The sequence below is a fragment of the Zootoca vivipara genome, chromosome 7 (genome assembly GCF_965207765.1).
Source record: "Zootoca vivipara chromosome 7, rZooViv2.hap1.1, whole genome shotgun sequence".
NCBI classification, from domain to species: domain Eukaryota; kingdom Metazoa; phylum Chordata; class Lepidosauria; order Squamata; family Lacertidae; genus Zootoca; species Zootoca vivipara.
Window position 1 is genome coordinate 54,364,209 of NC_142590.1, and position 110,462 is coordinate 54,474,670.

Below are 110,462 nucleotides of genomic sequence, written 5' to 3' on the forward strand. Positions count from 1 at the left end.
AAAGAACCAATCTTAATAACACATTATCAACCAGCCCTTGTTTAATACTAAATAAGCTGTTGTGCCGATTCCCAAATACTATTTTTATATAGTATATTGTATAGTATATAAGTGTTTTCCCAAAGACAATGCACAATAACACTGCACAGCTCTGAAACCACCAGTTCCCCCATTCTTCCATTACAGGAGCTATGTATCAATAGTCCAAACAATAGGAAAGTAGCTTGCAAAGTATTTATTACTTTTACAGATTAGTTGGAAATTGTTTTATTATATACAGAAATATAACTTTAAATATAAAATCCCAATGAGATACAATCAAATTCACTTAAATCTGTATAAAGTGAAAGGTTATCTGGCTCTTAACTTTGCCTTCCTAAAACAATATAAAAATAAAATTCTGATCAATTACGGTTTTGATTTAAAGTTTTAGAAGTAGCGGGTTTTCATGACTTGCTGCTCAGAAAAAAAACGAGCTGAAAGACATACTTCATTGCCACATTTAGCACCATTAAATGTTTCTACAGAAAGAGAATGGACTAATTCTATTTCAGGAAGTCTGCTGTCCTGTTTTGATGGCTTCAAATTGAGAACCAGAATCTCCTTTCTACTCAGTAGTCTGCAGATGACTAGTAAAAAACAATAATTGGGAAGATATTCTATTTTCAGTGTAATCACTAATCTAGAAAGATGACCCTGCCACTTTGTAATGAGCTGAACACAGGGAGATGGGAGATGCACTTTGCTAGATTAAAGGGGGAGGCTACACATATTGCTTGCATGTATTCACATATTACGTCCAAATGAATGCAGCCCTTAAAAGAGAAAGATTCCCTTCCCCCTCCTCATTTAGCCTAATCCAGAGTTCATCTTTACTTAGTCCCAGGTAAATGTATTGCAGTCATAGCAGATCCAGATTGATTAATGAAATTCTACAGCAGGCCAGTGCTGACAACTCAACCTGCTTTAAAAAATACCACTTCAAGATAAGCATCGTCTAAAATAAAGCATAATGTGAATGAAAGCTATCAAAATCAGTCACTTCTGTATCAGAAACACCTCCCTCCATGTGCATTGTACTGATATTTATTTTTATTTGTATTTGTAAAGTGAACAGCTTATCCAATTAGAATTTACAACTGAAAAAGTTCAGGGCAAATAAATAGGGCAAAATGGTTCCAATTAATGTTTGTGTGGCTTTAAATCAGAAGGAACAGAGCACTATTTTTAGTTGTACTATTAAGAGTAGCATACTGAGCTTTACTCCAAAATCTCTGGACTCTGAGCTATTTTATCTAGGCCATTAAGTCACTGTTTGTAATACAAACATGCATCCAACTCTTGGTAACACAAACAGAAAGTTTGACCAATAGCTACAAAACGTGATGCATCCCAAATCACATGAATGCATTTAAGAATTAGTGACTGAATTAGACTTACAACCAGTTATGATGCTATTATGATCAATTCCATTAATACTGATTTTTTGTAAACATAGCTGATGGGAATTACAAATTGTTAATGACTAAATCCTATTTACTATGAGCGTAGATCTATCTGTGTACTAGAGCAGACACTAATCAAATTAACATCTTGCTTTATTCTTTCCACAGTGCTCAGCTGATTATAGGTGCCTGTATGAATTGGGGTTGTAGTCAAAGGAATGCTAAGTCACAGTCCCATCAGTGTAAGGATTTCCACTTGTGCCAATGATACTGACCCCTAAAATCTGTTGTAAGGGTTCCCCCAACCCTCCAGAGCAATTTGGGGTTGCCATTAGATGCAGGTGGGGAGGAGGGGGGAAATCCTATTATATAAGCAGAATTCCTTGCACTAACAGGCTGTGTTAGCTGGGCACTGTCCAAGAAGTATAAGCAGAACTGTCTTAGAATTTAAGCAATCCATTCTTAAGAGTGACACTATTGTTACCTTCTTTCAGCAGCCTAAATTCAGGTTGCTGATCATAAGAGACAAATACGGTACAGTTTGAGAGGCAGATTCTTGCAAATGACTTGGAACAAGCCAATACTTTAAAACTAAAGATGTAACAAACATGTATCATTCTTGTCTTTTTGAACATTAGAGACTGTATGGGAAATACATACATATAGGATGGGTAATGTTTGATTCAAGAATGATATACTATTATAAGATTTGCCATTTCTATTATACACAAGCTCTAAATAAAAAAGAATAGACTGCAATATGCAAACTTTAAATCAGAACTGCATTGATGGGTTCCAAACCCAATAAATATACTTCAAAATATTTCCCCTTTTAAAAAGTGCAAAAAATCCCCACACATACATTTGTCTGTCTTATATGCGAGAGAGCACTCTTTGCACATGCAGAGAGAAGCATCTCTGGATTGGCTTCTGCCAAAGCAGATACACTTGGCTTTAGAAGGGAACAGCTATGCACTAATCATGCCTGATGATACCAAATGGAGCCTGCATCCATACACATACAGCATTATCTGTTGCAGAGTACTGAGATGCAGCATTAAACAACTACTGCCCCCCAACTTTTACATCATGTGAGCAGCTGTCATTTTAATAAGAAGCTCTTGTGTCCTTAAAATGCATTACTCTTTTATTTTTATACTTTATTAAGGTGCTAGAAAACATAATTTCATAACATTTCCTGGAGTCTATTAAATATTCGCTGCCTGTGCTCCATTGTTAAGCAATATCCAATAGCAGCCTCAGTTTCTTGAATTCGTTTATGGAACCGGCACCCATCACGTGCAAATTCTTCCCAGGGTCCTTTCCGATCTTCCTCATTGTTCACATAATACTCAGTAACTTCTTCAAGGAAGGTCACCTACATGAGACAAAGTCAGATCAAATAATCAACTTGCATTAAATAGCATCTATTTTAATTCTACATTTGTTTTTAAAACACAGTAAAGGAAAATCATAAATACACAGTTACCAAGTATTTATCACCTAGGTGAGAGGACTAAACTGTGACATTTGTGCAATACATTTTATTCATTCTCATGTGTGTTAAAGAGATCAGTGCTTGTGGGCACACTGGATAGCAGTAATGAACAATATTGAACTGCTGGCCTGCTGTTTTAATTAGGCTTGCCAGGCCTTTCCATTTGATCCACAAGGCCATTTTGGCCAAGCCACACCTACCCAACTTGCATTTGCTTTATATATGATGCTAACTCAGTACTGGTTGATTTATGTCAAGATAGTTATGAAGGAAGTTTCCAGATGTCATATGATGGAAGTCAGCAAAGCTCACATTTAAATTTTGATGTGTTATGAAATCTTTCCCCAGCTTGACAACAATGCACTCACAGCACTATAGACGTAACACACAGAACCAATCTCGAATGTTGGTCTCCTTCCACGGCCAGTATGAATCAACTGTGTCAGAAGAGACCATTTATTAAAAACATTTATGACTACAGTGGAACCTCGGTTTACAAACTTCATCCATTCCAGAAGTCTGTTCTTAAACCAAAGCCATTCTTAAACCAAGGTGCGCTTTCCCTAATGAGGCCTACCGCCGCAGATGTCCTTCCACCACTCGGCTTCTGTTCATAAACTGAGGTGAAGTTCACTAACGGGAACACTTCTTCCAGTTTTGCGGAGTTTGTATACCGAATAGTTCGTAAACAAGGCTGTTCTTAAACCGAGGTACCACTGTGTATGGCTGTCTGTCTAAGATACATCAAAGGGATCAGTCTATTATTATGAACTGCAGTGCAGACTATGGCTTTTTCATCTTGCTAAGCAATGTCTTTTTCTTCCCATGCTGATAAACATTTTTTATTTATCTGAAATGTTTTTACTTTACTGTGACCATTTAACTAGGCCTAATAGCGTTATTACCCTAGTGTTGCAGATTTCTCTCTAAGGACTAACATGGCTCTTTCTCCCTTCTCTTTAATCACCACTGCACACACTGCTTGTTAAGCAGTCTTAACTATTACTTAGGCAATTTTACAGCTAGAAAATATGAATTTAATACTTGAATTCCTTAATCTGTCAAGATTAGAGCATGTAATACACACCCATACATATTTTATAATATCAGGTCCCTTAAAGTTTGTAATAATCTTCATTCAAAAAGTGAGACACAAGAATCTTAGATAGTTACATCAGCTTCTGCCTCTGCTTTATGCTTTCTTGCCATTTACATCATTCCAAGGTATCCTCCAGGGCACCATTACCAGGTCATGTAACATTAAGGTATATATTGCACACAGATCCTTGTTAGTTTACTATGTCACTAGAAAGAAATACACAAGGGGGTTGAATTTGTTTTGAGAGAAGTCACTGTGAGTGATTTACAAGGAAGGTTGAGTTAAAATGTGTAATTTCACAATGCCAGGGATTTCTGAAATTCTATGTTTGGTTAACAGAAAGGTAATCCATGTATACCTAGACACCATGAATTATTATGCATATTTTTGCTAAACATCTCTTAGTTCCTAACTGTATTGCAATCCTTAATATCAAAGTTCAGCTAGGCAAGGCAATCCCAACCTTGGCACAGAACAGAAGTGGAAGGGACAGAAGCCTGGTGTTGCATTCACACCCAAATCAGACAAATGCTGTCACGTGACAACCCTATAGCCAGAATGCCATTTTGGGGTTTTCTGCATGTCACCACTGGCAGAGATCCTGAATGTGGGTGAAACAAGGAGCTCCATGCCAGCAGGGTTAGCTGAAGAGATGTCTCCACCCAGCCCAACATCCTTCACTCACCCAAGCCAGCCACAAATGGGGCTTGGATTGCAGCCTATGACACCCACAACATAAATCTCTCAGGAGAACACTGACATTAATGAAAACCAAAGCTCAAGTAGCACATCAGGGTCGCAGAGTTTTACTTAAATTGTGCAGATTTTAGAAATAGCTTATTAACCACTTTATCATCCTCATGTTATTGCATAGTCTACCTTTATTTTCATAGAATCGTAGACTTGTAAAGTAGGAAGGGACCAGGTCATCATCTAGTGACCAATCCCCTGCAATGCAGTTATCTTTTTGCCCAATGTGGGGCTCGAACCCACAACCCTGAGATTAAGAGTCTTATGCTCTACCAACTGAGCTATCCTCCATCTGTCACATTGCCTCGCTTTATAGCAGGAGTCAGGAAAAACAAGTGTAGGCTGCAAAACTAGGCCTGGGAAGACTGGGTTGATCACTATCTCTCTGTGTAACCTATCATACAGGATAATAAAAATGAAATATAAATGAAATATAATATAAATTAGGAGGAACCATGCACTTGAGCTACTTGGAGAAAAAGAAGGATTAAAAACTAAACATTATAGTCATTGCCTAGAATAGAATTTTGATCTAATTATAAATACTCCCTTTTAAATAAAGAAAACAACAGACGTTTTGTGATAATTATCCTGATTTTGTTGTAACTGTACGATGAATTTTAAGGTAATACATCATGGGGAATGCATTGACAAATAGCAACACAACTAAATGAATGCAAAGATCCAGCTTCTTCTAGCTTAAGGCCACTTGCCCTATTCCTAAACAGAGCAAGTTTCCAGATTTAAAAACACACAATGTATTTGTCAGTTCTGAAGACCCTGAAAATGTTTATTCTGCCGCAGTTACATGCTAGCTATTTCGCTGAGCAACACAAATAACTACAGCAAAACAGACTGTTTCAAACATGACTACACAGATGGATACTGCATTCTAATGTGTCACAGAAGAGTTCTCCTTTCTGAGGTTTCTACATTGAACAGCGTTAAGTTTAAGTATCCACGAGGATTAACAATAATTTTGCACTACAGCATTCTCCTAGGAAAGCTAGGTGTGATAGAACTACATTAAGCAAGTAATTATATTAAATTCCTCAGAAAGCCATGGTAGCTAATCATTGTTAGCCCAAACAGACTGGAGGCTTGAAAGAACAGACTGGTGCACAAGGAGGCCCACACTTGCACTACTTCAAAGCATTTCTAGCTTTGTTTCACATAAATCAATGGGATTTATCAAGGGAAGGCAGGGAGAGAATGGAGTCTAGGATAAAACAGAGTGGCTGAACTGTGACTGAAAGCAGAGGGTGCACAACTCCTGCCAGTCACATGGACCCTGTCACCCATGAGTCAGCTCCCCATTCTTACAGAATCTACAATATGACACAATGCAATGAAGGGAAGGGAAGTCCTGAAATGCAAGGCAAGTACAGAAGTGCAAACGGTAAGACAAGAAAGCATAAATCACTTTGAAACAAATTTAACCCCTTCATGTGCAGCTTTGTAATTTGAGTACTAACTTGCATTGTTGGTCTAATGCTAGCTTTGGAGAAAATCTCCATTCTTCTAAGAAACATGATATAACGTGTATCCCATGTCCCAATACATACAGTGCTCCCAAATGTGATTTCACAATGTGTGCTGCAAGTGGAAGAGAAAGACAAATTCTCGCAAGACATTTTACATTCTTATTCCAGCCACAGGATTAATTAATCTGTAAAGCAGTTCTATGGAAATTTATCCTGATCCTGTGGTAGCCAATTTGGGATACCCAACTTGTTACTCTATTTTAAGCTCAGTGCTGGGCAAAAAAAGTGTACTATTTTAGGAACAATAATTTCAATGAAGTAGAAAGAACAAGTCAGATATGCCAGGAATTACCAGAGTGTGACACCATAACTTTAGTAATTTAGGTCATAGTTCAGTAATGGGGAATTTGCACCTCTACAGATGTCATTCAACTACAACTCCATCATTCCTGACTTCTAGCCAAGCTGGTTGGGGCTGATGAGAGTCGTAGTCCAAAACATCTGGAAGGCCAGTTTCCCCCTATTACCGTTGTAGGCTTCCCGGAACTTACTTTGGTATAGAATCATAGTATTGTAGAGCTGGAAGGGACCCTGAGGGTTATCTAGTACAACCCCCTACAGCTCTGTGGTAAGCCACTCTACAGGTCTATTGGGAAGGATACACATATAATATATGTTTAAATGGCACCTCCTGCTTGCATAATAAAATAAACCAATGTAAAACATACCTTTTTCTTCTTCTTACACTTTTCTCTAGAAAGGACACCATGCTTCACATTTTCCGTAACCTCAGTGTCTCTGTTATCGATCAGGTGCACCTGACAGCTAAGTAAGATGCTACCTTGAGAGGGTCCAAGGCCTGTCCCTGACAGCCCTTTCAAGCCACTTTTCCCTTTCTTTTCTGCAGTCTGAAACTTTGCCTTGAAGTTGAAAGGGTTGTAAGGATCCTCAGCGTTACAGAAAGAGTTCCACAATTTCAAGTTTTCTGATTCATCCACGCTGCTGGCCTCCCACTCTTCTTCCTCCCAGGAACTTTCAGTCCATGAGGAAGTATCCTCCACCTCCTCTGACTCAACAGGAGGCGCTTCCTCGGGTATGTTCCCAGCAGTTCGAACAGCTGCTGTGAAATTCCGAGGATCGTAAGGATCCAGGCTACAAAAGGAGTTCCACAAGTGAATGTTTTCCCCATCCTGGCTGGCGGCATCGGATTCGGAAAGGGAGCCTTCGCTGTCAAACCCGTCGTCGTCGTCGTCGTCTTCATCCTCTTCCCCACCCGAACCTTCCTCTCCATCGCTCTCCTCCCCGCTGCAAGCACCCCCTAGGATGTAATCGATCAGTTTGTTAGGACAGGCAGGCCTAGTCACCGCAGGGATATCTTGCTCTATGTCCGAGTCCGAGTCGGACTGGGCCTCGGAAAGACCCTCCTCCCCGCACGGATCCACCGCACCAGGACACCCGCAGGCGTCCCCGGAGTCTGGGTTCTCCTGAGCTTCCTCCTGACGGCCATCCGCAGGCAACGAGTCTCTCGGGCCCCAGGAGTCCCGCTGCTGCTGCTGCTGCTCCTCCTCTACCTCCAAGCTATGGTAGCCGCCGTCGGGTTCCTGCGCGACGAGCCCGGCCTTGCTCCCGCGCAGATGCACCTGCTGGAGGATCTCGGGGTACTTGGAGAGCGCGGAGCGGGGCTCGGGCAGCTCCTCCCAAGCAGCGCTCAGCGGGCCCGGCAGCGAGCCCTTGTCTGCAACGCCGAGCACGTAGGTGGAGGAGGAGGAGGAGGCGACCAGGCGCAGCTGGTGCTGGACGGCGATCAGCGGCGGCAGCCCCGTGGCGTGGGCCTCGGACTGGAGCCAGAAGAGCGGCGCAGCCTGGCCCGGCACGATGCGCTGCAAAAGCTGCGAGAAAAGCCGCAGCAGCGAGAACGGCGCGTCGGCCTCCGGTTGCGGCGGCAAGGAAGTCGGGCGAGGGCCGAAGCGAGGGGCCGCCTGCTCCCGCTCCCTGCTCGGCTCCATGGTGACGGGCGCGCCCAGGGCTGCTCACCTCAGCGCTTCAGCCTCGCGTCGCCCGGCCGCTCCGGCCGCCCTGAGGCTTTTCGGGGATGGCTGAGGACGCGGCGGTGGCTTCTCCCCGGCTTGGGCCACGCCATGTTCCTTCCCGGCGAAGACCGGCGGCCGCTTCAGGGCTGGATGGAAGTCGCTGCTTTGAAGCGAGAGGAACAAGATGGCGGCGGGAGAAGGGCGCAGCAGTTAGGCCGCTGGGCGGAAGGATCCCTCCACTTTACCGAGCGCAGGCGCACACGCAGCCCCCCCTCAGCAAGCGCAAAAGCGAAGGAAGCGTCTCTTCTCGTCACCTGCAAAGGGAAGATTAAAGGCCGGGTGGCGCTTCGAGTAACATCCGGGGAAGCTAGATAGCAGTCGGAGGCTCGCGATTGGTTCCCTGCTCAATCGCGGCCCCGCCTCCCTCGAGGGAGAGCGAGAGAGCGCACTTTGGTGACTGAGCGCCGGCGCAGGCGGGCGATTGCATCAGCCGGTTGCTCTTCTAAATTATTAGAGGGTTATAGAAACATTCTGCAACTTTTGTTTTTGTTTTTTTAAAGGCGCTTCATACCTGTTGAGGTGGAGCTTATTAGCAAAATTACATTCAAAAGAAATTAAGATCAAGGAAAAAGAGGAAACACTTCCCAGTTACCTCAGAAATCATACTATTTAGCAGCCTTCTCCAACCCGGCGCCCTCCGGATGTTTCTGCACTACAAACCATGTCATTCCCTAAACGTCAGCCATGCTGGCCGTGGCTGATGGAAGTTGTAGTCCAAAATATCTGGAGAGCAACAGCTCGTGGGAGGCTGCCTTATATGTTCATAGCAACCCCAAGGATGGTGACTTCTGTAGCCAAAAACGATACCATCCACACACAAGGTCCAAGGTATCGGCAGGCCTCAAAACCCCAAGGTTTTCAGAAGTACATAAAACCAGCCCAATGCAATGCTGACGGACTGGGATGGAAAAATATGAGGCAGGATAATGTTGTAGAGTATCTTGGTTGGTGGGTATTATCTACGGCAGTGGTCCTCAACCCCCGGGCCACGGACCGGTACCGGTCCGTGGATCAATTGGTACCAGGCCGCCCAAGGAACATTTAAATACAATTAAATTAAAATTATTAAATCAAAACAATCTAAATAAAATATAATCAACGTTCCCCCCCCCCGGCGGGCCGCGGTAAAATTATCAAACATCGACTGGTCCGCAGCGATAAAAAGGTTGGGGAGCACTGATCTACGGTATAGGAGTACCCCACACTGCAAGGGTGGCCAGATACAGAAGACAAGCTGCCCCTGCTGAAATTCCTTCTACACAGTTGTCACAGCTGCAAAGCCTCTGTCCTCTTGCATTTGGTCCCCCTAACGGCAATGTTTGGTTTATGTCCAACTTGTTGCCCATACTGTATTTCAAAACATCTTACTTAGGAAGCACGGTCTGCTAATAACTGGTGGTGAACTGCCTGTGTCTAGCCACACTTTCCCAATCTCTCTGTATGAACATCAGAAAGAAGTCAAAGCGAAACAAAAAATGTAGAAAAGTACACTTAAGGGCAGCACAAAGATAAGGTTGCTCTGCAAACAATGATAACATAGGGTAGCTACCCTGCCAAAGGTCAGTTACGCAAGAGGAGCTAATAGAGATAAGATGACCTTGTCTCAGCATTAAGGAGCATAAAAACTACCGTACTATGATGCATCAGACTAAAGGTCCTTCTAATACAGCATTCTGTTTCCGCCAGTTTGCATTTGAGAAGCTCACAAGCAGGAGGTGAAGGAAACAGCCTTCCCTTGGTGCCTATTGCTAATAACTGGCATCTGGAGGTGTGTTGAGGTCAGCTGCATCAGGTCATTGGTTTAAGAAGGGTACAAGCCTTTTAAGGCTCATCCTGTGGCAAGTTAGCCACACTTCCATATAACCATACATAGTATGCCTTCCTTGCTTCGATGGAGGTGTGTGTGTGTAGAAAGCTCTGATATTTGCATAGTATATGGACTGCAGCCTACTGTATAAAGATAAGGGTCACATCCATTGCTTTGCCTACTTTTTACCTCTCGCCACACCTACTTTTACCTCCAGCTCTGCCTTCCCCTGGAAGTTAATTCATAAGATTCTGCTACACACCAACCCAGTCTCCACAAGCAGTGCAAGATTCCAGGGGTTCCAGGCGCTTACCCATGGTTGTGTTTCCATTGGGAAGATCGAGGCACATATACTTGCACATATATCCATGCAATGCTAACAGTGCACCCTTGCAGGGCTGTTTTTACCAGGAGGCAGTTGCTTCAGCAGCAGATCCCAGAGGAGATGCCATGCTTCTGCCTCCCCTTCTTTAAAAATAACATAAAATAATCCAGGCAGATGTGCCATTCCAACTGGGCTTCAAATATAAATATTAAAAATTATCATGCACTGGAGATTTGGTAACAGTGCAATCCTAAAATTGTCTACTCAGAAGTTAAGTCCCATTCAGTGGGCCTTCTTTTTGAGTTGACATGCATAGGTTGCATTATAAAAACTGTCTTGAACCATATTTCCTCATGGTTGCTGCAAAACATTTTGTTAACCACACTATAGTGAGTTATCCCAGATGAAGTGATCAGGCAAGTGCTTTCTTTTAAGGATAAGTCATATTGTCATATGACATGATTAACCAATTAAAAAAAGTTGTGGCATGTGCGCATGTTTAAAACTCACAAAGGTCATTAGTAATCCAATTACTTTAATGTTACAGGCATCCTGCTTATACAGATCATACGGTAACAACACATAGCATTGCCTATATGTACTAACTTGTGACTGTGATTTGAAGGAACAGTGAGAAAATTTGATTCTGTTATTTACATGGTTTTAACACATACGTCTTATTTAGGGAGCTAATTTACCTGAAACTACATTACAGTTGCCTCTGTTCCTTATTTTCTGCCAGGGAATCTACAACAGGCAAAATTCTAATTCTTATCTAATTAAAAAAAGAATGCAGTTTATTTATTTATTTTATTGTGGAGAGCAATTGGCTTTTGAATAATGCTGGGCAATCTTTTTATTTTCTGCTTACCCATGAATTTTTGCTTTTGGAGATGCGATTCTGGTGCTTTTCCATTAACCTTTTATTCGTAAGCTGCCCAGGCTACAAAAAGACAGCATGAACATTTGGATAAATGTGTAAATAAAAATTGTGTCGAGGGGCATTTTGTGGTGTCCTGCCTGTTCTTGTGCCTTTAATAACTGCACAGAAGGGGGAATAGATGAAACTGCATCCTCACTACACAACCACTCTCGGCACAGGTTTCCCTTCCATTTGGAATCTGGAAACTCAAGTGATTCTGGCCCCCGCTTCCCAGCATGAAATCTCTGTGTATTATTTTCTAACTACATCCAAGTGGCATGGTTTCTAACAGCCTAATTGTCTATGGCTACCGTATGTTTCTCCAGATTCCATCAAGCTCAGACACTTCTCAGCACCTGCCTTTGTACCTATGGCTGGCGTGTCACTGTGGCATCATACACACTCCACAGTACTTTAAATGTATGCACTTTTGCTAATTAGGCATTGTAGGAATGTGCTGCGGTGATTATGACTGATTCAGTACCCAAGCCTATTAAAGTATGTATTATCTTAACTACCTAGTAACATAGCATCGGTAACAGATTGCACGGCTATTGCAACAGCCTCGTGGCATGAATGTGCAAGCAGTGGTAACGATGGATGCTTCCGGTGTCTTTCCTCTGCACTATATTACATAGGATGCAATCAGCCTGAAAATATCTATACCTGTTAGGCTTTCTCTTTAAGCTTCCTACATAATTTGATTTGATACTGCAACATGTACAAATGGTAATAGTTTGGCCCTCTATTGACAGGCTTCTCACTGTTCAGGGGAAGAAGAGTCATTGGTCATCCTGTCAATATTTAGGCACACAGAGATACTGTTTCCCGGGTAAGCCGAACAATAGCACCACATTTCAGATTGATGTTAAAGCCTGCAAATGTTTTGAATCAAAATATATGGTAGAATTAAGAGAGCAAAGATGCAGAAGCCAACCTGTTCTTACAGATCCTGCATATTATCTCCTCTCCCCCAAAATGCACTGTGAATGGACAAAGGTAGACCAAATGGGAAGGACTGATCGACCTGGTGCCTTCAAGATTTTAGGACTACAACTCCCATTGTCCTTGACCAATGGCCATACTGGCTGTGGCTAATGGTAACTTGTTTTCAAACATTGAGTATGGGAAACTAAAAGTCAAATGACTCCTTTGAACAGCTCAGTCATTACTTTTCTAACCAGCCCAAATGCAGCATCATGTGTCCTCTTTGGCCAAGCATCAACTTACCAAAATCTATTTGGGGTTAATGATGCTGCATCTCTTTGAAAAAGTCCATGCTTGTTTTATAACCCCAACGCTGCAAAGGATGAGACGACACAGCTTCTACTGAATTCCATTTCCTTTTATTTATTTACTTCAAATAATGCCACCATTTTACAACAGAGGAAGGATCCAGGGATCAGCAAGACACCGTCTCTCCCTCATTTCCTACAGAACAGGTGACATGACCAGGCCAAGGTTGTCTCACGTAACTGCTTATCTGACTCTGAAATCCACCTGCACCTCTTGTGCAGATTTTTAAAAATCAAAGTTTCAGGCAAGCCTTGATCTAGGGAATGGTTAAAAAAACTTGGCTTATACCTCTCAGATACAATATTTTAATTTTTTGTTCTTGAACCTGAGAAACATTTCATCTGTACAGGAGTCCCTGCTGTAAACAAACAGCTCAGGCTAGCTAGAAGATGACGAGCTCTGAGGGAGAGGGCTAGGCCCAATGGTGCAAGGCTCCTGTCTGAGATGCGAAACATCTTCCCCTCCATTTTGAAGTGCTCTCTTTTTCATTCAAGGAGGCAAATGGCAACCCGCAAACAGGACATCCTTTAAGAATGATTCTTAAAAGAGAGAGAGAAAAGATCCAACAACACACATTCTGGTCTTTATATAATTGCAAAGAGACAAAGGTTTAAAAGCTGGCTATTCCCCCCTCCCCACCTTTCTATTTTTTATTTTATTTTACACAGGTTTACTTCTCAAAGAAAAGGCTACAAAGGAACCGCTCGAGGCCACCTGGCCTACAAAAGGCATTTCAGGGCAGTGGGTGTATGCAAAAGTTTCAGTATGTCATGGCAAAATGCCAGGTAACCTTTTAACCGGGTTTCCAGCTAGTTTGCCTTTTTCTCTGCCTCCCACCCCACTAGCTCAGAAGAAATGGCCATACACAGGAAACTGTCACAGAGGCGGTTTGGCTAATTCAAGGAACCCGTTTTCCAAAGTCACAGCTTGGGAGAAGCGAGACCAGGAAAATCGCTCTGATTCCAAGATGCAGCGCAACCGTATCTAATCAGTTCCAGCTCCTCAGACTGGCCAGATGAACATGTGCAAAAGGCAATTCAGTTCAGTCAAGCAAGGAAGTAAGGTGGAAATATCACACAGCTCTTCAGTTAGTTGCCATGCCCAAGGCCTTAGTAGGTATTTAGAATCAAGAGGAATATGGTTGCCTTTTGCCTCCTAAGACAAGTCTAAATGTTAGTCCAAGAGAGCATGCCTTTTAGGTTACACCTCCAAGCAGGAAATCGAGAACTGTAAGCTCTTCACATATATACATTACATAGCTCTCCTTTGGAAGCAAATTCTCCAAGATGGCTTGAGTTGGACCACACCAGCTCCTGTCCCAGAGATAAGGATTTCATCTACTATTTATATCCACCCCAAACATTTCCCCTCCCGCCCCTCAAGTTCTTATGCACACTTTCCTTTATTTACTTAAAACAACAACAAACAACAACAACTTTTGAGAAAGTCCAGCAAGAATCCCACTGATGATATATCCTGCCTAGAAAAGTTCCTTCTCAGCATGTGCTCCTATGTCCCATCTGGACTGAAATCATTTGTTGATTTTCTTAAAAAATTAAAATATCCCAAAGAGGGGGGTGCCCCCTATTCTTTCTCCACCCCCCCATAAGTCATTGCTCCCTTGACACAAGGAAAATGTATAAAAAAGGTAAGTCTATGGCAGCCATTTTAAGTCACAAATGAATTTCCTATCATGACTCCACCCCAAAATGCTCACTCTCCACAGGAAATTAACCCTTCATTTGCAGAGAAACTACATCCGTCCGTCCTTATTTGCAGGAAACTACATCCTTTCCGATAAACCAGGATAGAACTCCTGGAACATGCACCAATTCCCAGGGACTCCCATGGGGCCAGAGTGGTTCCAAAGACACAGCGACTGCCTTGCTGCTCCTCTTCACATGGTCCCGTGACTCCTAGAGCCCAGTTCAAACCAGCCCATCTTCTCCTGTGTCAGATCCAGGTCCCGCAGTCGGATAATGACCTCCCCAAGGAGGATGTTCTCCCAAAAGCCCTCTTCACTCAGGACACTCAGATGCAGTTCCCGTTGGTGGAGGTCTCCTTTAGGAATCCCATCATAGACAAGCTGAAAGATACAGGAAGTTTCAGGACATGAGCTAAAACTCACTCACTCTCTCCTTGGAAAGGTGGAAGAGGTAGTTGCCTAGAACAGCAGTCTCTAGCCTCTATAGCAAAAGGCTATAGTAATTCTGTATATTCTTCAGTAATACATATGCATCTTAATGCAGACACCCATCTAGTACAGGTATATATATTTTCTAGCATTTAGACCAAGGGTAGAAATCTGTCAGAGAAAACTGAAAATGATAAATGCACACACGCACAATACTGAGTCTTTAAACTTGAACTAATTCAACTATGACAGCAGTCTCGGTAGGAATCTTAAATAAAGGAGGGGTGTTTAACCCCTGGCCCAGGAGCATGCCCTGGCCCCAAGTAAATTCTGACCTCCCCAAGACCCCCAAATTTGACAACAATGACAAAGGGAGGGGGGATTAAAAGTAAGACAGTGCTAATGTAGGTGGCTTAAATCTTTCTGCCCACCCCAATGCCCTGATGGGGAAGCAAATAACCCATTCTCTAACCTGCATGTGTGAATTCACACAATTGAGTGTATAGGATATCAACATCCCCTGCTGGCATGCTTCCGCCAGAGGATTGGCCAAGGGTGAATGTGGCTCTCGAGCCAACCCCCCCCCCCAATATATTGTAAGGCTACATTGTAATAAATTGTCCATGCTGCCACTCCATAGCAACATTAATAGAATGTCAAGAGATGTATAATGGAGAATCAGTTCATACTGTCCCCTACCCTGTGATACATTAACTCAAAATATGTCTGGACTTTTTTTCTAAGCAGCTGGATCTTTCACGAGAGAATGTTGGTTTTCATAGCTAATTTATTGTTTGATAGCAACTGTGGGTCGGGGGTTTCCTACCCACCCCTTTTTTAGCCTGTTAAGACAAGGTGTGCAGCAGCATACCATTTCATTGTAAGTAGGGTTGCATGTTTTTCTAGCGACTTTCGTTTTCCTCTTGGTGGTTTTCTGGGGGTCGGGCAGAAGGTAGATCTTAACATACGGGTCGGGATCACTGCCGTCTTGAATAGGCTGCTGGAAAAGAGAAAGTCAAGCCCAGTCGTCAGTTGTTTGCGCCACATCAGGCTGCAGAGATTTGAGAAGTTTGGCCAGTGGCTGCCACTGGGACATAGCTACAGTTCAGCACTTACCAGGCCTCGGATATGCATCACCATGATAAATAGCTTGTTGTTCTTGTAGGATACAGACAGCTTCACCTCCCCACCCAGTTTTCCAACAGGTTGGGACCATGATGCATCTAAGAATAAGGAACAGGGAGCAGTGTTGGCATGGAAAACCACCATGTCTACTGACAAAAAAAAGAGAGGAAAGGCACTACACCCACAGTAAAGAGGTTTTAGTGCCTTTCCATAAAGGCCATACTCTGGAAAACTTTGGTATTATTATTATTTAAAATAAAAAATACAAACAAAAACAGTAAAATCAAAATCAGTACTATATTATGCCACTGTTGTGCTTTATCCTGTTTTAATGAATACAACATCTCTCCTCTGCACTACCCTATACCTGCATAACATAGTTTAATGACTAGACTAACAGCACCATTCTGAACCCCCAGTCAGGTCCTGACACAAACTTCCAGCCTCCATTGAATAGGCAGATCCCTTCCATGTGCCCAGCACTTTCATTTTATTTGCCAAAGAATGAAGCTGTGGCTATGATCGACTTCAATTCCAAGGCAGCTGCATGAGAGCATTGCCCTCCCTCAGTACTGGCCAGCATGCGGAGCCAGAGTGTTGAAGCAGGTAAATCCTGCTGCTTGTGTCCTACAAATATTTACCAGGCAGTTTGGGTGCTGGATTGGTGCCTGCAGCAACTTCGTCCCTTGGGAGGGGGTGGAAAAACGTGTACACCAGGTCACACTGCAAGAGAAGCACACCATCAGGCCACAGTTTTACTCCAGTAGCAAGTCACCTACTTTTGATATGCCCTCTGACATGAAAAGAGAAGCTTGGTTGGGCATGTTGCTTCAATTCACATAATAACTTACTTTCATAAATCAGCTAATTATTTCTTAGGCCTTCAGCTATGAAGACTCCTGCAGTTCCTTACTTGCTTAGAATGGTTATGAACAGGCATAGGCAAACTCAGCCCTCCAGATGATTTGGGATTACAATTCCCATCATCCCTGGCCACTGGTCCTGTTAGCTAGGGATCATGGGAGTTGGAGGGCCGAGTTTGCCTATGCCTGGTTATGAATCTTAATACTACAGTAGCACATAACCTCAGTTATATAGATGGGAGAACCCGAATACATAACAGGCAATCCAGTTTGCCCACCCAGGCACCCAGAGGCCATCAGAACTTTCCTTACTCTCAGCTCAGTTTTTGATGCTATACTTACCAAGCAAGTTCTCTTGCCTCCTATGTGCTGAGTGTTCTCCAGCAGTGGTTAAAGAAGGTCCCTTGATTTGCATGTAGGCAAGGACAGGGAATGCTACGCAAAGCTTCCAAATGTATTAACAAAGCTTGCTAAAGCGGAATGGCAAAAAGTGTCTGTAGAATAATTCCATGGTCGGGCTTCTGCAGAAGTGCTTAGATTAAACTATTCTACACTGCTGTGTCTGCCTGCAGTTCATCCTAAAGGTCTTGGCTAATACTACCTCGTTCCTGCCTATTTACCTCGGCCACCTCAGGAGCTGCATGGATCAGATGCCAGATGTAGCCATTCAGTTCTTCTCTCCTCCTCTCAGCCACTGCTTCTCCTCGTGAGCGTCCAATCACAAACCTGCTAGGAAAGCTGGACAATTTGGGGAGGGTAGGAGGGTAAAGAAACAGTTAGGTGTTGGGCCCAATCTATCAATGAAAAGCAAAATCTCAACTGAAGCAGAAGGTCTGCCAAATTTCTTTGCTTCCAGCTGCAACAGTACACACAAATTATTTGTTAAAGGAGTTCTTTATTTCACACGGATAACGGCTGTCAGATGGATCCATTCGGAGTATTTCAGAAACAAAACTTTTGGTTAACGTCTTGTGATGAGGACCATTCACACACAAACAATTCAATTAAGCACACATATAATTTTGAGAGGCCAGTCTGCTGTATCATACCCACTGGATCACTAGCCAATCTGGTGAAAGGGATGAGAGATTCTTTCGGTTAGATCCTAAATGTGAACAAAGCCCAAGCGCTGAGACTTCCCAAGGAGAAAACGTAATTTAAGCGCACAAAATCAGGGGAGCATAAGCAAGTTTCTGGGAAATGAATACAAAACTAGTCTTCAAAGGTTTGCGATTCTTACAGAGGGTGTGCAGAGTAGAGTGTCAAAAGTAAAAGGGAGTTTGTAAACCAAATGGGGCTAACCTGGGGAGATGTGAAGAGGGGAAGATGAGGCGCATCTTGTTGTGCAGTTCCTGGAACTCTTCAAAGGTACGCTGGATGTAGGTGACTTCAGAGGGGTTCTCTCGCTTCACCTTCACAATGTATATCTGCAAGGCAGAGAAGGAAGCAGTCCTTATGGTTCAGCAGCACCTCCTGGAGATGCTGCCCCAGCACACGGTACAACCTGCTCTTGCGCTTGAGCGCAGCCTCACGCCAGCTTCCCTAACACTGCCTCCACCCCACTGACCACCTGCTGCACCAAAATGCCTGCGGAAGGGACTCACAAAGCCCTTGCTGGGATTGAAGACTTTTTCGTGACGGCAGAGGAAGACATCAAGGATCCGGCTGGACGTCTTGATTGTGTGCACACGGGGGGCAAAGGAGAGCATCGGTCGGGAGTCGGAGGCCGCAAACTTCATCTGCGCCAGATTGTGAATGAAGAAGTTGAGCTTCGTGGCAACACTGCCGAGGCTGGACTCTATCAACCTGCGTGGAAGGATAAAACATCTGGTTTGTGGGTTGACATAGAATTGGCTGGTCTGCCCCCTGCATTTTCAAAGACTACAACTGACCTTTAAAAAAGGACCCTGAGAACCAAGATTACTCTGTGGGAGTATCTTTGGCACACCAAGGTGGCTCCTGGCTTCCCTTTCCACCTCTCCCAGCCATCAGGATTCCCCTTACCTGGTGAAATAGGTGGTGGCATCTGCCTCAGAGTCCTGTGGTCTCAACGCATCATAAACGTACTTTAGGTCTTCAAGGTCAGAAAGCTCAGGGATCCCACAGGAGAGCATCTGGGCACCAAAGAGGCCACGGATTAGCACCAGAAAATAAAGAAATGCAAACACTCCAGACATGAGCTGTAGGAATTTCATGGATTCTGGAATGTGCCCCATGCTAACTCGATTTCCCAAAACCCTCAGCTTTCTTTTAAAACACAGGAAAGGCAAGTTCCCAATCCTTTTAGTTATGGTGCATACATATCTGCAAGCAATGTCTGCTGCAGACTCAGGAACAAAAAAGGGGCCTTCGGCAATGCAATAGGAGGCTTTCGTGGTTGATGCTCACCAAGTCTCAGCACATGTCCTTATCCCAGCAGTTGGAGGGGAGGGGGAAGCACTAAAATTATTGCTTATTTTTTTACTAGAACTGGTTGATTTTGATGTAAAAAAGTGGACATTTTTTATTTCACTATAAGCCGACAAAACCACACATGCAGGGCAGTGAGAGTGGCAAATAAACAATGACTTGTTAGTGAAAGTAACCCAGAGTTTGTTGTTAGCTTGCTGATCTTAACTATGGGTTTACTTTTATGTGTGAATCCAGACATTGGTCTGGTTCATACAACATACTAAGTCAAACCATAGCTCAGCTTGACTGTAGGAACATGCAGCTCCTCATCCAGGGAGCAGCAAAGCAGCAACAAGTTCCTATCTGAGAGCCTACACGTTTGTGTGCTGCATCTGCAAAGTGATTTTTGCTCTTACGCAGACAAATACTTAGCTTATACCCTTTCCTGTTTCGGATACAAAGAAGGTCTGGATATAGACTGAGAAGGTTCTGCCATGGGGGAACTGCAGGCTTGGAAGAGAGAAGGCAGTTCTTTACTCCTCAGGTCCAATCTGATGGTCACCATTGTCTCTGTCTCCCTATGCAAACCCGCCAAACTCCTGCAAAGATCAGCTGGAAATCTTTTCAGTAATAGCCATGGCCATGATGCACTGTCTGGGCAAATGCACTGCTACTGGAGAGCAGAGGCAGCAGGAAAGTAGAAACTGGGTGTCTCACCAGGCCCAAAAGGTTGAGGAAGAGATGGGTATGTTTGCGGATCAGGTTGTAGGCCTGGCAGCAGAGATCTACAAAGTCATGGAAGCGGCTGGAGGGCTTGTCACCGCCGTTGATGACATAAGCCATGTCTGATGTGAAGACAAATGGAGCTCGGTCCCTGTACGGAAGAAATGTGCAAATGCCACAGTGATGTGGCTAATCCCAGGGACAAAAGAGTCACTATGCTTTCATTTCCGAACATACCTTAGTTGACCCAGAGAGTGCTAGATCCCATTAGATCCACACACAACACATTGTTCTGAAGGACTTTGGAACAAAAGCCACATGCTTGGTATCAACAGCAGGAAAAAGCTTGAACGCATTTGACAGATAATGGGTTTTGCATTCACTGAACAAAGGCATCACAATGTGGAAACAGATAAGCCACATTCCACCGGCAACCTGCTCCACCAAGAACATTTTGAAACAGGCTGGAAAACATGGTGCTTAGGGGGTGGGAAATAGAAGCTTTTAAAAATAAATCTGTAGTAAAAAGGTTGGAACTTCAAGTCCAACATTTGTAAGCCAAATTGTCAGATTCCCTTCCCAGGTAAAGCAAGTAATATGGTGCCCTGCAAAATATGCATGGCAGGTAAAAACTTGTATTGGGTACCAACAATCTACACCCACCCACATCATTATTAATTACCTACTGCTGCAATGTAGACTTGAGTTTATCCATGCAAACTGGAAGCTGGCAGAACTCCAAAGGGTGCTGGGTGGAGGCAGGGGACCAGGAGAGTGACCCAGGAGAGGGGACCAGTGATTTATGGGGTTTCACACTGCCCCCAAGGCAGGAGCCAGGGGAGGAGGGGCAGTTAGGGCAGTCCAAGATGGAGGAACATATGCAGGGCGAGGCGGAAGAAGAAGAGGCTGTTCAGCTGACAAACAGGTCAATAGACTCCCCACCATGTCCTGCCTACTGCCTCCTAGATCCAGGAGGGTCTTGAAAAGGGAAGAGCAGTGACAATTTCCAGACAAGAGAAGTCTCAGACTGTGTGCAAGCAACCTGTCATGAGAGGGTATATAAGCCAGCCAGGGCTTATACTGTTCCACAGGGCCTAGACCTGCGGGCAACTGCCTAGATGCTAGAAGCGTGTTTCTGTGTGTGTATCTCGAACACTGAGTGCAAAAACCCAGCTTGCTGCTAATAACTGTGACATTTTCCATCCAAATGGCATGGCATTTTCAGGTGCTGCACTAAACAGGAACTGTATTCTATAAGCAACGTTTAAAAAGACACATCCTATAAAGCTTCCCATTGGTTTAAATGAGAGAAACAGCTGCATTTCTCCTCCTTGTAACAAATTCTGTTTTCCATGCAAATGTTGTGGAATGTGCAGGGCTTCTACTACCACTCCAGGGCATCAGAACTGCCAGTTTTCAGGCAGATTGGACAAAGAGGCCCCATATGATTGTTGCAGCCACTGAATTAATGTTTCCTTTGTTCAGAGCTGGCATGTCTTGTCAGTTTCACAGATCTCTCAGGTCATCCTTGTCGGGATCCACAGAATGCTGTGTGAGATAGCAGGTCTTCAGGCCTGAGTGTACTAGTAAAGTGAAACTAGCTGATCCAACTGGCTGATGCAATACTTTCTATAGAAGTGCTGGGTCAGTATGACTCAGCAGCAATGTGCTGTCAGTTGATTGGCTGTTATCGGTTTAAAAGGGAAACCTTTCCAGCAGTGAGTGTGGTGTAGAAGGGTGTGGCCAGTGAGAGGTTTAGAGAGAGAAGTCTTCCTACATGCCTTAAGGTGCAGTCAGATACCCTGCTTATTTGTATGAACTGCTCGTGTATCATAGCCTGTACATATTTGTATATAGCTCACAATAAATACACTGCACTGAAGAACCTGGAACTCTGAGCATTTCTGCTAAAGCGCCGTGAAGGCCTTACACACAGGAGTTCCAGGAATATATCAATTTGCAGAAATATTTCTATGTGAAACTACAGTGGTACCTTGACTTACAAACGACTCGACAACCGAATTTTTTGACTTATGAATGGGGCAAATGGCCACACGCTTACAAATTTCTCGACATCCGAAAGGAAACCGCAGCGGTTTTAGATAGGGTTTTTTCGACTTACGAATTTTTAGATGGGGTTGCTTCGACTTACAAACTTTTCCGTTTCCAATGCATTCCTATGGGAAATCGTGTTTCCAATGGCGCTTTTTGACTTACGAATTTTTCGACCTACAAAGGTGCCTTCAGAACGGATTAAAATCGTAAGTCGAGGCACCACTGTAATGTGAAAAACTGAAACAATTAGTTTCATAGTGAAGCTAATCTATGTACTAGTTTAACTCCACCTTCGTTTCCAAAAGTAACATACATGCCCACCCCCAGCACCGATAATTCAGTCGGCCACGCACACACAGCCTCTCTAGTTTGCTTAGGGTGCTCACCTCTTGATGTTGCCAAACATCTGAGCATGGCCCAGAAACCTGCCAAAGTCAATGTGGAACATGTGCCCTGTGGTCTTGAGCATGATGTTGTCGTTGTGCCGATCACAGATTCCCAGCACGTAAGTAGCTACACAGCAGCCAGCGCATGAGTAGATGAAGTTCTCCACTGCCTGGCAGATGAAGAGGGATGTTATTAACACAGCAATGTGAAAAGCTGAACAGGAAAGCAGTAGGGCCAGACAAAATGCTGGAGGGAATTTTTCTGAAAAAGGTTCCTGCATTTAGGGTCATCTAGGAATATTATATTACCTGCCTATATATTTAATATATACTACTCTGTTTTCTAGAACACCCTGGGAACTTGAGATGACGGAAAGGCACCTAAATCTACCTTGAGGTAACCTACCCTTAGTTGTATTTACAGCTGGCATTCTACTGTGCTCTCTTTGTTTGAAGTCAGAACTTGTAGCCAGGCTTTTTCAGTACAATGGAAAAGCTCCCTACCCCCAAGCCACATTTCATATAATTCTGAATAACAAGTGAAAACATTTATGTTTACACAAGATTTTAAGATTAAAATGCTTGCTCGTTGCTTATTTACAGTGCACTTTAGCTTCCTGATGTTGTGTTTGTGATCTCCCTTGCGGCCAGATGTTAAAAACCGTTCAAATTTTAAATAAATAAAACCAAGGTGGCATCTCTCCAATCCAATGTTTTGCTACGGAAACAAAGAAAAATGTGGGCCTGCAAGAAAAGTCAGGTGCACACCCACAAGTCCCCATTGCAATGTTTCCAACTTTGCTTATTGGGGTTGGCATTTGTATTTGGAGACAATGGAGGAGTGTGCCTTTGGGGGCGAGGTTAAGCTGCGATGGAATTATTAAAACCACTAGACTCAACAGAGGGCACAATGGGTTTGACGTTAGCACAATCTTTGATCATGACTCGGAGCTGCCTGGCTTTTTAACTTAAATCAAATGATGTTATTCTCGCTCTCTTCACCTTCTCGTATTCATCCTCTTTGGGGTTGTGCTTCTGCAGCCAGTCTGCCAGGGGACGATCCTTGAAGGAGCCTGTCACCCCATGCTCCACCTGGATCTTTCGTAGAGTCTCTGCGTTAGGAATCATCTCTACCATCCCTGTGTGAAACACAGCAAATGACTACAAGATGGGCAATAAGGGCCTCTTTCCTTCCCCCATCTAACACACATAACCAACAAAGAACCCAACTTAGACTGGTCTTTTTTTTTTTTACTGTAAAATGTTGAATCATCTTCCTCTTGCACGTAAAATGCAGCCTACATTTAGAACAGGTATGGGAAATTCCCATCACCCCTACCAATGCTGGCTGGAGCGGACAAAGCTGATGCCCAACATTATCTGGAGGGCTTCTGGTTCTCCATCCTGGATTCTGATGTTCAGAGAAGCAACCACTACTTGCAATGGCCAAGAAGGGAACTCTACGGTTCTTCCAAGGTCCAGGCTGGACTACCTGCCCATGATCTCTCTAGAATGTTAGAGATACTTGCACAGCAAGCCTCAAAGGATGGCATTATGGATAAACAATGTTTCTGTCATCGGCAACTTACTGAATTCTTTTACTAGAGAATGTTGTGGGGGCTATTTACATACCGTACTTGATTTTTTTAATAATAATAATAATAATAATAATAATAATTTATTATTTATACCCCGCCCATCTGGCCGGGTCTCCCCAGCCACTCTGGGCGGCTTCCAACAGAAGAATAAAACACAATAATCTATTAAACATTAAAAGCCTCCCTGAACAGGGCTGCCTGTATGGTAGTGCTATATTTTAGAGAAGGGCAGAGGAACCTCTGTCCCTCAAAGGGTTGCTGGACTGCAGCTCCCATCAGCTCTGGAGCACACAGCCAACAGTCAGGGTGATGGGAATTGTAGTCCAACAGCTGGAGGTCCATATGTTCCAAACCCTTCTTTCAAGGGCACTTGACTTTGATTACCAGATACTGAGGGCAAGCAGGTTTTCTGGCTATTTACTGTAGGGTGACAAATTAAGAGGGATTTTTAAAAAGTTCTTGGCCTTCATCCAGAGAAGAGATATAGAACCTTGGTTATCTATCCCAGCCCTGAAAGCATTGCTCCAACAAATTTCTCAAAGAACCTCACACTAGCCTAAAAACAACGTGAGCACAGCTGGGGAAGAGGAACTGTAAAAGTTTCATTTTGCACTTTTATGAAAACTTACCTCGACCTCGACCAGTAGAAAAACAACGGTATATGACCATGCGCATGTCCAGATCTTCTTGCACCCAGATCTTGTTCATTATGCGGATCATCTGCAAAGTTAGCATGTCCTGCCGGAGGTCATCTCCGCACTGTGGAGAGTGAAACAGCGCAAGGCAAGAGGCAGTACTGGAAATCAAATCCCTGCTTCCAAAACCTTTTATTTAAGTGTGGAGAGGCAATGATGTGGATTCCCAGAGGTTCTGGAAGCTATTTGGAAAGAGAGTAGGTTCCTGATACCGGTATATAAGACCCTGGAGAACTACTGTTTGGCAGGTAGGTTCAGGGGGACTGGGGAAAAGAGGCTAGAGGTTAAGAGAACAGCTTGTTGAAGCGTGGAGAACCTTTCTGGCTCCTGGGGTCAAGAGTCCTAGGCCTGCATGCCAAATTTGGTCCACCTGTCAATCACCTGATGTTAGATGATTATGCACTTTGAAGTCCCAAAGTCAGCAACATGCATGCAGGCCTTATAAAATATCCTTTGTCTGAGGCTATGGCTTTACAGCCCACCTGCTGTGGGTAGTAGAGCTGAAGCCTGCTTAACCTTGCAAATACAGTACACAACAAGAAACACACATTGAAGCTCCTAGCCAGTGACATTGGAGCCCATTCATGCTTTTTTTCATGTGTGCATAGTTTATTTTTCAAGCCTGCTTGCCACAGCCTAAAAACCTCTAATAATGTTTTTTAAAAATAAAAAAAACTGATGGATCTTAGAAGGCACAAGAAGAACAAGAAGAACTTACAATATATTGCTTGAACACTAGCACCCTGCACACTAGATCAGGGATTTGTTCAGAAGCATCTGGGCAAAGAAAACCATCGGGGCTCACCTTAAAAATGACACGGATATTCTCCCCAAGAGGGTCAACATTCAGGAAGGAGAGCTTCAGAGGAACCGCATTGGAGTTGAAATAAGAACAGTCCTGCAGTCAAAGAGAGTGAGATGGGGGAGCAAGTGGTCAGAATGGCCAGTGCTTTTCTCACCCTAGCTGCATGAGAAGTGGGTGCCCCCTAGCATCGACAGAAGGACTCTCAGAGAACAATAGGCTTAGGATCATGCCAGAAATATAATGTTTTATCTCCCCCATGATAAGGATTCCAGCTTATCCCAGATACCTGGCTTTTCTTCCTCTTGGCCTTTTGATGATGCCCTAATTAATGTGCAGTATTAATGTACAGACTCAGGACAGATAAAAGAAAGTGCTTATTCATGTAGTGTATTAGTTAAACTATGGAACTCACTCCCACAAGGGAGTGAACACCAACTCAGATGGCTTTAAAAGAGGATTTGACGTTAATTATTTGAAACTGAAAAGTTAACTGGTAAGGATGCTAATGGATGGAAGCCAATCATTCCTATTCTCAAGAGCAGCTTGCTTTGCAACAGAGAGGAAGCAGCTACTTTCAGATCTTGCCAATGCAAACAATGCAGCCAAGCCTGGGCATCTTCAAGAAGCTCAAAGTATCCAAGATGCCTGAACTTAGAGGAAGAAAGCTACAACACACCAGACCAGTGTTTCCCGCAGTCAGAGACATACCCTGGGCACAATCCCCTTCACCAGCAGGCTGGGGCTGAGCGGTAGGCGGCAGGAGCCATTAACATTGAAGAACTGCTTTACATCCTCCAGCCCCTCACGAAGAATGGCCTGAGGGAGGGGGAGAAAACCACAAGCACAAAGTTGTTCAGTAAAGAGCACCATATTTGATCTGCTGTCTTCCCCAGGCACCTGTCCAACCTCTTATGCAGCAGGTCTGGGTTTGGAAGCCATCCCAAAACAGGTTGCTGCACCAGCCCATTCTTGACATAATGTTTAAACAATGCCATATTTGCTGTTCCAATCTCCCTCCGCCAATGCTGTACCAAGAACCACCCAAATTCCACATTCAATTGTGCAGTTAAAGCAAAATTTGCCTAAAAGTTTGCAAATGCGGTGCCATGTTCAAATACGCAACTACTTTTTGCAGATTCAAGGAGTACCTGCTGCTTCCGGGATTTAGGATTTTAAACACTCCCAGTGCATGTCCAAGCACAATTTGAAGTGTTGGTGCTGACCTTTAAAGCCCTAAACGACCTTGGCTGAGTATACCTGAAGGAGCGTCTTCACCCTCATTCTGCTGGCTCCCTCACTGTGAGAAGCGAAGTTACAGGAACCAGGCAGAGGGTCTTCTTGGTAGTGGCTGGGGAAACCCAGCCAGATGGGCCATAAATAATAAAATTATTATTATTATTAAAGAATTTTCGTCTTAATCTGGAACGAAGCATGACATTGGTGGTGGGAGGGGAAGAGCTTGGGAGCTAAAGGTTGTATCCAACTCAGAGTGACATTGACATTACTGGACCTAAATTAACCATGTCCATTAAATTCATTGGGTCTACTCTTGAGTTTGATTATTGCTGACACAACCTTAGGTGTCAGTTCATGTGCCGTAGAGTCAGGCTATAATAATAATAATAATAATAATAATAATAATAATAATAATAATAATTTATTTATACCCCGCCCATCTGGCTGGGTTTCCCCAGCCACTCTGGGCGGCTTCCAACAGAAATATTAGAATACACCAATTTCTTAAAGATTAAAAGCTTCCCTAAACAGGGATGCCTTCAGATGTCTTCTAAAAGTCTGGTAGTTGTTTTTCTCTTTGACATCTCGTGGGAGGGCATTCCACAGGGCGGGTGCCACTACCGAGAAGGCCCTCTGTCTGATTCCCTGTAACTTGGCTTCTCGCAGTGAGGGAACCGCCAGAAGGCCCTCGGCACTGGACCTCAGGGCGATCTTAAGGTGGACCTAAAAAGCCACATGGAAGAAGCTGAAAACTGTAATGGCTGAACTTTAGCCTTGCTTCTTGCTAAGAGAGGCTGATAATTATTTATTTAGTTCTCACATCAGCCTCTGCATTCCCAAACAAAATAGACTTTAGGCGGTTCCTACAGCAGGCCTCACCAACCAGGTGCCCACCAACCAGATGTATTGTGGCACAAAGCCCATCAGTTCCAGTCCACACTGGCTGATGGGAGCTGCAGTCCAGAACATTTGGGAGGGAACCAGGTTGGTGAAGTCTCCTAGAGCTTTGCTGCTTCATTCTTCCTTCCCCATCACACCCTCATGGGAGACATGAGGTGCTCGCAAGCACACATACCTGTCGCGATGAAGGAGCGGCTTCACGAACCTGCTGAGCCAGCTTAGCCAGGGTGTTCACTAGCCAGCACTGGCGGTCAAACTCCTCTCGCAGGCCCTTGCCACAGCAGCACAGCAGAGCTGCCAGCAGATACTGGTAACGGATGCTGAACTGAGAATCCTTGAGACCATCTTTCAACAGCCTAGAGACATGGAGACACTGTTACTGGAAGCAGTGGGGTTTATGTGGAAGACCCATTCATCCACACCAACACAAGCACAGTTAAGCAAAGCAAAGACAGACCAAGTCAAACTAGGAGACAGACCAAGTTTTCATAACTAAAACCAAATTTATTGTTTTTTTTAAAAGCCCCCCCCCCTCCCAGTCTGCAAAAATTGAAAATATAAGTTAAAGATAGCCAGAATAATGCAACACAAAACAGAGGGGGCTAAGGTTCTCAGACTCCTAAAACTGCTCCTCATGAGGCCTAGAAACTTGGTTTAATTTTTAAAAAGAGCTTGATTTAATTAAAAGAAAGAAAGAAATGAAAGCATAGAAATCCAGTCCTAAACAAAGGTAATTAGGAGTGTAATGCTAAGCAATTCCTAGGAAAGAAATCATTTATTCAAAGGCTGGTAACAGTGAATGGAAGCAAAATGTTCTGAACATTTTCTAGCCTCTGCTAGAAAGAATCAAACTTGATGATTGTAACTTCTTCAAATTCTCTCTCTTTCTTTTTAAACACCTACCCACCCACCCTTGTTTCTAATTCATTCCCTATGCCAACAGCACACCCACCAACATTACCAGAAAAAATAGTGAGTTATCCTCAGGTCACAGACGGCTCGCTTCATAAGAAACCGCACCAAGGGACTGTCCAGGTAGCATTCATATTTCAGAGCCTGGGAGAGGAAAGAACAGATTGGTTATTCTTTTAATAGTCTGCCTTTGGGGGCACAGCCCTCACAAGCTGGTATACAACATGTGAGCCATAAAAACCGTAAAGAATTCAGAATTTTGTTGGCCTTTTTTCTGTAGGAAGGAGGACCCCCACCAAAATACTACCACAGGTGGAGAAACAGCTTCCACCACCATCCCTTTTGTGTCTCCTGTTTGAGGAAAAACATGTGCTTTTTTCCTTTTGTCTCTATAGCTTGGAAAGCACCCAAGAAATCACCCCAAAATCAATTAATGTAGCACTATTACTATGTTGGGACAGCAGGTGGCGCTGTGGGTTAAACGTGAGATGAGCGCCGCAACCCCAGAGTCGTTCGTGACTGGACCTAATGGTCAGGGGTCCCTTTTCCTTTACCTATTACTATGTTACCTCTTACATTTCAAGACAATATTTATTTCTTTATTTTCTCACACAGGGTGTTGAAAACATACCCATTTTTATGCGAGCACAAATCGGGACATTGAAAGTATGGTAGAAGAGTAAACTGTTGCCCCTGCCTTAAAAAGAAACAAGCATAGTAGTGATAGTTCTGCTCAGCATTGCAATTGTGAGAATACCTGAGGTAAATTAGCCTAGAAAATATAGGCAAACCTTGACCACCTCAGTACAAGCATTCACCAAAAGACAGAAAAAAAACGTTTCTCTACATTTCAGGCAGCAAAGGACAAGAAACAAAATTATTATATTACACCGGGGTTTTTTTTTGTTTTTTTTTAGTAGGAATTCATCAAGGCAAAATGTTAAGATTTTGAAACAGTCCTCCCAGACAAATCTAAACACTGCTCATTGTGAGAACAAAAACTATTTCTAATTAAGTGTAGAATACAAGAGAACGAACTGAAGAACGTGACCTATGACAGCAGTCTGAAGTCTTACTGGAAGGTTTTGCTGTTTAAGAGTTCTTCCATCAGTACCATCCTGCTTTAATTCTGAACGCTCCATGATCTTTAGTACAGGTGAACTGGAGCCTAGCAACCTATCCTTAGGGTATCAGAAACTGGCCATTCTACAAAGGCTTCTGAGAAACTCCAACCATTTTGAGAAAAGCTGCTTTAGGTTTTGCTGCTCAGGTTCTGAGCTTCCAAAGAACTAAGCCCTCTGCCACGGCAGCTGCCTCCCAAGATACAATGCTGTCCAAGCACACAAGCCTCTGGCTCCCAAGTGGATCGGAAATATTTCTCAGGTAACATGACAATGCTATGGCTGCTCGCCTGGTCGGCACATGGGACTTACCTGTACCAGCTGGGGCAGATAATCCAGTAGCTCAGCATCAGATATGGAATCAATCCACTGCACAGCTGTCCTCCTCACCTCCTGATCTGGGAACCTGCAGCAACGTACCAGGATATTTTCACTACAGGACAACTCCACCTCCATGTTGATAGCCACCTTTCATTATGTATAAAACTTAACAGTTCCCCTCTTTCTCTCCCCAAGAAGAACCTTCAAAGCAACATACAGCAGCGATAAGACACATGGACAATAAAGCGAACCTCCCCCCAATGCATAAAACCACCTTCACAAAATACAATAAAAACCCCACCCAAACCTAGGAAGATGACTTACGCTGCGTGCAGTAGCCCAAGAGCATCTTGGTGATTCATGTGAGTCCATTGCTTCAGCAGGGCATAGATGTCAGGCAAGCAGGCCCACTCCCAGCTCGGGGCACTGGCAAGCAGCAGAGGCAGGGAGCCCGGCTGAGAGTGGCAGTAATAGCGCTTCTCCCACAGCCGCTTCCGGTCGGCATCTGTTAGCCTGGGACAAGAGAAATCTTAAGATCAGTCTGGGGACACAAGGGCTATTAGCTACGGCACTTGCAAAATTTCCAGGAACACCCAAACTGGCTGATGCTGGAACAGACACTTTGAGCCTTTCTTTGACCTGATCGAGGAAGGCACTTGTGCCTTTAAGAGAACCTTATGCCCATTTGATGCAGAATAAAGGCACAAGGAGAAGGGGGAGGCCAAGGGAAATATATTTCTGTGCAGTGTGTTTGCATGAGAGAAGGAGAGAACAGCCCATTCTCATGTAGGACTGCTAGAGAAGAGCCTCGTGCCATTTGATCATACACTGGTTGCTTTGGGCCTCCACCAGAGAGCAGCAAAGACACAGAAAGACAATCGCACACTGCTTCATCTCAAACAGAACAAGGCTGAGTGCTTCAATTACCAGTCAATCCATTTCTCTCCATGGGGAAGATGGGATCAGGTGGCTAATGGGGTGACTTGAAGCAATTCCATCCCCAGTCTAATGGGGTCAAAGGTTCTCCTGCCGCAAGAGCAGCAGGAGAAAAGGAAGCTGCTGCCTGTGATGAATGCAGCAGCCCTAAGGAAGAGGACCAAGTGCTTCCTCATTGGAAGTAATGGAGCCATCCAGGCACAGTGAAATACCTCTGCTCTTGCTTGGGGTTCCACCTGCATCCTTTCTCCCCACCACAGCACTGATGATGCGACATGAAGCTGAATTAGGGAGGAGCAGGTTTAAAGTTCCTGAAAAACTGCTTTGCATGCACTGTAAGAATGCTGCTACCTTAAAAAACTAGGGTTGCCAGACTCAATAGTGGACAGGACTTCTGTGCCTTTAATTGCCCTGCTCTCTTTTGAGTCTGGAAACCTTAAAGAGAAACCAGCAGACCCTTTGTTTCATTTCCAAGCAAAGGGTCTGCTGGTTTCTCTTTAAGGTTTCCAGACTCAAAAGAGAGCAGGGCAATTAAAGGCACAGAAGTCCTGTCCTCTATTGAGTCTGGCAACCCTATAAAAAACACACAACCTAGACCAGGGGTCAGCAAACTTTTTCAGCAGGGGGCCGGTCCACTGTCCCTCAGACCTTGTGGGGGGCCGGACTATATTTTGAAAAAAAAATATGAACGAATTCCTATGCCCCACAAATAACCCAGAGATGCATTTTAAATAAAAGGACACATTCTATTCATGTAAAAACACCAGGCAGGCCCCACAAATAACCCAGAGATGCATTTTAAATAAAAGGACACATTCTACTCATGTAAAAACATGCTGATTCCTGGACCATCCGCGGGCCAGATTTAGAAGGCAATTGGGCCGCATCCGGCCCCCGAGCCTTAGTTTGGGGAACCCTGACCTAGACTTGATATAACAACTGTCTGGCAATAATTAAAGGAAAGAATGAACTTAGTAGTGCTTAATTTTGAGAAAATGAAGTCATGGGGCTCAGAAAGCACATCCTCTGATCCAGATGTTCTGCCTACCAATCAATCCTGGCCAACCACAGATGATTGGCAATGGGCTAATTTGTAGTAGTAATTTATTATTTATACCCCACCCATCTGGCTGGGTTTCCCCAGTCACCCAGTGATGAGACACTATTTCTTTACATGTTTCAAATCAAAGCCCTGCTCTAAAAACAGGGATTATGGACTGGAATGTGTGCAGACAAGGGTGACCAGGATGATAAAGGGTCTCAAAACCAAGCATCACGTGGAACGGTTGAGGAAGCTGGGTATGCTTAGCCTGGAGAAGAGAAGACTGAGATTAGATACAGCAGCCATTTTCAAATATCTGAAGGGCTGTCTCATGGATGATGGAGCAAGCTTGTTTTCTGCTTTGGCGGGTAGGACTTGAACCAATGGATTCAAATTACATGGAAGAAGATTATGACAAAACTTTAGGAGGAACTTTCTGATGGTGAGAGCTGTTTGACAGTGGAATGGTCTACCACAGAAGATGGTGGACTCTACTTCATTGGTGGTTTTAAAAGAGAAGTTGGGTGGCCACATGTCAGGGATTCTTCAGCTGTGATTTCCTCATTGCAGGGGGTTGGCCTAGATGACCCTTGGGACCCCTTCTAACTGTAGAGTTCTATGATTCTATGGCTAAGCCCTGGAAATGATACTTGCTCCTCTGTGGCTCAGGCTCCAGCTAGAAAATTAGCATGCACTGATTTTGTTCGGTGCCTCAGGGGTATTTCCATATTGAAGGTCAGTGCAGCTCATGGGGGCAGCTCAGGGGGGAAAGGTCAAAAGTGTGGGGTATAAAAGAGATCTTTTAAGGCAGTCAGTCTTAAAGAGAGGCGGGGGACTAAGCAGAACTCGTACATGCAGTTCAGGACTTCAAAAGGGTAAGTGGTGGAGACGAGATAAATTTGGAGGCCTGTGTTCAGGGAAGGTAAAAGGCCAAAATTTGAGGAGCAACTGGAGGTGTCCTGAACTGGAATAGAACAGGGAGAAGCTGCAGTATCGGGGGCAGGGGGGAAGAGAACAGAAGGCCAAAGAAAATGAAATAGCTTGGAGAGACAGAAGTAGAGTGGCTCAAGGTGCCTGGATCCCAAATATGTTGGAGTGGCTACTTAGTGGTGAGCAGCCATTGAGCCACTTACTAACGACTTGATGTGTTCCAGTGTTGAGCTTTTGCATTGTAAACCATTTCCCAGGGGCTGAGGACTGACTGAGCCGTCTTGGCAAGGCAGTGAGAGGAAAACTGAATCACGCAGAAAAGTTGGAGGGAGACCAGGGTTGGTTTTGTGAGAGGCCACAGCTAGGATCCAAGGCCATCAAGATCAGCCCAGCTGCAGTGTTAGAGGAATAACAGGGAGGGGCTGAATGTCCGGATGCTGGCAAAGCAATATGGCCAAGGCACTTGCATAATAGGGCTACTGTAGCTCCATTCCCACAGGTTTCCTTAAGCCACCTCCAGGAAATACATTCACTCACTCAGGCCAGAACAAAAATGGAGAGTGAAAAGCACAGGCCATCCATGAGAACTTCCCTCCGCAGCAGACAGGAAAGGAAGTGGCACAACCTACTGTACAATGCCAGGAAGAGGTGGTCTGCCCCTACTGAGCACCGAGAAACTGCTGCAGAAAGCTTTCTTGCTTTCAGCCAAAGGAGGCAAAAGGGTGAGGGCAGCCTGACATCGGATCTATTTATATACCAATTTGTTCAGGACAAAGAGCAGGATTGGAGGTAGCAAATGAATTGAAGGAGATGACCCCAACCACCCAGAATAAAAACCTTCAAAGAAAAACACTGCAGCTCTGATGATGGTGGTGGTAATAATGATCTGGGCTTATTAGCTGCTTTTTACCCAAAAAGTTATCCAAGCAAATTACAATATCTTGGCCACTTTTGCATCAAAGTGGCATACAAATTAAGTACTTAAGATTTACACTCATATATACTATACCATACTTAAAGAAGAATGATATAAACATGAACAATTTCTCATTCAGAAAACAGCCCTCCCACCCAAACAACAACAGGAAGTGATAGACACACACTGACAACAACAAAATCAATTAACTCCATCAAAGGCCTGGGAAAAGAAGTAGGTCCCAAATGATGCCAGTGAAGGCACCGGGTCGAAGGTGAAAATTACTAAATCAAAACTTCCCCCCGTTTTATTGTACAGTCATACCTTGGTTGTCGAAGGCCTTGGTACTAAGATGTTTTGGCTCCCGGAACGGATTAAGTTCCGACAACCAAGGTACCACTTTACTTTAAGAGTTAAGAGCAGTGCCTGCTTTCATATTAAGACTTTCTTTCTGAAATTGCCCTCCTTTGTTCACTTGCTTTTTATGGCATGTCTGGACAATGTCATTGTCCGTCTGCTGCATTTCAGTGTCCCTCAGTGTTTTGCAAACCTGACCTATGACTATTTTGGCTAATTTAAATGCAATTACCACAGCAGCCTGTCCTGGGTGGACTAAGTGCTATTGAGGCTCTTAAAGCCCATGTGCCTTTAATTAAGAACTACCGTACCTGCATGCAGGCTCAGCCCATTATAGGAGAATCTGGGCCAAAGAGAAGAGCATTGCTAGATTATATAGTGCTAGATTATTAAATGCTTGTATGGAATCTCTGCTTTAATTCCACTTCAGGCTAATTACAGGAAAGAAACGCTAAAGGGATCAATTATGGAAGCAATCAGTGTTAATGTTGTTAATAATATATCAGGTGGGTACAGCCTGACAGCAGTTCTTACTGGCTTTTGTGGCATTTGAGTTTTGCCACTCATATTCCAAGTCATCTAAGGTTTTAGCCATGGAGATTCCCAGGATGAGAACAGCATTACTGTGGATCCAGCCTCCAGTTTTATAGCTGTTTCCTACTTGTGTTTCAATGCTACCTGGTTTTTAACTGTACATTTTATAGTGCTGTAAAATGTCTTGTGGGGCCATTTTCAGGGTCCATTAAACAAAACTTTTTAAAAAATAGAATAAACTGTGGGGACAGGCTGCCCCTCATTGAGCAGATTCTAAACTAGAAACCAAATAACTTGTTCAGGCTATAATGGAAGTATTTGAAATCCTTCCTTATCTACAGCATTTCCTTGAACATTAATCTGTAGACCTTTCTCCACAATCTTTTCATCAAGTTTAACAGGAACAAGGAAGACTCTGAGATGTTTGCCTATTAGGGTTACATTCCCTTCTATTCTTATGTGTGTTTAGATCGAAACCACCACTGCCAGTTGGAGACTATTTATGGAGGAAACAGATTTATTTAGATGACACTCTTCAGTACCCAGCAGGGCGGTCAGTAGTACATTGCTAGCAGCGAAACATATGCTGAACAAGTTTGGATGAAGACTGCATGCCTGGGCATGATTATAGAGCAGACTATGTAGAAAGTACTTTGAGTGCTGGCCTCAGAATGTGATGGAAAGAGAGAGGGGCAAGCACTGGAGATAAGAAGCCTAGACAATATGTGAGACAGATCCCACAGAAAGAGGGAGGGAACATAATGTATGTTGCAGCAAGAGTGATTATATTAAACGAGGGTAGTAGAAGCAGAGGGGACCAGCCTAGTAGGAACCATTTCACCCTTTAAACCAAGGTTGGGGAAGAGCTTTGGCCCTCTAGATGATGTTGGACTCCAACTCCCATCAGCCCCAGCCAGCATGGCCAATGGTCAGGGGTGATGGGAATGATAGTCCAGCAAATATCTGGAGGGACCCCTGCCTATTACCCCTCCGAGATGTTCAACTCAGTGACCAAGAATCTCTCCCCTGATACAACAATGTGCCCAAGCACACTCTCCATCCTCTCACCAATAAAACGATTCCTTCTGCATCACCTCCTTCAGCTTCTGCTGGTCTCCCTCAAAGAGGCTGTTGAAGTTGTACTGGGGACTGAAATCGGCTGCCGGTGGACTGGTAAACTTGACTTCAAATGCTGAATTGGGGAAGTCAATCTGTGAAAGGTAGGGAGACAAGAACAGCCTTTTAAGCACATACTTACTGCCACCCTGAAAGGGCAGATTGATACCGGGGATGCCTTATCCCACTATCAGCACATGGAAGTAGCCTGAAAAGGAGTCCTACACCTGAGCATCCTATTATTCATGTGCCTGGGTACCAGGCAGACATCACACAGAATATGACACATTGCACAGAAGTAGGAAAAGCAGACACAATAATGAGTCACACTGCAGTCCCAGCTCCATCCTATGCACACATCTGTGAAATGGACAGCCAAGAAACCAGTCAAGAAATTATGAAGACATTTGTGTAGTCATATTTTTATTGTAATGCAAGCAATATGTTTTCTCTTTCCATTTTTCTGCCCACACCGTTCAGAACTACTGTGGGGGGCCATGCATTCACCCTTTGGCAGGGTGTAATGTGTATGCAGACCTGCACATTCCCCCAAGTCACAGGGTACACTGTACAACTGACTGTACATGTCAGGAGTATGGGCTTTGCAGGACTGGGGCCCTCCTGAGCTTGTTCTGGGGAAGCAAGGCGCGGCTGCTCAGGTGAAGCCACTTGATAACTCACTGCACCTGGTGGCAGGGATATAAGCCCAGCATTTCCCTTCAGCTCTTTGCCACAGCAATGCGATCCCTGCCTTGTTGCGTCTGACCTCTTGCTTCCTGCCTCCTGACCCTCGCCTTCATGACTCCTGCCTCCTGACCTTCACCTTCGTGATTCCTGCCTACTGACCCTCGGACCTTCACCTCTGGGACTCCTGCCTCCTGACCTTCGCCTGCCTGACTCCCTGCTTCTTGACCTTTGGACCCTCGACTTCGCAACTCCTGCTTGACCCTCGGCCCCCTCGCCACCTGGACTCTTGGCCCTGCTCCCACACCGCCATCTTGCCCCTGGTCCTGACGTCCTCAGCTGGGGCTTCAACTGCCCGCCAACCGGACCGTGACAGTACCTTGCCATCTAGTGAATACTGGAGCCCTGTTCTTCTGGGGCACTACTTGATAGTGGCAGCCGTGTAAAAGCACCATGCATTGCCACTTGGGCATATGCTGCCCATACTGAATTCCAGAAACGGCAGTTTCAATTCTCACATGCTTTCCTTTCCATTGGGACGCTTTAGCAGGTTTTCCTCGTAGCTCTAAACAATGTTCCTGCAACAAAGAGGTCCGAATGTGTATGGGGCTGTAGAAAAGCTGCGAGGGTGTTGTGAAACTAAGTTTCATGGGGATACCTTCTGGGCAAGAAGGCCGAAGAACAGATCAGGAAGCGGAACTGACCATGGTTTAAGGCCAAATCACACACCCCTTTAGCCTGGCCACAACTAGGTCACTGGGGAAGTGGCAAATACTGAATCATCTGGCTGTTCCACCAAACACCATGTGCTCAGGTTGTGACTCATCACACCATCCCAAAACTTCCAAAATCAGCTGAATACTGGTGTGCCCAGACCAATCTGGGCCCTGGGTGGAATGATCAGATTATGCTTTTGGCTCTGATTTAAACATCCAAATACACAGAGCTGGTCCTTTCGTTTGACCTTCCTTCCTTTTGGATGCCATGAGACACCAAGAAGCCTCCACAAGGCATGCCCTATCCCTGGCTTCTTTTAGGCAAACAGCACAGGCATTAGACTGGAAGTGAGGGGCCTGTAGTGCAGGACTGCAACTCCCATCAGACCCAGCCAGCATGGCCAGGGAGGATGGGTGTTACAATCTAACCCCTTCTCAAATTAGATACTCACTGTCCGCGCTTTAGAGTGGCAGCTATTTGCTGACCTCCACATGCTTGGGGAAGCTCTATATAAGCCTACAGCATATCAAGGTTTGGAGCCGTGGATGAGTTTAACAGAACATTTCCTTGAAATCTTTCAAAAGGAAAGGTGGAAAATGAGCTCAGTCTTTCTTGAGCCTTAGAAAGTTGCAACCACACCCAGCTTTGGACTGGAAAAGCCCTGATGGGGTGGGATGCAATGGCGCCAACGGCAATGTGCATCATTTACTCAAATGCAGGTCCTTTGCAGCAGCAGCAGCAGCACTTAGGGGATTACCGGCAACAGCTTGAGTTTAAAATAAATAAATAAGCAAAACTCGATGGGTTTGTAAGTGGCTTTGGAAAAGAAAAACCAGTGGTTGCGTGCCAAAGAAATCAGTCGCGTATAAGCAGGTCGGAGAACTGCAGCAGAAGGGAAGGGAAGGGAGGCTAGGGAAGGGAAGTAATTGAGGCTCCAGCAGGGCTTGGTTCGGATGCTTAGTAATAATCCTCCTGCTCGCTTCAAATCAGCAGGGAAGGAGGATAGTGCACACGATATGACCCAGGGGGAAACCTCTCCAGACCCAGCCCAGCTGGATCCAGCTGCTCCCCACCGCCTCCCACTGCCAAATCTCCACCGGCTGCCTCTCCCTCCATTCCTTCTGTCCACACCCTAAGCAGCAGGCTTGGGGTCCTGCCATCTAGCTTCAAAGCCAAAAGGGTATTAGCAAGTACAGGGGAGGGGAGGGAAAAAGACAGAAATGAGCAAAAAGGAGGGCGGGGGGACATTGGATCCGGAGGAGAGACAGATATAATAGATGAATCCAAGAAAGGAAGAAAAATAGAGAAAGCTATGCTTGTGTTTGGACTAGGCAAGTGCTTTGGGTCACAAATCGACTGCAACTCCCTAGCACAAGGATTTTCAGGGTGTCAAGGCCCAGAGAGACAGAGCTGCCCAAAATGACAGTATCAGGTTGCAATCTTAAGCCCCACTGAATTCAATTGAACTTACTTCTGAGTAGACATTGTTAGGGCTACAGCCTATGCAAAACCAGGCCTCCAAAAGTCACATTTCAGTCACTTTTCCCTTTGCAACAGAAAGTCCTGTAGCGTCTTAAAGACTGGCATAATCATTTTTTGGGTTAGAATTTACTAGAAGACAATAATCTCATACATCTAAGCACTTATTATTAAACTTTTGTCAAAAATGTATGACCTGTTGTTAGAATGGTATACAAAAGATGAATTGACAAAAGAGGTAATGATAAAATGGGCAAAAGACTTTGGGCATAACATTGAATACGACACGTGGTTGAAATTATGGAATCAAACTTTAAGGTTTACAGAATATTGTGCCACTCTCAGTGGATTGGGACTGATACTAGCCCCAATTATTTTGCAATTGCTTGGATGGGTGCATAAATCAATACAGCCCTGACCTGATACTAAGTTCAGCACATAGTGGAATAAGAGCTTAAGCTAAACCTTTCAGAGACTAGTGCTGGCTCCCCAATCTTAAGAGGCAAACAGTAAGAGCCACAAACAAAGTACATTAAGGTTGTCTTTGCGTGGTGACCAAGCCCAAGGAAGAGACTCACCTGCAGAATAACACTGTCAGGCTGGTTGAAGTTGGGAGCACTTGACCTGGCACTAGACGGGTCTTGAGTCGCTGGCCACAAACCCAGGAGCTTCCGTCCACAGGTCAGGACCCTGCACGGATGCACACGCAGAAGAAAACAGACATTAACACCAGATTCAGGCTCTAGTAGTAGTAGTAGTAGTTAAGAAGACCTGGTTAGCAAAAAGCAGTGCCGACAAAAAACCAGTTATCAAAGTAAATCACTCCACAGAACATAGGGGTTGTTTTCCGTTACCACACTCCATTCCTCAGCAACATTACCACTGTCTGGAAGATGATGGCTGGACTGACAAACCCTGAATTGTTCCTCTTAGGACCTCTCTCTACAACAGTGTTTCTCAACCTTTTTTGGGCCAAGGCACACTTGTTCAATGAAAAAAATCTCGAGGCACACCACCATTAAAAAAGTTTAAAAATTTAACTCTGTGCCGCCCTATATTGACTATATAATTATGACTGTAAGAAACACTTGCCAAAAAGATAGTAATTTGTGTCTCACTTAAGATTGTATTTTTAAAGTTTGGTTGTTAATTTAAAAGAAATAGTGAAGCTTTTGTTTCATTAGTTTGATGAATAAAAATGATGTCCTTTTATGATTATGTACTCAATAAATGGGGTTTTTTTTGGGGGGGGGGATTCCCTGGATGCGCACTTTAATGAAATGTGTGGCGTACACCTATGCAAAATTGTTTTGCTGGGATTCTCGACAGGAAGTGCTGTGTCATTAATCGAAATGATTAGGCTGCCTAAAATGAAAATATGTGTTAATATCATGACAGACTTATGCTGAAGAGTTTACTTTTCATCAATAAAAGTTTAAACACACCTACACGGAGTTCAGAGCCCCGCCGAGGGAGGAGGAGGAGCGGACCCAGCGACACACCCGCCCTGTGGCCACCTGCTTGGATCCCAGCCGGGTGCGCGGCGGCAGCCATGGCGGGAGAAGGGCCGCCGGCGGGAGCCGAGCACCTGCCTTGACGGCCCCTGGGCGCCCCGTGAGCTGCGCCGGGCTGCCAACGTCGGGAGAAGGAGACCTAGCTGGCAGAGTCGGGAGACCATGAGAGCGCCAGCCCTGCCCCCTCCCACACAGCGCGGACTCCGGCGGGTGCCTCGCGGCCGTCTGGAGGGCACCGGACAACTCCCGACGTTCGGGAGAAACCGCCGGAGTCCACAGCTGCGCTTTGCGCATGCGCAAAGGACTCCCGAACGTCGGGAGCGTCAGCGTCAGCCCCTGCCCCCTCCCACACAGCGCGGCTGTGATGACGGGCGCCTCAGGTGCCGCACGGCTCGGGAGTCAGGCGCAACTGCCGCGGGCCCCGGACGACTGCCGCGGAACAGCGGTTGAGAAACGCTGCTCTACAAATTAAGGAGGGTCAGCTCCTGAATTTCTCTCCCTCTAGCCACCATATGATCCTGCTCACATGATCACTCAAGACCCTTTTGCTGGCCTGCTTTCCTGAGCAGTTGCCTTTTTCTTAAAAGGGGCTATTAGGAACAGTGTGACCTTAAGCATCAAGCATGTAACAGCCCACAACTCTATTCAATCCCCTGGGTCACTTATGACCTGCAAATTTGATTCTATTCACTGAAGACTTAATCAAAGCCAGGGTTTCCTCTCCCACTACGCTATACATGTGCAATTGGAATAGAACAGAAATTGACTAGGAAGACTGACTAGGAAGCTACTGCTGTTGTTGGATGATCACTGTGATCATCTCATGCAAGCATCCCCAAACTTCGGCCCTCCAGATGTTTTGGACTACAGTTCCCATCATCCCTGACCACTGGTCCTGTTAGCTAGGGATCATGGGAGTTGTAGGCCAAAACATCTGGAGGGCCGCCTGATCTCATGCCTTGCTCAGTAATGCCAGACTGTGCCTGTTGCAGTTCACGGCCTTTTGTGCCATTTTGGCCTCACCATGTGCCATTTCCCCCACTTGCACCAACATATCTGGATATGTGTGCTTATATCCTTGTCAGCTGAGCACAACGTTTCATGCAACTGATGAAGTGGCCTCCAGCTGACAAAAGACTCTTCTTTTGCATTTGATCTAACAGGCTGACACGGCCTACCCCTTTGGAATTCATCCCAAACAGATGTCCCAGAAAGCTACACTGCTTATTCTCTCCCGAGCTTCTCTCCCACACAGAAGCAGGCACACGTACTGCCGAAAGTTGAAGAGCGGTGTGGTGACCCAGCCCAAAACCTCTGGGACACGGCGCTGCTTGTTGGTCTCGGAAGAACTCCCGGGAGGCGGGATTGGAGTGGCATAGAGCGCGGCTGTCAGGAGAGTCTCTCGCGGGAGGCGATTCACTTGGACCGGGAAGCAGATTCTGAAAGAAGTAGAAGCCAATGAGCAAGGACGACAGCTTAACATCCATTTCCCTGAAAGAAGAAACTATCTAATTAAACAACTTGCACTACAGCACAGCCTTCATCCAGATGTATTGCACATGTACTAGCTGGGGCTAATGTTGCAGCCCCCAAACATCTGTAGGGCATCAGGCTGGAGAAGGCTGTGCTGCTGCATGGTTAGTACACAAAGTCTTCAGGGAGGGGACGGTGGAATTATGCCATTTGCTGTGAGGTAAGTGATGGTGGTTTCTATTTGACTGGTTCTGAGCAGACACTGAAAGACAGTGCCAAACCGTCAGCGGCTGAATCAGTGTCTTCCTGGCGTAAATCCAGCACTTGCTAACATTCGGCCACATAAGCCCTTGTTTCACCCTGTAGGAAGCTTGTGCACTTCAGCCAGCGTTGGGCTTGTGCTTTTTTCCTCCTTTCCCTCGCTCGCATTTGCATTCAAGGCCCAATTGCACAAAAAAGAGAGAGCATCCAAATGTATGACAAACACAATAAATCACTGCTCAGAATTGGATCCGTGTGTGTGTGTGTGCGTGCGTGTACACTCACACATACCGTACACAAATGAAACATACACAGAGAGAGCGCACTTGTGTAAATGTGTCATTTTGTTATCTCCTTTCCAGGAGGAAACCTGTTTCTACTGCCTTAATCCTACAGCTATAGGGACGCCGGACCTAGTGTGAAGCCATCAACATTCATTTTCGCAGTCTGGGTTTCAAAGATAAGCAACACCTCAAGGCTCTGAGGCAGTCAAGAGTGGGAACGTAGGAACAATGAAGCACAGTTTTAAGACACCAAAAACTGGATTTCAATGAACGTTATGTCCAACAAGCTGCATCTCAAGGGATATTGTTTGGGGAGGGTGCAGGAAAATCCCAGGATTGCCCGGAGAAAGAAAATTACTATTAAGCCTGCTTTAAATCTGCAGTATAGCTTAGTTAGAAGAGCATGAGGCTCTTAATCTCAGGGTTGTGGCTTCGAGCCCCACGTTGGGCAAAAGATTCCTGCATTGCAGGGTGTTGGACTAGATGACCCTTAGGGTCCCTTCCAACTCTGCAATTCTATGATTCTATGTCCTATATGAGCCTGAGTATCAGCATGTGGGGTCCTCATCTGGTTGGACAAACCCCAATGCCTCAGAAGGGCCCACTGGTGCCCTAAGCCCCCTTTTAACCATCAGGGCACCCACTGGAATAGGAGGGGACCCACCACTTTGGCGAGGACCTGCTCAAACTGCCCAACTTGCCCTACAGGCTTCGGCTGTAACAAATCCTCCTCCTGCTCTTTTCTCCTCCACCTCTAACTTTTCTCTAGTTGTGTGGCTTAGCCTATATGTGTTGTATTTCTGCATTTCATTTCTCCCCACAAAAATGCAGAAAGGAAGGAAAGTAGGATACACGTCCAGGACATACACAGCACAACCACCACCCAATTATTCCTCTGGAGAAGCTTCAGACTGTAGCTGCAGCCAAAGGAGAAATAGGTCATGTTGAAAGACTATCACTGCTCTAACACTCAGCGTCTGAACCCCTGCTATGCAGCAATGGAAATCTAAAAAAAAAAATGCACTGCATGACACATAAGCTTCTGGCTCCAGTCACTCCTGGCAGGAGAAAGAAGTAGGCTGGTCCTTTTCATCAGAACAAAGGGGAAAGGGGAAAGATAAGCAGAGCTGAGGACTTCCCTTCTTGAAGATCAGAGAGACAGAAGGAAAAATTACAAAGTGGTGATCAGGGATCATTGAGAAACAGCAGTTCAGTGAAAGGACGGGAACTAAAAGGTAAAAAGGTAAAGGACCCCTGGATGGTTAAGTCCACTCAAAGGCAGCTATGGGGTGTGACACTCATCTCGCTTTCAGGCCAAGGGAGCCAGCGTTTGTCCAGAGACAGCTTCCGGGGTCATGTGGCCAGCATGACTAAACCGCTTCTGGCTCAACGGGACACCATGACGGAAGCCAGAGTGCACAGAAACACCGTTTACCTTCCCTATTTATCTACTTGCACTGGCGTGCTTTCAAACTGCTAGGTTGGCAGGAGCTGGGACAGAGCAACGGGAGCTCACCCTGTCGCAGGGATTCGAACCACCAACCTTCCAATCGGCAAGCCCAAGAGGCTCAGTGGTTGAGACCACAGCACTACCATGATACTACAAACATGTTCAGTGTTAGGGTGCAGACTTTCCTCCCTAGACATTGCATAGAACCATGAAGTTGAAAGGACTCCCCTCTCAGGTGATCTACTCCAACCCACTGTCGGTGCTGGAAATCAGCTCCTACACATCTTGGATAGGCGGCCACCAAGCCTCTGCTTAAGAGCCTCTAATGAAGGAGAAGCCACATCTTAAATATACTGATACGTATATCTATGACCAAGGGTAGGTATCAGTTATAGATTCAGCCTGCAGGTATCAGTTATAGATTCCTAAAATTCGTAACTTCAGGCCACTGCCTGTATACAAAGATTAAAACCAAGAGTCCTTGAAACAAATGCGCCCATCTTCCTTCACACTCCTCCACCCTGTTATTCTAGTTCAGCCTTCCCCAACCTGGTGCCCTCTAGATGTTTTGGAATATAGCTGCCACCTCGAAGAGGGACACCAGGTTGAGGGAGGTTGTTCTAGCTTATCATAAAGTGCAGGACCTTTACAGTGAAGGCTCCCTTATTTGTCCTCACAAATCACTATTTTAGTTTTACAGGTAGTAACTTGATTAGGATTACTCGGTGAAGTCCACGGCTGAACAGGGAGTTGAAGCAAGGTGACCAAGCTTTAAAAATCCAAGCATTGGCTAGTGAACCACACAGGCTTGCCACTCTTAGAATGAGTGATATTGGGGTTCAAGCATGTTTGGAAGTCATACATTAATCACCCACAACTACCACTACTCTTAATAAAATACCTAAGGTTTTCTCGGTGTTGTATAAAGATTAGGAAAACACCTTCTTTCCAAAAGGCTTCCCCTCAAATAACTGACATGCCCGTTACTAAATGCTGAGGAAATGGCACGGTGCATGTGTTCAGAAATGCTTTATTAAACATTTCATATGCTCCAGGGTTGGGCTGTGGGTTTTTTGTTTTTAAAAAAGCAGGCTTTGGAGATACAGTGAGGCCAGCTTCGGAGGAAGCTGTGCAAGGACATCTCCGGTTGCAAGAGGGAGTGCAACCGCCCCGCATTGCCCATTTCCATCTGGAGCTTTCCTGGGAGGAGCTGGGGGAGGCACATGAACACTAACCTTGTCCAAGGGGGTTTCCCCTTTCTATTCAGCCATCTTAACAGGAAGGGCCACCAGTCAGTCCCCTGAGCCGATCCCGTACTGTTAGAAAAGCTGGGGAGTGTGCCAGATCAGCGCGGCCTGATACCCGCCCAGAGGCAGTCCGAGGGTGCTACATATTCCTGAAAGCCCTTTGTGCAGCTGTCTAAGGGCCAGTAGGAAAACTGCTACATGGCGGGCTCCTCATTTGGGTTGTTCCCATCCTGGGGCTTATTCCATTCTTCATCCACCGAATAAAGCACTCACACCGAGCGGAGCTGAGGCAACACTCTCCATGTAGCTTCACTGTGCGTCCTTCTGCAGGACAGGCAGCTTCTAAAATTATCTATTTCCCACCTCCACCCCCATCTCCTCTTGCTGGCCTAGAAAAAAATGTCAAATGTTACTGGACCTCAGTGGAGAGGGGGGTGGCCAGCATCCTTTCTGCTACCCAGGCTATTTTAGGATCAAGTTCCCTTCCCCTTCAGCAACTGCACAGTGTATAGCAATGAGGTCTTGGAGATGACATCCCCCCCTCCCACTCCTCTGCAATCCTACACCCATCGGAAGTTATTTTCCCAGGTTCTCGGATTCAAACTTCTGCCCGTGGGAGCGAATTGTCTAGGCATGCAGGGCCGTTTCTGTGGAGTCACAAAAGCAGCGAGGGACCGAGTCACACTTTACACAGCAGACGACCTGGCTGCTTTCCCACTCTGTCTCCCCAGGAAGCCCCCGTGAAGATCAAACAGGAGACCCAGTGGACATGCGCCAAAAGCCACAGGCAGTCCTAGTTCCCTGGCATGTGCCTGTTGCTTGCCCCTTTGTTGCGTTACGGACCAGCATTTCTCCTCTTCAGACATTACGGCGTTTGCCAGGAGATGCACCTTGGAAAACCAGCACTGTAAGACGGGAAGGCCAAACTACACATACACAACCACACGGAGTGGTAGCCCTGCTTTATTGCTGGTAACTGCTGCATGCTTTTTAGGGATCACTCTTTTACATTACGCATGTTGCTTTAGAGCAGGGATGGGGGACCTGTGGGGCATACCTCACTCCACACACACACACAACTTCTTCCTCATGGGGCTTGAAGCCTTGTGGGGTGGGGTAGGCTGATGTAGGGCAGAGAAATTAAAAGTAAGCAATAGATTAAGAACCCCCTTCACCCTACACACTTTCTTCACTTAGGGTTGCCAGACTCAATAGAGGACAGGACATCTGTGCCTTTAATTGCCCTGCTCTCTTTTGAGTCTGGAAACCTTAAAGAGAAACCAGCAGACCCTTTGTTTAATTTCCAAGCAAAGGGTCTGCTGGTTTCTCTTTAAGGTTTCCAAACTCAAAAGAGAGCAGGGCAATTAAAGGCACAGAAGTCCTGTCCTCTATTGAGTCTGGCAGCCCTATTCACTCTGTAGATTGAAACTGGGACTTTTTGCCTGCAAAGCTATGCAGCTACAAGCAGGGGAGAGTTAATTCTCATCCACCTCCTTTACCAACCAACTTGCATTAAAAACACATGAGATCACCCTTCTCCAGCCGCTTTCCCACCCTTTCCTTTATACCCTTCTCAACACAGAAAGGGGAGGGCAGGTGGGGAGGTGCCTTACTGCTGGTCCCAGATGATGAGATGGAAGAGGTACTTGTACACATGAGCTTTTCGGGTTTGCAAGGGGCTGCAGAGCTCTTTGCCACCATGACTGAGTGAGCAGGAGAGATAGAAATCTTCATAGCTGTAAAAAAAAAAAGGAAAGGAGAAATGGGTTAATTTTTGTTATCTCACAGAGCAAAAAGAAAAGGTCTTGATCTCAGAAGGACTGGAGGCAGGGGCTGGGAGGGAGCAGCCTGCTACAATTCTTAGCTGCAGTCTAATAGCAAACAGGAGGAACACATGAAATAAATACTTTGACTTGATTTATTTTAAACTCAGCAGTTGAGTCACTGGTGATAATCTGTTTCAACCCCAAGCCTGAAACAGCCCCACCTAGTCCTCCCCTGCTCCCCCCAGCCCTCACACAAAGGAGAATGAATGAATGGCAGGCAAACCCCAGATGGTTCAAGTCTGGTTGATAGGCACAAATCTTGTCCATTCGATTAGAGGCATCCTGACTTGGTAGATGACCCCCAACTACGAAATTTCTCGCCTGCCCCTTGAGACTCATCAAGGCCAGTAGCCTTGCTAGATCTTTTATTTCAGCTCAGTTTTGAGGGGCTGGGGAGACAGTGAGAGACTGGGACAGGGTTACAACCTGTGCTGCTTTGTTTGTTTCAGCGGCATTTTTGCAGGATATTTTATGTTTGCATTTTATTCTACAGTTAACCACCTTTGAGCCTTGGGGTTGGAAAGAGCCTTGGGGGATATTCAAAACATAAATACATCTTTCCACGAACCCCCTTGATGCAATCCTTGAATCCTCAATACCCTATTCAGTATTGCAACTGCAAAATTCACATATTCTTTTCCTGTTTACCTCCACTCCCCTTCCCTCCCTCTGCTGTTATTCTGGCGTTGCTTTCTAGATTGTATGCCACTTGGGGCAGGGACCTTTTATAACACCACATGTTATAAAACAATAGTCAATATGCTTGTTTACCACATGCCGGGAATATTCTTGCTCCTGCTGCATTGCACAGGTATAATATATGCCCAGCAGACAGACATAAGGCAAAAAATACTGGTATTTTAACCCACTGTTCAAAATACAGTCAGCTTCACTTGCATAGCTCACTAATATGCTTGAGGGAAATGGTTGAATTATTTATTTTTATTCCACCCTTCCAGGGCAGTCTTCAAAAAGAACAGTCATTAAAATGTTAATATACTAAAATGAAACAATGGCTAATTAATAACTTCCTCTTCTAACTATGTTTTTGCCACAGCAGAAATCATTAGATTTCTATACACCTATACATTTACAAGCTTAGAGTCATCGCCCTGCGTCCAAAGATTGATTCTAGGTGCTTCCTCCCTGACAACAAGCAACAATAGGGCTATGAAAAGAGGGTTGTGCCAACCATGTTCTTCTTAAAACTCTGGTCATAAGAAAAGCTTGCTGGACCAGGCCAGAGGCCTATCTAGCTTAGCATCCTGTTCTCACAGTGGTCAACCAGAAGCCCAAGGGAAGTCTGCAAACAGGACCCAATTGCAGCAGCACTCTCTCCACCTACGATTTCCAGCATCTGGTATTCAGTCACACCGCCTCTGACAGCAGAGGTAGAGAACAGCTACTGTGGTTAGTGGCCACCGACAGCCTATCCTCCAAGGTCGCAGGCAGGGTTGCAATTTCAAGTCAGGCGATTTCTTAACCCTGACTTAGCTCCCACAAACCGGACCCAAAGTTGAGCAGAAGCCCTTTTGTCTGCTCAATGGCAGAACTCAATCCATTTCCTAGAGTCTTTCCCTCAGGTTGTGCTCTTTTGAGAGACACTCTCCCAACTTCCTTCCCAGCCAGCTGGATTGACATACGCCACGGAGAATGCCATCACATGGCGCTCTTGTCAGAAGGACCGGCCATGTGACAGGTGCCAAGCGATGGTGCAGGGAGGGCTGCGGGGCAACGAAGGTCAAGACAGGCCTGGATTTCCCAGGCTACTGCCTTTGTTCAGAGTCACTCATTGGAATACATTAAGGACGGTACAAAGGCAAGAGGTCCCTGGAGGGGCGGCGGCTAATGTTGCCATCACTTCCCCAACCCCGACCCTCCCCACCCCCACACCCCCACTTGCATGTGTCTGCTGCTGGGGATGTGGATTACCAAGGGGCACCTCCCAGGCACTGCCTCCGTGCCTTTAGAAAAACACAAACACACAAGCAAAAGGCTGCTTTACAAAGGAATGTCCCCTCCCTGCCCAGACTTCCTATTGTCCCTATATCCATTAAGCGATTCCCTTCCACTCAGTCATTGGCTGAAGGGGCAAGAGCCCAGGCTGAGAAGCAGCCATCTGTCACTGTCTGTAGGACCGAGCCAGGGAGGCGGGGTGCCGAGACCAAAGGATTCTCCCAGAGCATTCCAGGGAGCCTCCAAAAGAGTCAGAAGGCTGCTTAGCCAGATCAGCCAACTCCCTTATACACAAGCTTTCCTAGAGTCTTCTGACCTCAGCTAGCCAGTCTCGTTCTTCTGGGGGGGGGGGTGTTGAATACAAAACGTTGTGTTTGCTTAAATCCCTACCAGCCTGATTTCTAATTATGTGTCAGAAATGGGGGAGCAAGGGGCTGGGAACAGGCCCGGCTCTAGGTGCACTCTCGGTGGTGCGGGGTGCCGGGGCGCTGCGCGACGAAGCCGCACGGAAGCCACGCTGTGCACTTCGAGGGCAGGGGTGTCGGAGCGATCTCCGTGCCAGGGCGCCCGACCTGCTCAAGACGGCCCTGGCTGGGAACATGCGACACTGAATCCATGAAGCTGATCTTACGGCAACTTGCATTTAAATGGCAATTTGGCTTCATTTAGCCAGTAAAGGTTGAAACAATTTCTCCCCACTGATGGTGACCTCGGGCAGCCAAACAGAATCTGAAATATAACCAGGAAGTCATGAAATGGTTAGGATAAACAGCATGGCTGCGTTCACACGTAATGCTGAGCCCAAGGCATGACTTAGCATGAATGTGTGAGCTCCCATGGAGGACGGGACAGTTGCTTTGCTCCTTGCTTGTCTTTTTAGCTCAGCAGCTAAGCCAAGGCTTGGTTTAGTGTGTTGTCATAGTTAAAGCTCTCTCCCCCTTAACCACGTGCTGTAAAGCTTATCCACAATCTCAGGTTCCAATGACACGCTAAGCCAAACCTTGGTTTAGCTGCCATGCCATGCTGAGTGAAAAGGACTATGGAAGAGCAAAAGAGCTGAAATTTCCTCCCTAGGAGCCAACACAGCTTCACTGTCCCATCATAGCCTGGCTTACTGTGATGTGTGAACCTGCCAGGTCGAGAAGGTGACCAGGGTGACACAAAGGATAATAAGCATCTGTGTGCTGTGGAAGCAGAAACTTCAGGGATATCTGTGTATAAATCAGGGAAATGGAGATGCACCTTTGCACAGCTCTACGGTCCTGATCCAAATATGTATAATGCCCCCACTATGGCTGCTATGTATGTACACACACTCGACCCCCAAGATCTAACGCAAAGTGTCAGGCGATCCTTCCCCAGCACCAGAGAAAAGACATCGCTGCTCACCTTGCCGCCCAGGTTATGGGTATGCGGTGAGTGGCATAGACGCTGAAGGAGAGGGGGCAGGAGAGAAGCCGGGCCTCTTGGGAGAGGCAATGTTTTCGGTTCCCATGAATCGCAGTCTGGAAGTCGGCATTGAATGTGTTGCAGTAGAGCCCCACCAGATCCAAGATGGAGGCCGTCAAAGCTTCCACAACCTTCTCTGTAAGGGGGGGGGGGGGGAGAATTGACAGAAGCACTTTGAAAACTCACCAATATCCCCCCACAGAGCAAATATGCTTGGCAGACACTCCGGCAACAGGAAGACCTGCCAAGCTCCAAGCTTCAAAGCTGCTAACCCTTTCTGGAAATTCCCAATGACTCCTATAGTTCCCTCTCTGCCGGGCTGTCATAGTCTGCAGCTTTTCCAAAAAGAAACTGGCATTCGGCACCAAGAATGCCCTGTGTGGATTATAGCTGCATAAATTTCCTTGTTTTGCGTAATTTACTCTGCTTCTATTAATCTGAAGTGAGCAAGCAGCTATTAGGGAAGCTTTTAATGTTTGAAGTTCTATTCTGTTTTTAGTGTTCTGTTGGGAACCACCCAGAGTGGCTGAGGAAACCCAGATGAGTGGGGTATAAATGGCATGGAAGGATGTCTCTCATGGTCTAAGGGTCCTACACCTCCTTTCAACTTTTTTATTTTTTAAATCACTGCAGAGGCTCCTGTTCAAGGACCTCCCACATTATGTTTACTTTGACCCCAAAGCACAATCCCTCAAGGTCTTTAGTGCAGTTGGGGCTTCATTAATTTTGAAAAATGGAACTGAATTTTCATTATTACTAGGAAACCAGCCTGCTCTGAAAAGTCTGGATAATGGCATATCAACTCTAGGGACTCAAGGTGTCTAAGCTTGGGATTCAAAGGACTAATAATGATGATGATAATAATTTATTCAATAAATAACAGTATGCAATAATTGGGAAAGTGCTCTTGGGAGGCAGTGGAAAGTAAAAAGCCTTCAGAATTTAATAGCAACAACAGGAGAAGAGAAATTATTACCTCTGTTTTCCCTCATGGCCAAAACCTTTGGATCCTGCTCAGGAAAGAGAAACCAGAAGAGAAATATTGTATGAAAATCAAACTGAAAGGCAAGCAACTCTGAGCAAACACTTTATATAACATATGTCAATGTGTTTCCACTGCCAGCAGTTCAAGCCAAGCAACTGTGGGAATAGCAGCCACGTTTTCCCAGGTTTGGGGAAAATTCTAACCAGTTTATTCCTTTATTGTAAAATGTGTGTTCCTTTGCTTCTGTCCAGAAGCTAAAAAGTGGACTTACGATCAAAAACATTTTAAAAGCCGCCAATAAAATAAAATTCCAGAAGATACACACAAAGCCCATTAAAATAAAGAGAAATTCAAGATCTATTAAAAAAATGAAATTGATTGAAAATCCATCCATGTAATTAAAAAGTTTTTTGAAAAGGGAAAAGTCTCTGAATGTTCTCTGCATGCAAAGAACAAAGGACCTAGGGATTTCCAAATACTTGATCAACTGCTGAAAAGGCTCTACCTTTTGCTGCTACGGAAAGCACCAGCCAATGTAATGGCACTTAAGGCAGATCCAGCTCCTGAGAATGTACTGGAAGAGGGCATTTTAAAATATGCACTCCATACTGAATGCAGAAAGGTTATCAGCAACAAAACTGTCCAAGGTCAAATTAACACACAAGGTTTAAATCAGGTGTGCTCAAAGTCAGCGCACAGTGTGAATGCAAAAACTTTACACTGGCTAGAATTCACACCTGAATTTTTGTCCACAGCTATCTTGCCTTAACAGTATTCACATGTGGCAAAAAAGAGAATCTCAAATGTGCTATTTAGTGTCAAGTGTGAAAACTAAGTTGTCACAAGGGCACTTTTTGTCCTTTCTTAGCTACGTCTTTTCAGACAATGGAAGAGTCTGCTAAAATAAATCTACTCTCCTCTTTCTCTCATATTTAGCTTAGGCACTCGGATTAAATATTGTGCTGCTTACTGACATCAACTCCTGCTTCTTACCTTCTGGATTTTGGGCTGCATGCGAGATGGACAGGGTGGCAGTTGATTCAGGGCTCCTGTGATCTCCTGGGACTCCACAGCAGCCAGAGCATTGCAAATGGCCATGACAGACTGGATCACTCGTTCTGCGTTCACTTGGACATCTCCCTAGATGAAGAATGGAAAGTCTCATGTCTCAAGTTAACAGCACATAGAGCAAAACACAACGTGCTACCTCAAAGAGTTGTGCGTATAGCCAGCATCTAGGGCATGGGGTGGGAATCAGCAGCCCTCAAACTGTTGCTAGACTACAACTTCCATCATCCCTGACCACTGGCCATGTTTGCTGGATGTGATGGGAGTTGGGGCCCTACATCTGGAGGGCACAGGTGCCCCACCCCTGATGTGAATGAGAGTAGCAACCCCGCCATAAATTTACTTCATTTATCTACCTCTTCCTTAACTGCCTTATCACTAAACCTGGCTTCCCTGGACATAAACTGGGTGATTCTTCTGCAGTAAAATCCTAGTACCTTGTGTGAGTTTGACATAAATAACATAAAGAGGAGCCTACCAACTCCAGCAGATCTTAGGAGAGCTGCTCAACAAAGCACAAAAGAGCTTGTTCCTGCTCCTTTTACCCCAAACTCAACCAATGCCATAAAAGTGGAAGACACATGGGTCTTTATCATCATCATTTCCATATCGTGGCCACCAGCTCTGCGTCTTAAGTTTGGCTTTCAACATAATAGGATTTGGAGAAATAAAGCAGCTACTCTGTTGTGTTCAAGCATGTCCTAATGCACTGGTGCAAGTAATAGGACCTTGGACCTCCGTTCTAAAGTCCTGCTTTGATGGAACTACTGTCCTAATGACAACACCAAGTTTCCTAGAACCCAGCTCCTTCCACCAATATAATTTCAGCCTGGGAACCTCAGAACATATAGGTAGAATTGCCACTAAGGGGCACTGTTGCTTGTTGCACATGAAGCTCTATAGAGACAATCCATTGGATTGATAATACTCTGCAGTATATGGTTTGCAGGGGCAAGAGAGTCAACAGTCAGCACTATAGAGGATGTAGAAGAATGGACCTACAGTTTTCCAACTTCACGGCACGTAACTTTTTTTTTTTTTTAATTTGGAAGGAAGGATGCCATGCTGACAACAGCTCTAGCAAAAGCTTGTGGAATAGTGGGGTTAGGGCCAGAAAGAGGAGCTCGGCTGGATCAGTATCCTGTTGTCAGTGACCAAACAAATACTAATGGGAAGTTCACAAGCAGGATGCGAGACAGCAGCAACCATCTCTCCCTTGTTATGCCTAGCAATTGGTATTCAGCCTCTGACACTGTAGGTCAGGGGTCACCAACCTAAGGCCCATGGGCTGTAAGCAGCCCGGGAGGTTGTTTGACTGGCCCAAAAGCCGCCCCCTGAACTGAGTTGTCCGCTTGCGTGCTGCGCTAAACCGGCACAGCGCGGCATGTGGACTCGCTTCCACGGCACCAGAAATCGCGTCTGCGCATGTGCAGAAGCTGGAAATTGCGGGCATGTGTGCAATCCAGCCCACAGAGGGATCTCCGGGGACCAATCCGGCCCAGGCAAGATAAACCTTGCCAGCCCCTGCTTTAGGTAGTACATACACAGACATACATTTCCATACAAATATGCAGGAAGGGAGAAAGAATGTAGGACCATGGGCGGGGGGAGCAAAATCTTCAGATAGTATTAGCTAGCTACTGGAACCTAGAAAGCTTTTCCTTTTCCCTGCTCAAAAACCACAGGATCAAGTAACTTGCTCATTTCTCAAATGTGGTATTTTCAGGATCTATCACACACCTCGAGATTACATACTAGTGAACTACATTCCATTCAGCTGAGATTTCCTAGATAGCCTTGTTATGACTCACCTCTTGAAAGGAGGAGAATGGTTTCTTTCTTACACTCTCTCTCTCTCTCACATACTTTCTGCCCCCAGTCATGGCGATCTGATTGTAAAGAGGGTGCTTTCACATATAGGGACCAAACTAGTTCTTGTTCGAATCAGTTTGCTAAAAGGCCCTTCACCTTCCTCACTAGCAAGGACCAGACAGTCACACAAAAGAGATGTCTAAAGACAATTCTAGCTGCTCGGTTACATATATTATCGTTCCTGCACTCTCAGCTAGAGTTCACAAAGCTAAGCTAGGACTTGAATCCACTATCCCTGATAATTTTTTGGAATTATAAAGTGCTGGCAACCTCAGTGTTGGCAATTTAGAAGGTTGTCAAAGTCTCCTGCTTACCCCTCTTCTTTCGCTAAATTCACTACTCCCAAGATCTAAAACACACATTCTATTCTCTACATTTAGTGCTCGATAATTTGGGGGGGGGGGAGAGAAATTTAACCTTCACAACGTCTTGGGTTTCTTTTTTGCCTACCTTCACAAGTATGTTTTTGACTGTATTTATCGCAAGGGAAGGGAAACCGAAACAAACAGTAGATAGGAACTTGCTGTTAAAAGCTGCTGACAATTTCAAGATTAGCACCTGGGGATCACTTCACTACACCCAGTTTGTTTTCTGCTCTGATAGCAAACACTGCTATGCAGATCCGCCTCTTGGCTGTAGTCCCAAGCACACTTGTGGCTGGCAGCCCTCACATTATGCTGGGAAATTTGACTCTCATGAAGGATTCAAGATTGGAATGAGGAAGAGGAGAAGCAAGCAAGCAGGCAAGCAGTAGACTGTCAGATGAAACGGGAGAAGCAATGTTCAGGGCATTTATTTTATAAGGCAAACTTCACTCTAGCAAAAACAGTAAAAACAAACAAACAAACTAGCACCTTATCAGCTTGAAGCAGGAAATGAAACAATGTGAGCAACATAGGGAAATGGGAAGGGCCTGGAGGAAACTGCAGCGTCGAAAAATACTTGCATTGTCATTTAATCCTAGCCTTTGTTTTCACAAATACTTTCTATCATACAATGGCCTGTTATATTTGGCATCTTCAAACGTACCTGTGATGCCCATACCAGGTGCAGTAGTTGCAGTAGTGACCAGCAGGGCAGCAACGCTGATTTGGCTTCCCTGCGCCATATGCCCCTGCCACTTACCAAGAGGGAGAGGGGTAAGGTGGCAGGGAGCTTGGCAAAGTGTGGGCACAGTGCCAGAAACATCGGATTGGCTCCACTGCTGCGCCCACACCATGCCAAGCCTCTCTCTGAACTGCAACTCATTACCAAGCTTAAAACCATGGAGAGACCTGGTCTGAATAAGGACATTGGATTCTTATCTCATTATACATGATAATGCTTTCTTTAGCCATCTCACCCCTTGCTTTTCCCTGCAAGACCAATTGCAACCGTTAACAGTCGTCAACAGGTTTACCACTCCTATCAGCCAATCACCCATTCCCACTACCCTTCTGAGTAATACCCCTCCCCTCCCTCTGATTATACATAAGGGTCTGGTGACTTCTGTTTCAGTGTATCTGAAGAAGTGTGCATGCACACGAAAGCTCGTACCTATGACAAACTTAGTTGGTCTCTAAGGTACTACTGGAAGGAATTTTTTTATTTTTTGTTTCAAGCCTCTCTCTTGTTAACCAGCAGTAGCAGGAGCCTTTCGAAAGCCAACTCAGCAACACAGCTGGGTCTATGCTGCCCCACCAGCTGCTACTGTTCATTGCCAAACAATATGGTGGGTTTTATGGTGGGTGTGGACAAGGCAAGTGCAAAGCTACGTGCATCTTATCTTGCTGCTGCCAAAGAAGACCAGGAACTAGAGATGTAGTTCAAAGGACATGGGGCAATGGTTCGAGCTAGGAGGAAAGTGATGGGAAGACTGGCGATCAGGGTGTCTCAGGGAAAGTGGTTGAGGGTTACTGGCTTCCTTATGGATGGATTTCATAGCTTGAAGATGCCAAAGGTGTAATGGTTACATCTAATAATATTCATCAACACAGAGGCGTTTGCAGCCCACCGAAGTTGTATCATAGTTCAACGTATGTTCAACCACAACATTAACCCCCATGCTATCTTCTCACCTCCACGGCTAGGAATGCATCGACCTCGTTGTGGAAGGTATCGAAGAGGAGACTCAAGGCCTGCCTATTGGAAGAAACAACAACAGACAGCTTGGCACAGAAAAAGGAAGCAAGTCACGGCTGGTACGTATGGAGGAAACAGTTCTCTGTCAAGGCGAGTTCTTAAGCAACAGCCCAAAGCCATTGGTCCATCTAGTTCAGAACTGGCAGTGTCTCCTGAGTTTCTCAGACAGAAGACTTTCCCATTCCTACCTGGAGATGCTTGGCTTCAATCTGGGACCTTCCGCATATAAGCCACGCTCTACCACTAAGCCAGGGCCCTCTCTCCCAAGAGGCTGGAGGGAGTTCAATATGGAAGGCCTAAATTAAGAACTCTAGCATTGGGTCTATTTTTTTCACTTTTTTGGGGGGGGGGCACAGTGCTTTCCCCCTAGAAAAATAGGTGCCAGCACTCACCATGAAGTTGTTCCAGTAAGTGCCACACTTTTTAACAACAACAAAAAGAGGTGCTGGTACTGTGTACCCTTGAGTACCCCCTGGAAAAAAGCACTGGCTGTACCTAGGCCACCCGAAGTATGCTGCCGCCGCCACTCCATAAAGTCATAGAATTGCAGAGTTGGAGGGTCATCTAGTCCAACCACCTGCAATGCAGGAATCTTTTGCCCAACCTGGGGCTTGAACCCATGACCCTGAGACTCTCCGTTCATCTTTACCTGGTGATGGTCTGCTTGATTGGCCTTTCCTGGAGGTGAACGTAGTGGTTGAGCGTGGAAGGACTCTGGTCATCGTTCACCTGCATAAGTGAAGGTTAATTACTCACATACATCCTGACCCCGTTTGCATGTAATGCTAAGGCAAACCATGGCTTAGTGTGAACGAGGAAATGTGCAGGTTCCTGGAGCAAAATCGCCGTTACTGTGCTCCTCCCCTGGTCCTGCTGCAGCTAAGCCATGGGCCGGCTTAGCATTACTATTATTTTTTATTTATTACCCATCATCCACCCTAGGATCTCAGGGTGGAAACAGTTCAAAATACAGTGGTACCTCTACTTACGTATTAAATGCGTTCCGAACGCACATTTGTAAGTCGAAAAAAATTGTAAGTCGAATCCCATAGGAATGCATTGGGAGAAAAAAATTCGTAAGTCGAAGCAACCCTATCTAAAAATTCATAAGTAGAAAAAATCCTATCTAAACAGCATCCAAGATGGCGGACGGAGCTCCATTCGTAAGTAGAAACATTCATAAGTCGAGTCATTCATAAGTAGAGGTACCACTGTAACTTACAATCACAAAAATAGCGCAGGTCTTAAAAATACACAATTCAGGTGTCAAAACCAGAATTAATAGGTACCTCTTCAGTATTTGCTGAAGCTGAACAGTGAAGATGCCTGACGCACCTCTGTGGGGAGGGGGTTCCGCAACTTAGGGGCTGCCAGAGAGAATCCCCTCTCCCAGACCACTCCCCTCCTGGTTCCACCCACTTTTAAAACCCGAGAGTTACATGGAAGGAGAGGGCTTTTCAGTGGTTTAACACTTCTGGGTACAGGGAGGTCCTTTTAAGGAACAGGGAGGTACAGGGAGGTCCTTTTAAGGAGCAGGAGCAACATTGCTTCCTTCAAAAGGACCTCCCTGTACTTACTTCCCCCTTCTCCAGTGAGGTATCAATCATTCCTGGGACCCACCCACTCAACCCCCTACAGGTAGCTCCAAGAATCCAAGATGGGCAAGGGTCAAGGAGGCAGGTGGTTGGCGGTCCGCATCCTTAAGCTGCAATAATTGAAACAGATCCAGGATGGATGAACAGACAGTGCTCTAGATGCACCATTGGACCTTAGGCAAGATGGAGCACATATTCCATCTGTACTAGTAATGGCAGAGACAACACATAGTTCTGTTGCTCACTGGCAAGCAAATACTTACCGTCCTAGCCAAGTCAGTGCGCACAGCCTTCCTCTTCATCAGCTGCAGCCGGATATCAATGTCAAACTTCCTGCAGTGCTGGATATATTCATGACTTCCCAGTGGATGTTTGCTGGAAGGATGCAAACACATCAAGAAATTGTAACTAAACGGCTTTTCCCTCTGTGCTGCTGTATGGAGGATAAACCAGGCAGGAAAGAGCAGGTTACTTGGAGCCTCTAGCATCTAATATATCCTAGCTCTGCAACTGCTTTGGCTTGAAGACACTGGGTGCGTCAAGTAATCTTTATATACTTCAGTTTTTCTCCCAGAGAATCAGAGATCTACAAATTCCATAGCTAGGCTTTAATTAAGTGTATATACTTTCCCCCACCAGTGTAAAAAATAGCAACTCTCAAGAATGTCCAAAAGAAAACTTGAGAGATTCAGGAATGACAAAGAATGAAAGATTAAATATAATACCGTATGGACACCAGGTGAATTCTAAAAAATGTTTAACCCTGAACTGCAACAATGATAAAAATGTATTGAAGCAGAGAATCTTTGGGAGGTAGATTAGCCAAATCACAATTTGAAGACCTCGCTATTCCTAACTGTCCTGCAACCTCATTGTAGCTCATGACCTCTCAGCATGGTCTACTTAAGACCCACATGCATCTTTGCAAACCCAAATCTATAACATAAAGCCCTGGAGCCAACCTCTGAGCCTGCGATTCTAATGAAACATGCCCACAGAAGAAGCAAAGCTATGCTGGAAGGGGAGTGACACAAAGGAAGTCTGGTCCTTTCACCGGCCAGAGGAAAGGGTCAATTCTTATCTATGTCAAGCCTGCATCCTGGCCTAGACTAGGCACAGCTGCCACCACACAAGAAAGCCAGTTTGCAGAGGCAGGAGAGAGGGAAGGGGGGGGGGAGAAGTGCTCTGTTTTTAAAGGGAAGAAAGAAAAGTAGAGTAATAATAATGAAGCTCAGACCTCAACAGCTGGAAAAAGGAGATAGCCAAAAAAAGGGAGTCAGGAGCGCCCACAGTACAGTCACAAAGGAAGATTTTGCATTCATTTTCAGGAAGTGCTGCAAGGTATTCTTATTCAGGTTGGCTTGTAACACCTGCCCCTAAGCAGATAGGGAATTCCTGAAAACATTTAATTTGGATTGGGCCTGGAGGGCCTGCTGCTGCTGCTGCTGCTCTCATTGGCTTGCTCTGCTGCCACTCCTGTCCTGCCACACATCCACACCCCCAGCTATTCTGTGGGCAAATGGGGGGGTGCTCCTCATATATTCCCTGATCAACTCAGGGAGTGAGAAGGAAGAGACAGAGCTAACAGAAGGGCAAGGGGCCTTGGGAGGGATCACAGCTTGGTGTTACACCCCTGGGTTTGCCTGCAGATGGTCCCAAGTCCAATCCCTGGCATCTGCAGTTAGAAAAGAATCAGGTAGCAGGTGATGGGGCAAGACCCCCGAAGAGCTGCTGCCAGTCAGAATAAACAATACTGGGCTAGATGGACTACCTGGCGTGCTTCAGATTCTGGGGAAAGGGCCCAGTGCAAAGTGGTAGAGCATCTGCCTTGTGTGCAGAAGCTCCCAGGTTCAATTCCAGGTAGGGCTGGGAATGGTCCTTGTCCGAAACGCTGGAGAGCTGCTGGTGGTCAGTGTAAAAGATCTAGAGCTAGGTGGACCAATGGTCTGCCTATGCTCCTACGCGCTTGAAAGTATGTATATGTGTTCAATTAAAAGGAGCATCTATCACTGTTGGTGCTTGTGCAATTTAAAGTGTTTGTCCCACAGGAGAAGCCTGCCTGCCTGGCAGATTAAATTTCTGCTGCTTCTATTCTCGAGGCTGCAACCTGAATGGGTGTTGGCATTTTGAACCCTATGAAAAGAAGGATCTGTATATTTTATGGAAGATTTATTTCCGTGTGTCTCCTGTAGGTAGACTCCCCAACCCCCCCTCCAATTCAACGCCCATGCCTGGTATCTGGGCTCAAGTCTGGGCATGTCAGGTAAGGAGTAACCACAGGTAAGTTTGCCTGACCTCTCAAGTGTGAACTACATGAAGTTCCAGAAGTTCTTTAAGTATCTGACATGCACCAGCAACAGGAATGGTTGTTTTATATATATGAGAGGCATTATCAAACGCATACAGTGAGGTGTAAAAAATTTAAATGTTAGCTTTTCTCTACAGAAGGGCACTCGTGTCAAAAGCTGAGGGAAACCAACAGCGCAGGAGCTTGGAGCTTGAGAAAACCCCTCACCTTAAATTGTGCAGATGAGAGCTTAGTTAAAGGCAGAGGCACAGGATGAGAACAGAAATCGTGCTCCGGCGGCATGGCGGCAGCAGGAGGCCCCCATTAGCTAAAGTGGTGCTTCAGGTTAAGAACAGTTTCAGGTTAAGAACGGACCTCCGGAACAAATTAAGTTCTTAACCAGAGGTACCGCTGTACAGACATTCTGAGACAGATGTATAAACTTCGGCATGGAATCTTGAACAGAAGCAACTTTTTGTTTTTTGTTTTCAGGATGCGTCAGTTATTCAAAGTGTTGGTGCTGACCTTTAAAGCCCTAAATCAGGCATCCCCAAACTTCGGCCCTCCAGATGTTTTGGGCTACAATTCCCATCTTCCCCGACCACTGGTCCTGTTAGCTAGGGATCATGGGAGTTGTAGGCCAAAACATCTGGAGGGCTGAAGTTTGGGGATGCCTGCCCTAAATGGCCTTGATCCAGTATACCTGAAGTAACGTCTCCACCCCCATCGTTCTGCCCGGACACTGAGGTCCAGCACCGAGGGCCTTCTGGCGGTTCCCTCGTTGCGAGAAGCCAAGTTGCAGGGAACCAGGCAGAGGGCCTTCTCGGTAGTGGCGCCCGCCCTGTGGAACGCCCTCCCACCAGATGTCAAAGAGAAAATCAACTACCAGAATTTTAGAAGACATCTGAAGGCAGCCCTGTTTAGGGAGGCTTTTAATGTTTAATAAATTAAAGCCGCCCAGAGTGGCTGGGGAAACCCAGCCAGATGGGCAGGGTATAAATAATAAATTATTATTATTATTATTATTATTATTATTATTATTATTATGCAGAATGCTGCCTGCTAGTCTACGTGGGATTTAGGCATCCTCCTGCCTCCTTGCCGGACTGTGCCGAGTGCTGATTCACAAGTCACTGCGGGACTCAGGAAGCTACTCTTCCCCCTCACCCTGATCCATGCTTTGGGTTTCTTTATTTTTAAGATTGCCTTCTATGCCCGGACAGGGAGGGAATTAATATATATATAAAAGGATAAACATACCAGGATTTTTTTTAGAAAAAGGGGTAAACAAACAAACTCAACACACAGCCTAAGAGCTCATTTTCACAACAAACAGAAATCAACAGTCTCTTCTTGAAGAAGACACGTGTATCTCAACTCTAAATCCCACTGAAGTCTTTTGGATTTGGACAGCATTCTAGGATTTAAATGACCATTAAATCAATTTGTGGGAGCAGACATGTCCTCCATTTCCACATCTGTCCCGCCTGTTAGCTGACATGTACAAAATGTTTAAATAAAAGCAGTCATTAGTTTTCTAACATGCTATCCAATGCTTCAAAATCTCTCCTTTAGAACTGGAACTGAAACGTAGTGCTCAAAAGGTTTTATCGCTCAAACAAATCAAAATGTTCACGGGAAAATTATTATTACAGAGACTGGGATTTGTTCATGTGGTATCGCCTGGACAAAAACCTAACAAATTCCCCCCCATTCTAGTGCTGTAATATTATTCTGAACATCATAAAATCATTATGGAATTCCAAATAAGCACATTTAAAAATACAAAAGATAAGCAGAGTTCTTTCGCTTTTATTTCTTAGACTGCCTTCAGCAAATAAATAAAAAAAATGGTACATGCCCAAAGCGCATGTGGTTTGAGATTAAAGCAATTTGCTAGCTAACTGCCAAGTCAGCAAAAGAAGCTACAAAATTGTTGCAGTGCATCAAGCTGAAACTGCAGCAAAGTTGTCCTAGGGGAAGCTTGCCTGGAAGGAGGGGCCAGCAGTTTACAACATTACTGTAGGAAACAAAGCCTTCCTCTTTTTGCCATATATTCCCAATGTAACAATGGGACTAGTTACTAAAACCATTTCAACTGTACACTGGCAACAGCACTTCGTCTATTTCAGAGATTGTCACATGCAGGAATAAAAAAAATTGGCCATTTGCACCAAGATGGACAGAATGTGGAAAGCCTGTGCTATGTCCCTTTCTGCTTTATAGCTTGCCTTTTAGTTGCTAACAGCTTGCCTAGCACTGTCAAACAGGATCTCACGGCCAGCTTTTGCATGTTTCAAAGTACAGTTATCAATTTGTTCTTGATTTCATTGCTTTATATATTTTTAATTTTGTTTTTTTTTAATACCACCCTTCATCTGAAGATCTCCGGGCGGCTCTCAAGATAAAAATGCAGGATAGAAGCACAAAATAGTTAAAACCCCCAAAAATACCCTCCCCCCAAACACATTTAAAAGGCCGTAGAATATTAATCAGCCAAAGGCTTGGTTGTAGAGGAACGTTGTTGACGTTTTCGTTTTACAATTAAGCAGTGCATAAATTTGATGAAATAAATTAAATAAATGAACTCCAGATGTGAAGGAACTTTGCCTGTGACCCCCTGGTGTCCCTCCATGCTGACGCGAGTCCCCAACCACCACATAGCAGAAGCCTTTCCTTCCCTTGCTATTTATTTTGGCTCCAACAGAGTGGAGGAAAGGCAGGCTCACCATTGCTAGAGGAGGACAGTGGCTGCACTCTTCCGGAAAGCGCCACATGGCTACCATTTTTAGTAGTGCTCAAAGAGCACTGCTGCGGTGTAGTGTTGCTGCAGGGCATTTCACTGGTGGCCAAGCAGTATCCCTCACTACAGGAGGGCTGGGAAAGGGGGCACAGGGCAGCTGTCCAAAGATGACACCCTTACTTCATCCTCCTCCACTTTCTATCTGGTGGCATGAGAAGAACTGAAGGAAGGCCTGTCAAAAAACAAACCTCTCTGTCTTCAAGAAGCAAAGAGTCCTGCGGCCCAAACAATAAAGGGGTTTGGGGGGGCTTGTTTTGGGGAAGACGAGAAGCTCGATTTTTAAAAAAGGTTTCCAAAGATCTTTTGAAGGCGCTGCTGCCACAGAACAGGGCATTTGCACACATTAGAGAGATTTCCATCCGGATGGAAGGTCAAGCAAGGAGCATTTCTGCTTTCTGCATCCGGCACTTTGTGTCCTGCCAAGGCAGCAGGCGTACAACACAGGCGGAGAGAAGGGTCAGCTCATTTCATTTCAATCTACGTGCGGAAAAGGGGGGGGCGCAGCCTGTGTACCAATTTGCACAGGGAATGCCTGCATTTTTTTAGCTCGGGCAGAGATTTTTACAGGACCATAAACACCACCAGTTTTATTCATATCAAGATTATTGTGCTAAGCTTCCCAAACGGATACAATAAAAGTGTGCCCCTATGTTGCAAAGCATGAGTTTTAAAAGACAGAGGGTTGACAGGAGACATGAGGCAGCGCACACGGAATATAGTTCTACAAAGCTGTCTTTCTAGGAGAGCAAGGGGACTGAACAGGGCCTACTACACACCAACAAAACTCGCCCTGTTCTCAAGCGCTACAGGCAGCACGGCCCTTGCACCACAGCCCTGAGGCGAATTTCAGCCCTCCAGGTCTTAAAAGCAGCCTTAACTCCCACATGTCGAAGAAAGCTGGCTTAAGGACCTTAAGAGAGTTTGCTTGCCTTCTGCACATGGTCTTTGAGCCCTAACAGAAGGGTTCTCCACAGGGATCGGGAGCCAGAATTTGTTGCTTCTACCGCTGTGGCTAAGTCTCACTATTACTTGTTTACAAGCTGGGAAGCTGTAGCCACCTGGGACTACAAAAACAGCCTCCAGGCAGGGTGCGACCCATGAGAACAAATCAGGGACCCAGATGTGCAGGAGAGTACACAAATATGAGTAAGGTCACTATGGGAGGGAAGGGTGGCCAGGAAGCATTATGTGCAGGGCTCAATAGCCAATTTAATTAGTGGCTGGATTCAATAATCCCAGTCCAGCTCATTAATCACCAAACCATTATTTCAACAGCAAGGAGATGGCCTCCCCTCTGCAGCCTGTGCAGCCACCAGATGCCTTGCTAGCTTGCACTTATGATATAGACTGTAATTCATGAATAGACCTTTTGCTTTCCATAAATATGGTGCCAGATGCCTCTGCAAGGAAAAAAAGAAAGAAAGCAACTTAAAAGGGGGAAAAAACTCACGGCGCCTGTGGGTTCTAGGTTGGCAGTGCAACTTCGACTCATCTGATACAAATTTCTTGTTTCTGCTTTTAGTTAAGGCATGTTACATAAAAAGAAAAGAGATTTCTCTGCTGGTGGCAACATGGCCATTAAAAAATAAGAAAGCATTGCAAGGACTAATAAGAAATATTTCAATAGCTCCTACTGGTTCTATGGGCTTCAGCCTGGGGCATTGTTTCCCAACTCCCCCCTGCAGTGGTTGGCTGAGTTCTTCAGACAGGCAGCCATTCCCTGGACTCCATTGCAGCCACAAGAGATTTGCTACGCAGACAGTGCCTGCTCAAAAGTGCTAAGAGATCTTGTGGTGCCAAAAGTGATATACGTAGTTAGATATCTGAGCCGTTTAGACACTCCCTCCCTCCCTCTCTCTTACTGTCATTCATCAATGCAGAGAAAGTTAAGCAGTGGATTAGGTCGTTTTGCTCACTGCCAGGGCTCCACAAGAGCACGAAATAGCCTTACAAAAACACTTTCATAGTGTTCCATACATAAATAACGAAATCTGGGATATTTGTTCCCTTGATCTGGCTTTCAGTGCTTGAGCTCTCCCTTGCACCCCCCTTCTCTCTCTCTCTCTCTCTCTCTCTCTCTCTCACACACACACACACACACACACACACACAGAGAGAGAGAGAGAGAGAGAGATGGTTGTCCGCAGAGGGCTCTGTGGTTTTTAAGTCTGTTCACTAACAAGCTAGTCCCAGTAATAATCAGTTTGCACTTGCCAGCTTGCATTCCCAGTCGCTGTAACTGGACCACAAGCTCTTAAGATCAAAACGGCAAAGCCACTCTCAGTGCCTCCGTACATAAATGAGTAATTTTTTGGTGGAAGTGCAGCACACCATGGTCAAGGAGGGCAGGTCGGGTGGTCTAAACCGTCTGCCTAGAGCTTGGAATGCTAGCTCCCGGGTGGAGGACAGCCAACCCATAGGCAAGGTTTATTGATTTTTCTCCTGAAAGCAGATGGTATCTTCATCATTCCCCCAGAGGAGATTTCATCTAACCACACTGCTCAGTACCAAAGAGAAGGAAAAAAGGAGCCCAAAAGATGGGACTGTTTTTCAAAGGCAGTAAATGCGGGAAGGAGATATGTGCCCCACTGTTCAGCTTGCTGAAAGCAGAACCACGTTTGGAAGGGACACAAAAGCGCTCAGTCTACAATTCCATATCACAAAGTGCACCAATTGTCTTGTGGAAGCAGTTGGAGACAGAAGTATAGCAGCAAACCATTTTTGCCTTTTAAATGCCGTTTCCAGCTACAGTATGTCTGCTTGATGATTACATCAGGGAATGCATCAGTCTCCAGCACATTCTATCTGTGAGTCTGCTTCATTTATGACCATTCCGTAAGATTTCTGTTGTGCTGGGGCTCAGGGAGAAAGCAATGCACATCCTCCATTTGGCAGCTAGAACTGGAAGAGAACTACAGGAGCCCAATCAGTCTAAAAAGCACTAAGTCAGCCCACCGCCATACACAGCTGAAGACAAATAACTTAAAGAAATGCAACTTATTTGACTCATCTATCAACTTACTAAGCATGACACTCATCTAAATTCTTCCTTCCTAATTCATGAAGTGACTCTTCCATGGAACATGAATTTCAACTCAGTCAATGAGGTTTAGCAATATCTTTCCACAGCCCAAGGCTTCCACTGGGGTGTCTTGGCAGGAATCGCTCAATGATTTAAGAAATAAGGAAGTAAAATACATCACACAGCCCTAACTATGCTCCTAACAGGTGCTAAAATAATCCAGTCTTCACATCACCCTGCACTGGGAAGAAGCGGGTGTTATATGCCAAGCAATGATTAAACTAGTGGAAACTGTGTGTGCAGCAAATGGGTGAAGTCACAGAAGTATCCCGAATGGAGGCTGTGAAATTGTGACTGATGCCGTCCTGACAAACATGGCAGTGACTAACCCAGATTTCTATTTCTCTGCTTATTTAAAGAGATTTCTATCCCAATGTGGTCCTTCAGTCTTTCTTCAGTGGTGGGAAAAGTCTATGGAACGGCCTAACACAACATTCTGTGAGATGGGGTGGGGGAATCTTTGAAGATCAGAGGGAGGATCTATAAAACACACTTTGTAAGAGGGTTAAAGAACAATAGTGGTCAATGGGGCAGCAGCACTTACCTGATCTCCCATCACTAGCATTGTTGCAGCTTAACAGAAGGAAGAGGGATGAGGTTTGTGAGGTGCAAATGCACCAGCAGTAGCACTGGATTGCCTCAGCCAGTACATTTGCACCAGGCTGACCTCACTGCCACCTCATCCCTCCTCCACCTGGTATCTGGCAGTGACACCAGTGATGGAGTCAGGTAAGCACTGCCACACAGCGCTACTGACCACTACCATTCAATATATGTGCAAAGCTTGCAAACCAAAAGGTAAAGTATTGTGGTTGTTAGGGGAGCACTCCATAGGTAGCATCCCACCCCACAAAACATCATTTCTGCAGCACACCATGTGAACACAATATTTAGAATGCACCACTGAGGCAAAGAAAAAGGGAAAACCAGGCAGGACAAGCAGGACAGTCTTTAACAGCATATGCCTCTATGTGTCTACTCAGATGTTAATTGAGTTTAATGGGGCTTCCTACAAAGTGAGTGAGTATAGGATGGCAGCCTAAACCTTTTTGGGCAAGCATTGCCCATTGACTTACTTTTGCAGGAATTCCTCAAGGCCACACAGTTTGAGAACGAAGTCATCCACATCGATGTCACACAAGTCATCATGAGTGTAGCACAAAGTCTGATAGATGAGCAAGTCCACGGTGGAGGAGCCTGCCAAGATTGGGGGGGGGACACAAACACAGCATGATGAGTTTCAAGACAACATTCCCTGGAATTCACCATCCTGGGCCATTCCCGCCTAAGCCTCCGGCATCACTGACTCCACAATGCTCTTGGAACCTGATTATATTTATGTTCCCTTCACAGCAGTACAAAATGTCGCCAAAAAAAACCACCCAGACACTCCCAACCTAGGTCTAGAAGAGACGTCTGTAGTATTAACTTCTAGCACAGCTTGTTTCATTGCTGTGGAAAGTAGAATATAATATACCTAATATTGAAACAGTTCTCAATACTTCCTGCCCCCAGGAACCACTTGAAAATTGCTGGGGTTCTCCTTGGATTACTTAAAAATAAAAGATCACAAGTCCTTGTTAGCCTCTTTGGTAATATATCCCTGGTCTATTTGGCCCCCGTCTCTGTCATCTCCCAAAAATAAAAATCAAGAGCAAGACCAAATATATATATTCCAGCATCTTTCTGTGGACCTTATGAATAGAGTTTATGGACCACCAGTGGTCCACAGACCACAATTCGGGAACATTTGCTCTGTTGATACGAGTGGAAAGTGCACCCCAGTTCAAACCAGCAAAACTTACAGTCACAAGTAAAAGTGAGAGGCTCCTGCAGGCTGTCGTAAACCACAGTCACTTTCAAGCTGACTCCATGGCCAAGGTGTTCACGACTGAGGTTGACAGCACTCCAGACAAAACCAGTAAGGGAATAGTCCTTGGTACTGTAGCCAGATCTAAGTCTGTGGGCAAAATGAGATGGGTACAATTAGTTTCCATTACCACCGAATGCCCATTCTTGTGGCATCTGATAGGATCTCCTCTTTTCCCTTATTCTTTTTTAAATAAGGGGACACTGTCAAAGGTCTTTGCACTTGATCGCCTCATCTTTGACCCCTCTTAAAATTTATACAATTTATTATGCTACTGAGATTCTAAATTTCCCATTTACTCAAATAACTGATTTGATCTTCTGAAATACTGTATTTGGCTAAGCTAACACCAAATCTAAGATTCCTGCCTTAAAGGATCTTGAATTTCATAACTACCTTGTGAGGTCAATCAAATGGAGTGAGTATGAAAGAGCATATGACCTAGAGATTAATTTGTGTTTGAACAATGAATGAAACTCAGTTTTGTTTGCCCTCAAGCATGATAACATATTCCAAGCAGTAGCTGTATAGGGCTTAACCAGGAAGCTGCCTTCCTGACACTGGCATTGCTACACCTGTGTCCTGGATGGGCAGTGTGGCAGTGAGGTTGGAGCTGCACAAATGTACTGGCAGGGGCACCCACGCAGCCCTTACCTATCTGCCACCCTGCCCCATCCAGGTAAGTTGTAGCAATGCCCATGCTGGAAGGGCAGCTTCATAGTACTGTCCCGCCACACTGACAGCTAATCATAGAATCATAGAATCGTAGAGTTGGAAGAGACCACAAGGGCCATCCAGTCCAACCCCCTGCCGATGATCTCAAGTAGTGCAGAAGCCCAGATAGTTGATGTGTTGATTGTCAGTAACCTAGATTTCATCTAACTCTAGACATGCTGAAGTAGACTGCAAAAGGATGGATGGGAAAGGAAAATATCATGTATGTACATCTGAAGAATACTGAATCTTTTTGAGATGTGCTACTTAGAGAAAGAAAATGGAGAGAGCGAAAGGATCACACTGGCCAAATGTCAGAAAAATTGACTTCTCTTTTCTCTAACAACAGGGTAACTCTTAGCCAGACCAACAGACTGAAACTCTGTGCTGGTTTGAGCTGTGTGTGTAATCCATGTCATGGGCCTTGTGACATTCCCCACTGTCTTTACTTTCAAAGCATGGGAGGAATGCTTCTTCTGCCTTCTGTTGCTGCATTATCGCAAGCCATGCCAGGAATTATAATCCCAAATAGGTTCATCCTCATCCAATCAACTGCAGGCTTAGACGCTTTCCACTGGAGCCATTGCTTAAACAAAGTGCAACAAAAACTCTAGGGACAAAGAGGATTTTTTCCCAGTCGCTGAGGATTAATCAACAGCAGTAATTAATTGCTTGAGGCAGTTAGGCCATTGCTTATCTTAATTCCTTCTATTTCCGATGTTCAGAGGTGAGGTAGCCAAGGAGATGCTATCCATGCAAAAGAGGGAGGTCCTGGCAGGCTCCAAGAGAAATGTCAAGCTTTGGAAAATTGGGGGGGGGGGTAGGGGAGCCCCAAGGGGGAAGATCCTCAAAAAAACAACCCAATGAGGACAGAGTATTTTCAGTTACAGGTAGGTAGCTGTGTTGGTCTGACGTAGTCGAAACAAAACAAAACAAAATCCTTCCAGCAGCACCTTAGAGACCAACTAAGTTTGTCATTGGTATGAGCTTTCGTGTGCATGCACACTTCTTCAGATATTTTCAGTGGCCAAGGAATTATGACTGTTTGGTGGGGATAATGGAAAACTAGATGGAAAGGGGAATGGAATGCAGTAGAGTATGGCTGGCTGGCTGTAACAGGACCACTCTACAATGGAACATTTTATCATAGGTCCCACTTACAGATACTGACCACAACCACAGTTCTGTAAGTTCTGGTCCTTATGGAGCCCCCTTGGAGGGGATGGGAAGCAAAGGCAAGCCAATGAAGACTGAGCATGCTAGTGGGCACAGAACGCTGACCGACTGTGGGGCAGTGCTGGAATGGACCGGTTGGAATTCTGAATAGCAGCACTCTGCACTACAACATTTTGATGCAGGGCTCCCTTGTAGATACTTAGGTTCCAAGGAGGATTGCAGCCAAAGGATCCCCTTGGTAGGGTGCTTTGACGAGTCCTAGACTGGTACAGGTGGTGACCATTTTGTGCCCATTCAATACACATGCGCCATGGAAGGGGGCAGAATGGAGCGGGTTGGGCTTATGCCAACGCACACAAAGATCCACAAAGCAACCCCCACACAAAGGGGGAGTTGCCTATACTTACACATCCAGCATATGGCAGAAAGCAGCAACCTCTTCATCCTTCTCCTCAGAAACCTCAAACAGCTCATAGCCATTGGCCACAGGGTAATGCTGAGAAGTGGTCTGATACCAAACAAGAAATGGAAATAGAGACAATACTCTCAGTGAAATATAGTTTCTACTATCCACCCCCAATCTCAGATTTCTTTTCTTTCCATAACTCAGTATACAGGACTGGATCCTAATCACCACAAGTGAAGTTTCCTCTTGGAACAAGGCATTCATTCTTCCTCCATGCTGCAGACTTTATTCCTCATCTCACCCCAGCCACTCCTGACTGATGGTCAGTGACCCTCAGGAATGATGAGGGATGTAGCCTAGGGGTGGGGGGTGGGGCTACAGCCAGAGAAAAGTCTCGGCTCTTCTTGTGCAAGAGGAAGTGCTGTTGGTTCATATAATCTGTGCTTAGGATCAATTCATGGAGAAGGTGCACCAATCTACACTGTCAACTGGGCGAATCTGTCAGCTTTTGATTCTCTGTTTCTCATTTTTTTCCAATCTTAAATTCAGTTCTCCACATTTATGCAGCACTTTGCAATTTTTTGCAAAAACAAAACATAACCTTCTGAAAATTCATCAGCATTTTAATACGAATTTCTCCCAACCAACACATTTTTGTACACTGTTCTGACAAATACAAACATTTTTTTTTTGCAAACGATTTCCCCTAATGCACATGTAACTTTCATGAATATAGGGATTTATATGCATATTTTGGCCTAATATTATGTATTTTTGTATGCACTGCTTGGCTATAGAGCAGCACTGCAAAATTCTGAAAACTTGAGTTTTGAAGGATGGCGGTGTTTCAGTTTGCATAGTGTTTTGAAAAGTGTGAATTTTCCAAGTCTGTCTTTAAATGTGAACTGAATCAAATTTCTTTCTCATCTTCTCTACCCACAAAATTAGGGTACCAAAAAATAAAAATAAAAATAAATGGTTGAGTAGAAAAAACAGATGTCTGCACATGATGAAGTGTGAGAGTGTTTCTTCTCCATATGACTTCCTTTCAATTCAACCCACCTTAACCCTAACAGCCTTGGCAGCTTTGTAGTGCTCTGATAAATGTGGGTTAAGTTGTACATTGAGCTTATGCTGCAGATCTAACCAGCTCACTGTATTGAGGAGGTTCTTGCTTTGGCTTTCAGCTATTGATTTAATGATTAATATCAGTTATTGATATGAAGACAACAACTGCACTCCTTTGAACCAATGCAGAACTCATAACTGCTGCAAATAGCTTTGGGTTTGTTGCCCGTCTTTTAAAAAAAAGAAATGAAGAAAAATCTTGAATGCCACATGAACTGAAATGATCTTCTAAGTTCAGTGCTTGAACATACCATAAAGCAGATTTGTAACCTAGCAGTTCTGAGGGTAGCTGTAGGTACACATCCAGCAGCCTATCACTGGTCCACAGCCTGATCTTCACCACATTTATATTTATAGGATTTATTTCAAATATTTCTAAATCACTTTTCTAAAAACATTTCCAAAGAGATGTACAAACACAATGTAAACAACGTTAAACAGTTATCATATGGCAAAGATGAACTAAATAGTATTCCACAGCCTAAAAGAAAACTGGCCAGAATTTAATCAACGACCCCATAGAAAGGAAAGTCTTTGTAGAACAGTGTCCTCAGTGGTTTTTCCAAGAAAAATAGGAATGTATTGGTTTGTAAAGACTCAGTTTTTATACAAAGGATCCTCCTCAAAAACGAAACTTTGCTAAAGTTTCTGCTCTGGAAAGAAACTAGTGGAAGACTGAATGCACATAGATTCATACCCCCTGCATATGCATTTGGGTTATTTCTTATGCAATCTCTCTCAAAGATCTGTAGCTCTGCTGGGATGGTGTTGGTATTGTTATGCACCAGCCATGGCAGAAGCAGATGCCATTTAAAATAATAAAATAATAAAAACCATCATTGTCATCACACAGGCTAGCTAGTTGTTGTTAAGTTTTTATTTTTAGAAAAGAAAGAGGGAGAATTCGCAAAAACATTTCTTTTTTGTTTCCAGTGCCTCCTTCCCAAATGTTACAGTAGGATAAGGAGCAAGGACAGAAACACTGTGAATGCCAGGCCAGAGTGCAAGCATGGTCTCAGAGCCTCAATTCACTCCTTCAAAGCAAACAAAGGTCCCACTGTCAGAGCAATTAACCCACCAAATAGTTAGAGGAACGGGGAGAGAGGGAGAAAAAAAAGGAGAAAGGGACAGAACACAACAGACACTAAAGACAATTTTAATGCTCCTTTATAATTAGTTTCTTGCACAGCAAAAGCAGAGAACGACTTACATAACCTCTGCCAGCAGCTTCTGACAACATTTTTCACTGAGCGTACGGGGAGAGTTGGTCCCGTGAAGTTTAGTGACGATGCAGAGCTTGCTTGTATTTATATCCTTCAGATGCCAGAGGTATTTGTCATCTACTCTTATGTCTAAAAATACACCATTGACCCATTCACAATCCCAGCAGCAGCGAGGAAAGGATATCCCCATGGATACCCCCTGTTTCCAAGAATCTTTTACAGCAAAGGATTTCTTCTATAAAATAATTGCTATGCGATTCTTCTTAGGATCCTTAAAAAAAGGATTGGGAAGGTAAGCGAAGATGCAAATACTCTATCCAATCCTTGTTTACTGACAGGAAACAATTGGCCCGAGGATCATGGGACATTTCAGAAGCTGTAGCTTCTGGGAAACAGGACCTATAACAGCCAGGATGAACTCACGTCTTTTGGAAAAAAGTTTTTACTGGACACTGTCATTCCCGTTGACTGCTGTTGTGTGGATCATATAAATAGCACAACAGATGTACACAGCCCTTTCAAGGCGGCCGATGTGTGCCAGCAAGCTTCAGTAGAGGCAACATACAAGTGGGACAATGAATTCCCATGGTGACATTTAAGTCAGGATGAGGAACAGGAAAGAAGTTCAGAATCTGTTATTCCAGAAGCATCCTAGGCAGCTGTTTCTGTGCACTTCCACAAGAGCTCTGCCTTTCAGTTCAGCATTTTCGTGCAAAATGGTCAAACGGAAAGTGGGTCCCGCACAGAGAAGAGACCTAATGTTGTGGGACTGGGTGATGAATGCAACAAATGGTCTTCCTAGAGGAGCAGAAAGGGGAGCAGGACCCTTCAGCAGATCTCCATGCTGCCAGGGATCCTGAAAAGTCAGTGTATATTAGAGGATGCATGCATAAAAGCACACATATTACTGAAAACAGCGTAAAATGAATTATATTAGGGAAAATTGCTTGCAAAAGTTTGCATGTTAGGTCAAGAGCCTACTAGCACAACCACATATTTTCATGAGGACTTTAAAAAAATGCAAACTGGTGCAAACTGAACTTAAGATTGGAAAAATGAGAACTGGAGAAAAAACAAAACTCACAGGCTGACAAGGTTTCCTTCTGCCTCCCAGAGCAACCCTACTTCCTATAAACAGAAGAAATGACTTAGAAAAGCAGGACCTTCAGTACCAGCTGCTGCTGAAGTGTCCAACTAAGCTATACTTAAGGCTACTCAGAAGGACCAAGAAGCATATGGAAACAACTGCTTGAATCGGGGCCTGGCTGAGAGCCAGGAAGGGGGGGGAGCCACCAGCTCCTATGTAAGCTCCCAGTCTGAGCTGCCTCACTGATGAAGCAATAGCTGTCCTCCAAGGTCCTGTCTTCATAACCTGGGGAAATGGAGAAGTGATATGTTGTTTCCATATGTTAAGCAGGTACTATGGGTAGAGAACCAGGAGCATGCAGACTGGTAGGGTTGGATTACTGTGAAAAGGCATGCCTATGAGCCACACAGGATACAGCTCCATGGGGACTTGAAATCTAAGCAACCAAACTATGTTAAATCTATTCAGTATGTTGGGGAGGGCTTGAGGTTGTTGCTCTTTTAAGAAAGGAAGCAGTTGGGGGTGATCAGAATCGGAAGCGTAGCACACAGGGAGCAGCAATTAACCCTTTGCCCCCCCCACAGAAAAGAGCTGCTATTGGTGGACAGAAACATTATAAGCATCTTACAGCAATATTAAAGAGCCTTGCACATGGCGCACATATTTTAGTAAGGATTCGTACATTTCAAATGCTGTCAAATTCAAATGCCTAGAAATCAAAAGCTGATCAAAACCATGATAGGTTCACAAACCATCACTCAAAACACGCAAACTTTGTCTCTGTTCCTTTTCAATTCCTTTTATAATGCTTGGTTGTACTTAGTTGGGCTTAAACACCATTTCAGTTGACCCTCTACCCAAATGTCCACACTGAAGAACACAAGCATCCTTGGGTGGTGGCCTTTGCACCTATAGCTGCACATATAAAAGCTTCCACGAGATCCTTGAACAATTGTATCATAATATGTGTGGGGAAAAGCGGGGGGGGGGGGGACGGGGACAGAGTAGGTAGCCTTATGGCAGGCATTCCCTAACCACTTTCTGATGGCTTAACTTAGCATAGAAAACAGTTATATCCATTGAGATGCCACATTTTCTGAGATGTAGCTACAAATAATCTCTGGAGGAATAAAAAACTTCTACTAAGGACTAAGAGTTTGGTTTTGGTGAATGCTAGGAAAGGTACCAAATAATTTGACTCCTGTAATGATACACACTGCATCTGAAAACATAGAGGCAGGGAACATTATGTGCATCCCTCTGCCACACCACAGCAGAAGGACTTGTTGTATGTAGCCATACATCATTCCGCTTACATAAAAATTGCCTTACCGGATCTGCTGATATCCTCCGGTTCTTGTTGGGTCCAGAATTCTTCCTTCCACCAGACCTGGAGATGTAGGTCCTGGGAGGTACCTGAGGAGGCATAGTCTTGCTGCGGGCAACTGGCTTCCCGCTGCTTTCTTTCTCAAAAATGCTTCTGCCTTCCTTCCAGCTCCACGGGGCTTCCCTCAGAAGGTCGGTGTCGTAAGTGGACTTGAGGTTGAGCCGGGTGATGGCGTCGTTGATGCCATCGTAGTCCACTGTACTGTACGGGTCCTCTTCCGAGATTCTACGGCCCAGCAGTTTCCCATCAGCCCTCTCGTGAGTTGAGGAGAACATGTTGATATCATTGGGTTGGGAGCCTTTCAAGGAAGCTTGGTTCACTTCAGAGGCATTCCAGATGGCAATGCGAGGGGGCAACGGGGGAGGAGAGAGCTTCTTAGGGGAGCTGCCACTACTACTGTTCTGGTGGGGTGTGCTATTGGGGGGGTCAGTGAGGAAGTCACCCCCCGTGCTGTCAAAGATGTACAAGTAGTCGCTGGAGAGAGGTCCCTTCAACCAAGGCTGGCTCTCTGGCTCAGACAGCAGACTGGATGAGGTAGAGTTGTTGGTCCCAAAAGCTCTTGAAACCTCCTGGCTAGAGAGAGCATTGTAGTTCAGGGTAGAGTCTGAGCCAGACAGGCCTCTCATGACCTTGATATTGTGGCAGTCGTTCCTTACAGCAGGCTTGTTGTAATCCAGAATTGGATCATCCCAGGAAATGAGAGGTTGGTCAGTATTCTGCTTCGCCTGGCTCTCCTCCTTGTCCTGCCTCAGGCGGGACAAAGCATCATACTCCATCTGCAGGGCTTCCGCAAGAGCCAGCTCCTTGTGGCTGATCCCCACGGACTCCAAGGACTTCCAGTGCTCTCCATTGCCTCTACTTCCAGACATCTCTTGTAAGGGGGGGGCAGGGGGGAAGCCACTGAATCCAGTGACTATTGGGTGCTCAGTTCAGGGCTTAGGAAGAAAGTCATGCTGTGCCACCAGTCACCTACAAGTGAACAAACCAAAAGTAAGTGTAAACAGGCCAGTTCTCATGAAAATTATCAGCTTTACTGAGAGTTTTGGTTGACATGCACCAAGTGAAGCTGGGTCTCTTAGTGCTTATCTGCCCCTCAAGAGGACATGTCTTCTGCCAGTTTCTGATGAAAAGTATAGGAAGTGCACACTCAACAAGAGTAACTAAATTAACTCTTTTTCTAGAGAAATATATGCCAGAACTCACCATGCATGCCCCCTCGTTCTCTCATAATGACAATGGCACCCACCTAAGAGGTGTTGGAACTGAGTTCCAGAAAGTTCCAGCTGAAAAAAAAAGCCCTGACTGAAGTTTACCTTGAAATTTACTTCAGAGCATTCACATGACTTGAAGCCAACTGTGGGATTAGTGATGAGACCAGAATAAGATACAGTGGTGCCTTGCTAGACAAATTTAATTCGTTCCACGGGTCTTTTCTTATAACGAAAAATTCATCTAGCGAATCCCATAGGAATGCATTGAAATTTTTTTGGATTTTTTTTTGCCCATAGGAACACATTAATTGAATTTCAATGCATTCCTATGGGAAACTGTGATTCGCTAGACGAATTTTTCGTAAAACGAATTCGTGTAGCGAGGCAACCTCCACTAGAAAAAAAAACCTTTCATTAAGTGGAAATTTCGTTAAGCAGGGCATTCGTTAAGCAAGGCACCACTGTAGTTGTTTTCTATCGAGGATAAGGAAGCCCAGAAGCCTTCTGGTCAATTTCCCCATATTGTCAAGAAAGCCCTCATTTTCTTTAGACCGTATTCTACCAATGATGTGACTCCTTTAGAGCCAGATACTATGCAAAAAGTATAGCGCCTCTTCCGTAATTGAACAACGCAGCATTGTTTGGAGGCAAGGGAAGAAGTTAAAGATTGACAGAAGAATGGGAAAGGGAAGATGGCAAAGGAGATGCATGCCAGTGCCACATCTGCAGGGCTTAAATCAGCTAAAACTCCAGTATTTGGTCTTAAAGGGCTTCCTGAGTATACAGTGTGCCTGTTGTTACACTCCATTAGTTTTCCATTACAGTGGTACCTCTACTTACGAATTTAATGCGTTCTGAACACACATTTGTAAGTCGAAAACATTTGTATGTCGAATCCCATAGGAATGCATTGGGAGAAAAAATTCGTAAGTCAAAGCAACCCTATCTAAAAATTCGTAAGTAGAAAAAATCCTATCTAAACCACATCCAAGATGGCGGACGGAGCTCCATTCGTAAGTACAAACATTCGTAAGTAGAGTTATTTGTAAGTAGAGGTACCACTGTATATTCTTGACACACTTGGAGGCTGTATGTAAAGACAAGCTAAGGGTGTGCTCCTATACATACTTACTTGGGAGTAAACCCTACTGCGAGGTAGGCCATGTGTCCTACCTCACGGAGGGCACAGGGCAGTCCTCTATTTGAAGACATCCTACACTTGAAGGGCCATCTGCATAGCGAGTGTGGCTTGTCCTAGAAACTCCCCTCCCCTTTTTCGATGTGGTTCCCTCCATAGTTCAGTGGGAACCTTAGTCTCATCTGTCTAGCAAGTCCTCGCTGCCCTGCCGAGTGTTGACGTATTGTGCACCAGTAAATAGGATAACTGAAGTTGTTATCCTGATGCTCCCTTGAATTAGGCCATAGCCGTTGCAAGATTCTCAGACAGTGAAAGCCCATAAGACACTACAGTTCAGACAGATCCAAATCTGGTTTAAGGAGGATAAAGAAGTGATAGCAGAAGACTTTATATTATCCATCAACAGTTAGCACCTAGAGAGCAGAGACTGAGCAAAGGCAGAGGTCACCTGGTCACAGTCCTCCTCGCCATGGCAAGATTTTTAAAAGTACAGTAATTATTTCTGAATTTGTATCCATACAAATAAATGACCTTAAGCAAATTTCATTCAAATCTGTGTCCACTTTTGTCCTTCTATTTCACCTAGCCCTACTGAAGCTTGTCACCTTGCCGACAAAGGTCCGTATAGTCAAAGCTATGGTTTTCCCAGTAGTGATGTATGGAAGTGAGAGCTGGACCATAAAAAAGGCTGATCGCTAAAGAATTGATGCTTTTGAATTATGGTGCTGGAGGAGATTCTTGAGAGTCCCATGGACTGCAAGAAGATCAAACCTATCCATTCTGAAGGAAATCAGCCCTGAGTGCTCACTGGAAGGACAGATCCTGAAGCTAAGGCTCTAATACTCTGGCCACCTCATGAGAAGAGAAGACTCCCTGGAAAAGACCCTGATGTTGGGAAAGATGGAGGGCACAAGGAGAAGGGGACAACAGAGGATGAGATGGTTGGACAGTGTTCTCGAAGCTACTACCATGAGTCTGACCAAACTGCGGGAGGCAGTGGAAGACAGGAGTGCCTGGCGTGCTATGGTCCAAGGGGTCACGAAGAGTCGGACACGACTAAACAACTAAACAACAAAGTAAATATGCAAGTGACTGGATTATGCATAATCTTTATCAGAGGTCAAAGCAGCCTGATACCTGAAAAGAGCTGATCACACAATGAGCTGTTGAGATATGCACAATATAGTCCTTTTGATTCTCTTCCTCTCATGACTCAAGTTTAAAAAGAAGAGGAGAAAAACCAATAAACACACCACTTGTCTTATTGGCCCCAGCCCAAAACCTTGCAAACTACAGCGACCACAGAGTTCTCAACGGCGGCCAGATCTCACTCAGCCAGCTGATCACCTACCCTGGAATTCCACTTCCTGGAGGAGAGGTCCTGAGATCTGCTCCAGCTAGGCTACATAAGGCTGCTCAGAGGAAGAATAATATCTGCCTTGGGTGCAGGGAAAGGTCACAAAGGGCAGAACAGCCTCAGGAGGTTGAAGCAGCGCTGCAGAGTCTCTGCATTCCTATAAAAGGGGGCCTGCCCAACAGTTTTGCGATACAGTGGTACCTCTAGTTACAAACTTAATTCGTTCCGGAGGTCTGTTCTTAACCTGAAACAGTTTTTAACTAGAGGCGTGCTTTCACCTCTATGCTGCGCCATCAGCACACAATTTCAGTTCTCATCCTGGGGCAATGTTCTCAACTCGAGGTAACTCTTCCAGGTTAGCGGAGTTTGTAACCTGAAGCGTTTGTAACCTAATTTCTGTTCAACCCGCAAGAAAGAAGGGCTTTTGCGTTGGCTAGTTTCAACGCTAACCCCTCTAATCTCCTCTGGGGTAGGTTCGCAGGGACGGCAGGAGACAGGATCTGCCCATGTAACGCCCACCCGGTTGAAACTCTGGCTCACATGGTCCTTGAATGCAAAATGTATGCTGATATCCACCAGCAATACTTGGACCAACTATGTATTCCAAACTGGAAACCAGAGGTAGAGGTTACACACTTCCTATTACAGGGGAGAGACCAGGAGCGTACCAGGACTGTAGCTGAGTTCCTCAATTTGATCTTTTGTCACCGAAGTACATTACAGGATCCTGCCCCTGTAGGATACCCACAGAGGTAAAATAGATTGCTGGCCTCCCCCTCCCTTTTGGCAAGTGACTGTACTGATGGGTTGGTGACGTGATCATACTGGACTATTTACAGTATTTTAAATGTTTGTAAATGATGCCTGTCATGAGTTCTTGCGGCTACTCTTGAGTAATAACACTCCACACCTCCTTGTCTTTAAGGTGTTTTTATTGTGCGTCTTATTTACAGTGCAAAGAGTCTGGAAAACATGTCTGCTTAGTCCGAGTCAGAACCTTGCAATGGCTTCTTTCTGTTTCGCGCCCAACATAACAGCTTGGGAACCCCAAAGCGCCTCCCTCTTGCCCTACGAGGTGTCGTGAGCCTCAATTCAGGCGTCGGGGGGAAGGGCCGTCCTTCTGACTGCTCTCCAGTGGCCAATCCCGTCATTTCCTTCCCAGCTGCTTCCTTTTCTACTCGGTGTTGAGGCTCTCGCATGCTGTCAGAGCCTCTCCCCTCCCTCTCTACTTCCTGGTTCCTGTAATCCGATCTGCTACTGGACTTGCTGCTCTGCGAAGAGCTCAACCTGATGACCTGATGAGGGGGGCCTGTTCCCTATAAGCCCTCCCCCTTACAATGCCAATAAAGGTTTTGATTGATGGTTCGTAACCTGAGGCGTTTGTAACTCGAGGTACCACTGTACAATGGGTCATTAGCAACTTTAATCTCATCTACGGTACCAGCACAACTGGTGTCAGGCTGACGAACAAATTCAAAGGTTAGGGCCTACTATTTTAATCTTTGCAACAATCCTGTGAAGTAAGTCAGTCTGAGATAGGTGTAGCCTATGTGTTGGCCTCCAGATGCTCTTGAACTCCCATCAGCCCTAGCCAACATGGCCAGTGGTCAGGGAGCTGTAGTCCAGCAACATTCAGAAGGTTGCCCCTGTTCCAGGAGATACTGACCTCCCAAGATTATTCAGTGAGCTTCATGTCTGCATGTGGATTTGTACCTGGACCTCCCAGATCCCAATCCACCACTTCAACCACTTCACACTATTCTATTCCTTGACTGGATTATTATTTTTAACCCAACACCTGTGGATCTGCTAGGAGCTCAGGGTGGGGGGAAGCTTGCAATTGCTTTTTGCTGTTTAATTTAGCTCCGTCACTAAAGAGGGGTACGGTTGTGAATTTTGTTGCAAGCAAACAAAGCAGGTCAACATAACTTTTTCAAAGGCACTCCACTCCATAACCTTCTGAACATCTGTAATCAGAGATCACTTCCATTAAAAAAGAGATCACTTCCATTAAAAAAATTTAAAAATAAAATCTTTATGTCAAATGTTTCCTTGCGGAAAACAAACAAAGTGACCAGTCAGCTTCTCTTAACTGCTAGGTTGGCAGGAGCTGGGACCAAGCAACGGGAGCTCACCCCGTCACAGGGATTTGAATCGCCAACCTTCTGATCAGCAAGCCCTAGGCTCAGTGGTTTAACCACAGCGCCACCTGGGTCCCTGTCTTCCTACTTTACACCAAGGCAAATATGTTGAAGCACGACTTTAAAGCACTTCACTGGAAACCCAGCAGGGGATTTGAAGAGGTGCCCTATTTTTACTGGCATCAGTGAGACAGCAACCTCCTTCGTCTCCTCACTGCATCCCATCAATCTGTGGCGCTCCAGGCCCTTAATTAATAATACTCTGGCTAATGAAAGCAGCTTGCTGCAATTTGCATGGAAGCCCTCGACATGATGTTAACACTGTTCTTAGGCAGCAAACGGCCACAGACTAGCAGTTCATGATTCACCACAACAAGCAAAATAATAGCAACAGATAATAAAACTAGCAGGAAACATGGCAAAGCCAGATATGAAGCGTTCTGACATCCTCAATAAGCTACATGGCCCGGTCAGCAAGGAAGAGTGAGATCAGGAACCCTCTCTCTATAAAAGTCAGTCAGGAGTCCATGATACAATGGGTTTGGAATGATTCACTTCTCAATTTCCAACCAATACCAAACCTCACATCTTCAGAGACTATCAAATGGGTTGGATTAAACCAGGGGTGGGGGACCTGTAGCCCTCCATATATTGTGGGACTCCATCTGCCCATTCGGCTTGGCCAGTGGCCAGGGATTACAGGAGATGTAAGCCAGCAACTTCTGGACAGGTCTCCTCCCCTCCGCTCTAAACCACTGGTCTTCAGTTGGTGGGCTGGATTCAGAACTCATGAATGTGTTGCAGCCTGACCTAAGGTAGTCACACCAGCAGCACCACCCCCAGAGAAATATATGGCACCAAATGTAAGACGTTCCTTCCAAATATTACGATACTAACAGCAAAGTTGTGCAATCGCATGCCAATTTCAAAGCACTAAAACTGATAGGTTTTAAGAAGACGCTTAGGGTTAAATAAGCAGCAACAGCAAGTAAATAAACAGCAGCAGCAAGTATTCAAGGGAAAAGCACTGAAGAAGAAGAAAGGGTGATGTTTTCTTGAGCGAGCGCATTTTTCCTCCCAATAGTGGCAACTTGCAAGCAACACATGGCAGGTTGCTTCCACACGCAGGACAATCTCACCCTGATTTTACTGAGGGATACCAAATCATTGTGGACCAAAAATGTTGTTTGTGTAGAAAATGGGCACAACAGGGGCAAGAAATGATTCCAATAAGAGCATATCCTGTCCATTATGTTCAGGCCCAGCTTTAGGGGTAGTCTCGGTGACGTGGGGCGCCAGGGCGCTGGGCTGACAGGAGGGCGCTGCGCCCGCCCACCAGGGCGGGGGCGCCGGAGCGATCTCCGCGCCACAGCGCCCGACCACCTTGAGACGGCTCTGATTATGTTCCAGCCCCATATTGGATATTTTTAAAGGAAGTTGCGCCTATGAGGCCCATTCAATCCTTCATCCCTTTCTCTTGCGTTTAAGTACCATTGTTCATGCACCATTTAAGTTTAGGTACCATTGTAACTCTTGTATTATGAATACTTAATAATAATTAACCTCGCTGCACACATCTTCATCAAACATTTTGATCAGAGGCTAAAAATTTACAGCTACTACTATTACAACTCTGCCAGTTGACAAGACATTAACATATCTGCAGACACCACTTTTAGAATTGGTTCAGATATAATAATCTTCATTCCATAATAACCATGGTTATTGGTCCTGGCTCCTCACCCCCGATCTCTTGACTTAATGCAATACAGTACTTCCAAGACCTGCTAAGCCATAGTTACCAGTTATGTCCAAACATTTAAGCTCATGCCACAATCCTAGCAGTTTGCAGCCGCAATCAAACCATGGTTTGCAACCTTAGGTTGTAGTAAACCACTGTCTCCCAGTTTTAATAAGACCTGGAAATCAGCAGAGACAATATTGGGCTGAAGAGAGAAATAAAATAAGGTAATTTCTTTCATCACAACCCTGTGTTACATTAAGCTGAGAGAAAGCAACTGGGTCAGGCACAGTGACCCCAGAAGCTCCATGACTTATCTGGGATTTAAACACAGATCCTTATCCCAGTCCTCATCATCTGGGTTTTACTTTAAATGCAGAAAGCTATTGTGCTTGTATTAGCCCCCCCCCCTTTTAAGGCTGTACACAAATCAGCCCTTAACTCCTAGAACCAGCTATTTCCCATGCTCAAATCCATCCATGAAGCTGCAGCCATTTTCCCTAACAGCTACTGGATGTCACTAGAACAGCAGAAAGAGGCTTAATCTAAGTCACTGCAGTAATCAGTAGGACTGGGAGAAGAAATCCCGTGAGCCATGATGTGCATGTGAGCACCATCTGCAAAAGGAAGGCAAGACGCAGCACTTCCTGCTTCTGAACATATGTGAATGCTGAAACAAACAGAGCATGGAAACAGAGTGCGGGGTGTAGCCCAGTGGTAAGGCACATCCTTTGCATGCAAAAGGTCCCAGGTTCAATCCCTGGAATCTCCAAGTAAGGCTGGGGAAACCTCATTATCCGAAAGCATGGAGAGCTGCTGGCAGTCAGTTGGAAGATAACAGTGAGATAGACAGACCAATGGTCTGACTTGGTATAAGGCAGCTCTGTTTGTTCCTAGCAGGGGTGCAAACATGAATAACATATGGGGGGGCAGGTAAGTGCCACCCTACATAATCGATCACAAGACGTGGTGCATGCACACCACTTGAATGGCAATGCTTGTCAACTTTGGGAGTGTGTGTGTGTCCCAGCCCCCTCAAATGTTCTATTGGCTCTTCTACTTCTTTGGCAATCACTTGTAGCCGAGTAAGATGGTGTTAACAGTGAGTAACATCTTTTTAACAGTGAGTCTGTAAGTGACTGTGGAAGCCAATTTTGGATCCACACGTCCTTCCACAGTGGAGACATTGGTTTCTGGGCAGGAGTTGATCATGGTGTGGATTTGCCAAGCGTGCCTTTCTCTTAGCACGTTTCTCCCTTGCGTCCTGAGTTCTGAGTGTCTTCAAAGCCCACAACACCTTTGGTAAAGGCTGTTCTCCAACTGGAGTGCTCCCAACTGTTGGTGTTTATACTACATTTTAATTTTTTTTTTGCCTTGAGACAGTCTTTTTGCTGACCACCAGCATTACGCTTTCCATTTTTAAGTTTGGAACAAAGTAGTTGCTTTGGAAGACGATCATCAGGCATCCGCACAACCTGATTGTGTTCTATGCATTAGGTCCCCTTTGTGCTCCTATGGCTCCTAGTGAGGAAGAGGCATGACACACAGCATGTCTGCTATGCGTTAACTCACCCTTTTCTACTCCAACTCTTCTTCTAATAAACGGAAGCTTGCAGAGTAAATGCTAAATGGAAGATGCTAAATGGAAGATAGGTAACTCACTGCATCTTCTCCTTGCGGGTGACTGCAACGCCTGGGGCCAGACAGTCAGGTTGTGCATCCGTAGCAGTGACCAGGGAGGAGTACAGAGAGAAGAAACACTATGGCACATCTGCAGCATTACATCTGGACACCTTCATCTGCCCCAGCTGCAACAAAACATGTCTCTACAGACACAGCCAGGCTGCAACCTTCCAACAGTTTGACTTCACTCCCAAAGTCGCACTCCTCCATTGTCTCCTGAGAAAGACAAATGCCAGCAACAATAGCTGCTCATCTTCCCGGCTCATCTCGGAATGTCATCTATGCCAGTGATAAGGAGGATTCCTTGTCCCTGCTCCATGCAAATTTTCAGTAGGCAGATTAACACCGACTCAAGTAAGGTGCACTATCTGGATCAGGAACAGCCATAGATGCATCTGCAGGAAGTTGTAGTATAAGGGGAGGCACTTCAACCCAGGCCTATATAGCTGCATGTCCAAAGGGATAATTCCCAGTTATTTTCTAACATGCATGGAGCTACCATATCACTAAAAAGCACACTTTTTGGCATGTTATCAGCAAAGCTACAGAGCCTCCACCTCTCATTGTAAGCCACCCTGAGAACTACAGGATGGGCTATAAATAAAGTAACAAACCACAACAACTATTAGTGCTGGATTTGACCTTCAAAGCCCTTTATGGCTTGAAGCTGGAAATATCTGAAGAATTGCCTTTTTTCCTACCTGTGCAGGCGGTTGTACTAGATCAGTGTTTCCCAACCTTGGGTCTCCAGGTGGTTTTGGACCACAATTCCCATCATCTCTGACCACTGATCTTGCTGGTTAGGGATGATGGGAGTTGTTCAAAAATAGTTGGAGACCCAAAGTTGGGAAACACTGTACTAGATGACTAGATGACCCTTGGGGTTCCTTCCAGCTCTACAATTCTATGATTCTAAATTTCTGCACATGGAAATCGGTACCAAATCTTCACCTTTGAAGTAGCAGAGCATATGGTTTGTATGTACATCGTCCCAAGTTCAGTCCTTGGGCACATCCAGTTCAGGCCTGAGACCTCACAGGGCCACTGCCAATCAGGACAGGCACCAGATGGAAAGGAACGGATTTCATTCAGGCATCTCCCGAGAAGCACAAGGAAGACAAGAACTGCAGCCCAATCTGACAGTGTGTGGTAAGAGAAATATCTGCTCTCTTTAAGAGATTTGAGTCCTGAGGAAGGGAGTAAGCATTGTGTGTGTGTGTGTGGGCAACCGAGGAGGATCAAAGGCGAATGAGAAACCACATGAAAGGCCAGTGTGGTGGCTTTTTGGCTGCCCTTCAGCCTTCAGTTGCAGCAGCCTCTTATTACTGGTTTATCTGATGACTCTCCCTGCATTATACCTCTGTGCTTATCTGCTTGATAAAGCTGTGGCAGGTTGCCAGCTGCTCCTGGGTGCCAACTGACTCCTGTTCTCTGTGGTAGGTCTCCCTATAGGAAGAGTTGTAGCTACTACAAGCATCGTGCGAAACGACCCAGAAACTAAAGAAGTATTTTCTGACCTTGCACCATCTAGATACGATTGCACACAGCTTAGAAATGACTGGAAATTAAACGGTATATAAAATAGTACCTACAATCTCTGAGAACAGCCAGACACAGGCCTTTGTTGGTAGATAAGATGAGAGTCCAGAAGACTTTTCTTTTTAAGGATTTCTCTCATTGTTTTCTGCTCTTCCCTCCCTAATACGACTCATTTCCCTTCCAATTAAAGTGAGTTAGATAAGGATCCGGCTGGGTATTCCAGCTGGAAATTCTCATGGGATACTATTAATAAAGAAGGCAGATTCAATCCTTAAAAATGAAGAGCCAAGACAAACACTTTTTCCATCCTTACAAATTAACAGTATTATTATCCCCCTGACATCTTCTATTCCTGCTTGCCTTGTGCCAAGAAATGAACTGGTGATGTGCTTCTTTTAAAGGATTGCACTGGGCTTGTCTTGTTTCACAGCATTTCACAGATCTGTCTTTCACAGAAAAGGCAAGGGATGCCCCTTTTCTGAGAAGACCCAATTCTCCAAAGAATGGGCACAAGATTCCCAGTGTCTTTCGTATTTTATTTCTTTTAAAAACTGCCTGACATTTGAGTGATCTCAAAGGTATAAGCATTCCACTCGATATTATATCTAGAATATGCTGCAGACTTGTTTCCTGAGAATCCAAATTTCAGCCTAAAAATGTTTCCAATCTACGTTGTTGTGAAATTGAAGATGGCCAGGAAACATCTATAGAAGGCTCAGAAAATTTAGTTAGGAAAGTCTGAGCAGGGCTCCAACTGATCACTGGGCAGGCGGGAACATATCTTAAATCTCAGAGTGTTTGTTGACCTAGAGTGCACGAGGCAAGTTGAGTAGGTAATATTGATGCCTTAGCACTCTCTCAGTAACTAAGCAGCCTCATTGCTTAGAATAAAAACCTAGTTATTTGATGCTGAAGCTGGGAAGAAGTGTGCCAAAGGTTCACAAAGAAATTTGGATTTGTGCATGTGTATGTACGTGTCTGTGCATTAGTACAGCTTATTCAAGTTCTTTCAACTTATGCTTAACTGCATTCCCCGTTATGGTACCTGTCAATGTGTAAATTGCAACACAGCACTTCTCATGGAGGGAGGGGGAAAGCATATTACAAGCAACTTGCAGAGTTTGTGGGTTGGGCTAGGATCTTTGTTTACAGCCTGTTGAACAGAGCTACAAAGGAACAGGCAAGACTTTGAAGGTCGTCCTCCCAAAGCAAAACAAATTAGAGCTGCTGCCCTTGTGACTGCAGATCTTTTGCAGGAAATATTTTTAGGAATTCTCCCAAGTTGCTGCTGCTGCTGTTGTTTTAAAATGTGTTTTATTGGTTTTCCTGCAGAAGAACAATAAACACAAACAAACCTTGGAGTAGAGTTTGTCAATTTGTCAATCACACTTTGTATAGTTGAAATATACATACAGTGGTGCCTCGACTTACGAATTTAATCCGTTCCGAAGGCACCTTCGTAGGTCGAAAAGCGCCATTGGAAACGTGATTTCCCATAGGAATGCATTGGAAACGGAAAAATTTGTAAGTCGAAGCAACCCCATCTAAAAATTTGTAAGTCGAAAAAACCCTATCTAAAACCGCTGCGGTTTCCGTTTGGATGTCGAGAAATTTGTAAGAGTGCGGCCATTTGCCCCACTTGTAAGTCGAAAAATTCGGTTGTTGAGTCGTTCGTAAGTCGAGGTACCACTGTACAGTCATGGTAATTCATTGCTGAAACATACCTCTCCATAGCAGAGCATGTGATAGCTCAGTCAGTTAGAGCATGGTGCTGATAACACCAAGGTTGTAGGTTCAATCTCCGTATGGGACTAGATGATCCTCAGGGTCCCTTCCAACTCTACAATTCTGTGTCACAGGCAGTTGCAGCAACAGTGCCTCCCAATATAGTTTAAGTGTACAAGGGCCCAACTCCAAAATTAAAAGTGTGAATGCAACAACGCAAGCCCTGTAAGCCTTGGTCGGGGAGTCAGATTTGGCAGAGTCGCTGGCAGACCTGGATTTGCCCTCTGTAATGAGTGAGTTACAGAAACAACCTAACAGGGAAAACAGGAAACGAGAAAGAGTTGGTGGGGGGGACAATGGCCGAGAGCTGGAAGTTTGAATCCATTTGCTGTACTGCTTCACGGTGTCCATACAGTGGGCAGTCAATGATATGAGATAGGAGCAATCCCTTTAGAGCTTGGGCACAGTAGTCTGCAGATGTCAAGATCCCTATATGGACAGAGGCCACAGATTATCCCCTGAAAACTTTTAGGGAGCAATGGCAACTCAGTGGTACAGCACATGGATTGCAAACCCTGCATTGCCAGTTTAAAGGATTCTGTAGCAGGTACCTGGAAAGACTTCTACCTGAGACTCTGTAACTGTTCGAGTAGACCAGCTTTGGCCAACCTGCTGCCCTCCAGTTGTTTTCAACAATTTCCATCAGCTCCTGCCAGCAAGATGCACATACCAAGTTGAGTGGACCAATGGTCTGACTCTGTATAAGGCCACTTCCTATGACAATGCATCAGTGTGCCATCCTCCATGCAGGTGGCCAACAGGTTTTTCAAAGTTTAGGAAAACCTCTAGATTTGTGGCCTGGCATTATGCAGATGCCCACAATCTTAGTACTGCTCAAAATGCAATCCCATTTCTTTCTTAGCCAGGCCCCCTGAATCAGGAGACACTGCCAAATCAAAAGCCACGCCTTCCTCTCGATTACACATCCATTTCAAAAGTTTCTTAGGCCACCTCCAGATGTACTAGATCAGGGGTCGAGAAACTAAGGTCCGTGGGCCAGATTAGGTCCAATTGCCTTCAGGATCCGGACTGCAGACTGTCCATGGATCAGCGTGGGGATTTTGTTCGTTCAGGCTGCGCCTTTTTTCCCCTGCGCCATTCCATTCCCCCCCCACCATAGCTGCCAAGTTATCCCTTTTTTTAAAGGGATTTTCCCTTATGCTGAATAGGCTTCCTCACGAGAAAAGGGAAAACTTGGCAGCTATGCCCCCCCCACACACACACACCGCGGCAGCACACCACACCTCCTCCCTCCCTCCTCCTGGCTTCTCCCCGCCCTGCCTAGAGGAGGAAGGGGGCTGGGCTGAGCTGGCTGAGCACCATTTTAAGCAGCCCCTCTCCGGAGCCAGCCCTTTTGCACCGCTCATCTTCCCTCCTCCGCTGTCGCCCTGGTGCTCCTGTGGGCCAGAGAGTGGAGCGGACGAGCTCGCTCTGCCTACCTACGAGAAGCAGCAGCAGCAACCCCTGGGAAGGTAAGTGCAGCGGCTGGAGCTCGGGCTGGGGGTAGGGAGGAGGACAACTTGCCCCCCTCGCCTCTTCTTCCAGCTTCCCCCCCCCCCGGTGCTGGTTCTCCAAACCACCACAAGGTCTGAGGGACAGTGGATCGGCTCGCAGCTTTAAAAAATTGCTGACCCCTGTACGAGATTCTCTCTAAGAAACTTCTCAAATCTGCCACATGGGTGGGTGTACAGAAACTGAACTGTTGTACAAAGGGGAAATTTGCATTTGCTGCTCTGCCCACGTTTGCACCATACTGCCCTTGGCAGGTTACACAGAAAGGAATGCAGCCCTCATATGAAAAAGCTCTTCACCCCATGCTATACAGAGCATTAGACCCGCAATAGAGAAAACAGTTGATTTGCCACCTTCTCTTTTCCATCAGGTCTTGATTAAAAACCTTACTAGCTCCATCTGCTCTGTTACAAGTATTGCATTGATCGCATATTTTGCTTTGGATTACAGGAAGGTACTGGACAGGTGCAGAGAAAGGACTAGCACGCCCAGAAAGAGCAGCAAAATCAGAAAGGGAAGCATCCCAGCTAACCTTGCCCTCCCAGTTTTCTGCTGACAACTGCAGGAAACCTCGCGCAAAGAGGCGGAACATTAAAGGAGAGCTGGAGGGGTGGGGAGGGCAGCCCATCTGGTACGAGGGACATGTGTGTCTGCACACTTTAGGGCTCGCGCCAGCCCAAATGCGAACAGCCTGCGGCCCGTGCTCTTGTGTTTGCCGCAGCTGAGCACCACCTGCTCAGCTCTGGGGACAGACAAGGGAAGCCAAGCAGAAAGATTGTGCTAAAGTCCGTGGGAATTCAGAGCAGAGCCCGCCACCCTCCCCGCCCCCACCCCAAATTAGGCAGCAAAAACTGCAGTGTGTGAAGATGGCTTTGCTGGCAGCTGAGCTGGGGAGTGGGGGGGGACGGGGTGGGGGAATGTAGCAGGGGTTCCTCGCCCTGCAGAGGGAGGGGTGCACCGAGGTTCCCGGTGTGATGTGCAGAGGCAGTTGCTAATGTTTGACCCATCTGGTAGGGCATCAAGCTCCCAAGGTCATCGAAACAGTGCACACCCAAGACTATCCAAACCGGAGAGATTAAGGTTATGCCTGCAAAGAGGAGACAGCTGTAGTTTTGCTACCTCCAATAATGGAGAGAAGCGGGAATTGGAAGGTAAAAAGTGCCAGCTTTTGCAGCTTCTATTGCAATTTTTCCATTAACTCTTCCCTCACTTCCCAGATCACCACACATGCTTTCTGCCTGCATTCTTCTGGCCCCCTCTACAGGGAACTCAGGATCTGTGTCAGTGGCTGCTGGTGGTTCATGGGATGAAGAAAGGCTGGGCAGAGCAATGGAAGGTTCGGTGGGACGGGGAAGAAAGGCAAGCAATGGTGGGGAGGAGAAGCAAGTTAAAGAGAGTTACCATGCTGATAGGCAGATTTTGCCCAGGTTCTAAGCGTGCCTTGTAGGGTCCACTTAGGCCCCTGCAAAATGCCTTGTGCTGAAAGCCTCCAAGAGGCTTTGCAGGCACCACCAATCAGATGGTTTGTAAGGGCTGCAAAGCCCCTTTTGTGCAAGCCCCACTGCTACCAGATCCTCACTCGACATCGTGAGAGGTCAGCTGTAGGGCAGGTGGGTGTGGCTTGGCAGAAACAGCTTTGTGGGCCAAATGGGGAGACCTCGTGTGCCTAAATAAGTCTGTGGGCCAAGGGTTCCCCACTCATTAAGGACACTGGTTGGCCCCAATTCTTAATTTTCATTTTAAAAAGGTAGAAGAAAACAGTGACAGAGATGCTAGGGGAAATGTGTAGGCTGCATACTTTTTCCTGACTCATAGGGTATGTCATCTTCTTACCTTTCAGCATTCTAGCCAAGGTGGGAACTCACTATAAGAATACAGTAATGTGTAACTACAAATGAAGAAGAGCTATTGTGTAGTTTGTTCGTTTTTTCTAATTGGCTTGAATCATAGAATCACAAAACTGTTGAGCTGGAAGAGACTCCGAGGGTCATCTATTCTAGGCCAACCCTCTGCAATGCAGGAATCTCTACTAAAGTATCCGTGACAAATGACCATCCAACTTCTGCTTAAGAAGTTCCAAGGAAAGAATGTGATGCATTTTCAGCACTCATCTGAACGCAGGAGTCCCTTATAAGGTATGATACAGGTACCTTCCCGCCAACCCCAAGTAGAGCTAAGAACACAATTTACCTTGGGGGAAATGGCACAGGTGAAGGAATTATGTCCCTGTATAGGGACATTTTTAATTTGTAATGTTTTATTATGTTTTTATATATGTTGGAAGCCACCCAGAGTAGCTGGGGCAACTCAGTCAGATGGGCAAGGTAAAAATTATTTATTATAATTATAATTATTAATGTCCCTATTTTCATTGGAAAAATGTTGGTGGGTAAGCACTGTTCCAATCAAAACCAGCACTCCATGGCTGTTTCTAACTTCACCAAAATTGTGAAATCCTCTCATTCCTACATCCCCCCACCCTTTTTTTAAACCTAATGGAGCCTTTTCTCGATTCCTACCATTGTTCAACTTCAGCCCTCCATTCAATTTTAGTTCCACTTACATATTTATAAGGCTACTCACTAGCATTGTCAGAAATAAAATAATAACCCCCCCCATCAGAAGCAGGCCGTCTCCAAGCAGTCATGAGAGCGAGGGGTCTGAAGGGGTGAGTCAGGAAACAGAGAGGGAGTGCCAGACCTCTGTCAACATCCAAGAGCCCCCTCTTGGAAGAGAGAGAGGCGGAAAGAGTGGACAGGAATAGGGCAGACTGCAGACCCTTCCCCCCAACACCGGAATTGAGGAGGAGGAGAAAAGGGAGGAGATTCACTGTCCCGAGGCTTTTATGTTGGTCCAAATCGCGGAAGGGGGCAGTGCCGGATTCTGATTCGGAATGAGGAGACATGAAACCAGTAGCTCGCTACACTGTAAATAATGTGCACTAATAAAGACAAGCATGTGGAAGGTTGTTACTCAGGAGTAGTCACAACAACCCTGACAGCTAATAATAATAATAATAATTTATTATTTATACCCCGCCCATCTGGCCGGGTTCCCCAAGCCACTCTGGGCGGCTTCCAACAAAATATTAAAATACAGGAATCCATCAAACATTAAAAGCTTCCCTAAACAGGGTTGCCTTGAGATGCCTTCTAAAGGTCTGGTAATTATTGTTCTCTTTGACCTCGGGTGGGAGGGCATTCCACAGGGTGGGTGCCACTACCGAGAAGTATTTGAATCGAAAGCCCGATGGTGGTTCTGCCAAGCTGATGTGCTTTCCTCTAGTTCCCTGTAACTTGATTCCCTGGTTCCCTGTAACTTGGCTTCTCGTAGCGAGGGAACTGCCAGAAGGCCCTCGGCGATGGACCTCAGTGTCCGGGCAGAATGATGGGGGAGGAGACGCTCCTTCAGGTATACTGGACCGAGGCCATTTAGGACTTTAAAGGTCAGCACCAACACTTTGAATTGTGCTACCACCAAGAATACCCACCCTCTGATAAACACCTGCCTAACTTCACATGTTGGCAGAGAGGCATTCAGAGGAGGTCCCCTGAAGAAGATCTCAATATGTGGAAAGGTACGGGGGGGGACGACGACGACGACGACTGAATTTCAGCAATACTGGCCTCAAGTCGCTAAGGGCTTTGTGGGTTAATCTGGACACCTTGAACTGGACACCTTGAACAAGACTGGGAGACAGTACATGTCATTCCTTCTCTTGTAGGGTAGCTACTTGCTAAGCAATGAGAAAGTCAGGCAGGCTTGGACCATGTTTCCACCTTTCAGTGGTCAGAGGTCCAACGAGGGGCTTGCGATCTGGCTACGACTCAGCGCCGCCTGGCTGCCCAGGGCGGCAAACCTGAAGGCTGGGGGCGGGGTGTCCGTCGTGCACATGTCTCGTGCGTCATGACGCATGCATCCTGACGCATGACGCATGCGCACACAGGAGGCATGCATGAGGCAGTCTCGCTTGCATCGGGGCTTCTCCTTAATGGCGGCAGCCGCATCGCACAGCAGCAGCCATCGGAGGTGGTCAGCCCCATCCAGCCTGCTGGCCTCCGTCTAGCCTGCCGCCTGGGGCGGCACACCCCCCCCCCCATTACTACGCCACTGCTACAACTCACCCTTGTTGTAGAGGAAAGAACATCAGCTTGGCAAAACCACCATCGGGCTTCTGATTCAGATGATGATGTGAGACAGCAAGGTCAGAAGCAGCGTCTCAAAAATCCTGGCTGACCAATCTGTGAACCAACCCCCTCAAGCTCCAGGCACAGGAACCCTGCCCCCAAAATGCTCTGTGCCTACCAAAGTCCTGGAATTAATTGCAAGGTAGGCTAGTTTTGACCTCTGACCTTCCCTGCTTTCTTGTTAATTTGTTCACCTGCCAGCTGAGACCTACAGCTTGGCCCCATTCTGAAATAACTCACTGATTTCAGACCAGGGTTGACATGGTTCCCCAGACCACCCTGGTGAGGCAAGACCTAGCTCCTCGCCTTGCAAGGGCAAAATTCCAGTCTCTCACAGCTCCAAGAAAACAGGAAAGCACTACATCTAGGCCGAGTAAGTTGAAATCAATTGGACACATGATATTACGTAATTCCAACTATATCAAGAGCTCAAGTAAGTCAGGATCATTCTCACCCAGGAAGTGAAATGAGGCGGCTGAATTGTCTTGATAAATTTGGCTTGTTTCTCATGGGCCATTTGTTTCCATCAGCCATACAGTCCAGTGGGGCGGTTACTTCACACCCCTTCCGGATGTACCTGCTGCAGTTTCAGTGCAGCGTTTCCATGCAGAAATACCACATTATTCTGGTCCTCATTGGCATGTGCAGAGCTTTTAAGCTGCGGCCCATTCAGAAGAATTTGCCTTTACTGCACTCTTAGACTCAGAGAAGAAAGGCAGGCGGAACAGATGAGAAAGACCACTCTTCTCTCCTGGCATGAGCAAGCGGCTCGATCTCTCCCCCCCAAAATTTTGTGAAAGTTTCAAGCCAGGAGCAAACACAAAGCAATTGGTAGAACGTACCCAATTAAGATGCTTGATTTGCATAATTAGCAAGCAATTTACATAATATGCAAATGAGGCCGCACAGATCTGGGACATGTCCCTCTGCTGCTCAGGCCAAAGAGGCAGACCCGTGTCTCAAAAAAGCTCCTAGAATCACAGAACTGTAGAACTGGAAGATAGCCCAGGGGTCATCTAGTCCAACCCCCTGAAATGCAGAAGTCTGAACTAGATCGTACATGACAGATAGCCATCCAACCTCCACTTAAAAACCTCCAAGGAAGGAGAGTCCACCACCTCTCTTGGGAGTCTGTCCCACTGTCAAACAGCTCTTACCATCAGCAAGTTCTTCCTGGTGTTTATAAGGGTCAAGCCTTTTCACAAGTTCTTCTCTGGTCTACTGGCAGCACAGGAGACTCAGTAGTGGCACAGAGGCTGAACTCCACAGGTCCTGGGTTCAAGCTCCGCTGCAAGTTTGAGTTCCCTTATTCCACAATAGATTTGGACAAAGCCACTTAAGATCTCTTGCCTGCTGTTTTCCATGTGTGAGTCGTGGATAAAGCTAATCGAGACAATTAGCTCTCACCCAGAGTGGCCACGTGTCCTACTTTAAAAAGAACAATCCTCCACTCGAAGCCTGCCTCTGTTTGATGGGATATCTAGCTCACATCCAGTTTAAAGAAAAAGCACCATAGGAAGGCAGAGCAGTTGCTCATCCACAGGGAGCACCTAGTCAGCTGCCTGAGCAGGCCTGCAGGTCACCCTCCTCCTATGGCAAGATATATTTAAATCATAGCAATTATTTCATGCATAAATATGCATCTATGCTCATACCTCAGTGCAGGGTTTCCAGGTGTTTTTGCACTACAACTCCCATCATCCCTAGCTAGCAGGACCAGTTGTCAGGGCTGATGGGAATTGTAGTGCAAAAGCAGCTTGGAGACCCAAGTTTGGAGAACACTGCCTTAGTGCATGCAAATTCTGTGCAACTCTGTGCCATCTTTTGCCCTGTTTTTGGTAAGGCAATTTTGGGCAGCATCTATCATTACATTACCGTTTGGACAAAGATGTTCAGCTACATCCAGTCTGGGCCACATCCAATCCCCAAATAGTTCCCCCCCTCCACAATTAGGTCATACCTTTTTTGCTTTCTACTCCATTACTAAGATTTGTGTAAAACAATACATCTCCTTCATGGACTTGATGCAGGCTGCTGCCCACCAAATCTGCTCTTGCCACAATGCACCATCAAGTCTCCAGCACAAACTGGCACTGTTTGCCCTTTCGCTGCTGCAAGCCCCCCCATGGCTGCCTTTCTGGGTACTGTGTAAAACATGTGTGTGTTTTCACTTGTACCAGAACAACAGTTAGAGGGTGTGTAGGTGTTATGAGGAATTCTTTCCAGGGGCAGCATTTGCTGCTATGCTGAGGAACAGGCTGCCAGAAAAGAATATGCATGCACAGGGTATCTGAATATGGCGTGCAAACCAAAGAAGTAGAGCTTGTGTGTTGTACAGTATATGCTCTTCTTCTTTTCCTCCTTGAGAACCAGCATGGCGTAGTGGTTAGAGTGTCAGACTAGGAGCTGGGAAAACAGGGTTCAAATTCCCATTCAGCCATGATCTTGGGCCAGTCATGGCCTCTCAGTCCAACCAACCTGACAAGGTTGCTGTTGGGATCTAATGAGAAGTGGGAGAAGCATGTATGGCACTTTGAACTCCTTAGAGGAAATGAAAATGGGATGAAAATGCAATAAATAAATAAACGAATCGCCAGCATTGCCATCGTTAGAGGAGGAAGGATCTCATGAACTATTGGCATCATCACATATGGCCACCGATTTGCTGATCCTTAAACTGAACTGTTGTGCTCCTTTATCTCCACAAAGGCCAAAACTGGCACGTAATGTTTAATAGCATGAATGGAGTTTCATATCACTGATCTTTCCTCTTCACTTTATAACCAGATGATCCTATGCAGCCCACTCAAGATAATGACACAGTCCTCCCTGAATTCTCTGAACACGTCATCCCCCAGTATATCAGATGAACCTATCAGATGAACAGGTGCCATTTACTAAAAGGAGGAGAAATGTCATTTCAATCCCATCTTGGTGCTGTGTTTCAGTGTTCTTTCCCTTAATTGAACAGAACTGGTCATAGTTGTGAAATATTTGTGAAATATATAGTTTTCTTTTCTTACTATGGTGCAGTGCCCTACAGTCTGACTCCATAATTTTATTATTATTTATTATTATTTATATGCCATCCATCTGACTGAGTTGCCCCAGCCACTCTGGGCAGCTCCCAACAAAATATTATGCCATCTGTTTACATGTACGCAGGCTGAGTCCCTACCTGCCCACGGACTGTCTCAACAGAGTTGTGCATGCTCTAGTTATCTCCCGCTTGGACTACCGTACTGCAACGCACTCTACGTGGGGCTACCTTTGAAGGTGACCCGGAAACTGCAACTAATCCAGAATGCGGCAGCTAGACTGGTGACTGGCAGCAACCACCGAGACCACGTAACACCGGTCTTGAAAGACCTACATTGGCTCCGAGCACAGTTCAAAGTGTTGGTGCTGACCTTTAAGCCCTAAACGGCCTTGGCCCAGTATACCCGAAGGAGCGTCTCCAACTCCATCATTCTGCCCAGACACTGAGGTCCAGCGCCAAGTGCCTTTGGCGGTTCCCTCACTGTGAGAAGCGAAGTTACAGGGAACCAGGCAGAGGGCCTTCTTGGTAGTGGCACCCGCCCTCTGGAACGCCCTCCCATCAGATGTCAAAGAAATAAACAACTATCTGATGTTTAGAAGACACCTGAAGGCAGCCATGTTTAGGGAAGTTTTTAATGACTGATGTTTTAATGTATTTTTAATGTTTTGTTGGAAGCTGCCCAGAGTGGATTTGCGGGGTAGAAATAATAAATTATTATTATTATTATTATTACCACGGAATGCCTGATTTCTACCTTGAAATGGCTTCAAAGTGAGCACACTGAACCATTAAAAAGGGAAAGTGAGGGGTCAGACTGTCATTCTGACGAGGTTGTTTTAGCACAGGGGTCCCCAAACTAAGGCCGGATGCAGCCCAATCACCTTCTAAATTCGGCCCGCAGACTGTCCAGGAATCAGCATGTTTTTACATGAGTAGAATGTGTCCTTTTATTTAAAATGCATCTCTGGGTTATTTGTGGGGCATAGGAATTCATTCATATTTTTTTTCAAAATATAGTTCGGCCCCCCACAAGGTCTGAGGGACAGTGGACCGGCCCCCTGCTGAAAAAGTTTGCTGACCCCTGCACATCCGCCAGGGTAAAGTTATACTGTATTTGAGGAGCAAGGCCTGGCTAAGCCTCATGCTCAGTGACGAGCATGGCTCTACACGGCTCGCTCCCACCCCCACATTGCACCCTTTCAGTCTTACATGCCTGTAGAAAGCAGAACAGATACCTGACAAAGGTACACATCTTGCCAGCATCTACTGCATAATTTCCCACATATTGTGCAGTTTCCATTTGCTTTGAAACCTGCTTGCTCTGTGCAACTGGCAAGTATCGCCACCAGGCCTGGAAGTTCTATGTCGGTAGTGTTGAGCTAAGCAAATATCCCTGCAAGGTTCGCTGCTCTGCACAGCCATCTCTCTGCAACTATGCTACCTGGTGCGGCACTTCCTGAAGCCACGCCTAACCGTCAAATTCAGCACAACCTTTTGTTTCCGATGCAGAAGTTTCAGTTCTGCAGAACTGACCAGCTGTGCATATCAATGCACACGCCGCAGATGCATGCAGCTGCACCTCTGGGACAAAGACAGAAAAGGGGGCAGGTTTGCAGAGGAGTGCAAGATTAGGCACCCAGCTGCTTGGCAATGACTACCAAATTCTGGTTTTGTACAAAATTCTACGCACTGAAAGAACAAGCATTTTTTCCCAGCTGAGTACATATGTTCCACCTTCTGTGCAATCCTGAAAATCTGGTTCTTAACTATCAGGAGGCAAAAGAACAGGCGCATTTGAATACATGTAAATGTAACCTGTTATAACCTAGAGGAGGTGTGACTGCATTGGGGCATGGCTAACAGCAGCAGCACTGTATCCCAGTCTCTCTGATCACTGCTGAAGGGCTTTTGCATTAAGATGTTCAAACACTTCTGATACTTAAAGCATCACCTTCCTGCAGAAATTAAGGGACTTCGGTGCTTCTGTGTTACGGTTCCCATTCCCAAGTCTCTCTCTGGATGAATCTAACCAGATTGTCCCTGACCTCATGGGAAGTTCAAGCTGCAGATAGTACTGAGTTGTAGTAGTTGTGTGCAAAGTCACAGTTGTGTGAGTTGGCTCCAAATCCAAGGCAACATCCTAACTGGAATGCCCATCTTTCCTTGGCGTAGCCTTCCTTGGCTGCATCAGCGCAGCCATATCCTTCCAACCATCACCTAAACCTGCCTTCCCCAGTCGGGTGCCCTCTAGAAGTTTCGGACTACAGTTCCCATCAATCACAACCAGCATGGTCAGTGGTTGGGGATTATGGGAGTTGTGGCCTGGAACATCTGGAGGCACCACAGGTTAGGGAAAAGGCTGACCGAAACGCATGACATTCATAACAGGCAGCAGGATGGAGCCAAAGTAAGTTTCCTTGAGAGGTAATACAGCAAGACGACAGGAGGTTATGCACCCTGCGCATAGTCTCTCTCAACTCACTTTCTGAATCACTAGAAGGCTGGGTTGTCAGGTCCTGTCCTAGAGTGACACACTCCTGTGTTTTGCAAACACAGGTCCTGATTCAGCCATAAACATACTTTCAGGCTGCAGGAAATAAGGCCTAGTAAAAACGAAGACACCCAAGGCCAGGGGGTGGGAGAGAGAGTAGGTGGAATATCAACCGTCACATGAGAAGCAGGGTTTTACCCTTTCATATGCCTTCTTTTCCCTCTGACTTTTTATAAATGAGCGAATTGTAAATCTTTGCAACGTCCCCCAGGCAGTGCTGAGTCCAATGTCAGATTCATTTCTGGGTAATATTTCTGAGGAAATACCCTACATTAGGTCATAGGTTCCACCCCACCCCGCCCTACCAAGAAATCCTTGGCTTCATTTCTTTCACTCATGTTCCATTTCTGCCATTCCTGCTGTCACGCTGAGCACCTCACTTTGATTCACAGGATGCTACAGAGTAAGAGCAGGTACTAGAAACACCACAAGGAGACACTTTTCCTCCAGGGAATAAAGGAGAGCATTTGCCTGTGTGCATTATCTAAAGTAGGCCATATTTGGCAAATTATAGCTGGAGCAGCTGTGGACCTCCTTCGCTGCCATCAGATTAAGCACACGGGAATCTGTTACATACAGAGACAGAGCTCCAGTCTGTATAACTCAGTATTGTCTACTGAGTGTCAGGGGTTCTCCAAGGGCTCCACACAAGCTTTCCCAGACCAATAAGGAGAGGATGGGGTTGGAACCTGGAACCTTTTCCATGTGCTCCACCATCGAGGTACAACCCTTGCTCAAAGCACCCAAAACGCAAATGCAATATGAGCCGAACCACAGCTCAGTGGAAGAGCTTTGAAGGCAGGAGGTCCCAGGTTCAATTGCTGGTCAGGCTGGGGGGAAAGGACTTCTGCCTGAAACCCCGGAGAAGGTAATACAGCTGCCAGTTAGTGCAGACGACACTGTGTGAGATGGATCAATATATTGACTTGATATAAAGCAGCTACCTACAGTGCGCCATGCAGAATGTAAGTGGTTTATCATCATTCTATTAATTAATCATTTTATTTGCATGCCACCTTTCCATAGTAAAACCATGCTCAAGGCAGCTTGCAACATGGAAAAAAGTGCATAATGACAAACATAACAAAAGTAGTCATAAACAATAAATAAAACTCATCACAAAGTAAACAACCAAATTGAATATTTTCCACAGAAATCTAAAAAGATATAAAAATAAAGATTCAAAAAAACTGATATCAACAACAACCCCTCTCCCAACAAAACGCCTGAAACAACACCCCGGTTTAAGAGTCTGTTCCTTTGGTCTGTGGCCCCCCTGCACTCTGGATCTGCTTATTTCTTAAGAACTTCGAAAACTACCTTCCATCACCGTCAGGCCACTGGTTCCTTTTGCTCACTACTTGTACACACTGGCAGCAGTTTTCATTCTAGGGAGCCAGCAATGTATACTTTGTACAACATCTTTCCATCTCAATCCGCAAAGGCACGGAGCTTTAATGGTTGCTATCCTGGCCTTGGAATGCATTTCAGCTTTCCTCCTGGGAACAACGCATGCAAATGTTCAGCCTGATCCCAACCACGCTCTGTATTTTGTTTCGCAGAAATCCATGGTAATGCAGTTAATGAGCCTGGACCAGGACAGCCTTGCTAGCTGGGCTAGACATCCTCCCTTGCCAATCAGATTTCAATGCAGATAAATCTCCGCTGGTGGGCATTAAAATGGAATGTGTGTGTGTGTGTGTGTGCGTGCGTGCATGGATGCTAACGCTACTGGTTTTCTCTAAAGGTTGCTGAAAATCAATAGCAAAGCTTCCAATTATTCCAACAGCCCTAGTTACAGGTATGTAGCCGTGTTGGTCTGCTGTAGTCAAAACAAAATAAAAAAATTCCTTCCAGTAGCACCTTAGAGACCAACTAAGTTTGTCATTAGTATGAGCTTTCGTGTGCATGCACACTTCTTCAGATACACTAAGGTCTCTAAGGTGCTACTGGAAGGATTTTTTTTATTTTGTTCCAACAGCCCTGTCAGGAACAGACTCGTTACATTTGGTGGGATTACATCTATGCTTAAATGAAAGCGTACCTGTGACATAAAAGGCCTATGAAGCAGGAAACTATATGGCATACTATAACACAATTGCAGTGTGGCCATTGATTCATTTCACACCAGTATCAAATCAACACACAGCAAACTTGTTTTGGTGTGAGGCAGGCATCCCCAAACTTCGTCCCTCCAGATGTTTTGGACTACAATTCCCATCATCCCTGACCACTGGTCCTGTTAGCTAGGGATCATGGGAGTTGTAGGGCCGCAGTTTGGGGATGCCTGGGAGGGGATCATATCCCTGTCTATCTCCGCTACATGGAGGGAGTGTCTAAGAAGCACATATGTAAACATTGCTCCAGTTTGGCACCTGAGAAGGCAGCATGTCTCACTGTCCAAGGTTTCTAAGGTTACAACTGGTGAGCAATTTTATAAATTGTGGATTCATTTTTATCGCAAGTAAAGGAAATGGCTTTCTACTATTACCCATTCCCACCAACCACTTGAAAACATAAATCTTTTCCAAATCCAGTTTTATCATTTGCTTTTTATGTTTAGCATTTATGTTGCTTGGGCGGAGGAGAGACATCGACAGCACAGTTGGCACAAAGGAAAAACAACCCAAAGCCTGTTTTTTTTTAAAAAAAATCCCCACAACACTATTTTTCTTAGTAGGTCAATGGCTCTCTCTCTCCCCCCCCCCCCCCATGCATTCCTAAAAAGAAAAACAGGGATGACCCTCTAATTCAGGATTCTGCTCCCCTGCTCATCATTTTAACCAGGATTATAGTAAAAGCCCTATAAATTACATATAAAGCAGTCTACACGCGGGAATCATAAGCTCCTTATGCTTTCCTAAATGCAAGAGCCAGGCTTTAAAAATACATATTCATGACACAGATAGTAGTCATAATAATAATACAGTACTAGACAAAGGAATAATGGTGCTAACATTGCTACTGGCTCCTGGAATCGATTATCCCAAGGGAAAGATTATTATTATTATTATTATTATTACTCCCAGGAATTTTGCAGAAACTAACCAACATAAATGCACTTATAGGAACAGTGCCCCAACCTTGTATTCTCGCTCAAGCATGGGCAATTCTTGCCCATTCCTCGGAGAGTTATTAAGGGGCGGGGAAGTGAAAGAAGAGGAATTATAGTATTACAACTTTCAGAAAAGTCAGACATCGATCGTGCCATTGGGGAAATTTGCCCAGAAAAGGAGATTCTGCTGCCCATGTCCGAGCTACTGGATTTGTCCCTCTTACACGACCCCCGCCGCCGCCGCCCCACCAACCCTCCGGCACCGCGCCCCTTTTGCGGTCCGTTCTCCCCGCTTTTTGCCTTGCCCAAAGCTCGTCGCTTTGTAAGAGGGAGGAACGCAAAGCGAGCAAGCATTTGCAAGGAGATCCGAGCACATGTGGTTCAAGCTATACGGGTGGGGAGAGAAAGGCCAACCCCAAGCGAAAGATTAAAGTAAAGCCAGCTTTAGCTTTTAAAGAGCGAGAGATCGCTGCAACTGGGGAAGAGATTATTGGAGGAACTGAGCAGGATCCCGCTCCTGAAGCATTCCTCTGCAAGCTAGGCTCAGCCTCCATGCGCGCAACCTGCCCGCCAAGGCTTGCTGCGCCTACTACACTGCATCCAAGGCTGGGAATGCAGTGGAAGCGGCTTCCCTGCACAAGCTCCCTCCCTTCCCGATTTCCATGTTGCGAAAGGGAGAACTGGTTGGTTTCCAAATCTGGGTCTCGCACATCTTCTCTGCCGATGCCTCCCTAAGTCCATTTCGCAAACGCCTCCTCCAGCCGGCCTCCTGCTCCCAGCTTACCTGGTGTCTGCGCCGCGATTTCCTGGTCTGTTGCTGCCGTTTCCAAGCGATCGTCTTTTCCCTGCGCGCCTCCCTCCCTCTCTCCTCTCTCTCTTCCACAATGCCTTTTCCTTTCCCCCCTTTCCTCCTCCTCCTCCGCCTCCTCCTGTGGTAATTCCAGGATAGCTCCTCGGGGCGATCTGCTAATCCTCGTGCATCTGGCATTAAAATCCAAGCAGCAGCTCCGGGAACGGGTCTCTTCTTCGGAGGGGAGCTGGCGAGCGAAAGCGGCGAGCTGCAGATTCCCAGCACAGCCAAGCGAGGCGGGCGATACAAGCGAGCGAGACAATGGAGACGAGAGGCGCCGCAAAGGCACGCGCCATCTCCTGGAGACCTCGCGCACGGCCGCCGTGAACCCTGGCGCTTTAAAGGGGGATCCGGCTGCTTTCTGGACTTTGTGGAGGAGCCGAAGGCATATGATCGTGTCCGCCTTTCTGTCCTTCTGCAGAAGCTCCTTCGCTGGAGTTTGATGCTGCCTTGCGCGCGGGGGAACCGACGGGCCCCCTTGCATAGCTGCCAAGTTATCCCTTTTTAAAAGGGATTTTCCCTTATGCTGAATAGGCTTCCTCGCGAGACAAGGGAAAACTTGGCAGCTATGCCCCCTTGTATTCCTCACGACGGCAAAGTTCTTGCATGCATGCATGCAAAAATAAATTACGGGTCAAGATGTTTCTGTTTCCTGCTGGGACACGATCCAAGGGGTTTTGTGGACGGCCCCGTTGAAATTATTAGACGACCAGCAACAGCTCAAAATATTTAAAAAGAAAACCGCAGCTTGATTTCATTTCTTCAAAATGTCACTGTTTTGGGATGGGATTCAGTCATATAATACTAGTCAATTCAGGTTGCACAATTTAAGTAGATTTGGAGCTCTTGCACAACAAGCCCACTTCTCCACCCACAAAAAAACCTTTGGACATTTTGCAGTACGGAAAATGATTGGAAAGTCAGAGGTAACATTTGTTTAACACAGCATTGTCTAACCTCACCAACACATCCAAATCAATTCTCATTAAACAAGTCCTCTCATTACTGGGCAGTTGTATTTCCTTTTGCTGATGGTAATTACATGATTGGTCCTAGTTAACAAGAGAAGTTGGACTTGGATGGAAGATTTTGCTTTTCCTACAATCGTTTGAAGAGTAAGATTCCAAAACAGGCTTCTGGTAGATGTTTACAGACATTGAGAGGCCCCAAATGACAATTCTCGAAGGTAGTTGGGGTAGCCCTATTGCACTTTGAAGACAAACATACAGTATTTACTGTGGCATATGCTTTTGTGGGCCTGCGCCCACTTCATCAGAATGGCGATGATTTTTTTAGTTTGCATCAAGACCCGAGTTGAATGAAGCTGGCCATTTCCCAGATATGGGAGTGACTTGCGCTAGAGCACTATCAACACTGACATGTTTCAAACAAAATCTAGTAAATAATACAGTAATAAGCCTACTCCTTACAACAGATATTATCAAATGGATTATGATGTTCTAAGGTAAAGGTAAAGGGATCCCTGACCGTTAAATCCAGTCGCGGACGACTCTGGGGTTGCGGCGCTCATCTCGCTTTACTGGCTGAGGAAGCCGGCATACAGCTTCCGGGTCATGTGGCCAGCATGACTAAGCCGCTTCTGGGGACCCAGAGCAGCACACAGGAACGTCGTTTACCTTCCCGCCAGAGCAATACCTATTTTATCTACTTGCACTTTGGGGTGCTTTCGAACTGCTAGGTTGGCAGGAGCAGGGACCGAGCAACGGGAGCTTACATCGTTGTGGGGATTCGAACCACCAACCTTCTGATCAGCAAGCCCTAGGCTCTGTGGTTTAACTCACAGTGCCACCCATGTCCCATGTTCTTTGGTCCCCGAGTTTAAAAGCCCTACAATTACACACAGAAATCTGCTTCTGGTTCCATAACCCTATTTCTTAATTTCAGCAGCCAAGTTTAACAAATAGTAAAAATATTGCTGCTGAGATTCATTGCCTTCTCTTCATTCCATCACAGGCTTTAAATGGATAAAAGGAGTTGACCTTTGGTCCTGAAATGGCCAAGCCTCCTCAAAACAAGAGGTAAGAACGTGAAGAGCTCCGCTGGATGCGTCTAAACTGGCATTCTGTTCTGGCGGTGGCCAACTAGATACCCATGGAAAGCCCACAATTGGGACACGTGTCCAACATCACTCTCTCCAGCTCATGCTCTCTGGCAACTGGCTTTCAGAGAAATTTAGGGGGTGCATTCAGATGACAGCAGCTGCCACGCTGAACAGAACAGAGTTAGTTCTAGTTTTGCATTAACAAAAGGTTATTGATGTGAAACTAACCCTAAAGTAGCATTAACTTTGGCTGTTGTGCACAGCAGTGGAGCATAACGCATTAACAAAAATGAATATTTTCAAGTCAAGGAAGGGCAAAGGGACAGAAGCAGGCAATGTTGCAACCCCAGATAGGGAGTGCAGCAGAGAGTGGCATTGCTTTGCAGAACCTTGGTGGGAACTAACTTGCCTATCTCTGCCTGCTTCTGCCCCATGGCACATCCTTTCTGAGAATTCACAGGGGTCTTTTAGGTTATATTTGCATACAAGTGCGTGTGTGTTCTCAGTCAGAGTTTTTTCTTTCTTTTTTGAGGTAAGGAACAGGAAAGGTTCCCCCCATCTTGTCAATTTCACCAAAGAGCAGAGGAAGGGACAGTGGTGAGGCTGCCACACAAGGGAGGCAGGCAGGGTTCCACACCTTCTCCAGCTGTACCACAAGTAAGGCCTGTAAACCAGCTGAGTCAACAGCATCAGTCAGTTCACACCTGAAAGCCTTGTACTCTTCCTGTCTTGTTTGTTTGATAAACCGTGTTGGTCTAGCACTTGGAAGGGAGAAAACGACAACCAAACACCATCACCACCAGAACAGGAGAAGAATAGGCAGAACACGGGAATACATTGGATTGGGGTAGATCAGCCATCCCCAAACTTTGGCGCTCCAGATGTTTTGGACTACAATTCCCATCATCCCTGACCACTGGTCCTCTTAGCTAGGGATCATGGGAGTTGTAGGCCAAAACATCTGGAGGGTCGCAGTTTGGGGGTGCCTGGGGTAGATGCTTCTGGTTCATGTGTGAGCAAATGATGCTGTCGATACCAGAAAAAAAAAGGGTTAGTGTGGAAAATTACCTAGATCGCAATCCTATGCATATTTCCTAGGGAGGTCACCTCTGCTGAACTCTGTAAGATGTATTTCTCAACAAGCCTGACTGAGAGGATTACATTTGCAGTCTTCACTTGTGTCCTCATCCTAAGCTTAAGGGCAAGCAGATCATCAGGAAAATGAAAGAGCGGGATTTTTGAGCCCCACAATATTAATCAATCTCAGAGGAGTGTGTATGTGGCAAAAGAATAGCTCCATCAATATCTATTGATGATCCTTGATCATCATGAGAGGAATTTGTACTTTGATCTGGGTCACAGTCAAGATACATTCTGGGGTGGTAGGGTAGGGATGGTCTTTGAGGATCACTATTATTATTATTATTATTATTATTATTATTATTATTTATACCCCGCCTATCTGGGAGCCCATTGGGCGGCTCCCAACAGAGGACTATAAGCAGAATAAAACTTCAAATATTAAAAACTTCCCTAAACAGGGCTGCCTTCAGATGTCTTCTCAAAGTCAAAATAAAAAAATTCCTTCAGTAGCACCTTAAAGACCAACTAAGTTTTTATTTTGGTATGAGCTTTCGTGTGCATGCACACTTCTTCAGATACACTTGAAACAGAAGCGTCAGACCCTTATGTATATGCAGAGGGTGGGGGTGGGTGGGTGGGAATGGGTGATGGGCTGATGGGAGTGGTAAACCTGTAGATGGCTGTTAACGACTGCTGATGGCTGCAATTGGTCCTGCAGGGGAAAAGCAAGGGCTGAGGCGCTAAAGAAAGCTTGATCATGTATAATGAGATAAGAATCCAATGTCTTTCTTCATCCCAGGTGGCTCCATGGTTTTAAGCTTGGTAATGAGTTCCAATTCAGCAACTTCTCTTTCCAGTCTGTTCCTGAAATTCTTCTGTAATAAAACAGCTGCTTTGAGATCTTGTATAGAATGTCCTATTTCTCAAAGTCAGATACTGTAGTTGTTTATTTCCTTGACATCTGATGGGAGGGCATTCTACAGGGTGGGTGCTGCTACCAATAAGGCCCTCTGCCTGGTTCCCTGGAAACTCACTTCTCACAGTGAGGGAACCGCCAGAAGGTCCTGGACCTCGGTGTCTGGGTTGAATGATGGGGCTGGAGACACTGTTGGTTGCCATTCTTGATCCAATCCAGTATGGAAGAGTGTAAACTGCTTATGAACATTGTGAAGGTTATTCTGACTAATGGCTTAAATATCGCATTTTGACAATTTGTAATGAATGACTGGAGTTGCTCTAAGAATGTTAAGGGCACTGGAAAATGAATGATGAAGAAGTCATCTTAGATGTTTTATCAGTGTAACAACTATCACCATCCTCCATTCAATTCCTGGCCAAGTAGGGCTGGAAGAGATCCTTGCCCCAAACCCTGGAGAGCTGCAACCAATCAGTGTAGGTAATACTGAGCTAGATGGACCAATGGCGTGATTCGACATAGGCCAGCTTCCTACAATCCAAAAACCAATTTATTTATACCCTGTTGTCTGCAGTTAACACCCGTAGTGTCAGTTTACAGCAAGGAAAATCAAAACCCTACAATATAATGATGAAATACAAAATAATAACAAAACAAAATACAAAACAAATATATTGTGTTTCAAGCATTGTACTTAGGGAAGCTGGGTTCCAGTTCTCCATTCATCCCTAAAGCTCAGTGGGTCGGTCACACTCTTACAGTCCAACCGACTCCTCAGGATTGTTATGATGATAAAATGGTGTTTGGGGAGAGGGAGAAGTGTGAATTTGCGCCCTGGGCTCCTTGGGTTAGGCAAAGAATAGAAATGCAATAAACAAAAAATAATAATACTTCTGCCAAGAGACAGTCTTTACCTCTGGCTTGTCAGCTTGGGATTATGTCCCAGAAATGGATTAATTAAAATGGAAATGTCAAAGCACACAGAGAAAATGAGCCCCTGTGTGCTTGTAACTAAGTGGCCATTTATTGTGCTGATCTCATGCCATGCCAGATGAGGTTGCTGTCAGTGATACAACTAATAAATGGGCTGGCTGTGATGAGCACATGGTAATGCACATCCATAATTATCTTCCCAGCCTCTTTCTTTCTTTGATGTAGAGCTGAGAGGAAGACAGCTTTTACACACACACACACACACACACACACACACACACACACCATCCTGAACACATACGTGTTCCTATGCCCCAGAAATAACCCAGAGATGCACTTTAAATAAAAGCACGCATTCTACTCATGTAAAAACACCAGGCAGGCCCCACAAATAACCCAGAGATGCATTTCAAATAAAGGGACACATTCTATTCATGTAGAAACGCGCTGATTCCCAGACCGTCCACGGGCCAGATTTAGAAGGCGATTGGGCCGGATCCAGCCCCCAGGCCTTAGTTTGCCTACACATGGCCTAAAGCAGGGTAGGCAACCTAAGGCCCATGGGCTGGATGCAGCCCAATCGCCTTCTCAATGCGGCCCGCGGACGGTCCAGGAATCGGTGTTTTTTTACATGAGTTGAATGTGTGCTTTTATTTAAAATACATCTCTGGGTTATTTGTGGGGCATAGGAATTCGTTCATTCCCCCCTCCCCCTCCCCCAAAAATAGTCCAGCCCACCACATGGTCTGAGGGATGGTGGACTGGCCCACGGCTGAAAAAGGTTGCTGCACATTTGTGCAGCTCACAAGTCTTATGGAAAGAGGAACGGTGAACTATAGCCCATCTTAAGGCTTGTGAAGCCTGGAATCACCTGCACTGTTATTTTGTCACTGATGCTTGCAGATCTTCTAACCCACCCGCAGCTACGTCTTGTGGAAGCTTTAAAAACGCTTTGCTAAATCGGCATTGAATTCTAAACTGGTAATGTAAAGGCAGTATATTATGCATGTCCAAAACCGAGTGACACCGAGGTGCGATGCAGACACTGCAGAAGAAAACAAAATGGGGTAAGGCGATCGATATTATACATTTGCTGCAAGGTAAGTAGCATATGCTGAAAGTCAGCTTGTCTGTAGTGCCTCTTCAGATGGTGCTAATTCTACTTTCAAACAGATTGCTTGGATCTCTTGCCCTTAAGAGCCACACAATCTGCTGGTAAAACCTGCCCCCTAGTGGAAAGAACCAAACAATTCACTGAAGAGCAAACAAGTGAGAATAAGTGACCATTAAGCCTGAACTCTGAAATGCAGTCTACAACAAACAGTATTCGTTCCAGAGGGGTAGCTGCGCTAGTCCCTTCATTGTACAGTATTTGTACAGCGATCACTGCTGTTATCCCATGAACCAAGGCTTCTGATGAGCACTCCTGTCATCTGAGAACAGAAAGCCACAAAAATATGCTGTAATAATTAGATGGGATTCATAGGGTTGCCAGACTCGATAGAAGACAGGACTTCTGTGCCTTTAATTGCCCTGTTTAATTTCCAAGCAAAGGGTCTGCTGGTTCTCTTTAAGGTTTCCAGACTCAAAAGAGAGCAGGGCAATTAAAGGCACAGAAGTCCTGTCCTCTATTGAGTCTGGCAACCCTAGGGATTCACCTAACCAGCTCTGTCAGCAGAATCTTTGCACAAGGACTTCTGTTTGTGCAACAGGATTCCCCCCCTTTCCCTCCCCATGCCCTAAAATCAACCTTGGGGGTTGTGACTTGAGAACCCCAAGTACAGCATGTAGTGTATGGGAGTATGGGGGATATTTCTGTCTGGCAAGTTTCTTGCACAGATGGAACAATTGGAAGTGAAGGGGAGTTCTGGTGGCAGTAATCTGCATAGCTGCAAAGTTTTCCATTTTCTCGCGAGGAAGCCTATTCAGCATAAGGGAAAATCCCTTAAAAAAAGGGATAACTTGGCAGCTATGGTAATCTGAGCACCTTGGACCCTGCCACATTCCTCCCCTTGCACTCCAACAAAAGAGATATTTACATTTCCCTGTTTCCCAGACAAGTTAATCACACCCTTTTGTCTTCATCTGGGTTTGTTATTTATGGAATGGCACTCAGGTATCAGGATGCCAGGGATTATCAGCAGAGGGGCTGCTGAGTAGCTGAGCTCACATGTCTATATGAATTTCTGAAGTTTTCCCAGTAAAATAAAAAAAATTCCTTCAGTAGCACCTTAAAGACCAACTAAGTTTTTATTTTGGTATGAGCTTTCGTGTGCATGCACACTTCTTCAGATACCAGTGCATATTCCCAGTGATTCCCAGTGAGCCAGTGCATAGATACATTTATCAGTGAATTGTTCCATTTGGTATTGTGCAGCAGAGGCCCTTTGAATAGATAGGAAGAAACTGTGATGAAGTGTTTTGTGGGAACAAATCACAAAAGTCACAAAAGTAATTGTGCTGATTTTGGTAGTGGCGTGCATGTGCATGATATCTGCTGGAGGGGCAACACCCCCCCCCAACCTATACATAAATTCCTGCAACAAAGTCAACACAGGAACAGTACAATATATTTTAAAAGCACCCCACTCTACTGTAATATATCCACCCACCAGCTGGCCAATAAGGCTCAACAGAAAAAAGTAGCTTATGAAACACGGCAGATACCATTAAATGTCTGGGAGTAGAGAAAGGTCTTAATATGACCTCCAATAATAGGTTC

The 110,462-nt window shown here is 45.5% G+C and overlaps 2 protein-coding genes across 4 annotated transcripts; both read right to left on the reverse strand.

Annotated features, from left to right (window-relative positions):
* Nucleotides 1-220: 220 nt before the first annotated feature.
* PPP1R15B (protein phosphatase 1 regulatory subunit 15B) lies at nucleotides 221-11,496 on the reverse strand. The gene is made up of 2 exons (XM_035121410.3): nucleotides 7,005-11,496; nucleotides 221-2,823 (listed from the first exon to the last, which is right to left on the reverse strand). The coding sequence occupies exons 1-2, from the start codon at nucleotides 8,280-8,282 to the stop codon at nucleotides 2,632-2,634; spliced, it is 1,470 nt and encodes a 489-aa protein (XP_034977301.3). The 5' UTR covers nucleotides 8,283-11,496; the 3' UTR covers nucleotides 221-2,631.
* A 1,254-nt stretch (nucleotides 11,497-12,750) lies between these two features.
* On the reverse strand, nucleotides 12,751-102,975 carry PIK3C2B (phosphatidylinositol-4-phosphate 3-kinase catalytic subunit type 2 beta). 3 transcript variants are annotated; one of them, XM_035121407.3, is made up of 33 exons: nucleotides 102,681-102,975; nucleotides 74,902-75,925; nucleotides 70,133-70,233; nucleotides 67,771-67,925; nucleotides 67,042-67,162; nucleotides 58,057-58,168; nucleotides 56,848-56,927; nucleotides 56,135-56,198; nucleotides 52,131-52,277; nucleotides 51,129-51,162; nucleotides 50,093-50,288; nucleotides 46,535-46,657; nucleotides 41,478-41,645; nucleotides 39,271-39,382; nucleotides 35,765-35,907; nucleotides 30,306-30,494; nucleotides 29,973-30,066; nucleotides 28,589-28,683; nucleotides 27,803-27,983; nucleotides 26,200-26,307; nucleotides 25,492-25,584; nucleotides 24,621-24,750; nucleotides 23,396-23,532; nucleotides 22,394-22,563; nucleotides 19,947-20,103; nucleotides 18,843-18,952; nucleotides 18,443-18,644; nucleotides 18,141-18,265; nucleotides 17,459-17,576; nucleotides 16,617-16,698; nucleotides 15,967-16,073; nucleotides 15,722-15,850; nucleotides 12,751-14,802 (listed from the first exon to the last, which is right to left on the reverse strand). In XM_035121407.3, exons 2-33 carry the CDS (start codon nucleotides 75,823-75,825, stop codon nucleotides 14,614-14,616), a joined length of 4,896 nt encoding a protein of 1,631 aa, XP_034977298.3. In that variant the 5' UTR covers nucleotides 75,826-75,925; nucleotides 102,681-102,975; the 3' UTR covers nucleotides 12,751-14,613. The 3 variants fall into 3 exon arrangements, with proteins under 3 accessions (XP_034977298.3, XP_088530395.1, XP_034977300.3); XM_088674269.1 differs by lacking the exon at nucleotides 102,681-102,975 and adding an exon at nucleotides 100,162-100,270; XM_035121409.3 differs by lacking the exons at nucleotides 74,902-75,925; nucleotides 102,681-102,975 and adding an exon at nucleotides 72,470-72,622.
* Nucleotides 102,976-110,462: the final 7,487 nt, after the last annotated feature.

What these genes read in the sequence shown, in the direction of transcription:
- PPP1R15B (XM_035121410.3), bottom strand. Translation starts at nt 8,282, where the DNA reads ATGGAGCCGAGCAGGGAGCGGGAGCAGGCGGCCCCTCGCTTCGGCCCT. An exon ending in AGTGTAAGAAGAAGAAAAAG is followed by an intron (nt 2,824 to 7,004) that starts GTATGTTTTACA and finishes TGTCTCATGTAG; the next exon opens with GTGACCTTCCTTGAAGAAGT.
- PIK3C2B (XM_035121407.3), bottom strand. Translation starts at nt 75,825, where the DNA reads ATGTCTGGAAGTAGAGGCAATGGAGAGCACTGGAAGTCCTTGGAGTCC. An exon ending in ATGTTTGGCAACATCAAGAG is followed by an intron (nt 20,104 to 22,393) that starts GTGAGCACCCTA and finishes TCTTCCGTACAG; the next exon opens with GGACCGAGCTCCATTTGTCT. An exon ending in ACCCTACTTACAATGAAATG is followed by an intron (nt 14,803 to 15,721) that starts GTATGCTGCTGC and finishes TGTATCTTTCAG; the next exon opens with CTTGTCTATGATGGGATTCC.